Consider the following 144,179-nt stretch of genomic DNA (forward strand, 5'->3'; position numbering starts at 1 on the left):
AGGATTAATATTGGTTCTAGAATTCAAAATTTCGATAATATCCCTTATCGTACTAGCACTAAATCTTTACAAACTTTATACCTTAGTAAGCATAACAGTTATTTACAGATTATAATTTACCCGACAAATTATTTGGATTTATTTTTTTCATTTCGAACTTACAGGGATTTTCACACGGCCAAGCACACGCCCGTGTCCCTTACACGGCTTAGATACGCCCATGTCTTCGCTCGTGTCCAAAAACTTGAACATTTTGTTTATGACGTCATCATTCATTTTGAGACAGACGGCCAAGGCACACGCTCGTGTACTAGGCCGAGTCCACCACACGATTGAGACACACGGTCGTGTCTCTGCCCGTGTGTTTATTACCATACAAACAGACCTAAAAATTTAGGTGCTGGGGACACACAGCCAGGCAACACGCCCATGGGGGCTGACCGTGTGTCACACACGGCCTAGACGTATGCCCGTGTGTCTACCTGTATAGACCTTTTTAGGGCTACTTTTCAAGCCTTTGGTCACCCTCTATCATCCATACACACTTAGAGATTTCAATAGTATATAACATAGCCTAATTATACTCTTAAACAATCTTGACATACTCATTGCATGTTAACCTCATCTCTTCGGTTTAGTACATACTAAATTATCCTTTTCGTATTAGGGACTAACATAGCGCATTTTACACTTAGGCCATATTAGAGCTATATACCATTATGTGTTGTGTCCACTCTCAAATTATTAGGTTCTATTTCAAGTGTCCATTCATGATAAACCTCATCATCATATCTCATGAAACGTTTAAACATAAACATGCATCATTAGTAAGTTTACAACCAACATCAATATGAGCCATATCTCACGGCCATATACAAAAGAATAAGTATACCATTTAGGCCCTTACATTGGCTAGCCAAATGACACATATAACAAAATAACCAGAAACCCTATACATGCCATTAAACAAAATGAAAGTATCTATATACCAAAGTAGGACCAGTCGATAGTGTGTTGATTCTCCAACCGTCTTCCAATCTTCACGAGTCCACGAGCTCTGTAAGACAGGGAAAAGAGGAGGGGGTAAGCATTTATATGCTTAGTAAGTCCGAATAACTGGAAAACAAACTTACCGGTTAATTAGCATACAACCATATTAAGCAATAATTCCAACAAGCATGAAATAGTTTTTCTATCACATGCACTCAATCATCAAGTTAGTCTCATAACAATGCATCATGTCATTAGTCTTAGATGAGCTCATCAATTCAATATTCCCATTCTTTATTTCAGCATGTTAATCCCATTGAATTTCTCAGAAATCGCGATGGATAGCCATTTACCGTCAATTCATACAAGTGATCATCTCAAGTACACACTCCCGTGAACCATATATCTCACGGCGGGATTACCAGTCCAAGCTAAATTCCCCGTAGCAGTAACTCATAGAGCAAATGTCGAAATTACCAGCCCAGGCTAAATCCCTTTTGAGCAACAATTGCTTTCATAAGTTGAGATCTGAATTGCCAGTCCAGGCTAAATTCAGTCCTCAATCGGATTACCCGTCCGGGCTAAATCCTTAATGCACCCTATTCTTCTAGAGGCTCAATCACTCAAGGAACACCCGTCCGGGCTAGATCTTTTCCATTTTGAAATCATCGGATTACCCGTATGGGCTAAATCCTTTTCTGCAACACGTGCAGGATCTCATGTCATTTAAGCCATAATTTACCTATCGGATTTCCCTTTTCTATTTCAACCAGGACATTTATCATCTTTCCTTTACACAAGCACATTTCATGAATTATCATGCAATGAATATTTAAATTTTTATACATTCAAGAACATGCATGTTTAAGTAAATAAAGAGTTTACTTTGGGTTATACGAACTTACCTGGTAATTACTTCGGTTTCGTGTCTCAGTTATTCCGAAACCTTTCGTTTTCCTCGGTCGACCTCCGGAATTGGTTTCTCGGGGTCTATATCAATGAAATTAGATTATTAATACATCACACTATTCATTTTAGCCTAAAACTTACCCTGAGCAAAATGACCATTTTGCCTCTAACCTTTCACAATATTTACAATCTAGTCCTAAGACTCGTATAATGAAATGCATATAATTCCTTAGCTACCCAAGCCTAGCCGAATGTTATTCACTTATAGTAGCCCATGTTTTCCCTTCATTTTATATTTTCCTACCCATTTCCACAACTTTTACAATTTAGTCATTTAAGCCATTTCCATGAAAAACCACTTAGTAAAAGTTGTTTACCATCCTTTAAACTCTCATATCCTTCCATAAATCATCAGAACACAAACATCTCATGCATGGGTAAATTTTTGAACGTGAACCCTAGCTTGAAATATGGATAGAAATAGAGATAGCATGTTACGAGGATCTCAAAAATACGAAGAACTTTAAAAACGGGGCTAAAGATCACTTACTATTAAGATTGAAAATGTTGGAAACCCTAGCTATGGAGACCCTTCAATTTTTGGCAGCCATGGAGAAGAAATGGTTGAATTTTGCTCCCTTTTTATTAATTTTATTACAAAATGACAAAAATGCCCTTCCTTACTAAACTTTCAAACTTTTCCATGCATGCCTATTTTTGTCAAAAAATATAGAAATTGGACAAATTACTCTTTAAGGACCTCTAATTAATATCCCAAAGTAATTTCATACAAATTTCTTCTAGAACCCAAGTTTTGCAATTTATTCAATTTGGTCCTTAATTTCCAATTGGACACCTTACATATAGAATTTTTTCATGAAAATTTAACACATGCTCATTTTTATATGCTATACCTCATAATAATCTTGAAATAATTATTTTAACCTCAAATTTGTGGTCCCGAAACCACTATACTGACTAGGCCTAATTCGAGATGTTATAGACACATAGTCATGTGGCCAAGCCGTGTGACTTTCAAAATTGGTCCTTACCCGTGTAACTCACTAACTTGAGACACACAGCTGTGTCCTAGCCTATGTCTCTACTTGTGTAACTCTCTGACTTGGGCCACACGGCCGTGTGTCAGCCCATGTATGACACTACACTTATGCAATTATTCCATAAGCTCAAGGCACACGCCTATTTGTGTTACCCGTGTGTGACACATGGCCGTGTAATAGACTGTGTCCCAGGCCGTGTGCACCTAAATGTACCTTGAAACTTAAGTTTACCAATTGTGATTACTTGGGCATTAAGAAACCATTTCACCAACCATTTAACCTATTCAAACACAATTAAACATGCTCAAATCATACCAAAACAACCATCTTAAGTGCCTAACTAATGCACCCTCATTGGTTCCACATTTTTTATCTTCAAAATACATCAAAAAGGCATAATACAAATCAAGATTTCATGCATACTAAATTCACCCATATTAACCTAACATATAGCTACTTTAGATATCAAGCTTTAAGCTATATCAAAACCTTGTGTCAAACTAACATACCAAACATATGGCTTCAACCACAATATATACTTATATACAATGACCATCATTATAATTAAAACCTAAATTAACATCACATTAACAAACCAACTATCAACCAAAGACTTCCTAGGTACATGTCATTACAAAATGAAATATCATCACACTTGAGCTTGGGATTGAAGTTGGATGTTGAGTTGACTGTAAGCTAAAATGTACCTAACTTACGCACAGAAACACAAAATCGTACGCTAAGTATAACTCATTGGTATTTCTATAATCTGAACAATATAAACTTGATATAAGCAATGAAAATATATAAATGCAACAAATAAGCTAATTACATATTTTTCAATTCAATATTATAATTTTTTCTCATTCTTTATCCATACCTACTAAAATTTCCACATATTCAATCACATATCAATGGCGCATGATTCAATCATTTGATCAATACTTGATTTCATTTCTCAATTCATTTTTCATCCCATCATTTCATATTTCATTTTTCATCCTTTCCATATTCATATCAAACATATAAATTTAATTATTCAATTTTCCCTCTTAACACGACTCAGACAGAAACACGGATCCAACCAACACACCAGTTTGCCACCCAGTGCCTCATTGGATAAATTCGAAGTAATAATTGTGCCCAATGCTATATAAATTGACACCTAATGTCTCATCAGTTAATCCAAAGCAAATTGGCACTCAGTGCCTCATCGATTTGAGGTTGTAAAAATCTCTAAACTCTTCTTATCCTATAACATGCCATCTATATTTGACTTGGCTTGAAACAGATAATAGGGTTCCATTTCACTTACAAACACATCCAATGTCCAATTCTCATATTTGTACATTATCACATTTAAACATATATTCATTTCAATCTTCATATAATCAATACATTCATAATGTATACCAAATCAATCCATTTCAATCAACTATGAATTAAATTCAATCTCAAAGTACAAAAGTACTCACCTCAAGTACTTACCATATGCAACAACTCAAAATGCAATAATTAAAACTTAGTTCAGATTATAGAAACACAAACTGTGAATTTCGAGCTATTTGACGTCCATTTTATCCTTCTCACTTTTAGTTAAGGATTCCGGTACGACGTTAGTTACGGAATAAAATAATTACAATACATTAATAATATACCATTCAATTTCACATTAAATTTTTAACTTTTACACCATATTTGCTTAAATTTCAATTTAGTCCCTAAATCGAGACTAATTTTTAACTTCCACATTTAACTCTATATTTTTATACTAATTTCACTTTAAGCCAAATTTAGCTCCCTATTTTTAATTATACCCTTAAATTTTTTTTTTTACAATTTAGTTCCTATTGCTCAAAGTCAAGAATTAACTTCACTATTTAGTCCTTTTTCACTTCTAACTTAAAAATCTATCAAATTAACCCCTAGCATTTATACTATTCGACTAAAGTAACATCTAAAATCTTAAGCAGTACTCAAAATTAAAATATGGGTCGGGTAGCTCTAAGTATTGAGATTCCAAAAATATAAAAAATTATAAGAAAAAAGGATTAAATTGACTAACCAATTAAAATTTAAATGTTTAAAACCCTTGGTGCTGTTGCTCCCTTCTATTCTTTCTTTGTTTTTTTTTTTCTAATTTTGCATGCATTTTGTCTCATCTATTCTCACTCCTTTCTTTTAATTTGTTTTTATTTTATTCATTATTATAATATAACATATATATATACACATTTCATATTATTTATTTATTATAACACATATATATACAACATACATATTAATGCCGTCCATTATACATATTTATTTGTTTAATTACTACTTTAGTCCTTTAATTAATTTTAATTTATAATTCAACTTTTAATACCTATGCGATTTGATCCCTACACCTTAACAACTTCTGATTCACGCAAATTCACTTAACCAAAATCTAATTTACTACTAAACTAACCTTGTAAATATTAAATAAAATATTTACAGGTTCATTTTATAGAAACGGAGTCCCGAACTTCATTTTTTGACACCCCTGACTATTGGGCTGTTACACCCATTTCAGACCATTCTACCAAGATGCTTCTAATAACAGATACTCTCCCTCGCGGACTACCTCTTCCTTAAGTTTATTCTTGGCGAACTTCTACCTTTATTAGTCTCATGTGGACTATCCGGTGCCAAAAAGTCTTAACGAACATCTTCTTTCTTTGTAACTCCCTGGCAGACTTTACTGATCATTCAGTTTCAAGTGGACATTCCCTTCAACGTAGTCTTTTGGTAGGCTACCCACTTTTCTAGCGACCTCTTTGTCGATTTCTAGTTAGAATTTCAAATACGATAATCCATTTCGTAAATACTTAGGTAATGATGGTTCTACATCAACTCTAGCGGACTCTTAATGGAAAATACTTACTCACAATTACCCTGAAGGAAATACCCCTTCCTTTCACATATATCGCATTTAAAACGCTTCTACAAATTTCTCTTTTTTTTTTACATTTTGAAGGATCCTCTATTAGTATGCTTACTCGTATTCCTAGATGAACCATGGTCATCTTGTCAAACTACTCGCCACGAGAGTCATATAGTAACCTCCCTTTTTATTCCCTGTTAGGCTTCTATGTTCCCTATCTTGGCGATCTCTATCTTTACCATACTGAGTACTTGTTTGCCACTGGATCCTGGCATGACTAACCATGGATGTAACACCCCAAACCTGGCCCAGATGCTATGGCTAAATCTGGCGCGTCACATTGAAGTGTTTTAGTGAAAACCTTGTTTTCATTGAAAACCCTTCCTCAAGATATGAAACCTTAGTTAACTTATGAAAACTCTCTTTTCAATTGCTAAAGCTTTGTTTAAAACATTTGATTTAAGAAAACTTATCATTTAAAAATTTAGTTGCAAAATTGTAGAGTACCATACTGAGTACTTGTTTGCCACTGGATCCTGCCATGACTAACCATGGACTTTTAATTATGAAGAATCCATAAACCTCTTTCGAGGTGTTGATTCGTAGGACCTGTATACCATTTACACAGTGTCGCCCTGAAGGACCAGTCAATAACTGTTATCACAGTGTCACTATATAGAGTCGATAGACCGTCGTCACAATATCGCTCTAGCGAGCCAATAGATAACTATTCCTCGATGCCACCAAACTCCCTTGTATCCTATAAAACTCCGCCCATTCCTCTATTATGCCAATTTCTCCTATCTTTATCTAACCTGTCAAGGCAATTCCCTTCATACTCTATATTAAAAAAAATGTGTAATTCATGCATAACATTCTAAATACTATTACACTAAATAGTAAGCCACACTTTGACACAAGAATACACCATTCTATCATACAGAACATACTTGCAGACTTTCTTAAATTCATACAACCTTAAACACACATGTCATGCTCATCCACTAAGATCATGTAAGACCATAAATTTTAAGCAAAACTCAGAATAGATGTAGACACAGATCACACAAGCAACACTAATCCATCAATCATCCAAAAGTATCGTACAGAAACTCTCCTTAAATCCTTTGTTCTCTCCAGCTTAGCTTTCCAAATATCAAAGCCTTCATCATATCGACAGCTAAACACAACATACTAGTTAAACTGAAGGTATTCAAACCTTAAACCTTAAAGCATTTTTATTTGATTTTCAAATTACTCATTTGATTCTTTATTGTATTAATTATATGAATAAATTTACACTGTAGATCTTATATTAATCATATGAATAAATTATATTTATAGGCCATTTAACTATATTTAAGTTTCTTTTTAGTCACCTAATTATAAAATGTTACAAAATGATCATCTAATTAATTATGTTTAGATTTTTTGGTCTAGTTTCGTTAACTTCTATTAACTAAGTAACTGAGGTTGATGTAACAATTTTAAAATTAATATTGTGAAAATAGAACGTCAATAATGACAATGAATTGCAAAGAAAGATAGAAAAATAGAATACACAGAATTTTACATGAAAGCTCTTTTGGGAAAAAAAATTACAGGAAAAAGAGAAGAAAATTCATTATGTTGAATTTGAATAATACAAAAGGAGAGACGATTACGTCTATTTATAGGTTTAAAAACCTTATTCTAATCAAAGTCAAATAGAAGTAATACAGTAAGATTAAAATGTATTATTCTAATCAACATCATATAGAGGAAGTAAACCCCCGGTTGCGACCCCTGCACCTCCAACCATTGGCCTTCACCCTCGTAGATCTCCCTATATTGCCACTTGGTTTTGTTTTAATAAGAATTTGTGTCACACAATTTCTAATAAATATAATAACAAATTTAACCCTCAACATTTACACATTGTATCGATTTGATCATAATTCTAAAAAACTTAACCTTCAATATTACAAATGATCTCAATTTTGTTTTGATTCCTAATTAATTTGGCATTTTTCTTTCTTAAACAAAAAAAAAAGTTGGCAAAGTTGCTGTTTTCTGTAGGAGAAAATGATAGATGGCGGTGGAATATTGACTTGATCCATTTGATTGGGAGGTTAATCAATAGAATGACTTCTATCGATGTGTTGCAAAGTTTCTCCTTGAGTAAAGCGGAGTGCGATGGAGTGAGTTGGGTTGAAATTAGTTACAAGAGTTACACCATTACATCTTTTATTTCCATGTCAAATGAGGGTTGTTGGGCTAGAGTTGGATCGTGGAAACAGGCGTAGACCAATTTGGCTCCATTTAAAGTCAATATTTTTGTGTGGCAATTACGGTAGAAAGGATATCATTAAGTAGGGTGCCTTAAAAGTAATATGAGTATTATTGTATTAAGAGTTAGATTATGTTTTATTTTTTTTATTCTAAAATTAGTAAATTAGTTTGTATACGTTCGATCAAATAGAAAATTAGTTCTTTTTATTAAAAATCTCATTCATTTCTATCATTGAAAACTAACATGCATGACAGAATAACCATACAATTACATGTGACATGCCACGTATATCTCATTCTGATGCACACGAGCTAATTTTTAGTCGCAAAAATAGATGGAGTTTGCTCTTTAATTTTAGTAGAGAAAACAAAATTTAATCTAACTATTAGTGTAGACACCTTTATGGTACTTTTACCATTAGGGTGTATTAATTGGGGATAAGACGGGTTGTTCTTACCATAGTAACTGCATAATTTTTCTCTTTAGTTTTTTTCACGTGGTGCTATATATGAGGCAGCAGTGTTGCTTGTTTTGGCATGCAGGTTGCATGGGTTGTGCCTCCTAATCCTCTTATTCTTTTCAAGCATGGCAATGTGCCTTAGCACCCAATGATTCAACTGGGTATTGTTATATAGGGACGATATTCTCTACAATAAAAAAGAGTTTTGATAAATCCCAAGTTCTTGATTTGTGTAAGCAGAGGTTGGCTTGGTGGGTTAATAATCGTTAATGCAAAATGGAATGAGGCAAGTCGTTGAGCATGCCTGTGTTGTCTTTGTTGGTTCAATTTGGAGATATACAAAATAAAATGGTTGTTGAGTGTGGTGATAATAGTGATGTTGTTGAATGGTTGCGTGAAATCAAAGCTCCAGGCATCAGGTCAAATGAATGTAGTATTGTCCATGTTCCAACAAGTGTAGATACTACAGTAGATTGACTCGCAAAAGGATAAGCCATGAAAATTAATTCTGATTCCATATAGTATTTGTGTATATTTGGCTATATAATGTGTTTTCTGGTGGCTTTGGATGCTAGGCTGTTAGCTTTGGCTATTTCATCTGCTGGATGGTTTATTTTGCTCTAACCATGCTGTTGTCCTGTCCTGTGTTGAAGTAGGTTGAAGGCCGTTTTGATTTTCTCTTGTTGATTTGGACAACCTTTGTGGTCCTGTTACTTTTATTTTGCACATTTTCGTATATTTTCAACTTACTATTAAAAATATATTTTCATTCCAGCAATCGAATATTTAAGTTAGTATTTAAAATCTACTTGAATTACCACATAGGACTGCTGTTAGGAAGGTAACGGAGTTTACCATTAAAGTGATCAATTCGTAATAAAACTATAATGTAAATGATTAAAATATAATATTTTAAATATAAAAAATTAAAATATAATTTTTATAGTTTTCGCATTGGTTTATATAAATATATTTAAAGAAAAAAAAAACCTGAGCCTTAGACTTATATCTGTGGTGCCAGAATAATCTGAATATACGTACACCAAAGAAAAAAAATCTGAAGAAGTTGTGAAGACAAAATAAGGAAATAATACAAGTGGACGTGGCAACAAATGGTAAAGGGGTTGAGCCAATGAAATCGTGTTAATCCTGATAATGTTGTCAGCTTGTGGACATTCATATCCAGATATCAACCACATATGCATCTCCGCGTGTCAACACCACAAACACTATCTTCAGATTCTCTGTCCTATTATTATCTTCATTTACATAATGAAAGCACAGGCAAACCCACTGTTTTAGAGTTGCAGAAGAACTAAATTCCCCAGAATTTGCTTCAGTAATGGCTGCCTCAGTTATGGCTTCTTCAGTTACCCTCAAGCCTTCATTCAATGTTGAGAAATCTGGTGTAAGAGGGGTTCCTTCCCTTGCTAGGTCCCCTTCTTCTTTCAAGGTTGAAGCCAGTGGTGGCAAGAAGATCAAGACCGACAAGCCTTATGGTATTTATTGCAGCTTTTTTTTTTTTTTGATCTGAAGTTATGGAAATTAGATCTTGAGCATTGAACAACAAACCCAATGTGACAAATAGGATTTGTTTAGCAAGCGTGATGATGATCCTTAGCGTGTCATTTTTTACCTAGAAGTTTTACCATTAGTTAATTTTAGACGGAACCGATCACCCTATAAATAAATTAGCTTAGGATGTGTCTGACCGGAACTACATAGAGAATAATGTTATACTGGTAACCTACAGTTTATATTTTGGTGATTTAATTTTAAAAATTATAAAAGGATGGCTGAATTATTTAAAAATAACTGCTTACATCAATTAATTTTTTTTTATAATTCAATTTTTTCATTAAATATTTTTAAAAGTCATGAATTTATAAATTAAAATTTAAACCAACAATCTCATTTAGAAAGGTGTCAAACTTTAAAATATGAGCCTCTTTACAAAAGGAAACAATTAAGGATGGACGATATATATATTTGAAAATTATTTAAGTTTAATTTAAAAAATAATATAAAATTTTAACAACTTCAGTTAACCAACAACTCGAGTTTAAGTATTCTAGTACTTAAATTTGAATAAGTTATAAGCATAATCAAGTTTTTTTTAACAATTCCTAAATTATAATCACACTTCATCCAACATTTAAATTCATTTGAATCAACAACTTCCAAATTGATGCAACGCCAACTATTCCAACTAAAACTAATAACATGAGATTCAAGTTTATTGTTTTACTATATAAATAGAGTCAACCGACCCAAACTTATTTTGAATTGAACTTGAATTGAAATTACAGTCTGTAAAATTTAAGCTCAATCTTATTACGAAATGACTTAACTATAAATTTTTAATATTGGATCGTGAATGTTTTCATAGGAATCAATGGTGGTATGAACTTGAGGGATGGTCTTGATGCCTCTGGAAGGAAGGGTAAGGTTGGTATCTTTTACATTTCTTTGTTTTCCTTTCTAGCTTCATTGTGACAAAAAAACAGTTCAAAAAACATACGAATAAATTCAAAATTTATTGTTTTTCCTTATATTTTTGCACAATTTTTTTGATAATAATTTATATTGTGTATATCTAGATTGAAGTTGAGAATTTGTCCTTGAAATTTGATGTAGGGAAAGGGTGTTTACCAATATGTTGACAAATATGGTGCTAACGTCGATGGGTACAGGTAATGGTCTTTAGAGAATTTATTGGTTTACAAGTTAAGAGACTTAACGGTACATGAAAATTAATTTCGTTTTCTTTTATAAGCTATGGTTACCAGTTGAACTGCAGTCCTAATAGAATTTTTTTGTGATGATTGAAACACAGTCCTATCTACAACACCAACGACTGGTCTCCCAGTGGTGATGTTTATGTTGGCGGTGCGTGTATCTTAAAACAACTCAACTTTGGTTTATATATTAAAAACACTAAATTTGGTAAATATGTGATTTAATTTTAAACATGGTCGCATGCAGGTACTACCGGATTGGCAATCTGGGCGGTTACCCTAGCCGGAATTCTTGCCGGTGGTGCACTTCTTGTTTACAATACAAGTGCTTTGGCGCAGTAGATGTCTCTAAAGTGATCCTTGCACTTGGTTGCATTATAGGCTGTCCGATGTAATTGTTGTAATCAAAGAACCATCCAACAACTACTTTGCATATCTTTATCTAGAATATTTTGCCTTGGACTGAATTGAGACCTATGTATTATAACTTATTAATGTGCTTTGTTTTGTTCTTTAAAAAAACAAAAACAATATTGTCTGAAATTTCTTTGTGCACGTCAGGAATATGATATATAACCAACATGGAGAAGGTAACTATGTCTAGTGCATAATGACTAGTAGTGTAAAAGATAAATGGAAAGACATCAAATTCAAGTCTCACCTCCACAATTGGAGGGAAAAAAATCTTACACTGGGGTCGAGGTTGGGAGAATGGCATCACTGGATTCTCCTGCTCCCTCCACTGCTCTATCCACCGAGGAGAAGGAAAACTACTCCGTAGCACAATAAGGGTGAACGTCAATGTTGAGTTTTTGACAGCAACCAAGGATCAAAAAAAAAAATGGTATTGAAAGAAGAAAAACAGAAGCTAAAATGATTCAGATGAGAGGAAAAACTGAAAAATTTCTCATATCCATTTTTGTTCAAAATACTTTACTTAAAACAGCTCCCTTAATCTTGGGACAATACAAACATTGCTTGTGCTTTTGTATAAGCTGTAAAATCAGCTTAATGATAACCTAAGCACCTACTAAATCAGCTAAATAGGTGACTTTCCTTAAGAACAACAAGATTACATTCCAACTAACATAATTAACTTGTTACATACACAACTAAGTCATAAAACAAAAAATAAAAGGCTTCATGCTGCTGCATTGCAAGCCAACATTCAACACTTCTTCTTGGCTTTTATGCAGTAAACTCCAATACTATTCCTTAAACACTCAAACCTTGCATTAGCGAGTGGCTTGGTTAAACTGTTTGCAAGTTGAACCTCCGAACTGTGATGAATCAAATTGACTTCCCTTGATAATTCTGCCTCCCTTACAAAATGATACTTGATCTTGAAGTGTTTGGTCTTTCCATGAACCACAGGATTTTTTGCAGTAGCAACAGCTGACTGGTTGTCCACCTTAATCTCTGTTGCTTCCCCTTGATCATTATTCAATTCACTGAAAAGCTTTCTAAGCCAAATGGCTTGATTAACAGCAGTAACAGCTGCAATGTACTTTGCTTCTGTAGTGGATTGTACTACTATTTGTTGTTTCTTAAAACTCCAACAAAAAACTCTCGACCCTAATGTAAAAAGGTTACCTGATGTGCTCTTCATATCATTAATAGAACCTGCCCAATCATTGTCTGGATAACCAAGAAGCTTCAATTCTTCAACCTTCTCAAATTTCACCCTAAGGTTGAGAGTTCCTTTGACATATCTTAGAACTCTTTTAGCTGCTTTGAAGTGAGCAATATTGCTGTAGTGCATAAACCTGGATAGAAGGCTTACTGCGGCCATAAGATCAGGCCTTGTTGCTGTCAAATATAGCAGACAACCTACAAGACTTTTGTAACCCTTCTCATCCACACTTTCATGGTCACTCTTGCTAGAAAGCTTTTTACCTTGTACCACATGAGTACTAGCATGTTTGTAGTTTGTCATGCAAAACTTGCTTAAGATCTTCAAAGCAAATGACGTTGGTTTATAAAAAGGTCATGCTCATTCTGATTCACTTTCATGCAAAGAAAGTATGTCATCAAGCCTAGATCAGTCATCTCAAAAACATCTTGCATCTATTTTTTGAACTCTTCAATCAGTTCACTTCTGCTACCAATAACCAACAAATCATCCACATATAAGGATATAATCAACAAAGTCTCATTCTCAGCCCTTTTGACATAAAAAGTAAGTTCGCTGACATTTTTCTCAAATTCAAGTTTTGACATATATGTGTCAATTCTGTCATACCAAGTCCTTGGAGCCTGTTTTAGGCCATATAATGCCTTTTTAAACTTGTAAACCTTATGTTCTTCACCAAATACTTTAAGCACATATAGCTGCTCAACAAAGATTTCTTCCTTAGAAAACCATTCAAGAAGACAGATTTGATATCCAGCCAGTGTAATTTCTATTGCTTTTGAGCAGCTAAGGCAAATAGCAACCTTATGGTGTCCAACCTTGCAACTGGTGCAAAGGTCTCTGAGAAGTCAACACCATATTGTTGGTTGTATCTCTTCACAACCAGTCTAGCTTTGTGCTTATTCAGTGATCCATCTGTATTGTGCTTGGTCCTAAACACCCATTTTACACCTATGACTTTTCTTTTCACTAGCTTATCAACCAACTCCCATGTATCATTCTTGTTAATAATTTCCATTTCTGTCTGCATTGCTTCTTTCCTGCAATCCTCATTTTTACCTTCATTAAAGTTAGAAGGCTCAACAATGGCCATATCACATAGTTGGTAGATGTCTGTGATAGACCTTGTACCCCTGACAGGCACATCGTCAATTTCTTCATCAATGTGAGCTTCATTTTCAACTGGTTACAAATCATGATCTTGCTGGTATTGCTCAGAAAAGCTTGCATCTGTTCTATTCCATCTCCAATTAACCCCTTCATTGAACTTTTCATCTCTACTCATAACTATTTTCTTAGTTAAAGGATCGAAGACCCCGTATTTTTTCTTTGTGCTACTGTAATCAATGAAGACTCCAGGCATAAACCTCTTTTCCAACTTGGTTCTCTTTTTAACTGGCACAAGTGTGTAACATATGCAACCAAACACTTTCAAGTGTGGGACAGTAGGCTTGTGTCCAAACCAAGCTTCAAATGGTGTTTTGCCTTTGACTGCATTTGTTGACAGTCTATTGAGTAAATACACTGAGGCATTTACTGCCTCAGCATAAAAAATGTTAGGCATTTTGCCTTCAAACAACAAACACCTAGCCATATCAAGGACAACTTTGTTCTTTCTTTCAAAAACACCATTCTGCTGTGGTGTGTACATAGTGGTTAACTAATGCAGAATTCCAGCTTCATCACCGATTTTCTAAAACTTTTGTGACACATACTCAGTGCCATTGTCTGATCTTAAGGCCTTTAACTTGTGGCTTGCTTGCTTCTTAACTAAGGCCTTAAACTTGCAAAAGGCATCAACCACTTCTGACTTCTGCCTCAAAAAATTTACCCAACAGAATCTGGTACAATCATCAATGAACATCATAAAATACTTACTGTCATTCAGTGAAGAGGTCTTCATAAGTATACAAATATCAATATGGACTAGTTGAAGCCTCTTTTGAGCACTACATGCTTTGTTAACTAGAAAGGTAGTCTGGTCTTCTTGCCAAACTAAAAGGCCCCACAAACTTCATTTTTAAGCTCAATCTTAGACATGTCTTCAACTAGACTCATCTTATATAGGAAACCAAGTGACTTGTAGTTCACATGCCCTAACCTCTTATGCCATAAACATGATTCATCAGTCAGGGTAGTATAAGCCTTTACTTCTAAATGATTCACATCTAAACTAAAGGATCTATCATGTATAGCTATTGTCACTAGCTATTGATAAAAAAGGATCCTTAAGCACACAAGTTTTATCTTCAAAGATAATGGAGTAACCCTTTTCTAACAACTAACCAACAGTAAGTAAATTCTAGTCAATATCAGGTACAAAAAAGACTTCTGAAATTGTTTTGTTACCTGATTGAGTGCAAATCACAACTTTTCCCATGCCTTTGGCCTTGATAAACTCCTCACCATTCTCAGTTCTGACCTTGGACACAAAGCTGATATCTAGTTCCCTAAACATGCCTTTATTTCATGCCATGCGATGAGTGTAGCCACTATCAATTAGAAGTCTTTTCTAACTTTGTTTGAACTTGCAAAACAAGAAGCTATAAAAACATGCTCCTCCTAAGCTTGAACATCCTCAGCAACTTGAGCTTGGTTCTACTGATGTGGTTGTATTTTTGCCTTATTTTTACAGAATTTTTCCATGTGACCAAGTTGCTTGTAACTTCTACATTGAATGTCAGGCCTGTACCAGCAGTACTTTTCTAAATGAGTGGACTTCTTGCAGTGAATGCATGGTGGAAACTTCTTTTTGGCAGCATCCTTATTTGGCTTCTTTCTTTTTAGACCAAGGCTTCTTACCCTTGTAGCTTGAGCTAGAGTTTGAGCTTTCTTTGCTTCTAGCCTGAAAGACTCCTTTAGGGTACTCCTCCAACCTTTTGGCCTTCTTTTTCTTTTGTGCATAAAAAGCATTTATTAGCTTTGTTAGAGATATAGTTGATAGATCTCTAGAGTCCTCCAGAGAAGAAATTTTTTACTCATACTTCTCTGGAAGGGTTGTAATAACCTTTTCAACTTTCCTCTTGTCACTAAACTCATCTCCAAGGAGTCTAATATTATTGACAATGGCCATTATCCTATCATAGTATAACTTGATGGATTCAGACTCTTTCATTTTTAGATTCTCAAATTCCCTCCTTAAGTTGATCAACTGCTGCTGCCTGGTTCTTTCTAACCCCTGAAACTCTTCCTTGAGCTTGTCCCAAGCTTGCTTTAGAGAGTCACAGGCCATTATTCTTATGAAGATTACATCTGAGACTCTATTTTGTAAATAGGACATTGCCTTATACTTCTTGGCATAGTCCTCATTGTACTGCCTGATTTGAACTACTATAAGATTAGCTCTCAAAGGTGGTGGCTCTATATCAGCTTGAACCACACTCCAAAGGTCATGAGCCTACAGGTATGTCTTTATTTTCATAACCCAAATGTTGTAGTTTTCACCAGCAAAGGCAGGTGGTGGGGTGGTGAGAAGCTCATACTTTTATAGCAACAAAAAACAACAATAAAGCTTCTGTTTCTTTTCTTTTAAACAATCAGCACACAAAACACACAAATAAGCAACACATAGCAAAAAGCCCTCAAAGATGATAGGCTTTGATACCATTTGTTGAGTTTTTGATAGCAACCAAGGATCAAAACAAAAAAAATGGTGTTGGAAGAAGAAAAACAGAAGCTAAAATGATTCAGATGAGAGGAAAAACTAAAAATTTTCTCATATCCATTTTTGTTCAAAATGCATTACTTAAAACAGCTCCATTAATCTTGGAACAATACAAACATTGCTTGTGCCTTTGTATAAGCTATAAAATCAGCTTAATAATAACCTAAACACCTACTAAATCAGCTAAATAGGTGACTTTCCAAAAATTACATTCCAACTCGCACAATTAACTTATTACATACACAACTAAATCATAAAACAAAAAATAAAAAGCTTCATAAGCCAATTTTCAATAGTTAATGACCAAGATCCACCAAATTCTCATCATATTATTTCCTACAAAGATACCCCCATTGGAAGAGAATTTGGTGACTACCAACAATCCCTAATGAATGGCTTGGAAGACATGGATGAGGAAGATGATGATAACCTCTCTCAAGAACTTGACCAATTCATTGACGAGGAAGGGGTGACATCTCCTAGTCTTTCGAAGAATGAAAAACGTCGTATTTGAGCAAAATGGGAAAAACCCTAATCGTTAAAACTTTAGGTAAAATACTAGGATACCAATATTTATTGTTCAAACTTAATATGTTAGAGGGCATTCTAATTGATTGATCTAGGATATGGATTCTTTGTGGTAAAGTTTCTTTATTTGGACGATTAGAAAACTGTCATTAAGGGAGAGCCTTGATTCATTAATGGGTCTTTCCTTACCATGAGATGATGGCAACCGAATTTTCTAGCTTCCCAAGCATCTTTCAACTTAGATACGGTTTGAGTGATACTACCGAAACTTCCCATTAAGTACTATGATGTGGAGATTCTAGAAAAAATTAGTCTAAGTATAGACACTCTTTTTCGTATCAATAATGTTGCAAGTTCAGAAAGAAGGGGTAAATACGCAAGATTTTGCATTCAGGTTAATATTAAAGACCCACTGGAGAAGTGGCACATTGTAGATGAGCATAAGATGTGTAAGTTGATCAAGTCATTATATGGTTTAAAATAAGCGTCTAAACAGTGGCATGAGAAATTTGTCTCGGTTATCGTGTCATATGATTTTTTACATAATAGTGCGGATAAATGTATTTACACTAAATTCACTGATAGGTATGGTGTAATTATTTGTTTCTATGTAAATGATTTGTTAATTTTTGGGATGAACATGAAAGGTGTTCGTGAGACCAAAAAGTATCTAGCCTCAAATTTTAAGATGAAGGATCTCAACGAGGTAGATAGAATTTTAGGTATAAAGGTGAAAAAGTATAAAGGTAGATAGAATTCTATGTAGATGATTTGTTAATTTTTGGGACGAACATGAAAGGTATTCGTGAGACCAAAGAGTATCTAGCCTCAAATTTTAAGATGAAGGATCTCAACGAGGTAGATAGAATTCTAGGTCTAAAGGTGAAAAAGCATGAAAGGGAAATTGCACTAAGCCAATCTCACTACAGCGAGAAAGTATTGGAAAAATTCAAACACTTTAATATCAAGGATTTGAGCACTCCATACGATTTGAACTTCAAGTTAAGTGAGAATAATAGAAGGGCTATAGCGTAACTTGAGTACGTCAGCACAATTGGAAGTTTAATGTATGTAATGCATTGCACTAGACCCGATACTACATTTGCTGTGGGCAAATTGGTGAGATTTACAAATTGTCCTAGTACTGATCATTGGAAAGGAATTTGTAGAATTTTTTGCTATCTTCAGAAAACAAAAATTTTTGGACTATTCTATAGTGATTATCTTGCGGTATTAGAAGGTTACTCGGATTCAAGTTGGATTACAAGTCTAAGTGACAATAAGCCCACATCAGAATGGATTTTTACGATTAGAGGTAGAGTCATTAGTTGGGTCTTCAAGAAACAAACTTGCATCTCATATTCAACTATAGAGGCTAAATTTATAGCCTTGGCGGCTACTGGCAAGGAATCATAATGGCTAAGAGGTCTCTTGGTAGATATAAAGGTGTGGCCACAACGTAGGTTGGCCATTTTTGTATATTGTGATAGTGAATCCACCATGTCTCGAACATAAAATAAGGTGTACAATGGAAAGTTTAGACATATAATTTTGAGATATGAGTATGTGAGACAATTGATTAGGGACAGTGTGATAATTGTTACCTATGTTAAGTCAATTGACAATTTAATGGATCCATTGACAAAAGGTTTGTCCAGGGATTTGGTTAAGATTACCACCACTAAGATGAGATTAAAACCATTCTAATCGCTTCATTAATAATGGAAACCCTATATTATTCTAGCCAAAAGTTAGTTTTGAGGTTCAAAGGGTAATAACTAGTTATCGAATGACAATGTGCACTAATAATCAGGATTTAGTGTTTATGTTTTAGGAAGATGAGTTTTGTAAGGCCCCAAAAATAGGTCTAGTAGTTTCAGGTAAGTTTGCATATTGGATGGTTTGATTTGCAAAAATAGGTTTTATTTTATAAAAGAATAAAATGACAATTGGTTTGGTAAGTTATGTATTATGCTTTTAGCATGATTAAATTGTATGAAATAAATTGATATTTGGAGCATGAATTGTTGATTTATTGAACATTTGATAAAGGTGTTCTAATTGGTATATGAATATTGGGAAAATGATATTTGTTATGCTTAATTTTATTGATGTTAAAATCGCTTAGCAACATGTTTTTACTTGCATTTTAACATCCTAATTAAGTGATTAAACAAAAAATTTTATGCCTTATATGTATTATCGTATTGGCAACATTGCATGGTGGATCCATTGGGTTTAGTTGGTATGCCATAGGATTTGTGAGTACTCACTATTATTTGTAATATTGTGAGCATATGGCTCTTGGTGGACTAATTTGTTTGGAGTAGATAAGGGAGTGTAAGCTTGAGTATCCACTCATCGGGTTATTTGAGGCACTATAAGGGAGCATGTGGCTTCGGCCCACTCAATTCTGAAGACTATAGTTGATTTGTGGGAGTTCAGAGATCTGTTTATCCAATGTATGATCACACATTTAATTATTGTCATGCATGTATTATGTCAATATAATTGATTGATTGTGCCAATATAAATTTTACATGCCATGTTATCCAATGTTTATGTGTTAAAGATGATTTTACATGCCATGAAAAAATTTGATTTTACATGCCATGGAAAAATTTATTCTTAATTCTTGAAATAGCATGTGATGTTATGGTAAAATATTATCATGTTATGACTGAAAATTGAATGCTTAATTGCTTTGATTTATACATGACTAGGTGCAAATTACTTGATGTTTTTACTATCATTCACTGAGCTTTTTAAGCTCACACCCTCACATCTCGTGCAGAGAATTTCCGAACAATAATTTTTGGACTTTAATTTTGGTGATTTTATAATTTCTTTAATACATGATTTTATGTCTAAGTGATGTTTGATTTATGGTATATTGACGAGTTTTCGTACGATGGTTGATAACACGGTGTATGAAGCATGTATTTTATACTAACAATATTTAATTGAAGCTTAGCATGGAGTGTAGGGGTGAGTAAAACTCGATTCGACTCGAAAAAATAAAAATAAAAATAGAATTTCGAGTTAAACGAATCAAGTTATTTGAGTCAATTCGAATTTCGAGTTCGAATCTAGTTGAGTTTTTGAATTCGAATAACTCGAATAATTCGAATAAATCAAATATCAAACTATAATATTTTTCATTTTTACCCTAAACTCCCAAACCTTCTTATTTTCCCCTCAAAACTTTTACTCCTCACTTTCCCCCAAAAACTTTTACTCCCCTCCCATCCCAACCCCCATCTACCCAAAATCCATTTCCTCAAAATTTTACTCCCAAAACCCCTCAAAACTTTTTATTTTCCCTCAAAATTTTTACTCCCTCCCACTTTCCCCTTAAAACTTTAACTCCCTTCCCATCCCACCCCTATCTACCCAAAACCCATCCCTCCCTTCATTTTTTTTAATATTTTCCCTCCAAAATTTTACTTCTATTTACTTTCCCTCAAACTTTTACTCCCAAAAACTTCTTATTTTCCCCCTAAACTTTTACTTCTCACCATTTACTCCCAAATAAAAAATCAAAATTATCCCAAAAAATCCTTAAACATAAATAGTAATAATTTTATTTATATATACTATTTATATTATTAAATTAAATTCAAATTTTATATTGTAATGACCTGAATTTTTACAGTTATCAAAAAAATGCATTTCCGGGTCTCCGTTTCTAAAAAATAGATTTGTAAATATTTATTAAAAATATTTACGAAGTTAAGAGAGTGATTAATTAAAGTTTAATAAAGCAAATTAGCTTAAATAAAGGATAATTAGATAAAAGGATTAAATTAAATGAAGTGTGAAAGTTTAATTATAGGATAAAAAAATTGAAAGGACTAAATAAGTAAATAAGCTAAAGGAGTGCCAAGTGTATGGAAAAAATAAAATACATGTGTAATAAGTATTATACATACATTTGTAATACATGTATGTATTTACTTATTATTTAAGTGAATAATTAATGTATTTATTATTATTAAATTGATATTATATGATGAATAGATTAAATAAAGACAAGTGTATGGTAATGATTTGTTACAAATGTATTAATAAAAAAATACATACATTTGTAATATATGTATTTGATATTAAATGGATATTTATTATTTAGTGAAAGATATTTATTAAATAAATAATTATATTATAATATATTTATATGATAAATAAATATAAAATGAAAAGTGTATGGTGAGAATGAAATACAAATGTAATAATATATGTGTGCCCAAGTGTAAAATAAATATTTGATATTAAGTAGATATTTAATAAAGTCATTATTATTATTGTTATTATATCATATATATATATAAAGTAAAACAAAAGAAAAAGAGAGAAAGAAAAAGAAACAGAGAAGGAGACGAAAGAGGGGAAAGAAAGAAAGGAAAGAAAAATAAAAGGAAAATTGGGGTTTTTGAAGCTTTAAGCTTTACTAGGTAAGTCAATTTGATCCCTTTTCTTGTAATTTTGATGTTTATGGAATTCTAGAGAAGAGTACTACATGAATTATATCAAAAGTTAGGAAGTTAATGAATTTTTATGTGTTGATTAAGTTGAACAAAAAGATGAATTAAGGGTTAAATTGATAGAAATTCAAGTTAGAAATGAAATAAGGATTGAATTGTAAAGTGATTCATAAGTTTTATGCTTTAAGGACTAAATTGAAAGAATTTCAAAATTATGGTTTTATGATGAAAAATAGATAATTATGTCTAAGTTTGGTTAAAAATTGAGTAGAAATAAAGTATGAATTAAGATAGAAAAGTAAGTGAATTTAGTTAGGATTAAATTGAAATTAAAGTAGAAAATCAACATTTTGTATATGACTGTTTGGGACAGTAGCAGTAGTTTAAGTTTGAAAAATCACCAAAAATTTTATAAATTGAATTAGAGGATGAATAAAATATGGAATTAAATATTATTGAGCCTAATTTCTTATAGAAGAAACGGTGTAAGCAATTGAATTGCAAATTATGAGATATAATGAGTTTTGTTAGACAAGGTCAGAATAAATTCGAGTTCCCCTGTTCTGACTTTGGAAAATCACCAAAAATTGAATAAAAAATATTTAGAGGCTTAAAGTTATATGTTTAGAATACCTAATGAGTCTATTTTCAGGAGAAATCAATGGGAATATTATCCGAGTTCTGTACTGTGAGATAATTAATTTTTAGTGAAGAAGGGTCGAAACTGTCAGACAGCAAAATAGGGGTGAATTCAAAGAATAAACTGTATTTAATGGCTAAACGAAAAATTCTGAAAATTTTATGGTAAGAAGATTTGTGAGTCTAGTTTCAGTAGAAATTAGCGGATCTTAATTTAGAATTCTATAACTCAAAATATAAATTAGTAATGTATTAATGATTATGAATTGTATTAATTTCGTAGTCAATGTGGTACCGAAAATCTCAGCGAAGAAAGGACAAGACAAAGTCAACGGGAGTTAGCTCGAAAATTACGGTCTGTATTTTTATAATCCGAACTTAATACTTAAATTGTTGGATTTATTATTCAATATATATATGTAGTAGGTTTTTTGAGATGATTATATGAATTGGATTGAATATTGATTATATTGAATTGATTTATGAATATATGTGAATTGTTATTGAATTGAAATTGAAATTGAAATTGAAATGTAAATTGATTGGAAAAGTGAAACAAATAAAATACATGAGAAGTTAATATTGGAATGGCTTTGATTGGATGATATGGAATTGAACCAAATTGAATTGAATGTGATTATTTGAAATGTATATTGATTGAAAAGAAATTAGTGATTTTAAATTTGATTGGACAATAAATAAATAAATAAAAAATGAATTGAATAAAAATAAAATAAATTATGAATATGTGTAAATATGTGAATTGTGTATTGATTGAAAAGTGGTTGGAATTGAACCGAAGTATGATTATATGTGAATATGTAAAATATATATTGGTATTGAATTGTATACTGATTAGAAAGTGGAAAAGTGAATTTGAATTGAATTGAATTGAATGAAATGGAATTATGATTAATTGAAATGTGTATTGGTTGGATATTGAAATATGAGAAATTGTGATTGAATTGAAAGCAAATTTGAAATAGAAAAATGATTTGAATACCCTATTAACTAGTCGGACTGAGTCGGATATAGTTGGCATGCCATAGGATTTGGAAGTGTTCAGGCACTGAGTGTCATACTGGTGTGTTTGGTTGGAATCCGTATATCAGCCGAAGTCCAAGCCTTGTTAATAGGGGTAAATATGAATATTAAGTAAAATTGGAATAAGAATTAAATTTCCTATTAACTTGTCGGGCTAGTCGGATATAATTGGCATGCCATAGGATTGGAAAAGTACGGGATTTATCGACTTTACCGATCGGGCACTTTATGTGCCGTATTTTAGGCACTTATGTGCTAGTTACTGTTACCGCTACTGCTACTGTTACCGATTCGGCACTTTGTGTGTCGAATATTGTTACTGCTACTGTTACCGATTCGGCACTTTGTGTGTCAAATATTGTTACTGCTACTGTTATCGATTCGACACTGTGTGTCAAATATTGTTACTGTTACTGTTACTGTTCCGGATTTGTTCCGATGAGGTACTCTGTGTACCGTACTGCTACTGTTACTGTTACTGTTCCGGCTTCGACTGATGAGGCACTATGTGCCGTACTGGTGTGTTGGTTGGATCCGTGTATCCGTCTGAGTCTGAATCATGTTAATAGGGGTAACTAAAGGTATAAAATAATTGATTATTACTGAATAATTGACTGTTACCTGATAATTAACTGTTACTAGATATTAGACTGTTACTGAATAACTGAATATTACTGAATAATTGATCATTACTGAATAACTGATTGTCACTGAATGAATGACTGCACTGAATAACTTAATAGTTACTGAATATCTGATTTTACTGAATAATTGACTGTTACTGGATAACCGATCAATTGATCGATACTGAATAACTAGTTATTATTGAATAATTGATTGTTACCGAATAACTGACTGTTACTGAATAAATAATTATTCTGAGTGTTAATGAACATTACTGATTGATTAATTGCTATTGAAAAATAATAAATGATTTGAAATTTAAAGTAGACGAAAACATTGGTTGGAAAGTGAATGTTTGAATTCTCATTGAGTTTGAATAGTTCAATATATATAAATTAATATGTTTTGTAATTGTTTAAATGTTGAAATTATAGAAATACCAATGAGTGTATACTCAGCGTACGGTTTGTTTTCGTGCGCAGGTTAAGTTAAGGCTAGACCGTTGAATCAGTATCCTAGGCCGATCCCGAATTCAATGAGGTAAAGTATGTTGAGTATTGGTAATGGCATGTACCTAGGATGTTTTATGAGAGTCATTTAGGTTGTAGAAGTATTGATGAAATGAGTAAATTATGATTGGCAACGGTATATAATATGAATTTTGAAATTTACTAAAAATTCGTAGTGATTCTAAATTAGTCCCGAATTGAATTTACTGTTCATATTGGACCGCGAGGGCCCATTAAAGGGACGACATCTTAAAACTAGGATGAGTATGAATATTTATTTTAATTAATGACCAGAATTGGACTGTACTGACTAGTAATGTCTCGTAACCCTGTTTCGGTGACGGTATAGGGTTAGAAGACGTTACATATATTATTTATATTATTGAATTGTTTAGTCATATTGAATATTTATATTAAAATTGAATTATTAATGATGCTATAAAATATTCGTGTTAAAAATTTATATTGGTATCAATTTTACATTTTATCTTTAAAATAACTTTTTATTAAAAAATTACATTTTTACATTTAATATATTTTTAATTCCAAAATACATAGTGACAAGAATCTGAAGATAATTGCAATAACTAAACAAGCAAAGAAGCTAACCCGTATATAAAAGATTAATAAATAAATTATGAGGTGGTGAAAGTTGATAAAAATTTTAATTATAGTGGACAAATTTTATTACGGTGGGTGATAGTGGTTACAAGGACCCAAAACTATTTTTTAAAATTGAACTCAAACAAATATATTTGATTCGATTGATTCGATTCGATTCAAATTCCATCTCACTCGACTCGATTCGAGAAAACTTTAAATCAAATTAGGATGATAAAATATAATTCGTCAACTCGACTAACCCGAAATTTTTTTATTTCGACCGAACGCTCACCCCTAATGGAGTGGATTGCTTGCGACTAATGTAAATAGCTAATGTGAATTAATTGGTGTTTGCTAAGCGTGTAATTGGGTGTTAAATTTTGATTAATTGTTGCATATTTGTTGTAAATAAATTAAATTGGAGATGTGTGGATGTTTATGGTAATTAATTGTAACTATTTCAAGTTTAATGGGTAAGTAAAATATGTAAAATTGGGTAATTAAAAAAAATTTTGACAAAATAGGTGCAGTGGTTTGTACACGGGCGTGTGGGTTTTGGGGGGGTTTAATTTTTGGTTTTTGTAATCTAGTAATCTAATTTGCTTAATTTATAATTTAGTCCTAAAACTTGATTAGATTAATTGAAACCTTTAATGATAGGGAAACTAGGTAATATTTTAGGATTAGACTTGTAATTGTTAATATTTTCTAGAAACACTCTTAATTTATAAATTGGAAAATGTACTAAAAGTTTGTAATAGTTACGATTTAGTCCATAATAATAAAACTTGAATTAGACATAGTACATGAACCCGAATTAAGCTAAACTTTTTAGGGTTTGCATAATTTGAATAAAAGAAGGTTGGTAACTATTTAAAAATAAAATCGGAATAGTTTAACTTTAGGTGGTAAAATTACCAAAATACCCTTAGGTTTAAATACTTAGAAAAAGTTAAAAAATGGTTCACAAATTGCTTCTACATTAATAAATGATAGTTAATTAGTCATAAATGAGATGTTATAAGGTTGGGGTGTGCGTCGGGTGGTCATCAGTTGGAGAGTCTCTTCGGTGGCTAATGTAACGCTTCGAATTTGGGTCAGTCCATCCTGATCGGGTTTGGGGTGTCATAAGTTTTACTTTTAATGGATGGACGTTAATTGTCATGAAATCGACCTATATGGGCATGAAATGGTGCCACTTCAACTAGAGTTTCTTTATGGTTTTCTCTCATCCATGTTCATGAAACGAAATGGGCACATGGCTATAATGGTGCTAAAGCAAATAAACTTTTACTCTAATACTTTACGGTTATGTGTGAATTTTTTTTGGTATTGACTTTAGGAGTGATGGTTCAAGCAACTAGCTACCATTCATTTTGTTGATTCTTTAAAGAGTTTGCACTAAAGAAAGGTTCAATCTACGGACACCCGTCGTAATGCATAATCGTTGTTCACTTATTTTCTAAAATTAGCAATCTAGTGGGGGATTGTTGGAAATTGTAGATTTCAAATTCATAATTGCTCATAAGCACTTATTAGAAAGTGATGATTTATTTAAAGGATACATTTTATTTCATGGGACATATTTTTATAAGACGTATGTCCAATGAAAAAAAATGTAAAGGGTTGTGACTATTCAAAATAGTGTCCATTTAGTATATATAAATAGAGGGTCTATGGTGCTCACAAAGGTATTACAATCAATTCAATTTTAGAAATTAGAGTAAGATTTAGGGAATTCCTCAATTTTTCTAATCAAAGGAAATTCAAAAACTTCGTTGTATCTAGAAAGGACCTTTGCCTTAACCCTCTAGCAACTTTGTGTGGGGGCAAATAGTTTTCTTTGGAAAGCGTGACCTATGCCTCAAAGTCTACTATTTAATTCAATATTTCCTTTGGATCTACTTTCTCCACTCAAAACCTCCAACATATATGTTATTGAAGTATGTTTTTGTAACATCTCGGAATGGGGCCTAGTCGAAATAGTGATTTCGGGACCACAAATCTGACGTTAAAATAATTATTTCATGATCATTATGAGGTCTATGATATGAAAATAAGCATATGTTAAAGTTTTATGAAGAAATTCTATGTGTAAGGTGTCCAACTGGAAATTAAGGAACAAATTGAATAAATTTGAAAACTTGGGTTCTACAAAAAATTTGTATGAAATTGCTTTGGAATGTTAATTAGAGGTCCTTAAAGAGTAATTTGCCCAATTTCTAAGTTTTTGGACAAAAATGAGCATGCATGGAAAAATTTGAAGGTTTAGTAAGGAAGGGCATTTTGGTCATTTGGTAATAAAATTAACAAAAAGGGAAAAAGGAAGCAAAATTTAACCATTTCTTCTCCATGGCTGACAAAAATTAAAGGGTCTCCATAGCTAGGATTTTCAACATTTTTAAGATCAATAGTAAGTGCTCCCCAGCCCCATTTTTAACGTTCTTCTTGTTTTTGAGATCCTCGTAAATGCTCTCTCTATTTCTAACCCTATTTCAAGCTAGGGTTCATATTAAAAAATTTACCCATGCATGAGATAGTTGTGTTTTGATGATTTATGGAGGAATATAAGAGTTTAAAAGATAGTAAACAACTTTTACTAAGTAGTTTTTCATGGAAATGGCTTAAGGGACCATTTTGTAAAAAGTTGTGAAAATGGGTAGAAAAATGTGAAATGAAAGAAAATGTGGGCAGATATAGGCAATAAAAATATTCGGCTAGGCTTGGGTAACTTAGAAATTTCATGCATTTCATTATACGAGCCTCAGGACTAAATTGTAAAAGTGTGAAAGGTTAAGGGAAAATTGGTTATTTTGCTTGGGGTGAGTCTTAAGTCGAAAATGAACAATAGGAGGTATTAATAATTTATTTTTACTGATATAGACACTGAGGAACCAATTTCGAAGGTCAATCATAGAAAATGAAAGGTTTCGGAATAACCGAGACACGAATCTGAAATGACTACCAGGTAAGTTCATATAACCCGAAGAAAACTCTTAATATACTTAAATATACATGTTCTTGAATGTATGAAAATTTAGATATTCATTTCATGATAATCCATGAAATGTGCTAGTGTAAATAAAAGACAATAAATGTCCCGGTTGAAATAGAAGGAAATCCGATGGATAAATTATGGCTTACATAACATGAGATCCTACATGTGTTGCAGAAAAGGATTTAGCCCAGACAGGTAATCCGATGATCTCAAAATAGAAAGGATCTAGCCCAGATGGGTGTTCCTTAAGTGATCAAGCCTTCCAAAAAATATGGGTGCATTAAGGATTTAGCCGGACGGATAATCCGATTTAGGACTGAATTTAGCCTAGACTGGCAATTCAGATCCGATTTTATGAGAGCAATTTTTATTAAAAGGGATTTAGCCTGGATTGGTAATCCCGACATTGCTCTATGGGTTATTACTACGGGGGATTTATCCTTGACTGGTAATCCCGCCGTAAGTTGTACGGTTCGCAGGAGTGCATACTTGAGATGATCACTTGTGTGACTTGATAGTAATTTGGGCTATCCATCGAGATTTCTGATAAATTCAACGGGATTAACATGAGAAATTGAGATGGAAATATTGAGTTGATGAGCTCATCTAAAACTAGTGACATGATGTATTGTTATGAGACTAACTTGATGATCAAGTGCATGTGATAGAGAAACTATTTCATGCTTGTAGGAATTATTGCCTAAATATGGTTGTATACTAATTAATCGGTAAGTTTACTTTCCAGTTATCCGGACTTACTAAGCATATAAATGCTTACCCTCTTCTCTTTTCCCTGTCTTCTAGAGCTCGTGGACTCGTGAAGATGGGAAGACGGTTGGAGAATCAACACACTATCCACTTGTCCCGCTTTGGTATATAGATATTTTTATTTTGTTTAATGGCATGTATAGGGCCTTTGGTTATTTTGTTATATGTGTCATTTGGCTTGCCAATGTAAAGGCTTAAATGGTATACTTATTCTTTTGTATATGGCCATGAGATATGACTCATATTGATGTAGGTTGTTAACCTACTAATGATGCATGTTTATGTTTAAATGCTTCATGAGATATGATGATGAGGTTTATCATGGATGGATGATTGAAATAGGACCTAATAATTTGTGAGTGGACATAGCATATAATGATATATGGTTATAATATGGCCTAAGGATAAAATGTAAAATGTGCTATGTTAATCCCTAATTCGAAAAGGATAATCTAGCATGTACTAAACAGATGATATGAGGTCAACATGCAATGAGTTATGCTAAGGTTGTTTAAGAGTATAATTGGGTCATATTAAATGCCATTGAAGTCTTTAAGTATGTATGGGTGATAAAGGGTGACCAAAGGCTTGGAAAACAATCCTAATAAAGTCCACACGGGTAGACACACGGGCATATGTGTAGGCCATGTGTGACACACGGTCAAACCCACGAGTAGAAACTAAGCTAAGAGAGAAGCTCGAGTTTTGAGTAAGAGGTCTAGCGACAGAGCACTCTCCTTCCCCACAAAGAAATCGAGAAGTCATCAAGAACACTCCTCTTCATCAGTAGGATATTCCGGTAGAGCAAGAAGCTTCAAGCGGCATAACTCGAAGTCTTCTTCCCCTATGGTAACTAGTGTGGGAAGCGTAGATTATAAAAAGCCGAAGTGTAAAAGCTGCAACAAATTTCACTTTGGAGAGTGCCGAATCAAGAGTGATACGTGTTTCAGATGTGGGTCTCTTGACCATTTTCTCATAGACTGCCCGGAGCGAGCTAATAAAGAGGTTGAATTAGCTCCGCAGTCGAATGCTCCTATTTCTCGAGGTAGACCTCTGAGACATCCTGGAAGTGCAAGTGGCAGTCGAACTGTTGCTAAGGATGCTACTGCAAAATTAGAGGCTCGAGCCCTGGCAAGAACTTATGCAATACACGCTCGAAAGTAAGCCTCTGCTCCCAATATCATCACGGGTACATTTTCTATCTATAATACTCATGCCATTGCCTTAATTGTTCCAGGGTCAACCCATTCGTACATTTGCATGAAATTGGTGTCTAGCATGGATATGACTGTGGAGCCTACGGAATTTGTGATTAAGGTGTCAAACCCTCTAGGCAAGTCAGTCTTAGTTGATAAAGTTTGCAAGAATTGTCTTTTGACGATTCAATGTCATTGTTTTCCGGCTAACCTTATGTTATTGCCATTCGATGAGTTTGATGTAATACTGGGCATGGATTGGTTAGCTGTGCATGATGTGATTGTAAATTATGGTAGCAAGTATATTGAATTGAAATGCTCAGATGGTAAGATTCTCAGGATTGATTCAAGCGAGTTAGATACTTTGCCGGTTGTGATTACCTCAATGATGGCTGAAAGGTATATGAGAAAAGGATATGAAGGTTATCTTACTTTTGTGTTGAATACTAAAGAATCTGAGTTGAAGTTGGAATCGGTCCCGATAGTATGTGAGTATCCGAATGTGTTTCTGGAAGAGCTAGCTAGAGTACCTCTCGTTAGAGAAGTAGAATTTGGTATTGAGTTGGTGCCAGGGACAGCTCCTATCTCAATTGCTCCGTATAGGATGGCACTGACCGAACTGAAAGAGTTAAAAGCACAGTTGCAAGAATTGACGGATAAAGGTTTTGTAAGACCGAGCTTTTCACCTTGGGGTGCTCCAGTATTATTTGTAAAGAAGAAAGATGGTTTGATGAGGCTATGTATAGACTACCGACAACTTAACAAGGTAACCATCAAGAACAAATATCTGTTGCCTAGGATTGATGACTTTTTTGATCAATTGAGGGGAGCCACTATGTTTTCTAAGATAGATCTGAGATCCGGCTACTACCAGTTGCGAGTAAAAGAGTCAAATGTACCTAAGACTACTTTCAGAATGAGGTATGGCCATTATGAATTTCTTATGATGCTTTTTGGGTTGACAAATGCACCGGCTATATTTATGGACTTGATGAATGGGATATTCCGGCCATACTTAGACAAGTTTTTTGTTGTGTTTATTGATGACATCCTAATTTATTCCAAGGATGAGACTGAGTATGTAGAACATCTAAGAACGGTTTTACAGATCTTACGGGACAAACAGTTTTATGCTAAATTTAGTAAGAGTGAGTTTTGGCTCCGAGAGGTTGGATTCCTCGGTCACATTGTGTCAGGTGATGGCATCCGAATTGATCCAAATAAGATATCTGCTATTGTTGAGTGGAAACCACCGAAGGGCGTAACTAATGTTAAAAGCTTTTTGGGCTTAGCCGGTTACTATCGACACTTCTTAAAAGAGTTTTCGATAATTGCGACTCCTTTAACAAGATTGTTGCATAGTGTCAGCAGAGTTTTGAGAAATTGAAGAATTACTGACCGAAGCTCCAATTTTAGTGCAATCCAAACCTGGAAAAGAATTTGTGGTCTATAGTGACACGTCCTTAAATGGACTGGGTTGCATGCTTATGCAAGAGGGAAAAGTAATAGCATATGCTTCGAGGCAACTAAAGCCGCACGAGAAAAATTATCCAACACATGACTTGGAGCTAGCAGCTATTTTATTTGCCCTGAAGATTTAGAGACACCATTTGTATGGTGAAACTTGTCGTATATTCACAAATCACAAGAGTTTGAAGTATTTGCTAACTCAAAAGGAATTAAATCTGAGACAACGAATATGGTTATAAGTGATTAAAGATTATGAGTTGATAATTGATTACCACTTGCGAAGGGCGAACGTAGTCGCTGATGCCTTGAGTTGGAAGTCCTTGTTTCCATTGAGGGCTATGAACACGCATTTGTCGTTATCTGATGATGGTTCAATTTTGGCTGAGTTAAAAGCCAGACTGACATTGCTCCAAGAAGTTTTCGTAGCTCATATCAATGATAGTGACTTGCAGGCCAAGAGAGCACAATGTGAGACGGGCATTGAATCAGATTTCTGGGTTGACTCTAATGGTTGCTTGATGTTTCGAGATAGGGCCTGTGTACCCAAATATGATGAGCTTATTCAGAAAATTTTGCAAGAGGCACATGATAGTCGTCTGTCTATTCACCCGGGAAGTACTAAGATGTACAATGACTTAAAGACCATGTACTGGTGGAATGGCATGTAAAGGGATATCTCTGAATTTGTGTCAGAATGCTTGATATGTCAGCAAGTCAAGGCTGAACATCAAGTTCCTTTAGGTTTATTACAGCTCGTGATAGTCCCCGAATGGAAATGGGACAAGATTACTATAGATTTTGTAACAGGATTTCTGTTAACACCGAAGAAGAAAGATGCCATTTGGGTTATATTTGATAGACTAACGAAGTTGACTCATTTTATTCCTGTACAGACAGATTTCTCTCTTGACAGATTGGCCAACTTGTACATATCTGAGATTATGAGAGTACACGGGGTACCATTGTCGATCATTTCAGATAGGGATCCAAGATTCACTTCGAGATTTTGGAAGAAGTTGCAAGAAACCTTGGGTACAAAGTTGAGTTTTAGTACGGCATTCTACCCACAGGCTGATGGTCAGTCTGAGCGGACGATTCAGACTCTCGAGGACATGTTAAGGTGTTGTGTCCTTGAATATCAAGGCAGTTGGGAAAAATATTTATCATTGGTGGAATTCGCCAACAACAACAGTTTCCAGACGAGTTTAAAAATGGCATCTTATGAGGCATTGTATGGCCGAAAGTGTTGGATTCCACTGTATTGGGCAGAGCTCAAGGAAAGCCAAATTCACGGAGTTGATTTAGTCAGGGAAACTGAAGAAAAGGTTAAAGTGACACGCGACTGTTTGAAAGCGGCGTTAGATAGACAGAAGTCATATGCTGATTTGGAAAGAAAAGAGATAGAATTTCAAGTTGGAGATAAAGTGTTCTTAAAAGTGTCTCTATGGAAAAAGGTATTGAGATTTGGCTGGAAAGGCAAATTGAGTCCAGGATTTATCGGACCATATGAGATCACCGAAATAGTTAAACCACTAGCCTACCGTTTAGCGTTACCTTCTGAATTGGAAAAGATTCACGATATATTCCATGTGTCCATGTTACGTAGATATAGGTCAGAACCCTCTCATGTGATTTCACCGACAGAAATTGAAATCAGACCGGATATGACTAATGGTGAAAAACCGGTTAAGATTTTGTATCGGGAAGTCAGACAGTTGAGGAACAAAAATATAGCCTTGGTGAAGGTTTTATGGCATCAACACGGGGTGGAATAGGCTATATAGGAGGCCGAAGAAACCATGAGAAGTTAATATCCAAACCTATTTACTGGTAAGACTTTCTAGGACAAAAGTCCCTAAGGGGGGAGAAATGTAACATCCCGATATAGGGCCTAGTTGGAATAGTGATTTTGGGACCATAAATATGACTTTAAAATAATTATTTCATGATCATTATTAGGTCTAGGGTATGAAAATAAGCATGTGTTAAAGTTTCATAAGGAAATTCTATGTGTAAGGTGTCCAATTGGAAATTAAGGACCAAATTGAATAAATTGCAAAACTTGAGTTCTAGAAGCAATTTGTATGAAATTACTTTGGAATGTTAATTAGAGGTCCTTAAAGAGTAATTTTCCCAATTTCTAAGTTTTTGGACAAAAATGGGCATGCATGGAAAAAATTTGAAGGTTTAGTACGAGAGGGCATTTTGGTCATTTGGTAATAAAATTAACAAAAAGGGAAAAAAGAAGCAAATTTCAGCCATTTCTTCTCCATGGCTACCGAAAATTAAAGAGTCTCCATAGCTAGGGTTTTCAACATTTTCAAGCTCAATAGTAAGTGCACCCTAGCCCCATTTTTAACGTTCTTCTTATTTTTGAGATCTTCGTAACATGCTCTCTCTATTTCTACCTATATTTCAAGCTAGGGTTCATTTTTAAAAATTTACCCATACATGAGATAGTTGTGTTTTGATGATTTATGGAGGAATATGAGATTTTAAAGGATAGTAAACAACTTTTATTAAGTTGTTTTTCATGGAAATGGCTTAAGAGACCATTTTGTAAAAGTTGTGAAAATGGGTAGAAAAATGTGAAATAAAAGAAAATGTGGGTTGCTATAGGCAAGAAAAATATTCGGCTAGGCTTGGGTAACTTTGAAATTTCATGCATTTCATTATACGAGCCTTAGGACTAAATTGTAAATGTGTGAAAAATTAGGGGCAAATTGGTTATTTTTCCCGGGGGTGAGTCTTAAGCCGAAAATGAACAATGGGAGATATTAAAAATTTATTTTTACTAATATAGACCCCGAGAAACAAATTCTAGAGGTCGACCGTAGAAAACGAAAGGTTTCGGAATAACCGAGACACGAATCCGAAATGACTACCAGGTAAGTTCGTATAACCCAAAATAAACTCTTAATATACTTAAATATACATGTTCTTAAATGTTTGAAAATTTAGATATTCATTGCATGATAATCCATGAAATGTGCTAGTGTAAATGAAAGACGATAAATGTCCCAGTTGAAATAGAAAGGAAAATCCGATGGATAAATTATGGCTTAAATAACATGAAATCCTACATGTGTTACAGAAAGGGATTTATCCCGGGTGGGTAATTCAATAATCTCAAAATAGAAAGGATCTAGCCCAGACGGGTGTTCCTTAAATGATCGAGCCTCCCGAAAAATATGGGTGCATTAAGGATTTAGCCCGGACGGGTAATCTGATTTAGGACTGAATTTAGCCTGGATTGGCAATTCAGATCCGAGCTTATGAGAGCAATTGTCATTAAAAGGGATTTAGCTTGGATTGGTAATCCTGACATTGCTCTATGGGTTATTACTACGAGGGATTTAGCCTAGACTGGTAATCCCGCCTAAGTTGTACAGTTCACAATAGTGCGTACTTGAGATGATCACTTGTGTGACTCGACGGTAATTTGGGCTATCCATCGAGATTTTTGATAAATTCAATGGGATTAACATGAGAAATTGAGATGGAAATATTGAGTTGATGAACTCATCTAAGACTAGTGACATGATGTATTGTTATGAGACTAACTTGATGATCAAGTGCATGTGATAGGGAAACTATTTCATGCTTGTTAGAATTATTGCCTAAATATGATTGTATGTTAATTAACTGGCAAATTTACTTTCCAGTTATCCAGACTTACTAAGCATATAAATGCTTACCCCTTTCTCTTTTCCCTGTCTTCTAGAGCTCGTGGACTCGTGAAGATTAGAAGATGGTTGGAGAATCAACACACTATCAACTTGTCCCTCTTTGGTATATAGATACTTTTATTTTGTTTAATGGTATGTATAGGGCTTTGGTTATTTTGTTATATGTGTCATTTTGCTTGCCAATGTAAAGGCTTAAATGGTATACTTATTCTTTTGTATATGGTCATGAGAAAGGCTCATATTGATGTAGGTTGTTAACCTACTAATGATGCATGTTTATGTTTAAATGCTTCTTGAGATACAATGATGAGGTTTATCATGGATGGATGATTGAAATGGGATCTAATAAATTGGGAGTGGACATAGCATATAATGGTATATGGTTATAATATGGCCTAAGGGTAAAATGTAAAATGTGCTATGTTAATCCCTAATTCGAAAAGGATAACCTAGCATGTACTAAATCGATGATATGATGTCAACATACAATAAGTTATGCCAAGGTTGTTTAAGAGTATAATTAGATCATATTAAATACCATTGAAGTCTTTAAGTGTGTATGGGTGATAGAGGGTGACCAAATGCTTAGAAAATAGCCTTAATAAGGTCCACACAAGTAGACACACGGGCATGTATGTAGGTTGTGTATGACACACGGTTAGACTCATGGGCGTGTTGCCTGGCTGTGTGTCCCCTGCACCTAAAATTTTAAGTCAGTTTGCATGGTAGTAAACACACGAGCAGAGACACGGACGTGTGTCTCAACCGTGGCCGTGTGCCTCAAAATGAATGATAATGTCATAAATAGAATGTCCGGGTTTTTGGACACGGGCGTGTCTAGGCCGTGTGAGGGACACGGGCCAAGGACACAGACGTGTACTTAGCTGTGTGAAAGCCCCTGTAGGTTCGAAATGAAAAATAAATTCAAATAATTCAACACGGGTGAGGGACACGGGTGTGTCCCTAAGCACATGGGCGTGTGCTTTGCCTTTACACGGGCGTGTTAGGCATCACCCTAGAAATTTTACTAAAATTTTCTATAGTTCTCGGTTTAGTCCCGAATTGATTTCAATGTATATTTTGGACCTTGTAGGTCCATAAAAGGGACACTATGATGCTGTTTGATTGGTTTTAAATTAGAATGAAATTTTATAACCCGTATTTTTTGAAATGTCTGAGTATGTGTTCGGTAACGCCTCGTACTTTGTCCCGATCTCGGGTACGGGTAAAGGGTCTTACATTTAGTGGTATCGGAGCTACGGTTTAGCCGGTTCAGTCTAAAAGTCTACTGTTTAATTCAATATTGTCTTTGAATCTATCTTCTCCACTCAAAACCTCCAACATATATGTTATTGAAGTATGTTTTGGCATGTGCAACATGTTTTGAGAAATATGCTTTTTGGAAATATGTTTTTGTAAGTGGAATATGTTTCGTATAAATTAAGGCACAATCAATATAATCCCATCTTTCTGTATTTCAAAATTTGCTCCTAATACGCTATGTTCTAATGCCACATATGGGAGTTAAATGTCGGTCATGTCAACATGTATTCCATTTTGGAAACAGTTTCAACTGTACCACTAGTGTAACACCCCTATCCCGTATCCGTCGCCGGAATAGGTAAAGGGGCATTACCAGACTTGAAACTCACATCCGAACAGTAAAAATTTTAAATATTTTTTTTTATTTTTTATTTATAAAGAACGTTCCTTTAGGTAAATACTAAAGACAGTCAGGGATATAATTTAACTGCTATAAGTACACATTCAAAAGATGCCATTTTCGCATGGCTTATATACATTAACCAAAATATTCTTCGGCCACTGGTCTATTCTTTACATGCCATAAAATAATTCAAAACATAACAGTAACAAGCAGTGGATAGTGATAGTGTGACTAGTTGCTGACGGTCCCCGAGCCTGTAGCTTCCAAATGAGATCTATAAAACAGAGGAAACAAAGTAAACGGAATAAGCATTACAATGCTTAGTAAGTTTTAAGCAGTGTCAACAGCTGACAATCAAATTATAACAGTTGTTCGTATTTTTATTTCACTCTTCCTTCGGGCATACCATCCCTTTACCGAATATGCCCATCTCATCATATATAATAGACAGATAAATTCTCACTTGATAGTGATCTCTTATAAGCATAGGTACATTACATATTTTCACCTAACTTTCCACATTGACCAAACGCACAATAATCATAGAACAGTCTTATTGCTTTACTCACATATGCATCACATAACGACCTTGTGATTTAGTCCAAATCAAGCTTAAATATAATCTCAAAATACATACCTAACCAGCTTAACGCATTGAGCGTATTTATTACCAATTATTGCTGTGGAGTCGTATAATCGTATGCTTTACTCGAATCTTCAGCGAAACCTTTAGCTCGAATAGTCCCCACACGTAGTCATCGGGTCTTACCCGGAATATATTTCCAAGTTTCATGTTCATTTAATCACATGTTACAACATTCACATCGACTGTCATATTTGTAATTCATTTGCCTCATCAAATATCTAATAATACACACCTTTCACATTTGGTCATTCGGCCACAATATACACATCTCCTACATATTTCACACTAGCCATTCGGCTTTACCACATATACATATCTCATACACATTTCACATTAGCCATTCGGCTTTACCACATATACATATCTCATACATATTTCACATTAGCCATTCGGCTTTACCACATATACATATCTCATACATATTTCACATTAGCCATTCGGCTTTACCACATATATACATTTCTCATACATATTTCACATTAGCCATTCGGCTCTACCACATATACATATCTCATACATATTTCACATTAGCCATTCGGCTTTACCACATATACATATCTCATACATATTTCACATTAGCCATTCGGCTTTACCACATATATACATTTCTCATACATATTTCACATTAGCCATTCGGCTTTACCACATATACATATCTCATACATATTTCACATTAGCCATTCGGCTTTACCACATATACATATCTCATACATATTTCACATTAGCCATTCGGCTTTACCACATATATACATTTCTCATACATATTTCACATTAGCCATTCGGCTTTACCACATATATACATTTCTCATACATATTTCATATTAGCCATTCGGCTTTACCACATATACATATCTCATACATATTTCACATTAGCCATTCGGCTTTACCACATATACATATCTCATACATATTTCACATTAGCCATTCGGCTTTACCACATATATACATTTCTCATACATATTTCACATTAGCCATTCGGCTTTACCACATATACATATCTCATACATATTTCACATTAGCCATTCGGCTTTACCACATATATACATTTCTCATACATATTTCACATTAGCCATTCGGCTTTACCACAAATATACATTTCTCATACATATTTCATATTAGCCATTCGGCTTTACCACGTATACATATCTCATACATATTTCACATTAGCCATTCGGCTTTACCACATATACATATCTCATACATATTTCACATTAGCCATTCGGCTTTACCACATATATACATTTCTCATACATATTTCACATTAGCCATTCGGCTTTACCACATATACATATCTCATACATATTTCACATTAGCCATTCGGCTTTACCACATATATACATTTCTCATACATATTTCACATTAGCCATTCGGCTTTACCACATATACATATCTCATATATATTTCACAGTAGCCATTCGGCTTTGCCACATATACATATCTCATATATTTTTCACAGTAGCCATTCGGCTTTGCCACATATACATATCTCATACATATTTCACATATCTCATACATATTTCACATTAGCCATTCGGCTTTATCGCATATACATATCTCATATATATTTATCTTGTACATCAATTTCAGCAATAGCTTATAAGCAACTCAAATAGTTTCATCAATGTTTACAACAAATTCACATATTCACTACAAGCTGTTTTCCTGAGCAATAGTCACTAAATTATTTATAACTGGAGCTACAAAACTAAAAATCAATTGTCGTTAATTTTCCCTGAATATAGACTCATATATCTTCCATCCATAAAATTTGCAGAATTTTAGGTTTGGCCAATCAATACCAGATTTTTCTTAAAGTTTCCCCTGTTTCACTGTTTGACTAATCTGACCACTCTTCACTACGAATTAAATTTCTCATTGTACAGAATTCAAAATATGTTCTATTTGATTTCATTTGAAACTAGACTCATTAAGGAGTCTAAGAATATAATTTTTATCTTATAACCATTTTTGTACAAATTATAATGATTTTCTAAAAGCAGAACAGGGGATTTTGGAGTCATTCTGATGCTGTCTCACACAACTTTAAATATCTCTTTATAGGAAATTTCTTTGCTTACACGGTCTCTTTTATAAGAAACTAGATTGATTAAGCTTTGATTACATATTTTATTCAGCCTATAATTCCACACCAACAATTTATAGTGATTTTCTAAAATCACGTTACTGCTGCTGTCCTAAGCAAATTATTACAATTTGCTCTTAAATTTCCAAGTCCAAACACTTATGAACTTACCATTTGAGTTTAAGACATATCATGGCCACATCATATCTTATTAAATCAACTCATTATGTCCTATTATGATTGAATTTACTCAACGTTTAATCACTTAAAACTTACCTCGGAAGTGGTCGACGACTAGATATCCACGGCTATTCGTTTACTTTCTCTTTTCCCTTATCCGACTTTGATCCCCTAAGCTCTTGAGCTCTTCCAAACCTCCTCCAAGCCGAACATGAAGCAAGAGAACTCCCCTCTTCTTCCTTCCTCAAGTCACGGCAAAATGGGGGAGCAAGGATGAAATAACTTTGGTTTCTCCTCCCACTCCCCTCATTTTTTATTATTCTTCCCACAACATATTAACACAAAAGGTTTATAATATGTTTTACCTCATAGCATGGCCGGCCACTAGCTCAAATTTTGGGTAATTTGACATGCAAACCCTTCATTTTTATAACATGCATTAATAGGCCACTTTACATTTGCCTAGCACATTTCTAAACTTTCTCACATAAGTCCTATTTAATAAAATTCACTTACAATTAACAAAATTCAAATATGAAATTTTCACACATGCATATATACATATAATAAGCATCAAATATGACGGTTAATTATTTTTATGACTCGGTTTTGTGGTCCCGAAATCACTTCCCGACTAGGGTCACATTAGGGGTGTCACAACTAGTTTAAAATAGTGGTATAATTTGGACAGGTACCACTAGGGTAATTTTGTTTCCAACCTTTTTCATTGGAGTGAAGGTGACCATAGCTGGTAAAAGAAATTGTATTACATATAATTATATATATAGTTGGCTTATACATGTTTATGATATGAAATTCAATTTTTGATTTTTGATGAATTTCCTAAGATCTTCTCATACATGCCCTTAATCATTGATTTTAGCCTAAATACTTTTACACTTGTTTAATTCAATCAAATGGAATATCAATTATGTTTGTGCTCACTCTTTCTTTTACTATTTTATAGGTTTAAAAAATTTGGTTGTGAATGTGGGATACTTGAGGAGTAACATTTTTAGATTTAACACATTTTCTTAAAAAGTTATAGGTGGTGATACTTGATATCTTTTCAAGATCAATGGATATCACTACTCAAGTTTTAATTTTGATTTGAACTCTATTAATTTACTTTGTTTAAGTTGAAACTTATATTCAAATTCGTAAATCCTATTAATGTTTATAAATTTACGATTTTTATAGAAAAAAACGTGCTTAACTTATTTGATTTAGTTCCTTTTACTGGTTAACTTAACATATTCGCGAGATTCCATCTCACGAATATGAGATGTCTATTAGGCCTCGGTTCAAGGCTTAACAAATTATGTTCTCAGTCATCTCTTAATTAATTGCAATTAATTTTAGTGATACATTTTAGTTTTATTGAAATATTATTGAAATATTAAAAAATATAACTCAACATTGAATAACTTATATGAAATTTTGAGAAAGCAAAAAATATTTTAAAAGTGTAATGATTATTAGGCTCTCTAATTTTGTAAAAAAAAAATCATTTTAACTATCCATTTAAAGTTTTTTTTTTAAAATCCTTAAACTTGTAATTTTTTTATCAAATCATCTTAAAATAGATGGAAAAATTAAAGTTTTCTAAAAATTAAAGTTTTCTAACTTTGTTAACGTATCATTCATATGGCAATCTACAGCAAAATTAACAAACGTCAAGTTTTTCGTCTATTTTGGAGTGATTTGATAAAATTGCAAGTTTAAAGACTAAAAAGATAAAAAAAATTAAATGAATTGCTAAATTTTTTTTCCTGTACATTATGCCTATTTTAAAAGTATTGCTAATTAATTGCCCTTGTAATCACTAGCTTTTGTGAATAATCTTATTTAGTTGGACCTAGCAAATTCTGGACTCAGCTCTCCTGCTCGCCCAAATTAAGCCAATATATTTCTTAACAAAAAGCGAATGATAATAACACACCCTTTCTTCATGAAATAAATCATGTTATTTTTCTTGCTTTCATAATCTTAGGCAACCATTCTTCTATTCTGAAGGTTAACTAAGCTCATGCTTTTCTTTTTAAATTTATCAATTTCATGTTGGTTTCCCTGCTTCCAGAATTGTAGGCTACATTTGGGCTTCAAGTTGGTGCTTTCTTAATGAAAGCTTAACAAAGAAGCAGACATCCTAATGATGACCACAACTTAAACCGTGTAATTACAAAGAAATTGAAGTAATTTAGTGGTAAAAAGACTAATAATAAAAAATTTATATATATTTATATATTAAATTTAAATAAAATGATATTTTGTCATTTCAATTTTTATTTTATAACACCAGCATATGAAACAAATAAAAAAAGGTTTTACAATTTTGAAAACTTTGAATTTAAATAAAGAATTTGAGTCATTCAAATTTTCTTTTAAATTTAAAGTTCTCATTACTTTTACCAAAACAAATAAATTTATTTTTGAAATTCTGAAAAAGTTAGATGAAATTAAAATTTCACTTACTCGTCTACGGTAAAATATTTTGAAAATCTTTCTATTAAAAGTTAGATTGCATTTTGTTTACTCTACTGAATTTCTATACGTCAGATCAAAAAGAAAATCAATGTTTTTGTTAAAAATTTCATCTATTAGCTTGACATACATATGGCATGACATAGGCCACTATCTGATTATTCTGTTAGTTATGTCAATTTTTAACAATATAAATTGACAAAATTTTTAACGGAAAAGACCAATTTACTCTTTGATCTAACATATAGAGGCTAATTGTCTATTTTTTAATAAAAAGAAAAAATATAATTTAATTCTTTTTAACACATGTATCTCGATAAAATTTTTACCTTTCATCCAGCCACAACAATTTGAGCCAAAAAATTTGGAAACCCAATATAAGTAGAAGCATGTGCAAAGTGCTACTGCTATACACTTCAAACATACAGTAGTCATTTATCATATCATCTGAACCTTATCTTTCTTCTCAATTATTTATTTATTTATTTTTAGAATGGTGAATCATCAATTGTTTCTTTTGCTCACTCTAATTTTATCTATCCTAGTGTTTCAATCAGAGTCAAGGGTTAAAGCAAAGGCACCGTTTGGTTTCAGTCTTGAACTTATTCATCGTGATTCACCACTATCTCCCTTCTATAATGCTTCTCTAAACTCCTCAGAGATCTTAACAAAAAATGCCATTCATTCAATGGAACGATTCAAACACTTCCAGTCTTTGATCAACCAAAAGGTGGTCCAATCCATCGTGTTTCCAACTGAAAACTCTTATCTGACGAAACTCTCCTTTGGAACCCCACCTGTTGAATACTTCGCCATTGTAGATACTGGAAGTGACCTTACTTGGATACAATGTGTTCCATGTACTAAATGTTATAATTCTCAAGGCTCATCTCTTTTTGATCCTCAAGCATCTTCAACTTACAAAGCCTTTTCATGTGATTCACAGACTTGTCGAGCTTTTGGCGGAGAACAATGCTTGAAGACCAATGATTGTCAATACCATGTTACCTATGGAGATATGTCAAGCACCATAGGAATCTTGAGTTCCGATACTTTGAGCTTCGATTCCATAAATGGTCAGAAAACCACATTCTCCACGTCTATATTTGGTTGTGGACGTAATAATCAAGTTCAACTTGGAAACCTCGGGATTGCTGGAATTGTTGGTCTAGGAGGAGGGCCTTTTCATTAGTTTCTCAGATAGGTCCTCATATTGATCATAGATTCTCATATTGTTTTGTTCCACGTTTCGCAAAAGCTAGTGGTAAACTAATCTTCGGGCAAGAATCAATAATCTCTCACCCTAAAGCTGTTTCAACTCCTCTTGTGTCCAAATACCCTCAAACATTCTATTACCTTACTCTAAACGGTGTTAGCATTGGGGACAAGACTGCGCATCCATCCTCAAGCCAAGGGAATGTCTTGATTGATTCTGGAGTAACATTGACGCTCTTGGAACCAGATTTGTATAGCAGAGTAGAGGCTATGGTAAAAGAAGCCATTGGAAAAGAGCCGGTGCAAGACCCTTCGGGCACATTTAAATTGTGTTATGGGGCTGACACTAACATCAATGTTCCGGAAATGGTGTTCCATTTCAGTGGTGCTGACGTTCGGTTGCAACCTGTCAACACATTTATGGTTAATGGGGACTTGGTTTGTATGGTGATAGTCCCAAACAGTGTTAACCCCTTTTCTGTCTTTGGAAACTACGCACAAATAAATTTCCAGGTGGAGTATGATCTTCAAAAGAGGGTTGTCTCTTTTGCGCCAACAGATTGTACCCAGATATAGATTTGCTGCTTTATTAATTATATATATTAATAAAGGTGGTTGATCATACTGGTAATATGAAACTACTTCAAATAAAGATGATGTTATGGTCAGTTATTGCTGAAGTTAAAGATTTTCCATTGGACCAATTTCATAGGTTCAAAATTGGTTTGGTTTGAGCTGTTTTTATTATAAAAGTTGTTATTACGGATGTGATTGAAATATTTGGGGATGAATGACAATTATAATATGAGTTTTTATTATAAGATCAATGAGAATCAAAATAATTTAACCATTGAATTAAAATTAATCACTTTAAGTCATAAATATAAGGCGAAAAAAAAAAACCTCAAACATTTTGGGCTTTTAATTTTGTGCCTTTGAATTTTTTTTATTTGTGCCTTCAAAATAACAATTTTTCTACAAATCAACCCATTTTTAATAAAAAACGTCAGTTGAATGTTAGTCAAGCAATCAACATAGATATCTATGTGGCATGCCATGTTGAAGGATGACATGACAAAAAAAAAGTTAAATATAATAAATTAGAATAAAAATATAATCCAAAAAAATTCAAATAATTGTGACCCTAAAAAACCCAAAATTCAAAAATCCCAATTTGTGGAATCCCCAAATCTTGAAATCCCTAAAAACTTTAGTAATCTCCAATTTGAATCATGGATTGAGGAAATTTCCTAAATCCTTAATCCATTATTCCCAAATTGTCTTTGAATCCCAAATTCCTTATTCCCAAATTGTGAAATCCAATAATCTTTAGGAAATTGTTGTTTTTTTTTCCTTGTCACCTGAAATCATAGATTCAGGAAATTTTCTCAAATCTGAATCACATAGTTTGAATAGTCAGTCTAGAGATTGGGTATCGCATAGTTCCAAATATTGTTACTTCATCGCAGAAGGAATATGTGTACGATGGGGAAGCAGTAAAATGTCATTGCAATAAGTTAGCTCCAAGAAACACTTCATAGAGCGATTTAAATTCGGGGATGAGATTTTATGTTTGTTCAGATTTTTGGGTAAATGAAGAAGAATTTTATTTGCTACTAGTGCTCAATTTGGATGATTTCAAAAATTCCCCTAGGTTGAGGGTTTATGATTTAAAAAAATTTTTGTTGTCAATTTGAATGATTTGGGGTTTGTTTGTAGCATGGTGGTTGTGATTTCTTCAAGTGATATGATGGGCAAATGTGTGACTATGCAACTAAGTTATTGCGTCAATTGTGGGACAGTGAACAAAATCTTTAAAAGGATAATTTAGCACTTAGAAAGAAGGTTATGGATTTGGTTGCATTTGATGGCAGCCATAATAGTGGCAGTAGTGTTGTTGACATTGAGGTTGAAGGAAGTAGACCAGTTTGTGGCGTTGAAGGAGAATTAGCATTAAGGAACAAAATGTTGACCATGAAGCAAAAAATGAAAGTTATCAAGAATGAGAAGTCAATGTATAAGATATTATTTTCTTGCTCCATGTTATGTATTGTATGCATCATCATAAGTTTTTTTGTTGGCAATAGTTGTAAGATGCATACATATGTAGCTAGTAGTTGGAAATGTTGATTGAATGTAGAATGATCCAACATATGTTGTTTATATAATTTGGAACGTCGATATACATTATGCTTGGAACTAATGACCAATTTTGGTTGTTGTTTATGTAATTTAACATTATGCTTGGAATTAATGATCAATTTTGGTTGTTTATGTAATTTAATTTAGCTTAGTAAATAATGCAGTGAAAATAAACATAATAAGTTTGATCATTTAATCATATGATTTCCCCAATGCAATTGGGATAAATGTATTTTACAAAAGCTTTCCATAGGTAATGATTTAGCCTATACACCATTCATGCTATACCAACCAAAAACAAGTTGATGTAACATTTATAACATACTACTGTAAGTGAACTATACCTAGCTACATCAACCACAAAAAAAAAACCAACAACTTGGCTATTAATTCAAAAAAATAACATTCTACCTTAGTGTGTTCCAAAATCAGAAGGCTATAGGCTCAAAATGTGACAAAATGACATTCACTCAGAGCAATTATTTCTTCGATGATTTACTCATATTTCCTACAACTGATTCTTGTGTTCCCAGATGGTCGAGAGGAACTTTTCTCTTGGTATTTGGTGACTTTGGTATTCAAGAAATTTGTTCTACCAGACTATAAGTGTATCTTATATTAATATTCAAACAATATACAATGTTTGATCAATAGTAAAAGGAAGAAACCTCACATAAAATGTTTGATTCTCAGTATTCAAGTCTGTATACAACCCTATTACATGTATTTTGTCTTTCTTAGATTGCTTTCTCTTAGATTTATCTAAGGTGGTTGACCTTTTAATGGGAGATTTCCCATTTTGTTTGAGTGGTTATGCATCTTGCTGCAAAACATGGAACATAATAAAAGTGGTTAGACAAAATAAGTGTAAAATTTACTCAATATATATAAGTGAAAAACAACACTGTACCTGTTTAGCATGTTTGTTTCCTTTTGTGCAAAACCCTTGTTATGGCCATGTTGGCTACATTGAGTACATGTCATGAGTAGACCTTTCCTGCTCAAGTGGTCAGGCTTCAATTTCTTTGGTTCATCTTTGGCTATCCTTATATTCTTTTTGGGCCTCCCAGTTTTTTAATAGGAGGTAGCACTGGCTTAATACCAGTTTTTGCCCAATCATGTGGCCCATTTATGGGCTGCATTAGAAAAGAGTAAGCTTTCTTGTAGGTTTCAATGTGATGACATTCATGTTAAATTGTTATCTGGTTGAAGCCCTAGGTGATACATGGCAGCACATGCATGGGCACATAGAATCCCACTAATTTGCCAATTTCTACATCTACATATTCTTTGACTTAGGTCCACTGTATATTGATAACTTCATTTCCTCAACTCACATCCGTTTTCACCATTCCAATTGCCACTCTATATAGTCCTTCTTATTGGCATCAAGCTTAGCTTTCACCAATTGTCCATAATTTCACTTTCATCCATTATATAACTTCATTTTTTGTACTGTCCTAGTCATTATCTTGGTCTTAATATCCTCAAGCATTCTGATAATGATTTTGAACCTAGCTTCAATAATGTTTGAATTAAATGATTCACATAGATTGTTGTCAACTATATCTTATTTACAAGTAGTCTCCAAAAATGCCCTAGTCCACATCTTTAGAGACTTTCTCATCAAATTATCATAAGTATCTTTATCTTTCTTCTCCAGTGTTGTACATAGTTCCTCTCACTCCTTTTCAGTCATACATTTCACAATCTGCCAGAAATCAAACTAAGAAGATTTCCCTAAATTCCTCATTGACCAATTTGCAAACATGTGCCTCGCATAATTCATATGTTCTATCCTTGGCAGTATATCAAAAATTGCAATCTCATGGCCCTAATTGTGTCATAATAAACCAGATAGATTGTTAGAAAAAGATAGTTAATTATACTTAACAGAAAAAACAAAAAGATAAGACCAAACCCAAATTAGTATATTTACTAACCTTTTGTTGGTCACTGATAATTGTGTACCTATACCCATTTTCCAACTCAAAATTAGTTGATAGGAAACTAAGAAACTAGGCCTATGAATCAGTGCACTCCAACCACAACCCATGCAATAAGGAACATCTGGTTGTTTGCGTCCTTTCCAACGACTGTGAGAAATTCACTCTTAAATGGGCATTTTAGGAAGCAACCATCTGGCCCAATGAGTGGCCTACACCCTGCTTTCAAGCCTCTTATTAGTGCATCAAAGCACACATAAGACTTCTTAAAATGAGGAGGAGAGTCTACGATCACCTTTTGACAACCATTTTTATTATGCTTTCTGGCATCTTTGACCTTAACTCATGAGCATAGTCCCATAATTGACATAAGGGTGAGTACTCAAAATCCTATGGCATGCTAGCTATATCCAACGGTTTCAAGAGATTACAAGGCTAAAATATTCGCAAATACCATATTTAATTGTTGTTTTAATGTATGCAATCTCTGTTCATAATCATCAATTCATATCACAATTTTTTACACAATGCATGCTTATCAGATTCACACTTAATTGCGCTTTAAGTGCCACAATAATGCTCATTGAGCCATCACATATCCAACCACATATGTATGCATTGAAATTAGTACATCATATATCACATACACGTATTCTCACATATTACCTGTCATAAGAATATCACATTCCACAATTCAACACAAATGTACTTACTAAAATTCCACTCACTTTCGCTGCATATTTACATTATTAGCATATCATTATCACTGTCATTTGGCATGTATATTATGCCCACAACACAACACAATTTACAATAGCCATCACCTACATCTCATGTCACAAAATCTCATCATAGTACTCTATCCAAAATTATTCACACAATCACACATTTTGCCAAAATAAATCAAGGGGAATAGAAAGCTTACACTCGGAACTTAGGATATGGCTTTAGGCTATTCCTAAGCTCCCAATTAACACTATGAATCGTGTCTCCTAACAGCGATTCCAAACACTCACCATTCATGCTTTCGCCTAGTCATCGATAGCTTAAACTTGTTTTTCCATTCCTTTTGCCTTACTCATTGAAGGCTCCAACACTTTTGTATCTTCATGAAAGTTAACCACACAATGACCGTTATTAAAATTCAGCTATAAACAATCTTAAAACGATTAAAATGCAGGTCTAAGTTAGTTCCTTTTGGAACCAAAATCTTCTACATGGCAAACTTGAAACTCAATCATCTCAATCGCCACTTATCCTCATTGCCTAAAACTAATTACATTCATCTAATTATTCATTTATGATTGATTCTTAACGTTCAAACTACACAAAATTGCCCAAATTCATGGTTCCAAAATTTTGACGTAAAATAAACATTTTTCATGAAAACTTAGTAAAACCTAAAAATCTCTTAACAAAACTTTAAGGAAAGTTTAGAAACTTTCTAATCATGTCAAAACAAGTTGAAAAACACTTTGAAACATTTCTTTTATGTAAAATCCTAAATTTCGCCATTAATAATTTTCTGCTTTTATTCAAATATTTCAATTCAACAGATAAAAACGCAATTTAAAAGGCTAGGTATCATTAAAAAATAATAGGAAAATGAAACATTAACTTAGTTGATGAAGAATTGAGTGTTCAATAAAAGATCTAAAAAACCCAAAAGTTATGCGGATGAAAGAAATCAAAAGAATGAAGGTTATGAATCAAAATTGAATGAATGGGGTTTGGGAAGACAATCAATGACAAAACAAAAAGAATATGAAGAACTAACATAGGTTTTGTGAAGATAAAGGGAGAAAATAGGGTATTTTTAAAGCTTTGGAAAAATTACTTTAAAACTACTCCTAAATTGAACCATTTTACAAAACAGTCCTTATTTTTCAATTCAAGGTCTTTTCAGCATTATTTTCAAATTCTGGTTTAATTTTTTCAAAAGCTGTGATCGAAAATAATTTTGGGTTACCATAATTCAAAATTTTTGAACCCACTTCGAGCCAAAATTCTTAATTTACCCTCGAAACTTTTAGGCCTAATTTTAAGGTGTGATACAATATCTAACTCAATCATCAGGTCCGTGAGACGGATGCTATACTAACCCAAAAAATTCAACGAAATTTCAATTTCCAATTTAATTACATACTTAAACAACTAAAATTTTAAAATTCTAGTTGTTAATACAACTTGTACAAAACTGGTAATAAAATTCTTAAGACTCTAATTTCAGGATTTATTTACAATTTCTAGATTGAAGCTCATTAACATATGTAATCAACTTAGACCTTGAGGCGAGGCCTTCATGGGTGCCCTTCTATATACATGGGCAACTACTACACACCACTTAACTTTGGTTGAGTCTAGCTTGGTCCCTCTTGATTTGCCTGGGTCCTTATCCAACCTGCAATTAGGACGTTTATAAGTTCGAGAAAACTTAGTGAGATATGTACATATATGTGTATAAGATCCCATAAATTTTAAGAAATTGGGTTTTCTAGTTCAGAATTAAACTCTCTGGCTTTCATAATAGATTCCACAAACCTAGTTGGCAAGGCCCATGCCTTGGGCTTTCTGAGTCATTCATTGGCAGACTTAGGTTCCTGATATATTATAATCATGGTTTCTCCGTAAGGTGAGATACCCAAATAATTTTTGTAAATGTAGGTCATTACCCGAATACATTTTCTTTTCCTTGGGGAAATAATGCTTACAATGTGACCTCCATAATAGCCACCATTTTCGTTTGTTCTTTAAGATACTTCATCTTCCATACGGCTCCTACCATAGGTAGAGCAACAAGATATCCATCGTTTTCCCATGGTTCTGATGAACCTCCGTTATCCACTATTCTCCGTTAAACTTTGTTGACCATTCAACCTTGAGCAGTCATTTCCTCTAAGGAAGACTTTTATTAGGCTACCGAGCCTTATGGCTAACTCGTTATTGAATTACAATTTATGATTATATTCTAGTATGGCATCTTTCGTGTCATCTTAGACCATGTGGGATCCACAACTCCCTTGATAGATTAGTTTTGACGAACATTATGTAGACGTCCTTATCTAAAGAGTTTCTTCCTCCTTTTATCCTAACTAGGGTTGATACGTTCCCTAGGCCCCATTCATTATCACCTTTGGTGTATTCTATTATTTTGGTAATCTATGTTCCTTAGATACACCAAGCTAATTCATTCTTGTGACTTACCATGCTAGTCATATCGCGAATTCTACTTTCAACCTTGGTGTCCCTCTTAAACTGCGAACTTTCCAATTGTTCTTCCATGTTTAACATTCTGGCGGACTTTCTCGTGTTTATTATCCCGGTGGAATCTCGATGATGTCGTAGCTAAGCTATTCTTACACATATTTGTTCTATGTTTAATGTCCTGACAGACTCTCAAGGTTGCCATAGTCGAGCTATGGCCTTACACATTAGACCTCTTTTGAAGTGTTGCCCCGTAAGACCTTACTGCCGTCGTGATGTCACCTCACACAGCCTATTGACTATTGTCGTAATGTCACCCCATAGAGCATGTTGACTGCCACTGCAGTGTCGGCCCATAAAGCCTGCTTACTGTTGTCGTGGTGTCACCCCATAGAGCCTTCTGATCACCATTGCGGTGTTGCTCTATAGAACCTAATAACCATTGATATTGATCTATCTCATATCAACCTTGATGCTGGAACACCTAAATGTCCCCCTCTACAAGGCCTGGGGTTTTGAACATCATGGCTTGCACTTAGTAACACTGTATGGCGGTATCTAATAGGAATTTTATTTTTCCCTATTCTTCCATTTCGCCATTCCTAACCTTGATGCTCGAACATCACAGTGTCCCCTCTGCAATGCTCAAAGCTTCTCACATCACGGTTTACACTCAGCAACATCGTATGGTAGTATCTAACAGAAATTCCCATCCTCAAATCCTAACTTCATCTAGCCCGTTTATAATTTTCCTTCTATACCATGCATGCAATATTCAAGCATACCATACACTATATTGTTATGCATATGCCACACCAATTATCCAAACAACAACTATCTACTATTAAGCAATCAGCAAACAATTGGCAAGTTTACACAACAACATCTAGCATCCAGAAGGCAAGGTACAAAAGCTCACTTGAATTCCCTTATCTTTATCAACTTAACTTGTCCAAACGCCAGAGTTTTCTTTGTCCTAGTAACTAAGCATGATAACCATTTATTGGTTAAACTAAAGGTGTTCAGCCCTTTTAAAACCCAAAATCCAAAATTATTTAAGAGCTTTTCAGAGTTACTACTTTACCCTTTCTTTAATCCACAGGTATAGAGAGGTAAGGAAGCTTACCAGTTTCTTAATTTCTTTACAACCAAACTTCAATTCAGACAACTTTTGCGACATGTAGAGCTTCCTCCAACTAAATCCTCTTCTTCTTTAGAGTGACTGAAGAAGACGATACTTTAAAGTGAAAATTTGGTAAACAGAATTGAGAAAATTCTGTCTCCACACACTCCTATATATATACGCACAATTTTTATCGACCGTTTCTACCATTCATCCTTAATCATTTTGTCTCCCATTTTGGAACCAGTCGATTCCATCTTAACTGAACCAGAACTGAAATCCACTTAATCGTAATTCGACCATTAAAATTTTTGAATTTCTCGGTGGAGCCCAACAATTCACTAATCCTTTCAATTTAATCCTAACTCTTCCTAGATTTTGGGTTAATAAGATACTCGGGTGTTTCACATATGATAAAAAATCTATAAAAATCAAAGAAAAAATGGTTGGGGACTTAGTTGTAAAGATAATTGAAAGTTAAAACTAGGTTTCCAAGCTTTTCTTCAATGGCTTTCTAAGGTGGATGGTTGAGTTTGGAGAAGATGAAAACATCTCTCCACTCAATTTTACTTATATAGGTCGATTAAAACATAATTAAGCTTAATTAATATTAATCTTTAATTAACTTAAACTAATGACAATTAACATCACATCCCACTCCCATCCATTAAGACTTGGTTTATTTTCCATTTTAAACCTTTGGATAATTATTATCTAAGTCCTCAAGCCTTATTCTAGTTAAAAATCTATAACAATTAAACTTTTCTAATTTAGCCCATGAGCCTTAATTAGACACATTTTGCTAAATTACTCACTTAAGTTTTAGTTTAACGATCTACTAACTCCATAAATATCTCTATTTAATATTTCCGGACTCGGTTTATAGAAATGAGTTCTTAAAGCCACATTTTTCGACACCGATGGAAGTTGGATCGTTACATTACGTTAGTGCTTACCCTTTATTTTGCAATTTTAGGAAAATGGTTAAAAATTAAATTTGGTCCCTTTATTATGCTTAAATTTTTCATTTAAGTGCTACATTTTAATTTCTAGTGTAATTTGATCCCTATAGTTTTATAATGTTATTAATTAGTCCAAATAGTTAATATCATTGATTTTTTTTATTAAAACATTATTTGGTTGTATAATTTGAAAGCTTTGAGGGTCTTAGAGATGAATATATGACTTTATTTCTTTTAGGTTTGCTTTGCTTTTTATTTATTTATTTATTTATTTATAAAACAATGATCAAACTTTAGTTTTAGCCCTTGTGTTATGTTGAAACTTGGGATTTAATCTAGATACCTTATTTTTTTACATAATTTAATCCTTCTACTTTTATAATATTGTCTATTATTTTATTATGACAAGTTTGAATGAATTTTTTAAGAAAATATCGATATAAACATTTTCAATCTTATTTTTATTTTTACATGATTAGCAAGTGTTTTTTTTTATATTTCAAAATGTTACACCAATAAATTAAATAGAAGAATTTTAATAGTGGTAACAATTGAACCTATATTTTTAAACCTAAAAAATATAGGATCTAAATTTTTAAAAATAAAAGTAGGATTAGAATATATTTTAGCCTTCAAATTTGTACTCTACAATTTGGTACAAACAAATAACCAACTCAACGTGAAGCATAGGAATCATACTAGTACCTATATATAAAAGGAATATTAAACCTTCCCTATGCTGACATATAGAATATTCTCTTATTTTTTTCTTTTTGCATTTTATAGGGAAATGATACAATTTTAATTTTAGTCCTTTTGCTACACTCAAATTTTATATTATATAATAATGGTCAATTTTTAAGTTTGATCCTTGTGTTACCCTCAAGTTTAAGATTCAATTCTTATACTTCAATTTTTTGACATGATTTGGTACATTAATTTTTTATCACCCCTTACGGAAGGCGGGGGAGGGGGAGTTGTTTTCTAAATATCTTTTCTTGTCTTTTGTTAGAATGTATATATGGTAACAAGCTTAGTCGAAGAAGAGTGAGGGCTCTATTGGCTATAGCACCCGAGCGTTCTTCTTGTTGAGTGAGTGGTGGCTATAGCCCCTCGATCATTTCCTAAAGTGTAGGTCGTAGTGGCTATAGCCCCTCGAACGTTCTCTTGCAATTATTGGTTAATTATAATACTCTATACCATTATGGTTTGTACAATACTTTCTTTAATTGTTGTTACAACCCATGTTGTTCCTAGTGTTAAATCGATAAGCCTCCTCGAGGTAGGTATATAGGGGTAACATTCTTTTCTTAGTCGTCTGAGCTTCACGTATTACTTGAGGCTAGGCTTCTTCATGCCTTTGCTCACAAATCCTTTTCAATTGACTAAAAAAATGTGCTATTTCCCTTTTTAAACCAATCAATATGGGATTCCCTTAAGTAGAATCATATGATGCCACTTAAGGGGCTTTTTTGTCCTTAGCGAGTAATTCATTTGATAGATTCATTCGCACTGTTATATAGCTCCTTTAAGGTAAGGGAATTGGTAGTATACTGTTGCTAAGGTCATGGGTTTAATAGAGGAAACTCAATGGGTATAATTGTAAACCCCTTGGGGTGAGGGCCGCCTCTCGCTCTGCTTCACCACCCATAATGGTATAGGAAATTCAAATACTGTACAAACCATAATGCTATGAGTACTGTAATTAACTAATAACTATAGGAGAATGCTCGGGGGGCTATAGCCACCGCAACCTACACTTTAGGAAATAGTCGGGGGGCTATAGCCACCACTCACTCAACAAGAGGAAAGCTTGAGTGCTATAGCCAATAGCACCCTCACTCTTCTTCAACTAACCCTATTGCCATATATACATTCTAACAAAAGACAAGAAAATATATTTAAAAAACAAAATGTCATTGGTTAGCTCAAATACTTTATTTTGGTTAAAATGTTTATGTAACGTTTAAGATTTATTAATGCTATTAAAATTATTTGTTAAATTCAAATCCAACACAATGCTATTTTTATTATTATTATATTGTTGCTAAATGAGTACTTTTTTAATTTCAGAATATTACAATTGCAAATTTTACAGTAGAATCTAATAATGTTTAACAATTGAATATAAATTTTTAAATTTGAAAACTAAAAGGGCTAAATATTTAAAAGTAAAAGTCTCAATACTAAATTTTAAATATATAAAAAATATAAAAACTTAAAATATAATGTTCAAATATTTACTCTATAATTTAATAAAAATAGTAATAATTAACCAAAGGTGAGTGTATATCTTAAAGTTGTAAATTCATTCCATTTATTCTTGCTTTTTCTTTTACTAACAAATATCTCAACAAGTGGCAAAAAGAAAATGTCAGGGAAAACATAATAAATATCCCAAAACATTATTTTGCTATTACATAATAATGGTAATTTTGGATTTGACAATGAGCCTTCCTTTTGTTTTTATTTACCATTTTTTGTCCATCGACTGTTCTTAAAACAATTTTTTATTTTATTTTATTTTTAATTCATATGGCTCTCTCTGTTTCTCCTTCTTCTTTATCATTTACCCAAAATTTCCCACACTTCGTCACTTCCCATTCGCTTCCTCTCTCTCAGTGTCATCCAATTTCCTTCCAAACACCACCACCAAAAAGCATCCATTACCACCCACCAAGAGCTCTGAGGGAATGGCAAGAATACGAGGAAGCAGTGAAGAAGAAGGACTTAGCTACTGCTCTAAGTTTCCTTATATCCATTGAAAAAGACAATAGCGACGACTCTGTTGAGGAAAATGGTTCCTTATCCACCCAGTCAGCTCGGTCACGAATTGGCGATCTGGGTTTTTTTGGTGGGTCTGTGAGGGATTGGGAGGTCTTGGATACCTGCCTTAATGCTGATGACATGAGACTTGTTGGCATGGCTTATGAGTTCCTTAAGGCCAAAGGTTTTTTACCCAATTTCGGAAGATTCAGTAGCATCGGTAAATTATTTACTTTCTCTATTCATTCAAAATTATGATGATGATGATAACGATGTTGGAATTTTTAGAAATTTTTGAATGCTGATTTGATATTTTGATTTCTGAATTTTGCTGAATTATGAATGCTTGGTGCTAATTTTTTTTCCTTTTTAGTTCTTTTATGTATTTTTCATGCAGTTGATAACATAATTGCATGCTAGAATATTTGTGATAGGAAAAAAGAACATGATTTTATACTTTTCAGGATTTTAGTGTTAGTTTTGGCCCAAGATGAAAAGAGAAAATATTCGAATTAATTAAGGCTTGTTACTTAATTTGTAACTAAACGACCAAAAGATGCATTTTTTCAGAGAAGCAAAAAACATTTTGGAGAGTAGGTCAAAAGATGTTCATAAAATCAGAGGAAAGTGAGCTCGGTGATGAATATATGGCAATATAAGGACCATTAATTCAAAAATAGAAAAAGAAGGATATGTGCAAGAGTCACAAAAGGATTCAAGGGTTACCAGTTTTTTATAAAGAAAACTCAGATTCACAAAATACTATCCAAACTTGCACCTGAAAGTGCCCATTATATCTTGGTTCAAGTAATATACATGTAATCATAAAATAATTTGAAGTAGATTTTGACATCATTGCCTGAGAGTTGCTAAGATAATTTCTTCTAGATAAAGCACAATGTGGTGCAGTTAGTTTAGCCATTGGCATTAGCTTACTTTACCTGAAAAGTTTGGTGTCTCTTTGGGCTATAAGATTCACCAGCAACATAGAACCAATTTCTATCCTTTTTGTTGGAGATAGTTTGATGTCTCTTTGAGCTCTTGGTAGTTTTTATTTTCTCCTTTTGAGAATATGCATAATTTGGTGTTGCATCTTCTTCATATTGATGTATGGTATATTATTTATGAATGAATATTATGTCAAATAGATGTTTTTTATATAATTAAAAGTGAAAAGCAAGTTCGACTGTCTTGTATTTGTTGGCTTGGTTTTCAAGTCATTGTTTGGTTCCTTGTTTCTAAAGAGCAATGCTTTATACCAGGATTCTAATGCTGCTATGCTTTATGAATGTCATTAATTGGCACTGGTGATCTGTTAGATTAGTATTTCATGACTTTTTTGCTTATCTTACTGCGAGTCTGTTGTTCTTTTCAATTAGCAATTATTTTCATGCTTGACTATCAAAATGCAATCTTAATGATGTGGTTATTGTTATGTATGAGATGTTAATGTATATTTAATTTTGTCTTATGTTTCTTGGTTTGGAAATGATACATCAGTTCTCATTGCCCTGTACAATTATGCTTCAATGGAATGTCCTTACTGATGATATCTGAGCAATTTTATCCCAACTGCATTATCATATTGCTAGGGCTAATGATAGCCACATGAGGACATTTCCCTTCCAATACATTTATCTATAATACCTAAAATTTTATTCCCAAATAACTAAGATGGTCCACGAATAATTCCCTGCATTCTGCAGTTTTGGATGGCTCTAGGGATGTTACACCTTCTGTGTTGAAGTCTTCTACTGGCCTAGAAGGTATATTTATTTTAATTTCCTGAAGTGGTCTAATTTGTCATATATGATCTCAACTGAGGACTTTTTTTTTTTTTTTCTTATATCAGCTTCTAAATTTTCTCCAAAGAAGTGGGGTCTTTCTGGAAGCTCAAGTGTTGTATTGGCTGGTTTTCTTGGTGGGGTGTCCTATCTACTTCAACAAGGAATTGATATCAGGCCTCAACTTGCAATCTTACTAGGGCTAGCCTTCACAGACTCTCTCTTCCTTGGTGGTACCTGTTTAGCTCAAATCTCTAGTTATTGGCCTCCATATAGGCGTCGGGTTCTAGTTCATGAAGCAGGGCATCTGCTAGTAGGTATATGATCAATTGTTTGCTCTTAATGCCAAAGCAATTTCTGCATACAAAAGAAAACATTGAGTGCGAGCCTTACATATGAAACTTTTATGCCTATTCCATCACTACTGTCTGATTTCTCACATTTAGCACCTTCCATGATTTCATTTGATTATATTAGACTGTTCTTTGTTTGTTTTGGGTTGTTAGCAGCATAATTAATTATCTTTAGTTTATTCACAGCTTATCTTATGGGTTGCCCTGTTCGTGGAGTGATTTTAGACCCAATAGTTGCAATGCAAATGGGAATTCAAGGGCAGGTATTTAAGTTATCAGTTTTTTCTTTTTGTGAAACCTTTTCTTTTCAATGCTATTGGTGCTGCCTTCTTTGTGGTGATGTGATCAATTTCTCCAACTTTGAGACAGTTTATCAAGATGAATATTAAACTACGGGCTTTAATGAACTAATATTAATATTAGAGGTCAATTTTGATATCTGAACAAAAGATTTAGAGGCTTTATTTTCAAGTGTCAGATCAAGTGGAATATATCAAAGGAACAAGTCCAGAATTTTGTTGGCTGCTTTAAGTTTATATGTTATATCTTTTGCTGGGATTCTTGATCATGTTTGAATTTCTTAGTTCTTCAAATATCTCAAAAGTCTTCTCATTTTTACTTGTCTTTATGTTACCTTGAACCATGTATTAGTTATCACATTTGAAAAAATAAGAACAAAAATCCTATTGCTAGGGTGGTCTCTAGGATGCCAGACTTGTGACTGGTGAGTTGGACATGATCTTATCACCAGGTAAATTTTACATGAACATGATATTTTCTGTAACTAAGCCTTGGATTTTACCATCACCAGGCAATGGCTCCTGATAATGCACTGCTTTGTAATCCCTCAGCTTTCTTTAAGAAGAATTTTTACGGAACCTGACTAATTTGGATCAAAATATGTCAGTTGATCCTAAAATTCTGCACTTTTTTACAGGCTGGAACTCAGTTTTGGGATGAAAACATGAATAATGAAATGGCAGAAGGACAATTGAGTGGTTCCACATTTGATAGGTTGGTAGGACAAGTTGTTTCCATTTTTCATATACTAAACGATTGAACATGATTTTATTTGGTAATCTGATTTGTGAGCATGCCTTTCCTAAATTCAGTAGAAAATATTTCATGTTAAATTATCTGTTCAGAAAGCATTCCAAATGGGTTCTTTTTTTCTTCCAGCTTACGTGGTGAAACTTTAACTATGCTCTCTCATGATGATTCCTTGAAAAAAGCTTCTTGGTTTTTACTAGCTGTCCATTTTAATTCTTTGTTTCATCACCAGGCTGGTTCTGATTACCCCATGTTGATTCCGTTGCGAATGCCTGCTTATGGCAGGTTATAAAGTCATTATTGGAACAGCATCTATGCTATAATATATCTCTATTTTTTAATTATGATTAAGCGTTTAATGAAGGCCTAAGCCTGAAATATAATATGGGACATGATTTATTGTTCAGATACTGCATGGTACTTTTTGCTGGCACTGCAGCTGAAGCACTTGTTTATGGTGACGCTGAGGGTGGTGAGAATGATGAGAACTTGTTTAGAAGCATCTCTGTTCTTCTTCAACCCCCACTCTCGGTAGCGCAGGTACGATTTTGGCACTCTTAGTTTTCAAGTTTTTATGATATTTTGATTTGAATATTGACTGAGTATGGCATTACTTTCGAGAAGATGTCAAATCAAGCAAGGTGGTCAGTGCTACAGTCTTACAATCTGCTTAAGTGGCATAGACATGCTCATCGAGCAGCATTCAAAGCTATGGAAAACGGTGCTAGTCTTAGTGTCATAATTAGGAAAATTGAGGAAGCCATGTCTTCCAATAGATGAAGTATGGAAGTTCCATATCTTCTGGTTTTATGTTCACATTCTTATAGAGGTGATGATTTTGTAATCTGTTTTTTCTATTTTTTGTTGACCATCACTTAAAGGAATATCATAAATATATACTAGTTTACAAGAGTTTAGCTAGGGAAAGAAGTAGGAGTTTTTATCTAATACTATATTCACAACACTCCCTCTCAAGCTGGAATATTGATATTGATCATGTTCAGTTTGTCACAAATGTAATCAACTCAACTCAAAGCTTTTGTAAATTTATCTTCTAGTTGACCTTCAGTTTTAACTTAACTTATAGAGATAAAACTTTTTTTTTGAATCTTTTCACGAATGAAATGACAATCAACCTCAATATGCTTTGTTCATTTACGAAATATTGGATTGGAGGATATGTGAAGAGTTGTTTGATTGTCACAACATAACTCTGTTGGTAATGTAGTTGTTTCCAAACCAACTTCACTTAATAGTTGATAGACTCATACAATTTCACACACAGATTGTACCATCACTCTATATCCTGATTCTGCACTAGATCGAGAGTTTACATTTTGTTTCTTACTTTTTCATGAAATTAAGTTTCCTCCAACAAAAAGCAGTATCCTATAGTACACCTCTTGTCAACCTTTGATCCTTCCCAATCTACATATGAGAAACATTCAATACTAGTGTGTCTATGATTTTTATATAATAAAACCTCGTCCTGGAGTCCCGTTCAAATAACAAAGAATTTGTTCCAAAGCCGCCTAATGTTTTACTGTTGGAGAGGACATGAATTGATGTACAACACTAACCGAATATGCGATATTTGGGCGAGTTAGTTTCCCAACCAACCTCCGATACCTTTCATGATCTTCAAATAAGTCACTATTTTCTTCCATCAGCTGTAAATTGGAAACAATTGCCACGGTGCAACTGCAAGGCTTAGACCCTGACTTCCCAATTTCAGCAAGTAAATCAAATGTATATTTTCTTTAGGACAAAAAAGCACCTCTCTTACTCCTTGTAACTTCAACACGTAAAAAATACTTCGACTGTCCCAAATCTTTCGTTTGGAATAGGGCTTGAAGAAAAGGCATTAAAGCTAAGATACCTGTACAATCACTCTTAGTGATAACAATGTCATCCACATAAACCCACTAATAAAATAATACCTCCATAGAGTGTTTATAAAATATTGTGTGATCTCAAGTACTTTTCTTCAACCTGAATTCTTAGACCGCCTCACAAATCTCCCAAACCAAGCACAAGGACTTTAATTCAATACACAGATTTTCATATTAGACATACTTTCTTTTTACACTTCCCTGAGAAACAAACCTAGGTGGTTGCTCCATATATACTTTTCTTGAAGAGCACCATGTAGGAAAGCAATTTTAATATCAAGTTGATGCAAAGGCTACTCAAAAGTGGCTGCCATAGAGATGAACAACCAGACAAAATCTAACTTAGCTACTGGAGAGAAGGTATCTGAGTAGTCAACTCCATACGTTTGGGCATACCCTTTAGCAACCAGTTGAGATTTAACACCAAAAATTAAACAATGAAGTAACACCAAAAAACAACAATGAAATAACACCAAAAATAACCTAGAAAATGTAATCAACCAACCAAAATATCTATATATATATGTATATCAACCAATAACATATTTAATTTTATAACAAACTATAAATTATAAGCTAAAAAAATTGTTAACAATTAGGAAGATAACATAGAAAGCAAACAAAGAATCATCTTCCTCATCATTCTCATCATTCTCACAATCCATTCCTGATATAAAATAAGAATAAACAGTTAGATAATCAAATTGATGAAATGTTATAAAATTATAACAATAAAATAAGAATAATAATTATTTATTGAAAATCCTTTAGCTCTAAACCTAATGATTCTCTTTTATAACTTCCAATCTTTATCAACTCAATGAACAGTAATGCAACTGTATTCATAAGGTTTAAGTTTTAAAAAATTAATTAAATGTTGATGTGTCCATCTATGTAGCAATCCATGTGTATGCTACATCAGCAATGTTAAAAAATAACTTTTCCATCCATTTTGAGGGCGATTTGACAAAAAAAATTAAGAATTAGAAAAACAATAAATTAGAAGGAAGACTTAAATAAATTTTTTTTTTGTAAACTTGGATGGTCACTACTCCCATTGAACCTTTTTAGTTTAAATACCGGTAATATTTATATAAATAATAAAATCTTCATTGTCATCTTTTGATTTTTGTGAATGAAGAATACCTTTATTATTAACAAAAGAAATAAAATTAGCAAATAAATTGGGACTTACTTTATTTTACGAAAGAAACTACTTGGTTGGTTTCGCAACATCTATGAATGCCCCTTGTCCCAGTCATTTATGCCCACAACTTTTGCGATTTTCATTAACTATTTGTCCCAATAAAGCATCTATTTTCACTTGGAGTAACTGATTCTCAAGTTTTAATTTCCCATTCTCCTCCACAAGCTTTAGTGCCCCATCATTCAACTTCAAAATTTCTCTTAATCGGGCATTTTCATCTCTAAGCTTTTCATTTTGGAGGCAAAGATCTGGACTGGCCTGAATAATATTAATAAATCAACAATTTGATCATAATCTTGAATAATCATATGTGTAATGTAACTAAATAGGGGAGAAAAAAGTCATAGTCATTTTCACTACTAACTACCATCATTTAGTTATTGAATTTTAAGAAAAAAAAAAAACCCTAAAATCAATGTATAATAGGTTATGGCACTATTGTTTTATGGCAAGTGTTTTTTTTATTTATTATGTGGCATGTGAGCTTAGATTCAATATTTAACTTTTTTTGTAACGCTTCAAAAAGTCTAATATAATATCTGACACTGTTTTAAATTTGAATACAATAAAATTTCAACAAAATTTAGAAAATAAGTTAGAAAGAGAATTTTCCAACACTAATATTTGCACTTCGATGCCCATGTTTTCTAGTACGTTTTTGAGATGGAATATGGAAAATGAGAAGAAATATGTCATTGGATTAAAATCATTATGTTGGGATATTTTTATTATTTTATTATTTTTATATTGGATAATTAAATAGGTATGAAGAAAAATCTTCATACTTTTCTTCAACCAACGTCCATGAAGAAGAGAATGAAGGAAACTTTGATTTTCTTATAATTTAGTCCCTCTTTGTCCAATTTCATATTCTACATCCAAAACCTTTGATTTCTAAGTGAATTTTCAAGTGAAATCAAGTGTCTAGCAATATCAAAAGATTAGTTTCCAACATAGATTTTATAAGTTCATTGATGGAGGTGGGAGAAAGTTAAGAAAATGTAAGAAATCAAGGTGAAAAGGTAAGAAATCAAGAGTTCTTGTTATGGAAGGATTCAACGGCTATTATTTTTATATTTTGGTTAATTCTGTTAGTTCTTTTATGTTGGCTATATGGTGCATTTAGTATTAGTGAAACGAGTCGTTTTGGGTTGGACCACTGTTATCAAAACGATGTGTTTTATTTTACTCTTGCTGTTGTTGTGTTGCCATATATACTGGTAACCGTTACAAAACAAAGATGATTTTGGAATTCTAAAGTTTCAGTTTCTCCTTCTTTCTTTGCTGTTTTCTTCTTAGTTCTTCTCTTTTTCTTTGTTCCAAATTTTATCTTTAACAAAGGTATCAGAGCTACTCGATCCTCATGGCCGTGGAAGGAGTGTCGACCAGGATACAGAAAGAGCTTGGTATGATGCAAGAGGAACTTACTCAGCTGCAAGCTGAATTTTCTCAATTGGACGCTAGGATTGATGCGAGGTTGAAGGATTTTCAAGAGGGACTTAAATCAGAAGTCCGATCAGAGGTACAATCTGAACTTAGATCTGAGCTTCATTCTTGTTTGAGCAGTATTTTGGACAGGTTCCTCCTGTTCCAATTACTGGGTTGGCGTCGGGCAAAGGAAAGGGAATTTTGGGTTCTCCTCCTGGGTTCCTTGCAAAGGAACATCTTATAGTGTCTCCAATGCCAGATCTAGGACATTCGAGTATGTCTTCACGCGAAGGTACGGTGGAAAATGTAAATACTTCCTTTAGAGTGGACTGTTCGCATTTTGATGGTGCAAATTTTCAAGGCTGGTGGACTAAATTAGAGCAATATTTTGAGGCCAAAAATATTGGTGAGCATTTTAAAGTCAGGGTGGTTATGTTACATTTAGAGGGGAATGCGTTAGATTGGCATCACTTCTTTGTACATAGTCATGGGGGTTGCACCAGTTGACGTGAGAGATATATGCTAGAGGGATTAAGGAGCGTTTTAGTTCTAACTCTTTTCTCGATCCCATGACTGAGTTAGTAACTCTCAAGCAACAAAGATCCGTTGAGTAGTTTCATGATGAATTTTTGAGTTTGTTGAACCAACTAAGTTTACCTGAATCTTCTGCTTTAAGTATCTTCATCAGTAATTTGAAGGCCGAAATTAGACAGTATCTTAGGTTGTTTAAGCTTCAGTCGTTGATGGAAGGCTACAACCTAGCTAGACAGATTGAAAACATTGTTTGTGGACCATCAAAGAAAGGTTTCAATACTGGTAGTGGATATAGTTCACCGAGACCTTTACTTCCTGTTTCAAGAGTGCAACAAGGAGTGGGGAGTTCGCCTGTAAAAGGGGGGGTTAGTGCAAGGTAATGCGGTTCAACGAATTGCATCTAAGTCCTTGTCACAAGCAGAATTGGAAGATAGACGGAAGAAAGGCCTTTGTTTTTGGTGTGGTTTGAAGTACTCTCTAGGTCATAAATGTTCTAAATCTCAATTGTGTCAACTTGTTATTGAACCAACCTGGGACCAAGGATTTGATGTTAAGAGTCCATCATCTGAAGATTCTTAGGATTATCCTAAGCCGTTAGACTCAATAGAACCAACTCCAGAGAGTCTTGTATTGTCGTTGCATGCTTTACAAGGGTTGCAAGGACATAATACCATGCGATTTCCAGCCGTTATTGACCACACTAAAGTAGTTGTGCTGGTGGATTCTGGGAGTACACACAATTTTGTTGACTTCAAGGTGGCTAAAAGGTTGAATTTAACAATAGAGTAGAGTAGTACCTTTCGAGTAATGATAGCGAATGGGGTTCGACTATCTACCCAAGGATTGTGTAGAGCAGTTTCATGGGAGGCGCAGGGCTATCATTTCACCACTGACTTTCTAGTTCTGTCTGTGAAAAGGTTTGATTTGGTGCTTGACATTCAGTGGTTGTTATCTCTTGGTCCAATTGTGTGGAATTTCTCTAACTTGAAGCACAAGAAACAGGATTGTGTGTTGCAAGGTATTGTACCAGGCTCAATTCAGATTGTTTCTAGTAATCAACTCACTAAGTGCTTAAGCTTGGTTGGTAATGGGCCGTATCTGATGTTATTATCTTCCACTGATCAAACTATTCTCACAATGCAATCAGCTCAGTTACCACCAGATTTGCAAGATCTTCTTGTTGACTTTGAAGATATTTTCCAAGTTCCTACAGGGTTGCCACCACATTGACTGCAGGATCATCGAATTCCTTTGATGGATGAGTCCCAGGTTGTCAAAGTAAGGCCCTATCGATATCTAGCAGTTCAGAAAACGGAAATAGAAAAGTTGATCCAAGAAATGTTGGATGCGGGCATAATTCGGGATAGCAACAGTCCATTCGCGTCTCCTGTGGTGATGGTAAAAAAGAAGGACGGTAGTTGGCGGTTGTGCGTATATTACAGACAACTTAGCCAATTGACTATCAAAGACCGATTTTCTATTCCAATCATAGAGGAGCTCCTAGATGAGTTGGGGCAAGCAAATTTTTTCTCCAACCTGGATTTGCGTTCGGGCTACCACCAGATTCGAATGCATGAGCAAGATGTGTACAAAACAGCCTTTAAAACTCATGCTGGTCATTATGAATTCTTGGTCATGCCATTTGGCCTAACCAATGCTCCCTCGAGCTTCCAATCCTTGATGAATTCGATTTTTCGGTCCTTTTTGAGGAAGTCAATTCTTGTTTTTTTTTATGACATACTCGTGTATTCACGAGAGTGGGTTGATCATTTGATCCATTTACGAGAAGTGCTGCAAGTCTTGCGATCTCACCAACTTTATGCTAAGAAATCCAAGTGTGCTTTTGGAGCTACACAGGTTGAGTACCTTGGCCATGTGATTTCTCAAGGAGTGGTTAGCATGGATCGTACCAAAGTGGAGAGTGTGTTGGATTGGTCTCCACCGACATCAGTTAAGCAGTTACGAGGTTTTTTGGGACTCTCCGGGTATTACAGACGCTTTATTCAAGGTTATGGTCTATTGGCTAAGCCCCTTACTCTTTTGTTAAAAAAAGGCGTACCATGGCAATGAACAACGAGGGAACAAGCTGCTTTTGATCAGCTCAAAACGGCTATTTGTAGGCTCCGGTTCTTGCGTTACCAAATTTTCAAGAACCCTTTTGTGTGGAAACAGATGCTAGTGGTTAAGGGGTCGGGGCTGTTTTACAACAAAAGGGTCGGCCAGTGGCATACTTCAGTAAGGTATTGGGTGTGAAGTACCAAGCCTTGTCCATATATGACAAGGAAATGCTTGCGGTTTTCTTTATCAAAACAGATCACCAGAACTTAAATTTTCTTTCAGAACAGCAAGCAATTACGCCTTATCAACAAAAGTGGGTTGCAAAGATGTTGGGTTATGATTTTTCCATTTCTTATCGCAAGGGTACTCAGAATACTGTGGCAGATACATTGTCCAGACAACCTTATGCTCACACTTCTCAATTGTTCCAATGTGAGGGTAATGGGCATTTTCCTTGGTCAGAGGTCTAGGATCGCATTATGGCTTTATATGCTACAGATCAGAAACTTTCTCAGCTGTGCCATGTTGTACAAGAGTAGCCTCAATTACATCCAAGTACTCGTGGCATAGGACCTTTCTTCGCAAGAAGGGCAAAGTGGTGGTAGGAAATGATATACAACTTCGACAGTACATCTTTCGTCTCTTTCATGACAGTGCTTTGGATGGTCATTCGAGCATTCATACAATTCGACACTGAATATTTACATTGCTGTATTGGAAAGGGCTTTCAAAAGATGTTAAATAGTGGGTTCAGGAGTGTACCGTTTGTCAGCGTTGCAAAACTGAAACTACTGCTTCTCCTGGACTTTTGCAACCCTTACTTATACCTGATTGTGCTTGGGCTGTCATTAGCATGGATTTCATTGAAGGTCTTCCTCCATCCCAGGGTAAATCTACCATTCTTGTTGTGGTTGATTGCTTGACTAAGTACAGTCACTTTCTCGCTTTGGCGCACCCCTTTACATCTTTGACTGTTGCCACAGAATATCTTCAGCATATCTACAAGTTGCATGGACTACCAAATTCTATCGTTTCTGATCGGTATCGTCTTTTCTTAAGTCATTTTTTGGCAGGAACTGTTTCGCCATTTGGGAACCAAGCTGAAGATGTCTACGGCCTATCACCCTCAAACGGATGGCCAGACTAAAATTCTTAACAAGTGTTTGGAGAGTTATTTGCGCTGCATGACTAGGGAAAAACCATCAACTTGGGTTACTTGGCTTCCTTTGGCAGAGTGGTGGTATAATACTACTCACCATTCTGCTATTCAGACCACGTCTTATGCAGCTCTTTATGGGCAAGAACCACTGTTGCACTTACCTTATTTGGCTGGTGCTTCTCCTGTTGCTACTGTTGATCGAACATTACAACATAGAGAAGTTATGCGCAAGGTCTTAAAGTTTCACCTCTCTCGTGCTCAGGATCGCATGAAGCAAATGGTGGACAAACATTGCTCGGAACGAAAGTTTCAGGTGGGTGACTTAGTGTATTTGAAGCTCCAACCATATCGCCAACATTTTCTCCGCAAGTTCAAGAATCAGATGTTGTCCCCTCGATATTTTGGTCCGTTTTCGGTGGAAGCTCGTGTTGGACAGGTCGCTTACAAATTAGCGTTACCACCTGCTGCAAAAATTCATCCTACTTTTCATGTTTCCTAATTGAATAAGCATATTGGGTCAGCAGTGAGTGCTCCTACATTACCACCAGTTGGCTCGGATGGATCTCTTCTCAAGACACCGGTTCGAATTTTGGATAGACGCCTCGTCAAGCAAGGAAACTATGCTGCTGTGGAGGTTCTCGTCGAGTGGGCAAACACTTTTCCTGAGGACTCTACGTGGGAGAATTTGCAGGTTCTTCAATGCTGTTTTCCTACATTTGATCCTTAAGGACAATGATCCTTTTTCGCGGACGGGGTATTTGTTATGGAAGGATTCAACAGCTATTATTTTTTATATTTTGGTTAATTCTGTTAGTTCTTTTATGTTGGTTATATGGTGCGTTTAGTATTAGTGAAACGTTTTGGGTTGGACCATTGTTATCAAAATAATGTGTTTTATTTTACTCTTGCTGTTGTTGTGTTGCCATATATACTGGTAACCATTCCAAAACAAAGATGATTTTGGAATTCTAAAGTTTCAGTTTCTCCTTCTTTCTCTGCTGTTTTCTTCTTAGTTCTTTTCTTTTTCTTTGCTCCAAATTTTATCTTTAACAGTTCTCCTGTGAATTTTGTGATTTCTTGAAGTAGAGAGAAGAGATAGTGACTTTTTTATTTAAAATTTGATTATATTCATATTGTGTTCATGAAGAGAAAAAAAGAAGTAATGAAAGTGTTGTAGACAAAGGAATGGAAGTGACAAGAGTGTGGAAGGGAGAGAAGAGAAGCAAAGAAAGTGAAATCTAGCTAAAGAAAGGTAAGAACTGCTATGAATTCTACTTGTTTTCTTAAGGACTGGATTGAAATATGTGATAAAATAAGTGTGGCGTATTTGAATTTAATTAAAAATAATATTAGCGTAAAGGATTTCCCTGAGAGTTGATATCTAGAAATTATAATAATTAAAGTGAGCAAGCGGTATTCTAATTGACATGAAAGTTGGAAGTATGAACAAGTTTATGTGCACATGATATGCAAGTTGTTTTGGGAAAAAACAGTAGCAGTGGTCTAACTTTAAAATTTATATAGAGTGAATTAGAAAGAAAATTTTATATGTCTAGAAATCTCAAATTTTAAATTTTGTACTAAGAGAAAATCAGAAGTTAGTGAAGAAGACTCAATCTATTATCCCTGAGTCGACTTAAAAAACAATTTGGTATTAACTTATTTTGATTTAAATTCTAAAATTTTTATGATAAAAGGCTATTGAGTCTACTTTTACATAGAAAAAATGATGTAAGAAATTCAGTTTTGGTGAGATAGGGTCAAGATGATTTCAGGCTATTGTATTCCAACTACGAAAAATTATTCAAAATTGTATAAAAATAATTAAAATATAAACTTTAAATGTATAAAAAGGTTATGGGTATATTTTGAAGGGAAACAAATGAAAACATTATATGAACTTTGTATTTAAAAATAAATAATTTTTAGTGGAAGAAGGTCAAAACTGCTTACCAGCAGAACAAGGGCGAACAAAATAACTGTATTAATTGACTTGCTTAAAAAAATTGATCACAGTTTTTGTATTAGTTACAGGATGTTTAATTTCAAGAATTTCATATGAAACTTGATTATGAATTCCGATGAATGAGTTATGATTAAAACTATGACTATTACTTAGGGGAGTAGCTTGTTTTGAAAGTTAAAAATTAAATTTTCTGGAATAATTGTAAATCAAATGATTTGAAAACTGAATTAATTATATTAATTATGAATGAAAATGTGATGTATATTTTGTAAGTGGATTAAGTGTAAAATCATAAGAATTATTCGCATAATAGTGCATGATGTATTTGTGTCGTGTGTTAAAAGATACTTGGAAAGTGAAGTGTAATCTTATCATGAAAAGAATTTAAAAAAAGAAAAGTGCATAAGTGAACAGAATCTTGTAATGACCCTAGTAAACAAGGTAGAATTAGTGAGATATAATTAGCACGCCATAGGAATAATTGAGTGCTCCCATGTTATTTGCACTTCGGTGCCTGTGATATTCACTTTTCGATATACCCATATTTTCCAGCACTCTTGTGGTCCGTGTACGTCATGTTTATTTCATGTATCTTTTTCGATTCTTCTTCATTTACTAAGGGCTTTGTGACATAAATGAAGTTAAGTGAAGTAAATGTGCTTCGTGGAGTAATTAAGCTACGTCAAGCTAATACTGTGCATGAAAAGAACAAGGTACATGAAATGAACAAAGTGAAAATATTTTGTAAGTGAAAAATAAGTGGTATGTAAAAGACTATATCTTTGAAGCATGTTACAGGAATTAAATACTTGATATATCTATAGTGAAAAGATATAGACAAGAAATGAAATAAACTAGCATGTATAAATGAATAAGAGAATTTAAATGAAATAAATGATAAATACTTGTTAAAATATAAAATTCATGTGAGTACTTACTAAGTTTCTATGAAGCTTAACGCGTTGTGTTTAAACTCGTAATTTTGTCGAAAGTGTTTGAGAACAAAGACTTTGAGTTAAGCTTGATGAATACATCTCATCATCAAGGTAAGAATCACGAAGTGTAAGTTTTCAGTTATGGATTTAGTGTGGCATATACGTAAAAGTTGAATAAGTATACAAGTGGTAAGTAGCTAGTGCGATCGTATAAAATTGTGTGATGACCAAGTGGTAATGTTTTAAACTTTGTGGTATATTGATTAGTGTTTGGACATGGATGAGTGACATGATGACTTGTGTGATGTTTTTAGGTATTTTAAGGACTAAAAATACTTGAGAATGTCTAGGATGACATGTTTGATTCTTGACTGAAGTGTTTGGATTGAAATTTAACATTCCTCACTCGGGTTTAGGTTCGAGCTCGAGTAGGGGTGTTACATTATTTTTGGAGTTTGTTACTTTCAAGTCTCCCAATGAGTGGCAAGTGTTAAGTTTCAAGCACAATTATTAACATTTTTAGGAGTCTTTCTTCTTACAAATTGAGATTCTTAAAGGATTTACAAGATTCTCTAAGATTACAAAATCAAATCTTCTGAGATTACTTTTCATGTTTACTATGGTAATCCTAATTTTACTTGAGTGGTTTATTGGCCCATCAAGGCTTCAAGCAGATGCACTTCTCCTCATTTCCACAAATCGAGTCAGGTCAAGTGGATCAAATGAGCCACATTTAATCAATCGACCTCCATGGACATTTTGTGTGCATTTGTCACGGGCTTTGATCCGCGGCCCATGACACTAAGATCATCATGACTTAGTCTAATTATTGGCATTTTTAATCAAAAGTTTGATTATTGACCAAGAAGATCTTTGTTGATTCATTCCATATTGAAAACTTTATAGAGCTGAATTCAAGGAGTTAGATGTTCACATTGATTGTACTTTTTGCAAGCCATTATATGATTATTTTAGTGCAAAAATTGTTGTAAGCAAGTTGTTCTTGTAGTTTATTATGAAACTAAGCTATCAAGGGGGAAAGTTTTAGTGAGAGAGTGATTTAGATTATTATTTTTATACTTTAGTAAGTTTAGTTGCAACTAAACTTGCATAGCTTCCCTCCTAATTTAAGAGTTTTTCTTTGTGTATGTGTGTGGGGATGAGAGAGAGAGAGAGAGAGAGACTCACAAGACGATCGGAAAATATTTGGACAAGTGTATTTTGCGTCTCATTCTTAAGTCTCAAGTCGTCAAGTTGATATTTGATCTCGTTTAACTCGTTGGTTTGAGATAACAAGCTTTGATCTAGAAAAGCATTCCTCTCCTTCAAACATTGGTTCTCTGTCTTTAAATCTTCATTTTCTTTACCAAGAGTCTCCAATTCTTGCATCATTTGCTCGTTTTTCTTCTGCACAATATATATTAAGGTTAGTTGAAGAGAAAAGTAGAATTAATTTACAAGCATCCATTCGTAGTATATTCATTAAGAAAGAATAGAATGACATAAAATTTATAATTTCATGGCAGATATTCAAAACAAGAGAAAGGATTTCAGCTATTCATTAATGATTCTCACAATTAGTTGATTTTTACTAAACTAATTACATAACATTATCTTAATAGAAGTGCGATATACTGAGATGTCACGCCTATTTTATATCATTCTTTGGTAAAAGTATCATGTAGGCTCCTGTACTATGAGTTAGATTGCATTTTATTCTCTTTAACTAGAAAATGTACAAGTTAGTCCTTGTACATTAGCTCAAAGAGCAAACTGACCATCCTATTAAAAATTTCATCCATTTCTATTATTAAAAGTTTATCCATGTAAATCAAGTATGAGGTACACGTGGCATGTCACATGTTACTGTATGGTTATTCCATCAATCACATTAACTTTTAACAGTATAAATGAGTAAACTTTTAACAAAAAAAATCAATTTGTTCTTTAATCTAATCTACACGAATTAGTTTGCCTATCTTTTAGGTAGAGAAAACAAAATACAATCCAATTCCTAGTATAAGGGTTTCTATGATAGCTTTACTTTCTTTCTCTTCAAGTAATATCTTCTATTGTTTTATAACTCTGGATTAAAATTTTTGTCCTTTATATCGGCCGATCTTACACAAGAGACAGCGACAGTGAATTACCTTGCATCTTTCTCTGTAAGCTTTATCTGTTTTTCTCTTCTTTTCAGCTTTTTGTTGATCTGCATTACCCACAATTGAAGCTGATGGCAATGACCATTCCTCGTGTACACTACTTGCTGCTGATTGGAAATAATGTTGTCCACTCAAATACGGAGCATCAATCTTATACATTTGTTGTACAATTTCCATAGTTCCCTCTTCTGTGGACATAACATTAGTTCCCTCATCTGTGGACATAACATCCAAATGAAAATTAATTAAGCAATTCAATTATATTTCCTATTAAATGTTGGAAAACTTGATGGAACACTAAAAGAAAACTTATCAATAAATCAAAATTTTGAATTTAATAACAATTTAATAAGTAATCAAACATAAATTTACGTTTGTAGTTTTTATATTATCATATACACAGAGGTGAAGACAACGGCTTGACTTCCAAAAACGGTAATTTACAATAGAAGTCCTTTAAAAGTTGTCAAATTATAAGTTAGTATAATGAAAAATTATATTGAACTCCCAAAAATTTATTATTCGTTTCTGTCTCTAAAGTAATTTTCTGATTTTGCCCTGCATATATATACATTGTCAGGACATTTTGATTATAAACTTGAGCAGCAAAAATATTCCAATTCTTTAAAGTCTAAATGATATTATAAAATTCAATTAACTATTTATAGTTACTCTAATTATTATTGTGAGCTGAGAATTTTCTAAAAACAATTAAGCTTTCTACAAGTTAAATTTACAAAGATTTATTACTTAGTTTGTAAGCTGACGATAAAAATGAAAAAGAAAAAAATAAAAATAAAAAAAATTAGGAAATTTATTTGGGAAAATGAAAATCATCAAAATTCTGAAAATTAAGTTTAGGAAGTCATTGGAGCATGGATTATTACTTAATTACTTAGCCTGAGAAGTAGAAAACATACAACAAAAACTTGAATAAAGCATAAGATCATCACAAGACATTTGCAGAAAAAAATAGCTCATCAAAATAGGCTCGTATTTAACACTTACATGAGTTAAAGCTGTGCTTGTGAGGGCGTTGAAGGATGTCTTCTCCAGTATTCTTACCGGCACAAGTGCTATAAAAATTTGGTTTCCCGAAGTTATCCATGGATTAACCACTCACTTTCTTCTCTTTTCTTTTCTTAACTAAATAGTTCACCCTTTTTTTTCTTTTTCTGGAAATATATCTGTTGAAATCTACCAGAGATTTATGAAGCAACTCAAAGAGTCAAAAGGGAAGTGCAGGATGTTGATCGATCGTACGATAACTTGGCGTTTTCTCTATCGTGATCGCCCAATACTCAATGATAACACATGAACCCCTTCAAATGGGACCACTTAATTTATTTATTTTGGATAAAAAGATAATAGTGGAATAAGTATTCCAAGCAAACCGGTCTTAAATCTCGTTAAGGCAAGACCCAAAATAAAAGGGATAATGCACCATTGGCCCTTCTACTTCGGGCTTGTTCTAATGTGACCCCTAAACTTTTAAACTATTCAATTAAGCCCTTGTAATCTATTTCTGCTTATTAAAGTGGGCCCTTGATCTTAAGGGTGTCAATTTTTTGCTAACATGACGCTTTGTCCAATAAGAGCTCACCATGTGTATAGATGACGTTTGATTGTTTGACTGAGACCCTTATGAATAATTATGTCTCTGTTTATTTTGAAAAATTAGACATCTTTCTAGTAATATAATTTGCATTATTTGTTTGAATTATTATGAAACTAAAATGAAAGTGAAGCAGGGATTAAATGAAAATGTTAACAAAACACCAAAAGAAATTAAAGCATATGTAATATTATGATAGGCCATTGAACTTGAAGATGCAAAAAAAAAAAAAAATTAAAGATACATTATTCAAGAATTGAGATACCCAAAAATGAATCACTACACTGTGGAGAATTGAAAGTGTAATATTACATTCTAACAAAAAAAAACCACTATTGATTTAAGATTTGAAAGTTTTGATTCAATAAACTTAGAAATTGAAAAAGGAAACAAATCCATAATTTCAAATTTTCATCATCATCTTTTCCATGTGAACTACAATTTCACCATCTTCTAACCAATGCCATCATCCAAGTAACCCACAAAGGATTCTTCATTCTTTAAAAGTTAAAACTTTGGGAAAAGACAAAGAACACTAAACAAATTTGCTTTACTTTTTTCATAATAGCCATAAACTCTCATCTTCAACAAGAAAAAAAAAAGGAAGTTTAAAAGCCTAACTTTAAAGGCCAAGCATGGTTAGTATTTCTTAGTCCCTAAACATAATCATCATTCTTCTCATTTTGTTTACAAGTTCTCTACCAGCTTTCATTATGGTATAGATGTTATAGAAAAGAGAGGAATAGGAGAACGGGAGAGATAAACAAAATTTGAGAAGGAGAAAAGAGAGAAAGGGAAATGTGAATAAACAACCACAAATTCATCTGCATTTCTTACACTATTACTGCATGCATCTAAGTAGAAACCCTAGCAGACCTAGCTTTTACAATAGCATCATAACATCTCATAGTACGTAAAATAAAACCAAGGCAAAACGTCCTATATTACTAAAGCTAAAACTCATCATTTTGGTTTATGCAAGAACAAGTAAAACGTACTAAAAATTTTATTCCATATCAGTTACTTCTTCACTCTTAATGATCCTTGTCCTTAAGGATTAAAGTTTGGAAACTGTTGGTAAAACTCGGGCCATGATTCCCATGTCGAGCCCTGTAGAAAGGTGTTTGTCCATTCAACCAAAAATTGTGTGCATGCATGATTTCCCTTTTTTATGATCTTCCGATCCATAATTCAAACAAGTACTCTAGGTAAAGCACCATCAGTGCTTACCAAGGGTAGATGTTGCTGTGAATGAGCCTTACCTATATGTTTCTTCAACTGTGACACATGGAAAGTGGGGTGGATTCTTGACCCTTCTGGTAGCTTCAATCGGTAAGCGCCTTGGCCAATATTTGCATTTACAACAAATGGACCAAAGTATTTGGGTCCCAACTTTTGGTTCAGCACATGTCGAACGATAGTTTCTTTGTATGGTTGGAGTTTTAAGTACATAATGTCCCCCACTTAGAAGGACCTTTCACTTTGTTTTCTATCAGCACATTGTTTCATGCGGTCTTATGGTCTTTTAAGATGAAAAAGGAGGAGCCTTTTTATCGCTTCCCTCTATTGCAAACTTCTATCCACTTTATCCACCGAAGATGAGCCAGCTAAATAAGGCATATGGTAGGGGTGTTTGGCCATAGAAGGCCTCGAAAGGTGTCGTTTGAATAGCTGAGTGAAGGGTTATGTTATACCACCAGTCATCTAACAGTAACCACGATGCCCAGTCCCCTAGTCATTCCCCACACATACAACGGAGATACCCTTCTAAGCATCGATTGAGTACTTTGATTTGACCATTAAATTCGAGGTGATAGGCCATCAAGAAATGAAGCTTAGTTCCCAGTTGTTTAAATAGTTCATACCAAAAGTGACTAATAAAGATTTTGTCTTGGTTTGAAACAATACTTTTTGGTGTTCCATGCAACTTGTAGATGCCATTTAGATATTCCTAAGCTACTATCATGGTAGTGAAAGGATGAGATAGGACATAGAAGTGGCAATATTTAGTTAATCTATCCAACGCAACTAAAATTGTATATTTCCCCTTCGAATTCGGTAATCATTCGATAAAGTCCATGCTTATTACTGACCACGTTCTTTGAAGGATAAGATGTAACACCTTAAACTCGACCTAGATGTCTAGACCAAGTCTAGAGAGTTACATCAATGTTACTAAAAAATCACATTTATAACACAGTCAGAGTGAACCATTTAACGCATATTATCCTACACAGTAATTAACTGAGTATATAATCTCTTCCAACATCATTATATCTTAGAATATCGTAATTCCAAATAATAGTACTTAGATGAAAAATAAAAGTAAAAGCTTGACTGAGCTCCCGTGGCACCAACTCGTTCAAGTCTGAGAATCACCTAAAATCTAATCAATAACAAAGTGAGTTGTGAACTTAGTGCGTAAGAGAATTTTCTTCAAGTAAAACACATTTATCAAATAGCTTCCAAATTTAAGGATTCGGTTTAGTAACAGGAGCATTTCAGTTCAGATTCCAAATAGATTAGTTACATATGCATAAACAAGTTCAGTTTCATATACAGAACAGATCAAATTTAGATGCAGATATTCCTAACCCCTATCTGCTACACATTATCTTCGGCTATCCATAGCTTAGCTGCTAAATCGTAATGTGGCGAAGCGTTAGAGTTAGATTTATATACATTGGCTTAGCCACTAATTAAGAGCAAATACTTCCCTCTTCACAATATTCCACCCCATGTAAATGCAGAGTATAAATATCCACAATATGTATTCAGTCGTTCTAAATTGTTTCACAAGTGGATAACACAGTTCAATATCAAAATAAGTACTATAGTACACATATAATTATAGTAGTCATAGGTTAGTCACAAAGTATCAGAGAGTTCTCGTACAATCAAATTCAGATAATTCATACACTGGGGAAGACAATATTAGCCTTAGGTAACACTCACAGCCTTAAAAACATGTTTTAGGCTTTATTTATATGCCACACAACCTAGACACATGCCCATGCCCTTGCCTGTGTGGTTCATATGGCCTGGGTACACGCCCATGTCTTCTACCCGTGTGGTTTTAAAACATAAACAAAGAGTTACACACCTGTGTCCTTGCCTGTGTCACTCTGGCTTGGGCACATGCCCATGTGGTCCTAAGTCACAAACAATGAGTTACATAGCCTAGATACACGCCCGTATCCTTTGTCCGTGTAGACCCTACACTAACATGACCACATACGGCCTGGACACATGCCCATGTGCCTTGTCCGCGTGGTTCCAAATTGATGAACAGTTAGTTACACAGCCACCCACATGACCTGGCACATGGGTGTGGCATCAACAGTCACCATTTGCAGCGATCAAAACTCACAAAATTAAGGCTTTCTGCACACACCTGATGTAACTTTCGAAGTAGCAACAACGTAGGGATTCTCTAATGCCTAAAACGGATAGTTAACAGTTAATTAATGATTGATCATCATTGATACTATGTTTTAACGTGACATCGACACACTTTGACAAAATCTCAATTCTATTTAACCATTACCTTCGCGTATAAATAAAATTCACGAATTACGAACGTTAGAGAGACCGTCGTTCTCGAAACTTCCTAGTAATACCAACAATTAACTTACAAATAGAAAAATCCCGTCACTAATTGTGAAACTAATTTCATGGAAAAAGAATGACAATCGATTCACAGAGTTTTCCAAAACAACTTACTGACAACAGTAATAGGCAAAACATAAGTCTAAGTAGATGCTACGAAGTAAAAAAGAATAGGATCGATAATACGACAGGTGGAACGAAGCAGAAGAAGAAAAAAGAAAAAGAGTGAGGAAAGGAAGAAGGAATGTAAATTTTAATTAGTTTAACTTCTAACAAAAAATATGACAGTTAGCAAATTTTTCTTAACGCATACGCTGGGATTTGAACTTGGGACCATATAGATTACTGACAGATGCTTAACCAGTGAACCAACAGGCTCATTCTTGACATAGGTTCACACAAAATTACACTTAATTATGTAATGCATGAATAGAGGTTATTCTAAAATGATAGAACTCTTAACGACGCGACTCAAACTCCAGACTTTAATCACAAAAGCATAACATAAAACCACGAATATAGAAATTAATTTACTGCAGATTCTCACAATTAACTTCTCAAAAATTTGGGTCGTTACAATTCTATTCCTCTAAAAGAAATTTTAGCCTCGAAATTTACCTAACTCAAACAAATACGGATACTGCCATCAGATCGATTCTTCAGGTTCCCACGTGGCCTCCTCAGTACCATGGTTCTGCCACAGAACTTTTACTAGAGGAACATTTTTCTTCTTTAGTACCTTAAATCTGAACAGGTTTTTCCTTGAATGTTAAATCTGATCGCAACTCGATCTCATCAACAGGAACAATGTGCAATGGATCAGATCAGTACTGCCTCAACATTCAGACATGAAACACATCATGAATCTGTTTTAGCTCCGGTAGTAACTGTAACTGATACGCAACTGGTCTGAGACGTTTCAAGATGTGGTAAGGCCCAAAAAATCGGGTTCAGCTTGTGCTTACGTCCAAATCAGCTTGCCCTCAGAAATACCTGATCATCTATAGAAAACTCGATGTCTTTTCTTCTTAAATTAGCATAAGACTTCTGCCAATCGGTTGCGGCTTTCAGAAGATCTCGAATCACTTTCATAGTGTTCTCAGTTTTAGAAACTAGTTTGGGGCCTAGAACCTGACGTTCATTTAATTCTGTCCAACATAATGGAGTATGACACCTGCGACCATACAAGGCATTGTAGGGAGCTATCTAAATACTAAACTAGAAGCTATTATTTTATGCAAACTCAACCAACGGTAAATACTCCTTTCAACTACCTTGGAAGTCTATTATAAAACCTTGAAGCATATCCTCTAGAATATGAATAACTCACTCAGACTATCCATCGGTCTGAGGGTGATATGTGGTACTGAAATTTAGCCAAGTGCCTAAAGCCTCATGGAGTTTCTTCTAGAACTGAGATGTAGATCGCGGATCTTTATCGAAGATAATTGAGACTAAAATCTCGTGTAGTCTCACAATTTTAGCAATATACAGTTTAGCTTACTTCTGTAGGGAGTATGTTCGGATAAGTATGAAGTGAGCAGAATTGGTTAACCTGTCAACGATAACCCAAACTGAATCTTTCTTAGTGGGGGTTAAAGGCAATCCGCTAACAAAATCCATCGTTACCCGCTCCCACTTCCACTGAGGAATCTTGACTAGCTGAAGTAGACCAAAAGGCAACTGATGTTTAGCCTTAACCTTCTGATACGTTATACAGTAGGATACAAAAGCACTGTTTCAGCCCGGGCCACCAATAGAGCTCTCGGAGTTCCTGATACATTTTGTTCCCACTAGGGTGCATAGCATAGGGGCTACTATGCACCTCTGTAGGATCGATTACCTCAACTCTTTATCGTTAGGTACGTAAATCTGACGTTTGAAACACAAAAACTTGTCACTATTCAGGTTGAAATCAAAAGTTTCGTTCGAACCAACCTGTTGCAATCGCCAAACTAAGGACTTATCACTTAACTGTTTAGTTTGAATATACTCTACCAAAGTCGGTTTAGCCTGTAATTTGGCTAACGACCTACCATTCTTAACCAAACTCAGACAAGCTAACATGGCTCTCAGATTAGTCATCGCTTTACGGCTATGGGCATCAGCTACCACATTAGCATTACCCGAATGGTACTTTATCGTGCAGTCATAATCTTTAAGTAACTTGACCCATCTATGCTGCCCAAGATTTAAATCCTTTTACGTTAACAAATATTTTAGATTCTTGCGATCGGTGTAAATGATATACTTTTCACTATACAGATAGTGTCTCCAAATCTTCAGAGTAAACACGACCACAGCCAGCTCAAGATCATGTGTAGAGTAGTTAGCCTCGAGTGTCTTAAGCTGCCACAATACGTAATCAACCATATTACCATCTTGTATCAGAACACATCCTAACCCAACGTGTGATGTATCACTATATATTATAAACTCCCGACCCGATTCTGGTTGAACCAAAACAGGAGCTTGTGTAAGAACAGACTTGAGCTTATTGAAACTAGACTGCTGTGCCTCAGACCACACAAATAGAGCATTCTTGCGTAGCAACTTCGTTAGAGGTGACACAATTAGAGAAAATCTCTTAACGAAACCTTTGGTAGTAACCGGCTAAACACAGGAAACTACGAAGCTCAGATACATTTTTCGGTTGCTTCCACCCAACTATAACTTATATTTTCTTGGGATAAACTCGGATCCCTTCCACTAGGGGTAAGTATTCGATCGAATTGAGTCAAATCGAGTAAAAAAGATTTTGAGCTAGTGAGTTGACAAATCCTATTTTAGCAATCGAACTCAATTTAAATTTTTTTCAAATCGGATTGAATCGAATCGAGTTAAAAAATTTCAAGTCAAATCGAGTCAAGTTAACGAATCTTATTATTTATACTTAATGTTGCATTTAGATGGATCGATTATTTAACTAGTAGATGAAGTATAAGGTTATTTAACTATATGAACAATATAATGATTTTGCGTTTTAACTTAATGGGTAAACATTTATCAAAACGACGTAGTTTTGTCTTTTCTTATTTGGATTTTTGAATAATTCGAATTGTGTAATTCATATTCGAGTTAAACCAAAAAAATTAATTTTTTATTCAGTTGATCCGAATAACTTGATTAACTCAAAGAGCTCAAACTATTTAATTCAAAATTTGAAATTTTTTATCAAGTTTTTCAAATCGAATCAAATTTTGCTCACCCCTACCTTCCACAATTACCATATGACCAAGAAAAGTAACTTCTTGTAACCAAAACTCGCACTTATTGAACTTAGCATACAACTATCTTTCTCGGAGTATCTGAATTACAATGCGAAGATGATTATTGTGCTCAGTTTCAGTTTTAAAGTAAATCAGGATGTCATTGATAAAAACCACTACAAATTGGTCCAAGTACTGTTGAAACACCCAATTCATTAAATCCATAAACACTGCCGAGGCATTCATCAAGCCAAAAGGCATCACCAGAAACTTGTAGTGTTCGTAACGAGTCTTGAAGGTAGTTTTGTACACATCAGTCTCTTTGACATTGAGCTGATTGTAACCGGAGCGTAGATCAATTTTGGAGAAAATAGATGCCCATCGAAACAGGTCAAACAAGTCGTCAATCCTCGGTAATGGGTACTCATTCTTTATTGTCAACTTGTTTAATTGTCGATAAACTATACACATCATAATCGACCCGTCTTTCTTCTTAACAAATAACATTGGTACCCCCATAGAGACACACTCGATCGAATGAACCCCTAATTAAGAAGTTCTTGAAGTTGCGCTTTCAGCTTGATCAGCTCCTTGGGTGCCATACGGCATACTGCAATGGACACCGGAGTAGTACCTGGTAACAGATCAATACCAAATTCCACGTCTCTATCCTGAGGTACTCTAGGCAATTCATCGGGAAAAACGTTTAGGATTTCCCTCACGGTGCGAATATCTCCCATAGAAAGCTTTATGAAAATAAAATCAGATACATAGGCAAGGTATGCCTCGCACCCATTTCGGACTAACTTGTCTGCTACAAGAGCAGAGATTACACTAGAGAGGTAATCCCAATACTCACCAACCATGACCACCTTATTATTCTGATCCGTTCTTAGAGTAACTCTCTTAGTTGCACAATTTAAAGTGACCCGGTATCCTACGAGCCAATCTATTTCTAGAATCAAATCAAACTCATTAAAGGGTAACTCTATCAGATCAGCTGAGAATACCATACCCTAGAGATCTAGGGGTACCCGCATGTATACTCTATCAACTTGAACTAACTGACCCAAAGGACTAATCACAGAAAATTCTCTAATAGTATTTTTTGTAGTTAAACCCAGATTTGCAGAGAGAACACTAGCTATATACGAGTGAGTAGAGCCAATATCAATAAGAGCATAGTACAGAATAAAATGAATAAAGAAGGTACCCGCAATGACATCAGCATCATCGCTTTTCTCGCGGTGTCTCACCGAATAAACCAGTGCCGATTGACGAGCCTCAGTCTAACTTGCACCTTTACCCAGTGCTTTCTGTCCTCTCCCCGAACCATTACCCCCTCTACTAAAACCATGACCTTTAGGTGGTTGCTGAACCACTCTCAAAGGCTGAACAGAACCTAGAGTCGAAGTTTGTGCCATAGTTGGCACCTGATCTGGTCGACTGGGGCAACCCCTAACTCGATGCTCCATTGACCCTCAATGGAGGCACGCTCCTAACTTCCTCCAACACTCGCCCGAGTGATGTTCCCCACAATCATTACACAGCTGAATCTCGGCCACTACAGCTGGTGCCTCGGCCTTCGGGGGCCCGTCAAACCTTTCCCGTTTCTTTGGGCACTAACTAGAACTAGAGAGACCTGAACCCCTCTTAATCTTACTCTGATCTCTCTCGCGGTCACGCCGCTTACGCTCATTGCGCTTTACCTCTTCCACTATTTTCGCTTTATCAACCAGAACCATAAAAATTTGTTCTCGCTGAGGAGCTATCAAAACTTGCAGATCATACCTCAATCCTTCCTCAAGCCTCACGCACTTGTCGTAGTCAGACGCTACCAAGGCCCGTGCATAGCTATTCAATTGTAGAAATTTGATTTCATATTCTGCCATAAATCAGTTGCCTTGAATTAAGCTCATAAGCCCGCGTTAGCGAGCCTCAACATAACTCGCCCCCATGTACTTAATCTGGAAGGCATTCTTGAAATACTCCCAGTTAACCTGCTTGGGCCGAGCACCTTGCTCAACTATTAGCCACTACTGATAGGCTTCGCCCTAGAGTAGGGGCACAACCCCCCTCAATTTCTGAGTAGGGGTACAATCCAGATCAGTCATAATACGCTCGATAGCTTTAAACCAATACTCAACAACAGTAGGAGCGACTCTTATGATGCCTCTAAATAGTTTAGCCCCATTCGATAGAATTCATTCAGGAACTGACCCTTGGCCTCTCGATCCAGAATAGGTCCCTCCGACCCACTCTAGTGCTCGAATCATTACCTGAGACTATGTGTTGTCCCCAACCATCAGAGTCTGGGACTCTGTCCCAGCAGTAGGAGTACCAACTGCATTGCTGATCTCCAAGTTGGGCATACTACCCATAGAGGATGACTTTATTCAAGCTCCTCCTTGGTGTCCTCAATGCCCCCGAAAACCACGCCCACAACTACTGTGTGAACTCATTATGATTATCTAGCTACAATGTCAGAGTGCACATATCAGTTCAGACATCCAACATAATGGTTTCACTAATTCACATCAAGACCTTTAACAAGACAATAAGTTAGGTAATACAATCATTATAATAGAACATAATACAATCATTATAATATAACATAATACTTACAGGATTAGCGTCGAAGGCTCGGTCATTTGCTAAAGTTTTAGTTTTGAGATTAATTCAGATACTAAGTTACCACCTAACTACTTTTATCACACATTATTAGCCCAAACACAGACTGAGTGTTGACAAACCTGACTCTGATACTAGTAAATATAATACCTTAAACCCGGCCTAGACTTCTAGACCAAGTTTAGAGAGTTACATCAACGTTACTAAAAACACCACATTTATAACTGATCGTGAGGTTTCGTGATAGGTTTTAAATATTTATAATTACTCGTTCTTGAACTAACTATTATTGCGATGTAGGCAAGTGTACCTATCGAACAGTAGTATAGTCTTAGCAAGACCGGATTGTTGAACCCAAAGGAACCAAAAGTACTAGTAATGACTGTCTTTTTATTATCTAGCCTAAGAATAAAAGGAGTTCTTGTTTTAATTAACTAATTATCTAAACTAAGCACTGAGAAAAGAATTGGGGAATTGCTTTTGGGAAAATCCTTGACTTGAGATAATACCTAAGGAAAAATCCACCAAGACTTTACTCGTTATTCTGGCTCCAAATTGAACGATTTATTCATTCAACTTGTTCCGTAGAGATCCCTAAGTTATGTTATTATCCCTACTCAAGACTAATAACATCTAATCCCTAGATTGAATAACTGATACTTTTCTCTAATTAACATTCTAGGGTTGCATTAACTCGATCTAGGGATCCCCTTATTAGGTTTCACCCTAATCCGGCAAAATCTTGTCACCCTGTTTCTAGGCGCGTAATCAACTCCACTTAATTATGATAAAAGTACTCTTAGACAGAGTCTATTCCTCCTCTGAATAAGAGCATGTCTTGAATTAGTATCCTGGGATATCAAAACAAGAATTAAGAATACATAATTAAGAACAAGTTAAATATTTATCATACGATTCAGAAAATAATAACAAGATTCATCTTAGGTTTCATTCCCCTTAGGTATTTAGGGGTTTTAGTTCATAACTAAATAAGAAAACATCTCAGAAGAATAAATAATACAAAAAATAAAGAAAACGCAAAACTCCTGAAGGGAAATTGAGGAGAGATCTTCAGTCTTGATGATGAATCCGGCTTCTAAGATGGATCAATCGGCTTCCTTGGAGTAATTCCTTACTCCCCCTTTTCCGTCTCCCTTTTTCTCCTCTTCTAGGGTGTATTTATAGGGTTTGAAATGCCTAAAAGCCCTCAAAACTGGCCTTTTCCGAATTGGACTTAACTTGGGCTCGACAGGGACACGCCCATGTGTGATTACTTTAGGCCGTGTTCTATGCCCGTGTGAGTCGTTCTTCAATTCTACCAGATTGACACGGTCATGTGGTCTGCCCGTGTGAGGAGGTCCAGGCCGTGTTGATTTTGTACTTTGGCCCATTTTCTCCGTTTTTGGCCCGTTTCTCGTTCCTTTCGCTCTCCTGTGATCTCCTTAGTGTAAAACATGAAATTAAAGCATTAGGAGCATCAGATTCACCAGTTCTAATGGAAAATCATCCATAAAATGCGTTAAACATGGGGGAAAAATATGTATAAATTACGGTTTATCAAATACCCCCACACCTAAGCATTTGCTTGTCCTCAAGCAAAATCCTCAACTCATAATCAAAATAAATTCTTCTCAACTTATAATTTCTATCAATAGTATCTCAAATTAATCCATAGGTAATCATACATTGAGAATTTAACTAAAAGAACATAAAAGTTTCAATCATTCTAAGTTGAGCATTTTATTCCGAAAACATAGGTATCTCTCCGCATCTAAGTAATTACCTTTGATTCAGAATATCATAGAGTTTCACATCCTCACTAAAGATTCACTCGAATCACTCGAGGTGTTTTTCAGGACAATAAAGAAAGCACTCAATAGTTAATAATGGAAAGTCATTACCATAGGCTTGTATGAAAATCAAATCTCCACCACTATAATTTAAGATGATACATCAATCAAAAGGTCTTTAGAGGTTGTAATGAGGCCTAGTTAGGGGGTGTGATCACAAGCTGAAAGAAAGGGTTAAAATCGAGATTGAATTGAAAAATTGCCTAACTAGAAAAAAAGTTAATTTTCACTTGCGTATAACAGAGCTTTTTCTCAGAATATGGAATTACTAATAAATATACATAGTTTTTTTTAAGAACAAGTCAAATAACATAGACTAACTATTAAGAACAAAACATAGCTAAGCAATCCATTCAACTCAAATCTCGACAAAAATAGGTATTAATTTAGGGGATTTCAACAATAATGGGTTAAGGGTTAATATTGATGTTAATACAAGGAATGGCTTGTTAGGCTCAATGGGGTTTACTAGGGGTTAATCATAGAGGTAGGCTTTTCATGGCATGAGTGGGTTAATCCTAAGTTCTTAATCATTTTGACATATCAAATCAAATGGTGTGGTCTTGACATGCATAGTCAAGCAAGTTCTAGAATAACAGTTTAATACTGACGCACTCAAAGCAATAATAAAAGTGAGCATGAAAGGATGAATAGATGCTCAAAAGGCTCAAAAATCTCTAAAAAAATATGGCTTGTTGATATTTAGACTCGTGAATTCCAATTCAAAGTAATACCTAAACTTGGGGAAACAACCTATAATTTTAAATTCTTAAAAATCAACTTATCATGCTTGATTCTCTAATGTCTTAAAGTTTAAATAGTCAATGCATAAATCCCTATGTTTTAATTCAAGATATATCAATCAAAATCATAAACCAATCAAAATTTATCCTAAATATGATATGAGAGCTTTTCAAGAGAACAAGGTAATTAATTAGGGATTTTTCTGATAATGAAATGAATGCCTCTCCCCACACTTAAGATGTACATTACCCTCAATGTACAAAGATAGGTATTATAAAATAAAAATAAGATAGGGAGAGAAGTGAAACTTCTTGTATGATGAATTCCTCGGACTAGAGTTTTGGAGAGTAATCGGTTCAAGAGTGGAGGAGGATACTTCTGCGGTCGTAGAGGTTCATTAGGCCATAAGTCCTGTGCCAAAAGAATATTATATCTAGTGGTAGCTATGGTCGTGGTCAAGCAGGACATGGCAGTTGTGGAGAACCTTTCCCGGTGGAGTTTTTGTTCCTCTGTGATGATGAGCTTAAGAGCTCTATATAACTGTGATAAAATCAGGAACTTTTTTAGGGGATGTTAGGAAAAATAATTACTCAAAAAGAAAAACTAAAATTTTAAAATAAAATTTCTAAAATCTAATAAAAATAAATAGTAGTTTCAAGAAAAATTGAAAACATAAAATAATAAATAAATATTTCTAAACATATTCATCGTTGGATGGTTCGCGAGGTGGGACTGGCGATGAGATGTGGAGGTCCTGACAAATCTGCTGTCGGGTAGCATCAATGTTGTCAAATCATTGAAAACACTGATGCTCGAATCGGATGAGAGGCTCAGAGATGTCAGCATATGAAGCTGCCGCATGAATTGGATGAGAGGGTGGTGGTGGCTGAGTTTGTGGGTCCTTGTTCTGTGGGGGGACATTATCAAGAATGTCCTCGTAGGTCTTCTTCTTAGTAAATTGGGGGAGACGATACTAGGGAGGGTAGGTTCCTCGGTGCCTCTCGATCATCCTCATGCTAAGCATGCTCGAGATGCCTTGTGGAGACATCTGGCCAATAAGGGTGAGGGATGATTCTTGGGCCACGGTGTTGAGGAGCCCGAAGTGTCGTGCCAGCTTAATCACGTAGGGGCCAATAGAAATGACCTCCTTCGATGCCGCTCTGTCTGGTGCTGAATCGCAAGGGCGATGAAATAGGCAAGCTCGATGACGTGCCCTTACGACATGCATCATAAGAAGTAGACGTCGTGGGTGTTGACGACGCCAGTGCTCTCTCGCCTCCCTGTAATCGTGTGGGCTAAAATAGCGTGTAAGTACCTCAGAGATGGTGGGAGAACTGATGCCTTGGAACGGCTAGGTTTGTACGAGGCCGTCTGTGGGCCAAAGTGTGCCAGCACTTCAAGGGAGAGAAATGTATGTGGCGACTAAGAGCATGTAGTTCATTCTCCTCTCAAAACTCCTCCGTATATAAGCCTAGAGCAGCACCAAACTCTAGGACGCTTGGCTGGTAGATTAATCCACCTAGGCGAAACTGGACTGTGCCGGGATCATCATACCTTGTCATTATGGTCTGGAGATGGAACGTTAAGCATAGTTCCATTATGAGCTCGAGGTATGTTGGCTCAATAATCCCAAAGAACATCTCCCAAGGGTTGGTGGTTAAGAGAGCCCGAATCGCGTCAGCCATCTGGACTTGTTCTACGGTAGCCCAGTCGATGCAGGCCCGCAATTAAGGGTCGGGCCCGAAGTATTTGAAACAGTTCTTCTTGGGGCCCTTAGGGAAACTGTAGGAGAGGGTGATGGATTTTCGCGGTTGGGCCTGCGGAAGAGGACGCTCCCTTCCTCTTCTTCGAAGCAGGTACGACAGTTTTCTTTCCTCTTGACGATGACATAGTACCTGGGACTAGAGTCATCAAGTCATCTTGATGAGTGGTCGAAGTAAAAGGAATACAATTTCCAACTAAAAAGTAGACTTTCAGCCACAACAAACATAACTAATATAATAATTTCGTGACTTTGTCATTGTATGTAGTAATGACATGTGTAAAAGAATGAAGCTTTCCTAACAACATGAAATGTATAAGAAATAATTGAACAATGCAAATTACATAAGAGATATTGGCATGGGAATATCATGAGAATAAGCATGGTAAAATCATGGGTATGAAGTTTCCTAATCACTTGATTTAACATGCAATGTTTAATAACTAACTAAAAATGCAAATTAAAAGATAAAGTAATGAACAGAAATGGAAGATAGTTCAAAAGAAATGGAAATTATTGTAATAATAAGCATTAGTAATAAGTAAAATAGAAGTGAAAAGAGTAAACAAATGCTAAGGGAGAGAGATTGAGTGTCAAAAATGGGGTGAGAAGCGGTGCACGGGCATGGCAAAGAGGCCGTGTGGAATTGCAACGGCTAGGGTTAGGGTTTTTGAGTGGGGAAGAAAATGAATAGTGCAGCCTGTTTATAGATTTTGGGACACACGGTCATTGGACAAGCCCGTGTGCCCCAATTTCAGCCCGTGTGTTTCGCGTTTTTCCTATTTTGGCGTGTCTAAAATTCTACACACGCCCGTGTGCCTCGGGCGTGTTGGTTCACACGGCCGTGTCGCACGACCGTGTCTAGCTTCGTTCGCTTCTCCCATGCCCGTATGCTAAAGCCCCACGCCCATGTGTTAAAGCCTCACGCCCGTGTTAATTAAACAGGTTCGACCACGGGTGTTAGACACAGGCATGTCGCACGACCATGCTATTTTATCATGTTCGTCCATGGTTCCTCCACACGGGCGTGTCACACGCCCGTGTTGTTTTGGTAGGCTCAACCATGGCCATGTCGCACGGCCGTGGCGTTTTATCGTAGCCTGTGTTGGGGAAATCTTTTGCCCTGTTTTCACACGGCCTTAAGCACGCCTGTGTGATTGGTCGTGTCTATGTGGAAACACCTGTATTCAAGATTTCTATTAGTAGGTTAAGAGTTAAATACCCAAAATTTAAAGAAATGAATAATGTTAGTGCTCGGGTTGCCTCCCAAAAAGCGCTTATTTATAGTCTAAGCTCGACTTACCTCTCCATTGTATGGTCATTGTGGTTCAAGGATTTTATACTCCACATTCTTGCTATCAATCTCATCAAAATAAAGTTTTAATCGGGTGTTGTTTACCTTAAAAGTGCCGAACTTGGGATGACTCACCTCCACCGTACTGAATGGAAAAATATTGAGTATCGTAAGAGGGGTTTCCTCATTTGGTGTGGTAGGGACAATGTGAGGATCTGCGGCATCTATTAAGACTTTATCGCCAACCTTAAGTTGATTTGGAGAGGTATCGGCCTTGTTTTGACGTAGTTTTGATTTATCATGTGTTCTCGGTTTGTGTGCTCGCAATTTGTCTAGCTCCTCTATTCGTAGCCTTCATTCTTCATGAATGTGTCCTCTTTCATTTTTGGAACATGGCTCGTGAACTTCTTTGAAGCTCAACTTTTGCAAAGTCATATTGTCAGTTTTAGTAGATTGGTGTGGACTATTAACTTCAATGTTCGATGTGATGCCAGAATTACGAGCTTGAAGGGTGATCGTGTCGTCTCCTACACGAAGCGTGAGCTCACCTGTACCAACATCAATAATTGTTTTAACAGTTGCTAAAAAGGGCCTCCCTAAAATCAAAAGGGTGTTATTATCCTCCTCTATGTCTAGAACAACGAAATCAACGGGAAATATGAACTTATCTACTTTTACTAGTACATCTTCAATAATACCCCTAGGAAATCTTATAGTTTTATTTGCCAATTGAATGGTCATCCTAGTTTGTTTAGGTTTCCCAAGACTTAGTTACTTAAACATTTTGTAAGGCATGACGTTAATACTAGCCCCTAAATCAGCTAATGCATGATTTATATCTAAACTACCAATTAAGCAAGGAATTGTAAAACTCCCTGGATCTTTCAATTTGTGGGGTAGCTTATTTTGTAGAATATCTGAGCAGACTGCGTTTAGCTCCACATGCGACGCTTCGTCTAACTTCCGTTTATTTACTAAAAGCTCTTTTAAAAATTTCATTGCATTTGGCATCTGCGACAAAGCTTCAATAAATGGTAAGTTAATATGTAATTTTTTCAAAAGTTTGAGGAATTTACTGAATTGTTCGTCTGAGCGGTCTTTCATTTTTGTGTTAGGGTATGGGACATGAGGTCTATATTCTTCATTCACCGTTTTGTTATGACTTACCTCACTTTTACCTTTGCTCACCACAGTTTCTTGCATCAATTCTAGCTCAGGTGCAATGAATCCTTCCTTATCTTGAGTACTAATTACGTTGAGGTGTTCCCTTGGGTTAGGTTCAGTATTACTTGGTAAGCTACCTTGTGGTCGTTCGGAGATTAGTTTGGATAGCTGGCCTATCTGAGTTTCGAGTCCTTGGACTGATGCTTGTTGATTTTTAAGTGCTGTCTCGGTATTTTGGAAACGGGTTTCTGAAATTGGTATGAATTTTGAGAGCATCTCCTCAAGGTTCGGTTTCTTCTCTTATTGATAAGGTGGCTATTGAAAACCTTGAGGATTTTGTGGCTTTTGATTCCCTTGACCACCCTAGGAGAAATTTGGGCGGTTCCTCCAACCTGCATTATAAGTATTATTGTATGGGTTATTTTGAAATCTAAAGTTATTGTTACCCATATAGTTGACTTGTTCCTCTTCGGTTGTAGGATTGAAGGATTGATATTCTATATGCACACCTCCTCCACTTGAGTCACACCTCATTACTGGATGTACCTGCGTAAAACCAAGTAAACCTTCAATCTTTTAATTGAGAAGTTCTACCTGATTTGATAGCATAGTAACTGAGTCAACGTTATAAACGCCGGCTGTTTTTGTTGGCTTAGTCCTCATGACTTTCCACTGATAGTTATTCAGTGACATTTCTTCAATGAATTCATAACCCTCTTCAGGTGTTTTGTTATTGATGGTTCCACCAGCAGCTGCGTCAACCATTTGCCGAGTCGAGGGATTCAGACCATTGTGGAATGTTTGTATTTGAAGCCAAAGCGGTAACCCATGGTGAGGGCACCTTCTTAGTAAGTCTTTGTATCTCTCCCATGCATCGTAAAGTGTCTCTAAGACCATCTACATAAAAGAAGAAATATCATTACGTAACTTAGCCATTTTTTCCGGCGGAAAATATTTTAGTAAAAAATTTTCGGTCATTTGTTTCCAAGTACTGATAGACCCTCGTGGTAACGAGTTCAACCACTGTTTAGCTTTGTTTCTCAGTGAAAAAGGAAATAACCGAAGACGAATGACATCATTAGTAATGCCATTGATTTTAAATGTATCGCAAAATTCCAGAAAGTTTGCTAAGTGGGCGTTGGGATCTTCATCCTGCAAACCATCAAATTGAACAAACCGTTGTATCATTTAAATTGTGTTAGGTTTCAGTTCAAAAGTATTTGCAGCTACAGCCGGTCTAACTATGCTAGATTCAGTTCCTGTTAGAGAAGGTTTAGCATAATCATACATAGTACGTGGAGCAGGATTTTGATTAGCCACAATTGCAGGAGGTAGCTGATTGCCTTGGTTTTTAGCCATGTCATCGGTTGGAAGTTGAGTATTGTCTTCTTGCTCGTTCTCTGTGTATCTTAAGATGCGCCTTATTTCTCTTTGGTTTCTACGAGCTGTGCGATCGATTTCTTCGTCAAAAAGTAGTGGTCTTGATGGGTTTCTTCTAGTCATAAACTATAAAAACCTGCCAAGAGAAAGAAAAAGTAAATTAATTAGTAATAATAAACATAATTAAATTAAATTAAATTGCAAGAAAAATAAATAGCTAAAGTAATAAAAATTTAGCGTTCCTAATATTTTAGTTCCCCGGCAACGATGCCAAAAACTTGATCGCAAGGTTCATGATAGGTTTTAAATATTTATAATTACTCGTTCTTGAACTAACTATTATCGCGATGTAGGCAAGTGTACCTATGAGCAGTAGTATAGTTTGAGCAAGACCGGATTGTCGAACCCAAAGGAACCAAAAGTACTAGTAATGACTGTCTTTTTATTATCTAGCCTAAGAATAAAAGGATTTCTTGTTTTAATTACCTAATTATCTAAACTAAGCACAGAGAAAAGAATTGAGGAATTGCTTTTGGGAAAATTCATTAACTTGAGACAATACCTAAGGAAAAATCCACCTAGACTTTACTTGTTATTCTGGCTCCGAATCGGACGATTTATTCATTCAACTTGTTCCGTAGAGATCCCTAAGTTATGTTATTATCCCTATTCAAGAATAATAATGTCTAATCCCTAGATTGAATAACCGAGACTTTTCCCTAATTAACATTCTAGGTTGCATTAACTCGATCTATGGATCCCTTTATTAGGTTTCACCCTAATCCGGCAAAATCTTGTCACCCTATTTTTAGGTATGCAATCAACTCCGCTTAATTATGACAAAAGTACTCTTAGACAGGGTTTATTCCTCCTCTGAATAAGAGCATGTCTTGAATCAGTATCATGGGATATCAAAACAAGAATTAAGAACACATAATTAAGAACAAGTTAAATATTTATCATACGGTTCAGAAAATAATAACAAGATTCATCTTAGGTTTCATTCCCCTTAGGTATTTAGGGGTTTTAGTTCATAACTAAATAAGAAAACATCTCCAAAGAATTAAGAATACAAAACATAAAGAAAACCCAAAACTCCTGAAGGGAAATTGAGGAGAGATCTTCAGTCTTGATGTTGAATCCGGCTTCTGAGATGGATCAATCAGCTTCCTTGGAGTAATTCCTTACTCCCCCTTCTTCGTCTCCTTTTTTATCCTCTTCTAGGGTGTATTTATAGGGTTTGGAATGCCTAGAAGCCTTCAAAGTGGTCTTTTTCGAATTGGACTTAACTTGGGCTCGGTAGGGACACGCCCGTGTGCAATTGCTTTAGGCTGTGTTCGAGCCTGTTAGAATGGCACGGCCGTGTGCTATGCCTGTGTGAGTCGTGCTCCAATTCTGCCATATTGACACGGCCAAGTGGTCTGTCCGTGTGAGGAGGTCCAGACCGTGTTAATTTCGTACTTTGGCCCATTTTCTCCTTTTTTAGCCCGTTTCTCATTCCTTTCTCTCTCCTATGCTCTCCTAAGTGTAAAACATGAAATTAAAGCATTAGAAGCATCGAATTCACCAATTCTAATGGAAAATCATCCATAAAATCCGTTAAACATGAGAGAAAAATATGTATAAATTACAGTTTATCAATAACACAGTCAAAGTGAACCATTTAATGCATAGTATCCAACACAACAATTAACTGAGTATATAATCTCTTCCAACATTATAATATCTTAGTATATCGTAATTCCTAATAATAGTATGTAGATGAAAGATAAAAGTAAAAGCTTGACTGAGCTCCCATGACATTGACCCGTTCAAGTCTAAGAGTCACCGGAAATCCAATCAATAATAAAGTGAGTTGTGAACTCAGTGCATAAGAGAAGTTTATTCAAGTAAAACACGTTTATCAAATAGTTTTCAAATTCAAGGATTTAGTTTCGTAACAGAGCATTTCAGTACAGATTCCAAACAGATTGGTTACAGATGCAAAAAAAAATTCAGTTTCATATACAGAATAGATCAGATTTAGATGCAGATATTCCTAACCCTAATTCGCTACATACCATATTCGGAAATCCCAGCACACCGTTAAGGGCGTACAATGCCTAGCCAACCCTACACACTATAAAGTGTCTATATGACATGTTTATAGAAATGCATCTTAGCTGCTAAATCGTAATGCGGCAAAGTGCTAAAATCAGAATTATACGCACGGTGGCTTAGCCATTAATACAGAGCAGATACTTCCTTCTTCACAATATCCCACCCCATGCAAATGCAGAGTACAAATATCCACAATATGTATTCAGTCATTCTAAATTGTTTCACAAGTGTATAACATAGTTCAATATTAGAATAAGTATCACAGTATACATACAGTTATGGTAGTCATAGGTTAGTCATAGAGTATCAGAGAGTACACGTACAATCAAATTTAGATCATTCATACACTAGGGAAAACAATATCAGTCTTAGGCAACACTCATGGCCTTAAAAATAGGTTTTGGGGTCTTATTTATATGCCACACGGCCTGGATACATGCCCTTGTCCTTGCTTGTGTCGCTCAGACGGCCTGGGTACACGCCCATGTCATCTTCCTGTGTGGTTTTAAAACATAATCAGAGAGTTACACGACTTGGACACATGCTCGTGTCCTTGCCCATGTGGTTCATAAGGCTTGCGCACACGCCCGTGTGCTTGCCCGTGAGGTCTTAAGTCACAAATAGTGTGTTACACGGCCTAGACACACGCTCGTGTCCTTTGCTCGTGTGAGCCCTACGCTAATATGACCATATACAGCTTGGACGCACACCGATATGCCTTGCTCGTGTGGCTCCAAATCAATGAACAGTGAGTTACATGACCAGCCACACGGCCTGACACATGGACATGTGTGTAACGACCCATATTTCACAAGCACTGAAAAAGTGAATTTAGGGACTTCGTCTTAGGAAAACGAGTCTATAAATATTTATTAAAAATATTTATGAAGTTAGTTATGGGTTGAAGTAGATTTTGATTAGGTGAATTCAATTTAATTAGAAGTAATTAGATGAAAGGATTAAATTGAATAGAGCATAAAAGCTAAATAATAGAATAAAGAAATGATAAAGGATTAAATTAGTAATTAAACTAAATTAGTGACATGTGTAAGATAGAGAATAAATAAATGTGTATTTAAATTATTAGTACAAATGTATGTTATATATATATTTACTTATAAATTAAGTAAAAGATATTTACTTATAATTTATAATTATTATTATTATTATTATTATTATAATTTACAAATGGTGACAATTGTATAGTGATAAATTAACACATGTGTACATGTGTGTATAAATACACATGTATTATTTTTTATTTTTTATTATAAAGATATTTATTATTAAATATTAATTAAGAAGATAATGCAATAAAATAAAGGATAAAAGAAAAAAGAATAGAAAAGGATACAGGGAAGTCACGAAATTGGGGAAAGGAAAGAAAGGAAAGAAAAGAAAAAGAGAGAATTACGGTTTTAATGCTTGAAGTTTTAATTGGTAAGTTTAATTAAGCCATTTTCTTGTGATTTTGATGTTTTTGAAGTCCTAGAGTTGAATACTTTTGAGTTTATGTGGAAATATTGAAAATTAATAGATTTCTGAAAAGGGTTTATGTTGAGCAAATGATGAAATTATGGATTAAATTGATAGAATCATTGATTAGAATTAATTAGAGGACTAAATTGTAAACTAGGCTATAAGTTTTGAGTTTATGGGCTAAATTGAAAAAAGTTTGAAATTATGGTAAAATGATGAAAATTTGATGGTTATATTGAAGTTTTGATGGAAATTGAATAAGAAAATGATGTGAATTGTAAAAAGGAAGAAGATGAAAATGGTTAGGACAAATTTGGGATTTAGGTAAAAGTTGCATGAAAAGTTATTATTTTATATAAAATATGTGTGTTATTAATTAATTGTACTTATGCTAATTTTCTTAGCAAACAAGGAAACCGAGACGTCGAATACGAAGGGAAAGGAAAAAGTGACTGAGGAATAGCTCGAGAAAAATATCGATTTGTATTATCATAATTCAAGTTATTTCTTATTAAATGTTTAATTTTAATATATGTGTATGGAATTTGAATGTGAGATAAATATTGATATTTAAGTTGAATGTGAATTAGATTTATTTGATGAATAAATATATGTATGTGAAATTGAATTGTATGATTGAATTGAGTAATAATGGTATGCATATGAATTTGAATTGAGAAATATGTGAGAAAATGTGGTCAAAGTGCAATTGATGTGAATTGACTGAAATAGAGGAAGTAATCTGATACCCTGTTAACTAGTTGGGCATAGTGGATATATTTGGCATGCCATAGGATTGGAAAGGTTCAGGGATACTTCGACTTTGAGTCGATGAGACACTTGGTGTGTCATTATTGCTTCGGATAGATTTGACAGTATGCTTCGGCTTAGCTGATGAGACGTTGGTCGTCACTTATTTGCTTCAAACTATCCGATGAGGCGTTGGTCGCCATTCTAGTGTGTTTGGTTGGATCCGTGTATCCGCCAAAGTCCAAGTCATGTTAATAGGGGAAATTAAGTTGAACAATAAAATCAAATGAATTTGACTAATTGAGTTATTGAATGAAATGAGAAAGTGATATTGTAAGATGGAATGTGAGATGAAATTTGTAAAGAGATTGAAGCTATGAACCAAAGGTTCATGAAGTGTTCATATTTGAAATGTGAATTGAATAATTCTATGTGGTTGAGTGATGTATTAAAGGTTCATGAGTTATTTGAAATCTCATTGATGATTTATTAGATCTATCATTGGAAATGATATAATGGAAATATCATAGTTTGGTATGAATTTATATATTTGACTTGTATGTATGATTTGCTAATTATCTATGTATGTTATGATATTTTATTATTGTTATAATTTGAATTATGATAATACCACTGAGTATTTCCAATACTCAGCGTACGGTTGTTTCCCGTGCGCAGGTTAGGTAGAGTTGAAGTTCAATCAAGCATCCGAGTCAATCCTGGGCTCAGCTTAATTTTGGTGATGCATCTATCTTTTAGAATTGTGACATGTACTAGGTTTGGTGTTTGTCACTTGTAAATGTTTTATATTTTTAATGTAAATGTGGTGCATAATCCTTAAGAGGTAATGAAATGAATGAATGAAAATTTGCTAAGTTTGAAAGGTTTGATGAATGTTATTTGATCAAGATTTATAAGTAAATGTTTTGGGCATGAATTAGGTGTGTATAGTATGTGAAAATAGCTTAAAAATGGTGAAAAATTAGGTTTTCACACGGCTTAGTCACATGGACGTGTGCCCAGGCCGTGTGGCAAAGTCAGACTTGCCCACAGGTTAGTCCCACAACCGTGTGAGTAAGTCAGATCTGCCCACGGGCTGGCCCCACGACCATGGGAGCCCCACGGGCATGCCACACAGGCACGTTCTAGGCCACACGGGCGTGTTCCCCTATTTTCAAGGAAAAGTTTCCAAAGTTCCTGATTTAATCCTAAAACACTTCCTAAGTATATTTTGGGCCTCATAGGTCTATATTAGGGACTTTTAGGTGGAATTTGAGAAATTTTAAATTTAAATATAGATTTATGACTCGGTGTTGTTTGTTATTATCGTCTAATTCTGGTAATGCCTCGTAACCCTATTCCGGTGACAGATTAGGGTTAAGGGGTGTTACATTTTATTGGTATCAGAGCTATCAGGTTTAGCTGATTCTCAGACTAAATCGAGCTCGTATGTGAGTCTAGAAGTACATGCCACAGTCAAGTCAAAACTGAGTCGGGATTTTTGGATGCTGACCTATCTAATTGTTTTTGTTTTATAGATTAAAGATGCCTGATGATAACCTTGATGATATAAATGAAGAAATGTTCACTGGGGATGAAGAGTCGTATGATATAGACGAAACAGAGTCAGCTACTCACAGTGTAAATCCAGTTAGAAACCAACCCCCTAATGTAGGAAGAGATGAAAAAGGTAGAAATGAATCTGAATTAGTAAAAATATTAGCTGATGCTCTTCAGCGAGCAGTGGAGTCTATACCTGCTACGACGACTGTATCTGTTGCTAGACGGGCCCCAATTAAGGAACTAAGAAAATACGGTGCCACAGAATTCTCGGGTCTGAAAGGAGTTGATCCATCCATAGCTGAAAATTGGATGGAGTCGACTAAGAGAGTATTGCAACAACTAGAATGCACCCCTCGAGAAAGTCTGTTATGCGTTGTATCATTACTGTAAAGGGAGACTTATGTATGGTGGGAATTAGTGGTTCGAAATTTACCGAGAATCAGATAACCTGAGATCTATTTCAAAAAGAGTTTCAAAAGAAATATATCGGAGAAATGTATATTGAAGAAAAGAAGCAAGAGTTTTTGACGTTGCAACAAGGTGACATGTCAGTAATAGATTATGAGAAGGAATTCTCGAGACTCAGCAGATATGCCTCAGAGTTTATTCCAACTGAAGCTGACAGTTGTAAGAGATTTTTACGGGGTTTGCAAGATGAGATCAAATTACAGTTGGTATCTCAACGTATTACTGAATTTGTTGATTTGATTGAGCGGGCCAAGATGGTAGAGCAAGTCTTAGGATTTTCCAAAAAGCCCGAAACTTCTAAATTGGGTGGGAAACATATGAGAACTGCAAGTTTGAATCCTTTACCTAAAAGATCCAGGGATTCCAGAAGTGCATGGAGACCCAGTTTTAGATCAGATAAAAGAGAAAAGAGTTAGGGGAAACAAACTACAGTATCCATCGATAGTGTAAGAGGTCCGTCTTGAGATGTTAATATTCCAGATTGTGGACCATATAGGAAAAAGCACAGAGGTGAATGCTCGAGATTGACCAGAGGGTGTTTTAAATGTGGATCTATAGACCATTATATTAAAGATTACCCGAAGAATGATAGTGCTACACATGTGACATCACAGAGATCAGTCTCTACTCCTAGAGGTAGAGGATCGGGCAGAGGTGGATCAGTATCTAGAGGAGGAGATACTAGGAGAGGGAATGACATAATGACACAGTAGTCTGATGCTAGGGTGTCGGCTAAAGCATATGTGGTTAGAACCCGCGAAGAAGGTGATGCTCATGATGTGGTAACAGGTATATTTCTATTATATTCTAAGCCTGTTCATGCTTTAATTGATCCTGGATCTTCGCATTCCTATTGTAACACCCCTAACCCGTATTCGTCTCTGGACTAGAGTCACGAGGCATTACTGAACAAAAACATATTTCCGGACATTCACATATTCATATATATATAAAGCACATGGTTAATTAAGTATCAAACATACATTATTAATCATATTGCATTTGCGAATCATACCTTAAAATTTAATCAAATTTATACCATTAAAATATTCACATTTTTATTAGCAAATAGATACATATACATATACATATACTTTCATTAAAAACCAAACCATTATGACGAGCATCATTCGAATAAACAACATGTACATATATATATATATACACATAATTAACATTTTGCTAAAGTTCATATAATTCCCAAAGTGTATTATTACACAAATCATTATTCATTTGGTACATTATCTTTATATCACTTAAAATCTATATCAAACAAAACAATCTCAATAGATAATCTTTATTTAACTTTATTAACCATATCTATATAATTAAATAAATAATCACTTTAAGTATACATACACTTTCCATGCAAACCGAACCAATTTCTATTCATTAATACAAAACATACCATATAACATGCATATCAAAATATACTTTAAACTAACTTAACATTTAACATATGAACTCATGATATTCTTAACTGTACATGTACCATAATCGAATTATCTAACACTATTTATACATACAATGACCGATCTATCAATCACAACCAAGTCCAATAATCATATTTAAGCTATTTCCAACACGTATATCACCAATCACATAAACCTACCATTCATTTCACATAACTTTAAAATCAAAACAAAATAAACCATTGCTAAACATAACCACATCCAAACTTTTAAGATAAGCCATATTCGCATGGCTAAGTTTATACATATTCAAAGTTGAACAAAATATTTCTTAGCCTATACATGCCATAAGTTTGAAACTAGACTCTTAAAAAATACCGAAAGTTGACAATAGTGTGGATGACTTCAATAACGATCCCCGATCACGTAACTTACACCCAAAATCTATAAAATAGAGTAACAAAACCACACACAGAGTAAGCTAACTTAGCTTAGTAAGCCTTAAGCAAAATAAACAACTTACTAAATAATCAAAACATTCAACTAACCAAATTATACCAATAATGTTATAATTCATTGGCTGAATGTTCAAAATCAATTATATAACATCACATAAGTATTTCCTATATAGCCTATTATACAAGATCAATTATTTCATCACATAGACACTTACATGTAGGGCCGAATACACGAGATTCATTATATCTTCACATATGGCCGAATATATAGAAGTTAAATAAAATATCAAGATAACTTTACATATAACCGAGTATACAAGTTCAATATAAGCTCACATGTAATCGAATACTAAAATTCAATATAACCTCACATGCAGCCGAATATACAAGTTCAATATAAGCTTACATGTACTTACCTATATGACTGAACATAAACAAGGTAATTTATCTCAATTTCACTTGTTCAATATCCACAATAATTTGAACTCTTATAATCACAGACTTGTAAACAAATCACCTGTATAAAACCTGCTAGACATAAGCCTGAATCACACACCGGCACAAGGCCAGCTAGACCCAAGGTCTAATATTTATTCACCGGCATTAAGCCTGCTAGACACAAAGCCCGATAAAAGTCACCAGCACAAGGCTTGCTAGGCTCAAAGCCCGAATATCAAAAATATAGAATCATTCCACAACATTTCATATATCGAATCATATAATATTCCATGTAACACATACACATTTTTAGAGGTTTTAAATCAATCGAATGAAACTCAACCACAACAATTCAATGATACATCACATTCGACTATTATACTAATAGATTATAAAATTCGAATCATCATAATAAAACATTCTATGTTCAAAATAAACCATGTTTAATTGCTTAAAGACTTACCTCGGATATCGACGGACGTTACAAATCGGCTATTCGACTATTTTTGTTTTCCCCCGATCCAAGTTTGATTTCCTTTGTTCTTGATCTGTATAATTTCAAATTAAACTCATTTAAACACAATTTCATTCAATTTAATCCAACAACACATAAATGGGAAAATTACCATTTTACCCCTTATATTTCATACTTTTTACAAATTAGTCCTAATTGTATAAAACACAAAATACACAAAATCGCACAACAATATAGTTGGGCCGAATTTTCCATACAAACATACTAGTCCATATATTTTATCTATTTCACATTTTAATCCCTCAATTTATTATTTTTGCAATTTAGTCCTAATAACTCAAAATCATCAAAAACTCCAATACAAAACGTGTTAATCTAAAATATATTTTTGATATTTCATCATCAAACATCACAAAAAACAAATATTCATCAATGGCATAACCCAAAATATTCACCAAAATAAAAAATTCGAGCATGGGTCGGGTAGTATTCGAAGCAACGATCACAAAAACGTAAAAATTATCAAAAATCGAAACAAAACATACCTTAAAATTGAACCAACAATGGCCGAATATACCAAGCTTTAGTTCTTTTTCTTTCTTTTTAGTTTTGGTCACAATATGAGCTAAAATGCATGGCTTTCTTTTTTTTTTTATGTAATAATATATCATATATGTCTTTTATTATTTTACAATTTTAACCTTAAAATTTTAATTATAAAACCATATGTGACAGCCCAAAATTGACCCTAGTCGGGAAGTGGTTTCGGGACCACAAAACCGAGTCATAAAAATAATTGATTTCCATATTCTATGCTTATTATGTGTGTACATGAGTATGTGGAAGTTTCATTCTCCAATTTTGCCAATTGCATGAGAAATTATTAAATAGGGATTGATATAAGACATGGTGAAAATATGATAGGCTAATTTAAAATGGTCTATTAATGCATGTTGTGAAAATGATGGGTTTGCATGTCAAATTACCCAAAATTTGAGCTAGTGGTTGGCCATGCTATGGGTGGAAACATGTTGGGAACATGTTGGCCTAGTGAGGTATGTAGGAAAAAAAAAATAAGGGGCATGGGCATAAAATAATGAAAAGGAGTATGATGAATACAAAAAAAATGTGTGTAGTTGTTTTCCCCCCCATTGCCGTGAGCTAAAGAAAAGAAAGGAGAAAATTTTTGTTCATCCTTTCTCATCTTCATTTAGCCGAAACTAGAAAGAAAAAAAACAAAGAAAAAAAATGCTCATCCTTTGGTTCATCCTTGGCCAAAAATTTTAAGGAGGAAGGAAGAAGAAAGGTTGAAGAGGTTCGGCCATGCATGTAGCTAGGCTAAGGTATGTTTGATGATGTTCCATGAGATGCATGCATGTTTTAGTTGTTAGCTTGAGTTCTACCTAGCCCATGGTCTAAATCTTGCTATGTGATGGAAATGACACTCAGCTATGGATGCATCATTCTTGGTTGATGTTTGATGTTGTGGTGATGAGGCATGAGGATGAGTTAAGATTCGGCCTAGGTGGAGTTTGTGTTAATGCCATTGCATGCTAAATATGAAGCTTGTTAATGATGCATGTGATGGTGGCTTGATGATTCTTGAACCTCCTTTTTAGCATTTTTGAGTGAGCACATATGTGCATTGGTTGCTAAATGGAGAAGAATCGGCTAGCAAGTTGTGTGCTAAGGCCGAATATAACTTTTGCATGTTAATGAGCAATGCATGTGTTAAATTGATGGAAAGGGAGAGGATGCTTTACTAGTGTGTATATGTGTGTATTAGCCAAGTTTTGAACTTGAAACAAAAGGGTGTTTAGTCAATACAAGTGACCATACTTGTAGAATGTATTAAGTGTTGAAATCGGCCCCAAAATAGACATGCATATTCGGCCAAGGGGGAAAAATTAGCTAAAATGTTGAGTTTGATTCATGATTCCGTACATATGTGACTTTAATGTCTAATGTATAAATATGGGCTAAGTGCCTTGTGTTCCTCTTTTCGATGCTCAAATGATTAAATCAATTTATTTGTTTAATTAAGCTCAAGAGTAAAGGGGAACTAAATCCGATAAAGGGAAGGAAAAAGTGGTCGAATAGCTATCGGAATCGTTCGACAACACCCGAGGTAAGTTCTTGAGTAAGAGAGCTTAAATTATGATGTGATTAGATCATGTTTTAAGCAAATTAAAATCATGCTCTTTGTGTGGCTATTGAGCCGAATTTGCAAGAATGATAAATGTCTTGTGTTTGAGTTTTGCTAACGAAAATGAAATACGAATGGGCCATGATTTATTGTTAAATGTGCATGGTTATTTGAATGCTGTCCGGGCTAAGTCCCGAAGGCTTTGTGCTAAGTGACAATATCCGGACTAAGATCCGAAGGCATTTGTGCGAGATACAAATTCCGGGTTAAGCCCGAAGGAATTTGTGCGAGATACTAATTCCGGGCTAAGCCCGAAGGCATTTGTGCGAGTTATTAAATCCGGGTTAAGTCCCGAAGGCATTTGTGCGACTTACTATAACCGGGCTATGTCCCGAAGGCATTTGAACGAGGAGCTATATCCGGTTAAATTCCGAAGGTACGTGATTTGGGAATGAATGATCTTGCTGCAAAAATTTCAGCTAATACTCTAGAAACATCCCAACATTGAGGTATGTTTCGTATGTGCTTGAATTTAGTTGAGCCCTTACAAATAAGTATTCGCTCAGTTGATAAACAAGCTACCGGCCTTTGGCTTAGTTGATCTTTTGTGTATGTACATAAGGGTTGATAATGTGAAGCAAGTACGATATCGTAAATTTGTGCATATGAAATTATCCGTTTAGCTATATGAATGCTATACTTTTGTTGTGCTGGAATTCCTTGCTCAAAACTTACTAAGCATAAATTGCTTACTCCGTTTCATTGCTCCTCTGTTTTATAGATTTGGTTCTCCAGCTATCGGACTCGGGATCTTGAAGTCAAAGTCGCCCACACTATCAAAGCCCCCTTTTGGTACAATTTCGGTTGAACTTCGAAATGGCATTTATAGGACTACCCGTTTGTTGTGGGTCGTGGACCCTTTGGACTTGTATAAATTTTGGATAGCCATGCGAAAATGGCTTATATGTGTTTGAGTATAATGTTATAATCATTTGGTGTGGATATGCTTGACAAGGATTGGCCACGGGGATGGTTAATCACTTTCATAAATTGTGCTATTTATGCAAAAAGGGCTAGTTGAATCATGGAAACCATGAAATAGGTAAAGTCTACCTTAAAGGCAGATGCTGACAGCTGCAGTGATGTAGATTTGGAAAATCACTAAAAATAGTAGGAATGGAATTAAATAGTGAATAAATTATGTAAACAAACCTTGATGAATATACTTTCATAGGAAAGTAACGAAACAATCATACGGACAGTATGTTAAGAGATATTCAGGTTCTCGTGAGACAGGGCCAGAACGGTTTCTGGATTCCCTGTTCCGACTTTGGAAATTCATTATAAATTAACCAGAGATAATTAGGAGTCATACCATATATGTATAGATTCTTCTATGAGTCTAGTTTCTATAGAAACAAACGGAATCAGTATTGGAGCCCTGTACAAGGAGATATCCAAGTCGTAATGCGCAAAGGTCAGGGTAGTCGATCCCTGTAACATGGGAGACTTTGACTAATAAACTGTACTAATTGGCCCGACCAAAAATTCTAGGAAAAAATATGTAGATGGGCATATGAGTCTAGTTTCAGGGAAAAATCACGAAACTTATTTTCGAGTTGTGAAACTCAAGATATGATTTTTAAAGCGACTAGTATGCAGATTGGCAGTGTCTGGGAAATATTTTTTATAAGGGGTTTAAAGTCTGTTAACACCTCGTGTTCGACTCTGGTGTCGGTCTCGGGTTCGGGGTGTTACACCATATAAATCATGCCTACAACCGTCCACTCATATAGCCAATGACATAATTACAACATAAGTACATCCATTTAAAAAGACAATAACAATTCAGCCCTTATACATTAAACGATCAAGTTTTTATTTTATTCGATTAAACCCTTTTTATTTAATTAAGCTCACAAACAATCAAATTTTTATACGAAACTTTCACACATGCAAATTCACATATAATAAATACAAAAACTAATATTTAAATATTTTTTTGACTTGGATTCGTGGTCCCGAAACCACCATTCCGATTAGGGTCTAAATCAGACTGTTACAACTCCCCCCTTAGCGATTTTTGTCCTCGAAAATCTTACCGGTGAATAAGTTCGGATAACATTCTCTTATTACATCTTCTGACTCCCACGTTGCTTCCTCAACTCCGTGTTTTTGCCACAGTAATTTAACCAACAGAATTTTCTTATTTCGTAATTCTTTAATCTCGCGAGTCAGAATACAAATCGGTTCTTCCTCGTACGACATATCTGCCTGAATCTCAATCTCCGATAGACTGATCACATGCGAGGGGTTGGATCTATATCGTCAAAGCATTGAAACATAAAATACATTATGGATCTTTTCTAACTCAGGTGACAACAACAGTTTATACGCAACTAGTCCAATCCTCTCTATAATCTCGTACGGTCCAATAAATCTCGAACTCAATTTGCCTTTACGACCGAATTTGAGTATTTTCTTCCACGGTGAGACTTTCAAAAATACTTTATCCCCGATCTGAAACTCTATGCCTTTACGTTTCAAGTCTGCATACGATTTCTGACGATCTGATGCTGCTTTCAAACTTTCACGGATCACTTTTACTTTCTGTTCGGTTTCTTTGATCAAATCAACCTCGTGTATCTTATTTTCACTAAGCTCAGTCCAGTACAAAGGTGTACGACATTTACGATCGTATAAAGCTTCATAAGGTGCCATTTTGATATTGGATTGAAAGCTATTATTGTACGCAAATTTAATCAGAGGTAGATATCGTTCCTACATACCTTCGAACTCGAGAATGCAACATCTCAACATATCCTCAAGTATCTAAATAGTTCACTCGGACTGACCGTCTGTCTGGGGATGAAAAGCAGTGCTAAAATGCAGTTTAGTACCTAAAGCATCTTGTAGTTTTTTCTAAAACCGCAATGTAAACCTTGGATCTCTATCTGAAACAATAGATATAGGCACACCATATAACCTCATGATTTGTGAAACATACAATTCAGCCAGTTTACTAAGCAAGTAATCTATACGAACCGGAACAAAGTGAGCAGATTTAGTCAATCTATCAACAATGATCTAGATTGCATCTTTCTTGCTAAATGTCAACGGTAAACCGGATACAAAATCCATCGTGACTCTATCCCACTTCCACTCAGGTATCATGATAGGTTGAAGTAGTCCAGATGGTACCTGATGTTCGGCTTTTACTTGCTGACAAACTAAACATTTCGATACAAATTCAGAAATGTCTCGTTTCATTCCTTGCCACCAATAGTGCTGTTTCAGATCATTATACATCTTTGTACTACCCGGGTGAATAGATAGCCGACTGTTGTGAGTTTCGTTCAAAATCATTTGAATCAACTCTGTATTTCTCGAAACACATACGGTTTCTGAATCTCAAACATTCATCAACATCGAATCGAAACTCTGATTCAGCATTTGAATCACATTAAACCCATTTCACTATCAAATCATTATCGATTTTCTGGGCTTCACAAATCTGCTGAATAAATAACGGTCTTGCTTTTAACTCAACTATTATCGCACCATCATCTGATATAGCTTTATGTGCATTCATTGCACTCAAAACAAACAGTGATTTATGGCGAAAAGCATCAGTAACAACATTAGCCTTTCCTGGGTGATAGTCAATTACAAGTTCATAGTCTTTCAACAATTCCAACCATCGACGTTGTCTCAAATTCGAATCTTTCTGAGTCATCAAATACTTCAGACTTTTGTGATCGAATAAACATGACATTTTTCACCGAACAAATAGTGACGCCATATTTTCAACACAAATACAATAGCTGCCAATTTTAGGTCATGTGTCGGATAGTTCTTTTCATGTGGCTTTAACTATCTTGAGGCATAGGTTATAACTCTGCCTTCCTGCATCAAAACATAGCCCAAATCATTTAAAGATGCATCACCAAAGATAACAAATTCTTTACCCGATTCTGGCTGAACTAACACCGGAGCTTCGATCAAAAGGGCTTTCAACTGATCAAAACTTTTCTGGCACTTTTCTGACCACTCGAATTTAACATCTTTCTGCAACAGCTTTGTAATCGGAGTTGCAATCATAGAGAAACCTTTCACAAACCGTCTATAGTAACCAGCAAGTCCCAGAAAACTTCTAACTTCAGAAACGTTTCTCGGAGGTTTCCAATCAAGTGTTGTTGAAATTTTACTTGGATTAACCCAAATACCTGATACTGAAACAACATGTCCCAGAAAACTAACTTCGTGTAACCAGAACTCACATTTGCTAAACTTTGCATACAACTATTTTTCTCGCAAGGTTTGTAACACAAGTCTCAAATGCTCAGCATGTTCGGTTTCGTTACGGGAGCAGATCAGTATATCATCAATGAACACAACTACAAATCGATCTAAATACTGCCTGAAGATCAGATTCATCAAATCCATAAAAATAACAGGTGCATTAGTAAGTCCGAACGACATAACTAGAAACTCATAATGTCCGTACCTCATTCAAAAAGTAGTTTTTGGCACATCGAAGTCTCTGACTCGCAATTGATAATAACCCGATCTTAAGTCTATTTTCTAAAACACTGAAGCCCCTTTTAACTGATTGAACAAGTCGTTAATCCATGGCAACTAGTATTTATTGTTTATAGTCACTTTATTTAGCTGGCGATAATCAATACAGATTCTCATAGTTCCATCTTTCTTTTTCACAAATAGAACTGGTGCACCCCAGGGAGAGAAACTTGATCGTGCAAAACCTCTATCTGTTAACTCTTGCAACTGTGCTTTCAACTCTTTTAATTTTGTACGTGCCATTTGATACAGAGCTATCAAAATTAGAGTCGTCCCCCGTACTAACTCAATACCAAATTCTACCTCTCAAATAGGTGGCCAACCCGACAATTCTTCAGAAAACATATCCGAATACTCACATACAACTGGTACAGATTCAATCTTCTTTTCAGTTACTTTACTATCCAGCACATAAGCAAGGTAAGTTTTACAACCTTTTCTCACATACTTCCGAGCTAACATCGAAGATATTACTGCTGGTAAACCATTTAGATTATTAGATTCAATCCAAATAATCTCGTTATTCTGACATCTCAAATTAATGGTCTTTCTTTTGCAATTAACAACAACATCATGTAAAGTCAGCCAATCCATACCCAAATTATATCGAACTCGTCGAAAGGTAACAACATCAAATCGGCTGGAAAGAATGAATCTCGAATCATCAACGGGCAATTCTTACACACTTGTTAACCAGAACACACCAACCCAGAGGGTTTGATACTCGAATTACAAACTCAGTAGACTCAACAGGAAAAGTCTTACTGGATACTAATGTTTCACACGCATATGAATAAGTCGAACCAGGATCAATCAATGCAATAACACTAGTATCATAAAGAGTGAAAGTACTGGTAATAACATTTGGGGAAAAAGCCTCCTCGTGAGCTCGTATAGCATATGCTCTGGCGGGTGCACGAGCCTCAAATCAAACCGCTGTATCTTTTATCTCTCTCTGACTAGCACTCACATTACCCAAATTTCGGGGTGGTCTGCCTCGTGCTGACATGTTACTCAGTCTCGCGTTCTAAACAATGTTTTGCTTAGCTAACATCGGATAGTCTCGGATAAAATGATCCATTGATCCATATTTAAAACATGATCGATCTTGCAAACTACAACTTCTAGAATGCCATTTACCACAATGCTTACACTCGAGTCTATTCTGTCAATCATTTCCAACGCTAGCAATTGAAGTAGCTCGTGAACTCACAGGAGGTCTGTCTCGATCTCGTCTAGAAAAGTCTGAAGTAGCTTTAAATTGACTAGAACCATCTCTGAACTTCTTTGATGCTGACTGAAAATTCTTACTCGATGATCTTTTATGAGAATCTCTGGCTTCAAAATCAGTTTTTCTTTTCTCTTTCCCGAGCTCTTTGGCTTTGCAAGCTCGCTCAACAAGTACCACGAACTCTTTAATTTCAAGTATACCAACCAGCAATTTAATATCTTCATTTAAACTGTCTTCGAATCTTTTACACATGATAGCTTCGATTGAAACACATTCATGAGCATATCGACTAAGTCTCACAAATTTCTGCACATATTCAGTTACGGTCATACGACCCTGTTTCAATTCTAGAAATTCTTTGCGTTTCTGGTCGATAAATCTCTGGCTGATGTATTTCTTACGAAACTCAGCTTGAAAGAATTCCCAAGTCACTATCTCTTTCGGGACCACCGATACTAGTGTATTCCACCAGTGATATACAGTGTCTTGTAATAAAGATATGGCACACTTTAAACATTCATCTGGGGTACATGATAACTTGCCAAATACACGGATAGTATTATCGAGCCATAACTCGGCCCGCTCAGCATCATCATCATTAGCCTTAAACTCTTCGGCCCCGTGTTTTTAGATTTTATCTATAGGAGGTCTATTAAATCTCATCGGATCAATCATCGGAGATACTACAGGTATCGGAGATGGATTATTTAGGGGTGGAGGTTGTTGCACAGCCGAATTAGTCCGGATATACTGATTAAACCTTTCGTTCATCATTTGATAGAAGGCTTGCTTAGCCTTTCCCTCATGGCTACTCGAGATAGGTCGAGATTCAACTGGCGCTGTCCCGTGCGTGGGAGTAGGCGCTACGCTCTCGACATCATCGACTACGGCTCTGTCAGGTTCCATTTACTATATGAAAGCACATTTTAAAATGTCAGAAGTCATCACATTATCGCATTGTAAAATATGACATGTATAGCTAAACTTACACACGCTACGTTAGTCCTAGATCCGACTAAACCGTAGCTATGATACCAATAAAATGTAACACCCCTAACCCGTATTGGTCCCCAGACTAGAGTCACGAGGCATTACTAAACAAAAACATAATTCCAAACATTCATGTATTCATATATATATAAAGCACATGGTTAATTAAGTATCAAACATACATTATTAATCTTATTACATTTGCGAATCATAGCTCAAAATTTAATCGAATTTATACCATTAAAATATTTACATTTTTATTAGCAAATAGATACATATACATATACTTTCATTATAAACCAAACCATTATGACGAGCATCATTCGAATAAACAACATGTACATATATATATACACATAATTAACATTTTGCTAAAGTTCATATATCCCAAAGTATTATTACACAAATCACTATTCATTTGGAACATTATCTTTATATCACTTATAATCTATATCAAACAAAAAAATCTCAATAGATAATCCTTATTTAACTTTATTAACCATATCTATATAATGAAACAAATAATCACTTTAAGTATACACACACTTTCCATGCAAACCGAACCAATTTCTATTCATTAATACAAAACATACCATATAACATGCATATCAAAATATACTTTAAACTAACTTAACATTTAACATATGAACTCATGATATAATTAACTGTACATGTACCATAATCGAATTATCTAACACTATTTATACAAACAATGACCGATCTATTAATCACAACCAAGTCCAATAATCATATTTAAGCTATTTCTAACACATATATCACCAATCACATAAATTTACCATTCATTTCACATAAGTTTAAAATCAAAACAAAATAAACCATTGCTAAACATAACCACATCCAAACTTTTAAGATAAGCCATATTCGCATGGCTAAGTTTATACATATCCAAAGTTGAACAAAATATTTCTTAGCCTATACATGCCATAAGTTTGAAACTAGACTCTTAAAAAATACCGAAAGTTGACAATAGTGTGGATGACTTCGATAACGATCCCGGAGCTCGTAACTTACACCCAAAATCTATAAAATAGAGTAACAAAACCACACACAGAGTAAGCTAACTTAGCTTAGTAAGCCTTAAGCAAAATAAACAACTTACTAAATAATCAAAACATTCAACTAACCAAATTATACCAATAATGTTATAATTCATTGGCTGAATGTTCAAAATCAATTATATAACATCACATAAGTATTTCCTATATAGCCTATTATACAAGATCAATTATTTCATCACATAGACACTTACATGTAGGGCCGAATACACGAGATTCATTATATCTTCACATATGGCCGAATATATAGAAGTTAAATAAAATATCAAGATAACTTTACATATAACCGAGTATACAAGTTCAATATAAGCTCACATGTAATCGAATACTAAAATTCAATATAACCTCACATGCAGCCGAATATACAAGTTCAATATAAGCTTACATGTACTTACCTATGTGGCTGAACATAAACAAGTTAATTTATCTCAATTTCACTTTCTCAATATCCACAATAATTTAAACTCTTATAATCATAGACTTGTAAACAAATCACTGGTATAAAACCTGCTAGACATAAGCCTGAATCACACACCGGTATAAGGCCTACTAGACCCAAGGTCTGATATTTATTCACCAGCATTAAGCCTGCTAGGCACAAAGCCCGATCAAAGTAACCAGTACAAGGCTTGCTAGGGTCAAAGCCCAAATATCACAAATATAGAATCATTCCACAACATTTCATATATCGAATTATATAATATTCCATGTAACACATACACACTTTCAGAGGTTTTAAATCAGTCGAATGAAACTCAACCACAATAATTCAATGATACATCACATTCAACTATTATACTAATAGATTATTAAATTCGAATCATCACAGTAAAACATTCTATGTTCAAAATAAGCTATGTTTAATTGCTTAAAGACTTACCTCGGATATCGACGGACGTTATAAATAGGCTATTCGACTATTTTTGTTTTTCCCCGATCCAAGTTCGATTTCCTTTGTTCTTGATCTATATAATTTCAAATTAAACTCATTTAAACACAATTTCATTCAATTTAATCCAAAAACACATAAATGGGCAAATTACCATTTTACCCCTGATATTTCATACTTTTTACAAATTATTCCTAATTGTATAAAACACAAAATACACAAAATCTCACAACAATATAATTGGGCCGAATTTTCCATACAAACATACTAGTCCATATATTTCATCTATTTCACATTTTAATCCCTCAATTTATTATTTTTTCAATTTAGTCCTAATAACTCAAAATCATCAAAAACTCCAATACAAAACATGTTAATCTAAAACATATTTTTGATATTTCATCATCAAACATTACAAAACACAAATATTCATCAATGGCATAACACAAAATATCCATCGAAATAAAAAATTTGAGCATGGTTCGGGTAGTATTTGAAGCAACGATCACAAAAACGTAAAAATTATAAAAAATCGAAACAAAACATACCTTAAAATTGAACCAACAATGGCCGAATATACCAAGCTTTAGTTCTTTTTCTTTCTTTTTAGTTTCGGTCACAATATGAGCTAAAATGCATGGCTTTTTTTATGTAATAATATATCATATATGTCTTTTATTACTTTACAATTTTAACCTTAAAATTTTAATTATAAAACCATATAAATCATGCCTACAATTGTCCACTCATATATCCAATGACATAATTACAACATAAGTACTTCTATTTAAAAAGACAATAACAATTTAGCCCTTATACATTAAACTATCAAGTTTTCATTTTATGCGATTAAACCCTTTTTATTTAATTAAGCACACAAACAATCAAATTTTTATAAGAAACTTTCACACATGCAAATTCACATATTATAAACATGAAAAATAATATTTAAATATTTTTTGACTTGGATTTGTGGTCCCGAAACCACCATTCTGATTAGGGTCTAAATCGGACTGTTACACCTATATTAACTCAAAATTAGTTGAGTCGGATAAATTAAAATCTGAAATATCTAGAGTGTCTATTGAGGTGTCGAGTCTTTTGGGACAAACAGTGTTAGTGAACCAGGTCTGTCCAAGATGCTCATTGATTATACAGAATAAAACTTTTCCGGTTGACTTATTAATTATGTCATTTGGGGATTTTGATATAATATTGGGAATGGACTGGTTATTTGAACATGGAGTGATTTTCAACTGCTGTAAAAGGAGATTCAGCATTCAGACAGCGAGTGAAGGTTGGGTTGAAGTAAATGGTGTTCGTATTAGTGGGCTAGCACGAATTATTTCAGTAATAAAGGCTAGTAAATTACTTCAGCAAGGTTGTTTAGCATATTTGGCATATGTTATTAATTCATATTCAGTTGGAAGCCAGTGCGGTAAAATTCAGACAATTTGTGAGTTTCCTGGTGTATTTTCTAAATAATTATCCGGTTTACCGCTAGATAAGGAGTTCGAGTTCTCTATTGAGGTTTATCCAGGCACAGCTCCAATCTCTATACCTCCGTATCGGATGTCACCTATAGAGTTAAAAGAGCTGAAGATACAGTTGCAAGACTTATTAGACCGTGGTTTTATTCGACCGAGCATATCACCGTGGGGAGCTCTGGTATTATTTGTTAAGAAGAAAGATGACTCAATGCGACTCTACATTGACTATAGACAGTTGAATAAGGTGACAATCAAGAACAAATATCCACTTCCTCGCATTAATGATTTGTTTGATCAGTTGAAAGAAGCTTCTGTATTTTCGAAGATTGACTTAAGGTCTGGCTACTACCAGATGAAAGTAAAGGAAGAGACGTTCCAAAGACAGCTTTCCGTACAAGGTATGGTCACTATGAGTTCTTAATAATGCCATTCGGGTTGACAAATGCTCCAGCTGCTTTTATGGATCTCATGTATCGTATCTTTCAACCATATTTAGACCAGTTTGTAGTAGTTTTTATTGATGATATCCTAGTTTATTCGAAGTCAGATTCAGAGTATGATCAGTATCTCAAGATTGTACTACAGATACTATAGGAAAAACAATTGTATGGAAAGGTCAGAAAATGTGAATTTTGGTTGTCAGAGGTTGTATTCATGGGTCATGTAGTATCTGCAGATAGAATCTGAGTTGATCCAAAGAAGATTGAAGTGATTGTACAGTGGAAACCACCAAGAAACGTATCAGAGGTACGTAGCTTTCTTGGCTTAGCTGGGTATTATAGAAGATTTGTAAATGGATTTTCGAAGATAGCTTTGCCAATGACCAAACTTCTACAAAAGAATGTACCATTTGTATGGGATGATCAATGTCAAGAAAGTTTCAAAAAATTGAAGCAAATGTTGACAGACGCACTAATTTTGACGTTACTAGAATCGGGAAAGGATTTTATTATATATAATGATGCTTCATTAGGTGGTTTGGGCTGTGTACTGATGTAAGAGGGGAAAATAATAGCTTATGCATCTCATCAGTTGAAACCACATGAGTGTAACTATCCAACTCATGATTTGGAGCTAGAAGCAGTGATGTTTTCCTTGAAATTTTGGAAACACTACTTATACGGTGAGAAATGCTATATTTATACGGATCATAAAAGTTTGAAATATCTCCTCTCCCAAAAAGAATTGAATTTGTGATAGAGATGGTGGATCAAACTTTTAAAAGATTATGATTGTGTCATAGATTATCATCCAGGAAAAGCTAATGTAGTGGTTAACGCTTTGAGTAGAAAAGCCGCAATTGATTTGAGAGTAATGTTTGCATGGCTCAGTATCTGTGATGATGGGAGTTTGGTAGCTGAAATGAAATTTAAACCAGTGATGTTCAACCAGATTAAGTCAGCTCAATTGAAAGATGACAAATTGTTGAAGAAAAGAGAGATGATACAGATTGGTACGGTAGAAAATTTCAGCATTGATGCACATGGATGTTTAAGGTACCGAGATCAAGTTTGTGTTCCTGCTAAATCTGAATTGAAAGAGTTAATACTCCAAGAGGCACACGATGGTTCATTTGCTTTACACCCGGGAGGCACAAAGATGTATCGTGATGTACGAGATTTGTATTAGTGGCCCGGAATGAAAAAGGATATAGTTGAATATGTTGGTAATTGTCTTACATGTCAGCGAGTAAAGGCAGAACATCAGGTTCCTACTGGATTCCTTCAGCCGATAAGTATTCCTAAGTGGAAATGGGATCGTATTACAATGGATTTTGTTACAGGATTTTCACTGTCAGCGAGCAAAAAGAATGCCATTTAGGTAATTGTTGATCGGCTTACAAAATCAGCTCACTTTATTGCAGTTAGAACAGATTGGTCATTGCAGAAGCTTGCAGAAGTGTATATTCAAGAAATTGTTAGATTGCATGGTATTCCAATATCTATAATTTCAGATCGAGATCCTTGATTTACATCAAGTTTTTAGAGACAGTTACATGAATCATTAGGCACACGGCTTAATTTCAGCACAGCATTTCATCCACAGACTGATGGACAATCCGAACGGGTAATTCAAATATTAGAAGATATGCTTCGGGCTTGCATCATTGATTTTGAATCAGGTTGGGAATATTATTTACCTTTAGCTGAATTTGTGTATAATAATAGTTTTCAATCAAGTATTTAGATGGCTCCGTATGAAGCATTGTATGGACGAAGATGTAGATCACCATTGTGTTGGACTAAATTGAATGAAAGAAAAGTGATTGGACCAAAATTGATTCAAGAAACAGAAGAGACAGTCAAGAAAGTACAGGAGAGATTAAAAGCTGCATTTGATAGACAAAAGTCCTACATTGATTTGAAACGACGGGACATTGAGTATTCAGTTGGGGATAAAGTATTTCTTAAAGTTTCTCCATGGAAGAAAGTGTTAAGATTTGGTTGGAAAGGTAAATTGAGCCCTCGTTACATTGGGTTGTATGAAATTGTAGAGAGAATCGGACCAGTTTCTTATCGATTAGCTTTACCTTCGAAATTACAGAAGATACACGATGTTTTCCATGTTTCAATGCTATGCAGATATAGATCAGATCCTTCTCATGACATTTCTATCGAAGATATTGAGATTCAACCGGATTTGTCTTATGAGGAAGAACCAGTTGAGATTCTAGCACATGAGATAAAATAATTAAAAAATAAAAGGGTTGTTTTAGTGAAAGTGCTATGGAAAAGTCATAAGGTGGAAGAAGCGACTTGGGAACCGGAACAAACTATGAGAGCTCAGTACCCCCATCTATTCTTAGGTAAATTTCAAGGACGAAATTTATTACGGGGGGAGAAATGTAACGACCCATATTTCACGGGCACTGGAAAAGTGAATTTAGGGCCTCCATCTTAGGAAAACGAATCCGAAAATATTTATTAAAAATATTTACAAAGTTAGTTATGGGTTGAATTAGATTTTGATTAGGTGAATTTAGTTTAATTAGAAGTAATTAGATGAAAGGATTAAATTGAATAGAGCATAAAAGCTAAATAATAGAATAGAGAAAGGATAAAAGATTAAATTAGTAATTAAACTAAATTAGTGACATGTGTAAGATAGAGAATAAATACATGTTTATTAAATTATTAGTACAAATGTATGTTCTATATATATTTACTTATAAATTAAGTAAAAGATATTTACTTATTATTTATAATAATAATAATAATAGTAATAATAATAATAATTATTATTATTATTATTATTATTATTTACAAATGGTGACAATTGTATGGTGATAAATTAACACATGTGTACATGTGTGTATAAATACACATGTATTATTTTTTATTTGTTATTATATAGATATTTTATAATTAAATATTAATTAAGTAAATAATGTAATAAAATAAAGGATAAAAGAAAAAGAATAGAAAAGGATACAGGGAAATCATGAAATTGGGGAAACGAAAGAAAGGAAAGAAAAGAAAAAGAGAGAATTAGGGTTTTAATTTTAATTGGTAAGTTTAATTAAGCCATTTTCTTGTGTTTTTGATGTTTTTGAAGTTCTAGAGTTGAATACGTTTGAGTTTATATGGAAATATTGAAAATTAATAGATTTTTGAAAAGGGTTTATGTTGAGCAAATGATGAAATTATGGATTAAATTGATAGAATCATTGATTAGAATTGATTAGAGGACTAAATTGTAAACTAGGCTATAAGTTTTGAGTTTATGGGCTAAATTGAAAGAAGTTTGAAATTTAGGTAAAATGATGAAAATTTGATGGTTATATTAAAGTTTTGATGGAAATTGAATAAGAAAATGATGTGAATTGTAAAAAGGAAGAAAATGAAAATGGTTAGGACAAATTTGGGATTTAGGTAAAAGTTGCATGAAAAGTTATTTTTTTATATAAACTATGTGTGTCATTAATTAATTGTACTTATACTAATTTTCGTAGGAAACAAGGAAACCGAGACGTCGAATACGAAGGGAAAGGAAAAAGTGATTGAGGAATAGCTCGAGAAAAATATCGGTTTGTATTATCATAATTCAAGTTATTTCTTATTAAATGTTTAATTTTAATATATGTGTATGGAATTTGAATGTGAGGCAAATATTGATATTTAAGTTGAATGTGAATTAGATTTATTTGATGAATAAATATATGAATGTGAAATTGAATTGCATGATTGAATTGAGTAATGTTGGTATGCATATGAATTTGAATTGAGAAATGTGTGAGAAAATGTGGTCAAAGTGCAATTGATGTGAATTGACTAAAATAGAGGAAGTAATCTGATACCTTATTAACTAGTCGGGGTTAGTGGATATAGTTGGCATGCCATAGGATTGGAAAGGTTTAGGGATACTTCGACTTCTAATTGATGAGACACTTGGTGTGTCGTTATTGCTTCGGATAGATTCGATGAGGCGTTGGTCGCCACTTTGCTTCGGCTTAGCCGATGAGACGTTGGTCGTCACTTTTTTGCTTTGAACTATCTGATGAGGAATTGGTTGCCATTCTGGTTTGTTTGGTTGGATCCGTTTATCCGCCAAAGTCCGAGTCATGTTATCAGGGGAAAATAAGTGAAATAATAAAATCAAATGAATTTGATTAATTGAGCTATTGAATGAAATGAGAAAGTGATATTGTAAGATGGAATGTGAGATGAAATTTGTAAAGAGATTGAAGGTATGAACCAAAGGTTCATGAAGTGTTCATATTTGAAATGTGAATTGAATAATTATATGTGGTTGAGAGATGAATCAAAGGTTCATGAGTTATTTGAAATCTCATTGATGATTTATTGGATCTATCATTGGAAATGATATAATGGAAATATCATAGTTTGGTATGAATTTATATATATGATTTATATGTATGATTTTCTAATTTCTACGTATTTTATGATATTTTATTGTTCTTATAATTTGAATTATGATAATACCACTGAGTATTTCCAATACTCAGCGTACGGTTGTTTCACATGCGCAGGTTAGTAGGTTAGGTAAAGTTGAAGTTCAGTCAAACATCCAAGTCAATCCCGACCTCAGCTCAATTTTGGTGATGCATCTATCTTTTAGAATTGTGGCATGTACTAGGTTTGGTGTTTGTCACTTGTAAATTTTTTATATTTTGAATGTAAATGTGGTGCATAATCCTTAGGAGGTAATGAAATGAATGAATGAAAATTTGCTAAGTTTGAAAGGTTTGATGAATGTTATTTGATAAATATTTATAAGTAAATGTTTTGGGCATGAATTAGGTGTGTATAGTATGTGAAAATAGCTTAAAATGGTGAAAAAATAGGTTTTCACACGGCCTAGTCACATGGGCGTGTGCCCAGGCCATATGGCAAAGTCAGACTTGCCCACAGGTTAGTCTCACGGGCGTGTGAGTAAGTCAAATCTGCCCAAGGGCTGGCCCTACGGCCAGGCCACACGGGCATGTTTCAAGCCACACGGGCGTGTGCCCCTATTCTCAAGAAAAGTTTCCAAAGTTCCCGGTTTAATCCTAAAACACTTCCTAAGTATATTTTGGGCCTCATAGGTCCATATTAGGGACTTTTAGGTGGAATTTAAGAAATTTTAAATTAAAATATAGATTTATGACTCAGTGTTGTTCATTATTAGCGTCTAATTTTGGTAATGCCTCGTAAACCTGTTCCGGCGACGGGTTGGGGTTAAGGGGTGTTATAGTGTGGCTTAGACGGCCTGGACACACGCCTATGTGCCTGGCCGTGTGGCATCGACAACCACTATTTTTGGTGACTGAAACTCACAAAATCATGGTTTTTGGTATGCACCTGAAGTAACTTTTGAAGGAGCAACAATGTAGGGATTCTCTTACGCCTAAAATGGACATTTAACAATCAATTAACGATACATCATCATCGATACTAAGTTTTAACGTAAAATTGACACACTTCGACAAAATCCCAATTTTATTTAACCATTACCTTTGCACACAAATGAAATTCAAGAATTATGAACGTTAGAGGGACCGTCGTTCTCGAGACTTCCTCCTAATGCCAATAATTAACATGCAAACAGAAAAATCTCGTCACTATTCGTGAAACCAATTTCTTGGAAAAATAACAACAATCAATTCACAGAGTTTTCTTAAACAAATTACCGAAAATAGTAATAGGAAAAACATGAGTCTAAGAAGACGTTACGAAGGAAAAAGGAATAGGATTGATAATACGACGAGTAGAACGAAACAAAAGAAGAAAAAAAAAGGAAGAAAAAAGAAAAAGAGTGAGGAAAGGAAGAAGGAACGTAAATTTTAATTGGTTTAACTTTCAACTAAAAATCTGACAGTTAGAAAAAATTTCTTAATGCATACGTTGGGATTCGAACTCGAAACCAGACAAAATACAGAAAGATGTTTAACCAGTGAACCAGCAGGCTCATTCTTAACATAGGTTCACACAGAATTACACTTAACTATGTAATGCATGAATAAGGGTTATTTTAAAAGGATACGCGACTTGAACTCCAGATCTTAATCACAAAAGCATAGCATAGAACCATGAATACATAATTAATTTATTGTAGATTCTTACAATTAACTTCTCAAAAATTTAGGGCGTTATATGGTCTATGGTTGTAACAATCTCGGAGATGATCATACTTGCACCGTTGGCAGACCTTGCATTCCTTAACCCATTTACAAACATCTTTTTGTGTTGTGTGAACCCCTAAAAGGCCCTTTATAGCTCCAGTGTAAAAATAATGGAACAAATCCTTTGTAACACCCCTAAACCAGCCTAGTCACCAAACCCAAGTAAAAAGATGCTACAACAAAAGCTCAACAATTAATAAATACTTTACTAAACAATAACTCACGGGTTTATAACTTAAATCACATATAACCAAAAAAATCTAAATTTTAACTCCATAAGGGTCTAATTGTGAAATCTAAACATATAATATGATTGAATTACAAAATTTTTAAGTTTTAAAGTCAATATTGAAAGTCTGGTTGAACTAACAGAGGTTTCTTGATTAACAAAGTTTTTACCTTATTAAAACTTTGCAGACATTTCTTAGACCATTCGAATTTAACATCTTTTTGAAGCAGTCTCATCAATATCATACATTTCTCAGAGATTTCCAGTCTACCATAGCTTAGATCTTACTTAGATCAACTCTAATATTGTTTGTCGATATCACATGTCCCAAAAATCCAACTTCTCGGAGCTAGAACTCACATTTGCTGGACTTAGCGAACTATTGTTTTTCACGTAAAGTTTGCAAAACAATTCTCAAATGTTGTGCATGCTCTATCTTGTCTCGGGAATAGATCAAAATGTCGTCAATGAATACAACCACAAATATGTATAAGTACAGTCTAAAAATTCTATTCATCAGGTCCATAAATACGGCAGGTGCATTAGTCAAATTGAATGACATCACAAGAAACTCATAATGTCCGTACCTGGTTCTAAATGCAATTTTTGTCACATCAGAGACTTTAACCCATAGTTGATAATAACCAGAACGAAGATCAATCTTTAAGAATACTGTCTCACCTTTCAACTGATCAAACAAATCATTGATACGTGGTAAAGGTGTAACAGTTTGATTTTGACCCTCGTCAGAATAGTGGTTTCAGGACCACATATCCGAGTCAAGAAAATATTTTAATATTACTTTCTATGCTTTTTATAGGTGAACTGACATGTGTGAAAGTCTTGTGTGAAAATTTAACTGTTTGTGTGCTTAATTTGCAAAAAGGATCAAATCGCGTAAAATGTAAAAGCTGTGTGCTAGATGTTAAAAGTGCCTATTTGATTTGGCTTTATATTGAGAGGTCCTTATGTGGTTATTTAACCATTGGAAGTTTGAATGGACATTAATAACCATCTATTATGTGATTTTATAATAGTTTAACGAAGGTTATAATAGTAAAATGTTTATTATGTTAATATTAATAAAACAAGCATGAAATTTGCTCATTATTTCTTCATCTTTGCCGAAAATTAAGAAAGAAAATCTAGGGTTCTTATACTTTGATATTCAACTACTTCCAAGCTTGATCAAAGGTTCGTTTTTGTTCAGTTTTCGATAATTTCTACATTTTTGTAATCGTTGCTTCGTATACTATCGAACCCATGCTTCAATTTATGATTTTGGTGATGATTTTGAAATGTGCCATTGATGAAACTATGAGCTTTGTGATGTTAGTTGATAAATTATGGAAGCTTGATGTTGGGTTTAAATGTTTTGTCTTTGAATTTTTGATGAAATTGAGTAATTTGGGTTAAATTGTTAAAATTCTATTTTGGGGGACTAAAATAAGTCCATAAATGAAACTTATGGACTTGTATGAGAGTCATGAAAATTCGGCTAAGCTTGTGTACAAGCAAATTTTGTATATTTTGTAATTTTGTGAATTAGGGACTAAAGTGTCGAAATGTGAAAATGTGAGGGCTATTTTGCAAAATACCCTAATTGTGTGTATATGGATTGTTTTGAATGATGTGGTGAATAAAAAGGTTAATTTTGAATATATATAGATCAAGAAAATAGGAATTCAGACTTAGACCGAGGGAAATCGAAGATTGTAGAATAAACAGCCTGAGTTGACAAATTCCGAGTACGAGGTAAGTTCATACTTAAAATATGATGTTAAGTAGATTTTGATGCCTTTATTATACATGGATTGTATATAAAATAATTGGATGAATATGATGATGAATTGAAAGTATTTGGCACTAAATGTGCGATTTAAACTAGCTTTAGCTATTGGAGGCACTAAGTGTGCGATACCAAATTAGTCTCGGTTAATTGAGATAGCACTAAGTGTGCAGAAATTGTTTTAGCTTCGGCTAACCTTTAAGTAGTAAGTGTGCGGATGTTTATAAAATTGACAATCTTTAGGAAGTGTTAAAGTATTCGAACAAGAGGTGAGATTGAAAATGAATGAATACGAAAATGATCAGGTAAGTATAATACCTATGTAGTAGATGATATCATGTTTAAAAAGCTCATTGAATTGGTAAAGATTTATGGATTGTATTGGTATAGATTTGATAGATGAATTAAGAAATTGTAATACTTAAGTGTTGATGATTTATGTCTTATATATTGTTGATGATTTTAGTACGAGCTTACTAAGCTTTTTAAACCTTACTTTGTGTGTTTGTATTGTTTTATAGATATCGAAGCTACTACAAGATCGGGGATTGTCAAGGATTGTCACCACATTATCGAATCTCATTTTGGTACTTTTAAATATGCATATCTTTTTGAAGTATGGCATGTATAGGCTAGTAGTTGGATAAGTATGTTTTGTGTTGGATATGCTTAGCCATGTGATTTGGCTAATTTGTGCTTGAACTCATAGTTGTAAATGACTTATAGTATGTGATGATAAGTTACAAATATGGTATGTTTTAGTTGGTAAGTCTTGGTAAGTTTAACTTGAGATTGAATGAGGAATGGAAGGAAATGTTTTGGTATGAACTTACCTTATGTTTAGCATGAATTGGTAAGGTTTATAAGTAGGAAAATGGTTGATATTATTAAGGATGGAATGATGTGTATTTTGGCATAAAAATTGGTTGAATTAATTAAGCATATATGCTTGTTTCTTTGCTTGTAAGTTGACCCAAATTGGGGTGGCAAATTGGCTATTCAAATGGCCTATTTTTGTCCACACGGGTAGAGACACGGGTGTGTGTCTCAGTCGTGTGCGACGCACGGTCACATTATACGGCCGTGTGTCCCCTAAGGTACCCTTCAATTGTAAGTCAGACTCAAACACGGTCAAGACACACGTGCGTGTGGTCTAGCCGTGTGACCCTAATTGGTATTCTGACGTCACAAATAGAATACCTCATATTTTTGGCACGACCTAGCACACGACCTGGACACGGGTGTGTACATAGCACACGAGCTGGACATACGAGTGTGTGTTATGACCGTGTGGGCAAGTCAGTAGATATGCCCTGTTTTGCCACGGCTTCGACACACGGGCGTGTCTAGACCATGTGAGCCACACGGCCTGCTCACACGGGCGTGTGACTTTTTAAAAGTTGAAAATTTTTATAAGTTCTGAAACTTTTATATGTTATCAATTTGGTCCCGAATGCATGTTTAAGCATTGTATACTAAATTTTATGTGATTATTGAATGTGAATCAATGACTTACATTATTAATGAGATGATAATTGTTGTATGGTGGTTCTGATTTGAGTTATAAGTCCGGTAATGCCTCTTAACTTATTCTGGCGATGGTTACGGGTTAGGGGTGTTACATTTTATTGGTATCAGAGCTATGGTTTAGTTGGTTCTAGGACTACCATAGTGTACGAGAGTCTAGATATACATGCCATATTTATGAATTGGGATAGTGTGATGAATCCTGATGTTGAAATGTGTTTTTATATAGTAATGGATCTCGATAGAGGTGTAGCAGATGATGTTGAAAGTAATGCGCCTACTCCCGCACAAGGGACGGTGCAAACTGATTCTCAATGGGCTACGAGTAGCCGTGATGGTTAGGCTAAACAATCCTTCTATCAGATGATGAATATTGGTTCACCCAATACATTAGAACCAATCTGGCTGTACAACAACCTCCACCCCCGGTTAATTCTCGTCAAACTCCTGTTATGCCACCAGTGAATTCGGTACAGTTGAGTAGACCACCAGTTGTTAAGATTAGAAAATATAGGGCTGAAGAGTTTCGAGTTACAACAGTTGATGATGCTGAAAAAGCTGAGTTCTGGTTAGAGAACACAATAAGAGTGTTTGATGAGTTGTCTTTGAGTCCAGAAGAATGTATAAAATGTGTCGTTTCACTTCTGAGAGCCACAGTATATCATTGGTGGAAAACTTTGACATCTGTGGTTCCTAGTGAACGGGTTACGTGGGATTTCTTTCAAGCTAAATTCTGAAAGAAATATATCAGTCAGAGATTCGTTGATCAGAAACACAAAGAGTTTCTCGAGCTTAAATAAAGTCGTATGTTTGTCACAGAGTACGAGCGGGAATTTGTAAGGCTGAGTCAATATGCTCGTGAATGTGTATCTACAGAAGCGATAATGTGCTAGATATTTGAAGACGGTTTGAACAAAGATATTCTTTTGCTAGTTAGAATCCTAAAAATAAAAGAATTTGTGGTACTTGTTGAATGAGCATGTAAAGCTGAAGATCTTGGGAAAGAGAAAAGAAAGGCTGAGTTTGAAGCTAGAGAGGTATGAAAGAGATCATCGGGCAAATCATTTTAATCTGGATCTAAGAAGTTTAGATATGATAGAAGTCATTCAAAGATTAGTATGGGACATTCGAACAAAGATCGTGCTAGATCGCAATCGAATTTCAAATCTTCAACTACATCTGTTGCCAATGTTGATAATGGAAAGAATGAAAAGCCTGTGTGTGATCCGTGTGGAAGATGACACTTCGGTGAATGCTGGGGAAAAAGTAATAATCGAGCTTGTTATAGTCATGGTTCAAGAAATCATTTTATAAAAGATTTCCCTGATTTAGTTGACAAAGATAATGTTCAGAATCCGGGGCAGAGTGGTAATGTTTCTTGTGGTAGACCTCCCAAAAATTTAAGAAATGTAAGCAGTAGTCAAAGAGGAACGAAAGACACAACCATTAGATCTGAAGCTCGTGCACCTGCTAGAGCTTATGCTATCCGAGCTCGCAAGGAAGCTTCATCACCAGATGTGATTACGGATAGATTTACTCTTTATGATACTTCTGTGATTGCTTTGATAGATCCTGGATCGACACATTCGTATATATGCATGAACTTAGTGAACAGTAAGACTTTGCCTGTAGAGTCTACTGAATTTTTAATTAAAGTTTTGAACCCCCTAGGCAGATGTGTTATGGTTGATAAAGCATGCAAGAATTATCCGTTAATGTTTCAAGACACTTGTTTTCAGCTAATCTGATGCTATTACCTTTTGATGAATTTGATATAATTCTGGGTATGGATTGGTTAACTTTGCATGATGCTGTGGTGAATTACAAACGGAAAACTATTGATTTGAGATGCAAGAATGATGAAATAGTCAGAATTGAATCTAGTGATTTGAATGGATTGTCGGCTGTAATATCTTTAATGAAAGCTTTGAGTATTGTGAGAAAGGGTTGTGAAGCATATTTTGCATATGTGATTGATTCGAGGGTGTCAGAAAAGAAAGTTGAATCTGTGCCTGTTGTCTGTGAGTTCCCTGATGTGTTTCCTAAAGAACTTTCGAGATTACCTCCAGTTAGAGAGGTAGAGTTTAGCAATGAATTGGTACCTGGTACTACTCCAATTTTGATAGCTCTGTACAGAATAGCTCTAACCAAGTTAAAAGAATTAAAATCTCAGTTGCAAGAGTTGACTAATCGAGGGTTTGCAAGACCAAGTTTCTCACCTTGGGGTGCTCCGGTTCTATTTGTGAAAAAGAAAGACAGTACGATGAGAATGTGTATAGATTATCGTCAGTTGAACAAAGTGACTATCAAGAATAAGTATCCTCTGCCCAAAATTGATGATTTGTTTGATCAGTTGAGAGGAGCTGCTGTGTTTTCAAAAATAGATTTAAGATCAGGCTATTATCAGTTGCGAGTTAAAGACTTAGATATTCCGAAGACTGCTTTCAGAACAAGGTACGACCACTATGAATTCTTAGTTATGCCTTTCGGATTGACTAACGCACCTGCTATCTTCATGGATTTGATGAATAGAATTTTCAGACCATATTTAGATCAATTTGTTGTAGTATTCATTGATGACATATTGATTTATTCATGTGAGTGAATCCAAACATGCTAAGCATTTGAGAATAGTGCTACAGACTCTGCGAGACAAATAGTTGTATGCAAAGTTTAGTAAATGTGAATTCTGGTTGTAGGAAGTTAGTTTTTTGGGTCATATTGTATCAGCCTCTGGTATTCGAGTTGATTCGAGTAAAATTTCAGCTATTTTGGATTGGAAACCTCTGAGGAATGTTTCTGAAGTCCGCAGTTATCTGGAACTGGCTTGTTATTATAGAAGATTCGTGAAAGGTTTTTCGATGATTGCTACTCCATTGACAAAACTGTTATAGAAAGATGTGAAGTTTGAATGGCCTAAAGAATGTCAGAACAGCTTTAATCAGTTGAAAGCTTTGTTGACTAAAGCTCTAGTATTGGTACAACCTGAATCGGGTAAAGAATTCGTAATTTATAGTGATGCTTCATTGATTGGTCTAGGATGTGTTCTAATGTAAGATGGAAAAGTTATTGCTTATGCTTCGAGACAGTTGAAGCCGGATGAAAAGAATTATCCAACGCATGATCTTGAGTTAGCTGCGATTGTGTTTGCTCTAAAGATTTGGCGCCATTACTTGTTCGGTGAGAAGTGTCACGTATACTCTGATCGTAAGAGTTTGAAGTATTTGATGACTCAAAAAGTCCTAAATCTGCGTCAGAGAATATGGTTAGAATTGTTAAAAGATTATGAACTTGTAATTGACTATCACCTGGGAAAAGCAAATGTTGTTGCAGATACTTTGAGTCGAAAATCATTGTTTGATTTGTGTGTGATGAATGCTCATTTGGTTCTATCAGATGATGGTTCAGTTTTAGCTAAATTAAAAGCAAGACCTTTGTTCTTACAGCAGATTATCGAAGCTCAGAAGATTGATAATTAGATTCTAGCTAAACGAGCTAAGTGTGACGTAGAGACTGATTCAGAACTCAAGATTGATAATTATGATTGTTTAAGGTTTCGAGATGAAATTGGTGTTCCAAGAAATCAAGAATTAATTCAAATGATTCTGAGTGAAGCCCACAGTAGTCTGTTATCTGTGCATCCAGGTAGTACAAAAATGTATAATGATTTGAATCAACATTATTGGTGGCCCGGAATGAAAAGAGTGATAAACCGTAAATTATACATATTTTTTACCCCAAGTTTAATGCATTTTATGGATGATTCCTCATTAGAATTGGTGAATTCGATGCTCTTAAAGCTTTAATTTCATGTTTTATACTTAGGAGAGCATAGGAGAGTGAAAGGAACGAGAAACGGGCCAAAAACAGAGAAAATGGGCCAAAGTACAAACTCAACACGGCCTGGACTTCCTCACACGGGTAGCCCACAAGGTCGTGTCAATTTGGCAGGCTCGAACACGGCCTGAAGTAATCAAACACGGGCGTGTCCCTGTCAAGCCCAAGTTGAGTCCAATTCGAAAAAGCTAATTTTAAGGATCTCTAGGAATTCCAAAGCCTATAAATACACCCTAGAGGAGGAAGAAAAAGGAGACGAAGAAGAGGAGGTAAGGAATTACTCCAAGGAAGTTGATTGATCCATCTCATAAGTCAGATTCATCATCAAGACTGAAGATCTCTCCTCAATTTCCCTTCAGGAATTTTGGGTTTTCTTTATGTTTTGTATTCTTTACTCTTCTGAGATGTTTTCTTATTTAGTTATGAACTAAAACCCCTAAATACCTAAGGATACTGATTCAAGACAAGCTCTTATTCAAAGGAGGAATAGACCCTGTCTAAGAGTACATTTGTCATAATTAAGCGGAGTTGATTGCGCGCCTAGAAATAGGGTGACAAGATTTTGCCGGATTAGGGTGAAACCTAATAAGGGGATCCATAGATCGAGTTAGTGCAACCCTAGAGTGTTAATTAGAGAAAAGTCTCGGTTATTCAATCTAGGGATTAGACGTTATTAGTCTTGAATAGGGATAATAACATAACTTAGGGATCTCTACAAAACAAGTTGAATGAATAAATCGTTCGATTCGGAGCCAGAATAACAAGTAAAGTCTAGGTGGATTTTTCCTTAGGTATTGTCTTAAGTCAATCGATTTTCCCCAAAAGCAATTCCCCAATTCTTTTCTCTATGCGTTCTTAGTTTAGATAATTAGTTAATTAAAACAAAACCTCTTTATTCTTAGGCTAGATAATAAAAAGACAGTCATTACTAGTACTTTTAGTTCCTTTAGGTTCGACAATCCGGTCTTGCTAAAACTATACCACTGTTTAATAGGTACACTTGCCTACATTGCGATAATAGTTAGTTCAAGAATGAATAATTATAAATATTTAAAACCTATCACGAAACCTCGCGATCAAGTTTTTGGCGCCATTACCGGGGAACTAAGATATTAGGAACGCTCAATTTTTATTACTTTAGCCATATATTTTTCTTGCAATTTAATTTAATTATTATTTATTAACCCATTCTTTCTTTCTCTTGGCAGTTTTTTATAGTTTATGACTAGAAGAAGCCCATCGGGACCAATACTTTTTGACGAAGAAATCGATCGCACAGTTCGTAGAAACCAAAGAGAAATAAGGCGAAGCTTAAAATACACGGAAAACGAGCAAGAAGACGATACTCAACCCCCAACCGAAGAGATGGCTGAAAACCAAGGCAATCAGCTACCTCCTACAATTGTGGCTAATCAAAATCCTGCTCCACGTACTATGTATGACTATGCTAAACCTTCTTTAATAGGAACTGAGTCAAGTATAGTTAGACCTGCTATTGCTGCAAATAATTTCGAACTGAAACCTAACACAATTCAGATGATACAACAGTTTGTTCAGTTTGATGGTTTACAGGATGAGGATCCCAACACTAACTTGGCAAATTTTCTGGAATTTTACGACACTTTCAAAATTAATGGTGTTTCTGGTGATGCCATTCGCATTCGGTTATTCCCTTTTTCACTGAGAAAAAAGCTAAACAGTGGTTGAACTCGTTACCACGAGGGTCTATCACTACTTGGGAACAAATGACCGAAAAATTTTTACTAAAATATTTTTCGCCGGCTAAAACGGCTAAGTTACGTAATGGTATCTCTTCTTTTATGCAGATGGACTTAGAAACAATTTATGATGCATCGGAGAGATACAAGGATCTATTGCGAAGGTGCCCTCACCATGGGTTACCTCTATGGCTGCAAGTTCAAACGTTCTACAATGATGTGAATCCCTCGACAAGATAGATGATTGATGCAGCTGCTGAAGGAACCATCAACAACAAAACACCTGAGGAGGCTTATGAATTCATTGAAGAAATGTCACTGAATAACTATCATTGGCAAGTCATGAAGACGAAGCCAACAAAAATAGCAGGAGTTTATAATGTCGACTCAGTTACAATGCTGTCAAATCAGGTAGAACTTCTCAATAAAAGATTGATGGTTTACTTGGTTCTACACAGGTACATCCAGTAATGAAGTGTGACTCAAGTGGAGGAGGTGTGCATACAGAATATCAATCCTTCAATCCTACAACCGAAGAGGAACAAGTCAACTATATGGGTAACAATAACTTTAGATCTCAAAATAACCCATACAGTAATACTTATAATACAGGTTGGAGGAACCACCCAAATTTCTTCTGGGGTGGTCAAGGGAATCAAAAGCCGCAAAATCCTCAGGGTTTTCAATAGCCACTTTATCAACAAGAGAAAAAACTAAACCTTGAGGAGATGCTCTCTAAATTTATCTCGGTGTCAGAAACCCGTTTCTAAAATACCGAGACAGTACTTAAAAATCAACAAGCATCGATCCAAGGACTCGAAACTTAGATAGGCAAGCTATCCAAACTACTCTCTGAATGACCACAAGGTAGCTTACCAAGTAATACTGAATCTAACCCAAGGGAACACCTCAACGCAATTAGTACTCAAGATAAGGAAGGATTCATTGCACCTGAGCCAGATTTGATGGAAGAAACTGTGGTGAGCAAAGGTAAAAGTGAGGTAAGTCATAACAAAACGGTGAATGAAGAATATAAACCTCGTGTCCCATACCCTAACGTGACAAGGAAAGACCGCTCAGACGAACAATTAGGTAAATTCCTTAAACTTTTGAAAAAATTATATATTAACTTACCGTTTATTGAAGCTCTGTCGCAGATGTCGAATGCAATGAAATTTTTAAAAGAGATTTTAGTAAATAAACGGAAGATAGACGAAGCGTCGCATGTAGAGCTGAACGCAGTCTGCTCAGCTATTCTATAGAATAAGCTACCCCACAAATTGAAAGATCTACGGAGTTTTACAATTCCTTGCTTAATTGGTAGTTTAGATATAAATCAAGCATTAACTGATTTAGGGGCTAGTATTAATGTCATGCTTTACAAAATGTTTAAGCAACTAGGTCTTGGGAAACCTAAACAAACTAGGATGAGCATTCAATTGGTAGATAAAACTATAAGATTTCCTAGGGGTATTATTGAATATGTACTAGTGAAAGTATATAAGTTCATATTTCTTGTTGATTTCGTTGTTCTAGACATAGAGGAGGATAATAACACCCCTTTGATTTTAGGGAGGCCCTTTTTAGCAACTGTTAAAACAATTATTGATGTTGGCATAGGTAAGCTTACACTTCGTGTGGGAGACGGAATGATCACCTTTCAAGCTCGTAATTCTGGCATCACATCGAACATTGAAGGTAATGGTCCACACCAGTCTACTAAAATTGAGAATATGACACAACCTACTTTGTAGAAGTTGAGTTTCAAAGAAGTTCATGAGCCATGTTCCAGCAATGATAGAGGACATATTCATGAAGAACGAAGGCTACGAATAGAGGAGCCAGACGAATGGCAAGCACATAAACCAAAAACACATGATAAACCAAAATTACGCCAGAAGAAGCCCGATACCTCTCCAAATCAACTTAGGGTTGGTGATAAGGTCTTCTTAGATGCCGCAGGTCCCCACATTGTCACTACCACACCGAATGAGGAAATCCCTTTTACGGTACTCAGTATTTTTCCATTCGGTACGGTAGAGGTGAGTCATCCCAAGTTCGGCACTTTTAAGGTAAACAACACCCGATTAAAACCTTATTTTGATGAGATTGGTAGTAGGAATGAGGAGTATAAACTCCTCAAACCACCATGACCATTCATTAAAGAGGTAAGTCGAGCTTAGGCTATAAATAAGGGCTTCTCGGGAGGCAACCCGAGAAATTATTAATTTCTTTAAATTTTGGTATTTAACTCCTAACTTACTAATAGAAACTTTGAATACAGGTGTTTCCATAGAGACACGGCCAAGCACACAAGCGTGCTCAAGGCCGTGTGACAAAAATGGATGGAAACACGATCGTGCAATATGGTCGTGCAGAAACAGGGTAGAAGATTTCCCCAAACACGAGCTGAGATAAAACGCCACGGCTGTGCGACATGGCCGTGGTCGAATCTGCCAAATAAACACGGGTGTGAGATACGCCCGTGTCTAGCACCCGTGGACAACACTGTCAGAATGACACGAGTGTGCGAAAACCTACACGACCATGGGAGAAGTGAACCACGCCAGACACGACCGTGCGACACGATCATGTAGCAACACAACCTATACACATGGGCGTGCGAGATGACTGTGTGGCGACATCTTAATTTGCAACAAACATGGCCGAGCTACAGCACACATAGGCGTGTGCCCCGGCCGTGCCATTTGAAAAATTAAAATAATTATCTTATTTTATTTTTCTTTTATTAAGTTTTTAAGATTCATTTGTTTTCCTTTTCAAAAAAATGGCTTACCTTCAGAGTTAAGCTTGCCATCCAGAGTTTTCTCCAATACTCGATCTCGCCAATCCAAGGATATCATCCGTTCTTAATTCAGGAAGTTTCACTCCTCCCCCTATCTTATTTTTATACTCTAATATCCATCTTTGTACATTGAGGGCAACGTACATCTTAAATGTGGGGGTATTTATGAATGATTGCCTTGTTCTCTTAAAAAGCTCTCATATCATATTTAGGATAAATTTTAATTGATTTATGATTTTGATTGATATATCTTGAATTAAAACATAGGTATTTATGCATTGATTGTTTAAACTTTAAGACATTAGAGAATCAAGCATGATAAGTTGATTTTTAAGAATTTAAAATTATAGGTTGTTTCCTCAAGCCTAGGTATTACTTTGAATTGGAATTCACGAGTCTAAACATAAAAAAGTCATAATTTTTGTGAGATTTTTGAGCCTTTTGAGCATCTATTAATTCTTTAATGCTCACTTTTATTATTGCTTTGAGTGCGTCAATTGAACTGTTATTCTAGAACTTGCTTGATTATGCATGTCGAGACCACACCATTTGATTTGATATGTCAAAATGATTAAGGCACTTAGGATTAACCCACTCATGCCATGAAAAGCCTACCTCCACGATTAACCCCTAGTAAACCCCCTTGAGCCTAACAAGATCATTTCTTGTATTACCCTTAATGTTAACCCTTAACCCATTATTGTTGAAATCCTCTATATTGACCCCTATTTTTGTCGAGATTTGAGTTGCATGAATTACTTAGCTATGTCTTGTTCTTAATAATTAGTTTATGTTTTTTATTTAACTTGTTCTTAAGAAAAAAAAACAACTATGTATACATATCTGTAATTTCATATTCTGAGAAGAAGCTCTGTTGTACGCAAGTGAAGATTAACTCTTTTTCTAGTTAGGTAATTTTTCAATTCAATCTCGATTCTAACCATTTCTTTCAACTTGTGACCACACCCCCTAACCAAGCCTCGTTACAACCCTCTAAAGACTTTTTGATTGATGTATCATCTTAAATTATAGTGGTGGAGATTTGATTTTCATGCAAGCCTATGGTAATAACTTTTTAGTATTGACTATTGAGTGCTTCATTTATTGTCTTTAAACACCTCGAGTGATTTGAGTGAATCTTTAGTGAGGATGTGAAACTCTGTGATATTCTGAATCAAAGGTAATTACTTAGATGCGGAGAGACACCTATGTTTGCATGCTTAATACTCAACTTCGAATGTTTGAGACTTTAATGTTCTTTTAGTTGAATCCTCAATGTATGATTACCTGTGGATTATTTTGAGATATTATCGATAGGAATTGTAAGTTGAGAAGAATTTATTTTGATTATGAGTTGAGGATTTTGCTTGAAGACAAGCAAATGCTTAAGTGTAGGGGTATTTGATAAACCGTAAATTATACATATTTTTACCCCATGTTTAATGCATTTTATGGATGATTCCTCATTAGAATTGGTGAATTCGATGCTCCTAATGTTATAATTTCATGTTTTATACTTATGAGCATAGGAGAGCAAAATGAGCGAGAAATGGGCCAAAAACAAAGAAAATGAGCCAAAGTACAAACTCAACACGGCCTGGACTTCCTCACACGGGCAGCCCACACGGCCGTGCCAACATGGAAGAATCGAAGTACGATTCACACGGGTAGACCATGCGGCCGTGTCAATTTGGTAGGCTTGAACACGGCCTGAAGTAATCGAACACGGGCATGTGCCACGGGCGTGTCCCTGCCGAGCCCAAGTTGAGTCCAATTCGGAAAAGGCTAATTTTGAGGGCCTCTAGGCATTCCAAAGCCTATAAATACACCCTAGAGGAGGAAGAAAAAGGAGACGGAGAAGAGGGGGTAAGAAATTACTCCAAGGAAGCCAATTGATCCATCTCAGAAGCCGGATTCATCATCAAGACTCAAGATCTCTCCTCAATTTCCCTTTAGGAGTTTTGGGTTTTCTTTATGTTTTGTATTCTTTACTCTTCTGAGATGTTTTCTTATTTAGTTATGAACTAAAACCCCTAAATACCTAAGGGGAATGAAACCTGAGACGAATCTTGTTATTATTTTCTGAATCGTATGATAAATATTTAACTTGTTCTTAATTATGTGTTCTTAATTCTTGTTTTAATATCTCAAGATACTGATTCAAGACAATATCTTATTTAGAGGAGGAATAGACCCTGTTTAAGAGTACATTTGTCATAATTAAGTGGAGTTGATTGTGTGCCTAGAAATAGGGTGACAAGATTTTGCCGGATTAGGGTGAAACCTAATAAGGGGATCCATAGATCAAGTTAATGCAACCCTAGAGTGTTAGTTAGAGAAAAGTCTCGGTTATTCAATCTAGGGATTAGACGTTATTAGTCTTGAATAGAGATAATAACATAACTTAGGGATCTCTACGAAACAAGTTGAATGAATAAATCGTTCGATTCGAAGCCAGAATAACAAGTAAAGTCTAGGTGGATTTTTCCTTAGGTATTGTCTTAAGTCAATCAATTTTCCCCAAAAGTAATTCCCCAATTCTTTTTTCTGTGCATTTTTCATTTAGATAATTAGTTAATTAAAACAAAACCTCTTTATTCTTAGGCTAGATAATAAAAAGACAGTCATTACTAGTACTTTTGTTCCTTTGGGTTCGACAATCCGGTCTTGCAAAAACTATACTACTGTTCGATAGGTACATTTGCCTACATCGCGATAATAGTTAGTTCAAGAACGAGTAATTATAAATATTTAAAACCTATCACGAAACCTTGCGATCAAAGAGATATCTCTGATTTTGTTTCTAAATGTTTGATCTATCAGCAAGTTAAAGCTGAACATCAGGTGCCATCTGGATTGTTACAATCAATTATGGTTCCGGTGTGGAACTGGGATCGAGTGACCATGGATTTTGTTTCGGGCTTTCCCCTGTCTCTGAGGAGAAAAGATGCAATCTGGGTTGTAGTTGATCGTTTGACGACATTAGTTCATTTTATTCTAATTCGATCTGATTACTCACTCGATAAATTAGCTGAGTTATTCATTTCTGATATTGTGAGATTGCATGGTGTGCTATTGTCGATAATGTTAGACAGAGATCCGAGATTTACATCGCGATTCTGGAAGAAATTGCAATATGCTCTGGGTACTAAATTGCACTTTAATACTGCTTTTCATCCGCAAACAGATGGTCAATCTGTGTGGATTATTCAGATACTCGATGATATATTGAGATGTTGCATTATTGAGTTTGAAGGTACGTGGGAACAATATCTACCTTTGATTGAATTCACTTATAATAACAGTTTTCAGTCGAGCATTAAAATGGCACCATATGAAGCTTTATATGGTCACAAATGCCGTACACCATTTTATTGGACAAAGCTCAGCGAAAATAAGATTCGTGGGGTTGATTTGATAAAAGAAACAGAACAGAAAGTGAAAGTGATTCGAGATAGTTTGAAAGCAGCTTCCGATCGTTAAAAATCATATGCAGATTTGAAAAGAAAAGACATTGAGTTTGAGATCGACGACAAAGTGTTTTTGAAAGTGTCTCCATGGAAGAAAGTGCTTCTGTTTATTAGAAAAGGAAAATTGAGTCCGAGGTTCATCGGGCCGTATGAAATTATCGAGCGTATTGGACCAATTGCATATAGATTGTTGTTGCCACCAGAGCTAGAAAAGATTCATAATGTGTTTCACGTATTGATGCTTCAACGATACAGATCTGATCCTTCGCATGTAATTTCTCTGTCTGAGAATGAAATTCAGTCTGATATGACTTGTGAAGAAAAGCCGATCTGTATCTTAGCTCGTGAAGTTAAAGAATTGCGAAATATGAAAATTACATTAGTAAAAGTAATGTGGCATCAACATGGAAATGAAGAGGCTATGTGGAAGCCTGAGGATGCTATGAGGCAGCAATATTCGACTATGTTTAACGGTAAGATTTTTGGGGACAAAAATCCCTAAAGGGGGAGAATTGTAACAGTCCGGTTTTGAACCTTGTCAAAATATGGTTTCAGGACCACATATCCGAGTCAAAAAATATTTTAATATTATTTTCTCTGGCTTTTATAGGTGAATTGACATGTGTGAAAGTCTTGTGTGAAAATTTAACTATTTGTGTGCTTAATTTGGAAAAAGGATCAAATCGCGTAAAATGTAAAAGTTGTGTGCTAGATGTTAAAAGTGCCTATTTGATTTGGCTTTATAATTGAGAGGTCCTTATGTGGTTATTTAACCATTGGAAGTTTGAATGGACATTAATAACCATCCATTATGTGATTTTATAATAGTTTAACAAAGGTTATAATAGTAAAGTGCTTATTATGTTAATATTAATAAAACAAGCATGAAATTTGCTCATTATTTCTTCATCTTTTCCGAAAATTAAGAAAGAAAAGCTAGGGTTCTTACACTTTGATAGTATGCTACTTCCAAGCTTGATTAAAGGTTCGTTTTTGTTCGGTTTTCGATGATTTCTACTTTTTTGTAATCGTTGCTTCGTATACTATCAAACCCATGCTTCAATTTATGATTTTGGTGATGATTTTGAAATGTTCCATTGATGAAACTATGAGCTTTGTGATGTTAGTTGATAAATTATGGAAGTTTGATGTTGGGTTTAAATGTTTTGTCTTTGAATTTTTGATGAAATTGAGCAATTTAGGTTAAATTGTAAAAATGCTATTTTAGGGGACTAAAATATGAAATAAATGAAATGCATGGACTTAGATGAGAGTCATGAAAATTCGGCTAAGCTTGTGTACAAGAAAATTTTGTGTATTTAGTAATTTTGTGAATTAGGGACTAAAGTGCCGAAATGTGAAAATGTGAGGGCTATTTTACAAAATACCCTAATTGTGTGTATATGGATTGTTTTGAATGATTTGGTGAACAAAAGGGTTAATTTTGAATACATATAGATCAATAAAAGAGGAATTCAGACTTAGATTGAAGGAAATTGAAGATTGTAGAATAAACAGTCCGAGTTGACAAATTCCGAGTACGAGGTAAGTTCATACTTAAAATATGATGTTAAGTAGATTTTGATGCCTTTATTATAAATGGATTGTATATAAATGAATTGGATGAATATGATGATGAATTGAAAGTACTTGGCACTAAGTGTGCGATTTAAACTAGCTTCGGCTATTGGAGGCACTAAATGTGCAACACTGACTTAGTTTTGGTTAATTGAGATAGCACTAAGTGCGCAGAAATTGTTTTAGCTTCGACTAACCTTTAAGCACTAAGTGTGTGGATGTTTATAGCATTGGAAATCTTTGGGAAGTGTTAAAGTATTCGAACAAGAGGTGAGACTGAAAATGAATGAATATAAAAATGATCGGCTAAGTATAATACCTATGTGGTAGATGATATTATGTTTAAAAAGCTCATTGAATTGGTAAAGATTTATGGATTGTGTTGGTATAGATTTGATAGATGAATTAAGAAATTGTAATACTTAAGTGTTGACGATTTATGTTTTATATATTGTTGATGATTTTAGTATGAGTTTACTAAGCTTTTTAAAGCTTACTTTGTGTGTTTGTATTGTTTTATAGATATCGAAGCTACTACAAGCTCAGGGATCGTCAAGGATTGTCACCACATTATCGAATCTCATTTTGGTACTTTTAAATATTCATATCTTTTTGAAGTATAGCATGAATAGGCTAGTAGTTGGATAAGTATGTTTTGTGTTGGATATGCTTAGCCATGTGATTTGGCTAATTTGTGCTTGAACTCATAGTTGTAAATGACTTATAGTATGCGATGATAAGTTACAAATGTGGTATGTTTTAGTTGGTAAGTCTTGGTAAGTTTAACTTGAGATTGAATGAGGAATGGAAGGAAATGTTTTGGTATGAACTTACCTTATGTTTAGCATGAATTGGTAAGGTTTATAAGTAGGAAAATAGTTGATATTATTAAAGATGGAATGATGTGTACTTTGGCATAAAAATTGGTTGAATTAATTAAGCATATATGCTTGTTTCTTTGCTTGTAGGTTAGGTTGACCCAAATTGGGGTGGCAAATTGGCTATTCAAATTGCCTATTTTTGTCCACACAGGTAAAGACACGGGCGTGTGTCTCAGCCGTGTTCGATGCACGGTCACGTTACACAGTCATGTGTCCCCTGGGGTACCCTTCAATTGTAAGTCAGACTCGAACATGATCAAGACACACGGGTGTGTGGTCTAGCCATGTGACCCTAATTGGTATGCTGATGTCACAAACAAAATACCCCCTATTTTTGGCACGGCCTGGACACGGGCGTGTGCATAGCAAACGGGCTGGACATACGGGCGTATGGTATGACCGTGTGGGCAAGTCAGTAGCTATGCCCTGTTTTGCCACGGCTTTGACACACGGGTGTGTCTAGACCGTGTACGGCACACGGCCTGCTCACACGGTCGTGTGACCTTTAAAAGTTGAAAATTTTATAAGTTCTGAAACTTTTTTATGTTATCAATTTGGTCCCAAATGCATGTTTGAGCATTGTATACTAAATTTTATGTGATTATTGAATGTGAATCAATGACTTACATTATTAATGAGATGATAATTGTTGCATGTTGGTTCTGATTTGAGTTATAAGTTCGATAATGCCTCTTAACCTATTCCGACGACGGTTACGGGTTAGGGGTGTTACAAAAGGATACTTGTTCTTGATCACGACTTTGTTAAGTTGTCGATAATTGATACATAGTTGCATTGATCCATTCTTTTTCTTAACAAAAAACACATGTGCACCTCAAGGAGAAAAGCTAGGCTGAGCAAAGCCCCTATCTGTCAACTCTTGCAACTATGCTTTCAACTTTTTCAATTTTGTAGGTGTCATTCTATATCAAGCTATCTATATCGGAGATGTTCCCGGCATTAATTCTATAGCAAATCAACATTTCTGGTCGGCGGTAACCCTAGTAATTCTTCTAGAAACACATCTGGGAATTCACACACAATCAGAACTGACTCTAATTTCAATTTTGAAACCCTGGAATCAACTATATAAGCGTGATATGCTTCATAGCCCTTTTTAACATATTTCTGTGACATTATAGTTGGGATTGTATTAGATGTACCCTCCAATTTATCTTACTCAATTCAGATCCGTTTACCATTCTGACATTTTAACACAATATGCTTTCTTCTACAATTCACAATAGCATCATACAGAGTCAACCAGTCTATACCCAGAATCACATCAAACTTATCAAAGGGTAATAACATCAAACTAGTGGGAAAATCATAACCCCTAAATTTCAGTGGACATGATCTACATAATTGATTAACTAGTACACATTGACCTAGGGGATTTGTAACTTTGACAATATATTCAATGAACTCAACAGGTAATTTTCTTTTATCTACTAATGTAGTGTATATATATGAATGAGTTGATCCAGGATCAATCAATGCATATACATATATCAAAGAGAGAAAAAGTACCAGCAATAACATCTAGAGCAATAGCTTCCTCTCGAGCTCGGATTGCATATGCCCTAGCTGGTGTTCTTATTTTAGACCGTTCATTCATCTTACTATTCTTTCCTCAAACAGGAGTAGCAATTCCAGCGTTTCCAGACTGTCTACCTCTCTAAGATGTTGCTTCAAGCTTGTTTGATTAGTTACCAAAATCATTTTGCTTCTTTGGATAATTACAAAGAAAATGGTCAGTAGACCCATAACAGAACCAAGCTCTTAACTTTGACCGACACTCACCAAAATGCCTTTTATTGCATTCATCACAAACAGGAACGGTTCTCTAAATATTTTTTACACTTTCAATACTTTCCGCTGGAGAATTAACTGATTGAAAATTGCTTTAGCTCAGTTTCTATCTACCAGTGAACTCTGAAGGGGCAGCCGATAGACTAGTGTCATTTCTAAATTTCTTCGATGGAGACATTTGAGAATTGTACAAATCTTTCTAGTTTGTAATTCGATCCGATCCATTAGTTCATAGAGTTATTTACTCGACTGTAGACATTTCTGGAACACCTCTAATAGAAGGACAAATAGTCAATTTTGAAAGAACCTATTGTCAACCTCTTTCAGATATGAATCCATCTGATTCAGAAGAGAAGAACTTGTATCATTATCTCAATTTCAATTCAAACATGGGTTTGATTCACATTCCATGTTCTAAGAAATATTTACCATCCGAAAAGAGAAAAAAACGGTCTTTTTCTAAAGAAATACGTTGAGAAAGGGTGGATGTATAGAACCTTTCAACGATATAGTGCTTTTTCAACTCTCTCAAAATAGAATCTTTTCCAAAAATATATACCAAGCTTGAATGACCCCTTTTTCTTATAGTCTTGAAATATCAAATATGACTGTTGTTTGCTTTTACAAATTTCTTCAAATTTCTGAGCCCACTCTGAAAGTTCTATAAATTTTCGTAACTTTAATGTTGCTACAAACATACGTATATATCATTCAACACATCTTCAAATCTAATACACATTTCATCCTCGTTTGATATAATATTATGAGCATACTTGCTTAATTGCACAAATTCACGTTCATACTCAGCTACAGTCTGATTTCCTTATTTTAACTCGAGAATTTGTTTCTTTTTCTTATCCACAAATAGTCGACTAACATACTTATTCTTGAATTCAATCTGAAAGAAGTTCCAATTAATGGGATCATTCGATGTCACCGTACTCAACGTATCCCACCATAAATACACTTTATCTTTTAATAACGATACTGAATACCTCAAACAATCTTTGGGAGTGCACTTCATTTCTGTAAAAACTCTCTTTGTATTCATTAGCCAATACTCAACTTTTGAATGATCATCATCTACCTTACCTCTAAATTCTTTCACTCCACATTTTTGAGTTTTATCTGTTGATACTCAGGTAACTGTCATAGGTGTCGGAAGAGGCACAACAGGGGTTGAAGGTGGCGAAGTTGTAAGATTTGCTTGCTTGAACTCATTAAACCATTAGTTCATCATTCCGAGGAATACATTTTTCATATCATCACCAATGGTTTGTGAAATAGATGCACTATTACTTGCTTCAGGATTTGAAGCTTGAACATTACTTTCAGCTCCATTAGTTATAGCTCGATTAGGACCGGCTGACATCTTGAATCTATAAGAAAATATAATATTAGGATGGATCAAAAGTATCACACTATCACAAGTTATATGTGGCATGTCTACACTAATCTTTACCCTGCTACGTAGTCTTAGAATTATCTAAACCGTAGCTCTGATATCACTAAATGTAACACCCCTAACCGTAGCTCTGATATCATTTAATCTAACAATGAATTGAATATGATTCATATATTATTCGATTTAGAATTACCAAACTCTAAACATGGTACAAAAGTGCATTCAGGGGTACTGAAGTACAAACAAGGGGACGTATGTGTAATTCAGGGGTACCGAAGTACTAACAGGGGAACGTATGTGCAATTCAGGGGAACTAAAGTACAAACATGAGTAAGTATGTGTAATTCAGGGGAACCGAAGTACAAATAGGGGCACATATGTGCAATTTAGGGTTACCGAAATATAAACAAGGGCACGTATGTGTAATTTAGAGATATTCTTCTAAATACATTTTATTTAAAGCATCATAATATAAGCATATAAATAGAAATTTGTTTACATATTAAAAACACTACGAACTTACCTCGATTACTAGGGCGTAAAACGAAGTCAAACTAATCCGAGCTTTCACTTTTCCCCTATCTAAATCCGTATGCGATCTATCTTGATCTAAATAAACAAATTCAATCCATTTAATATCTCTATTGCTCAATTCAGTCCACATTTTATTTTTTAAAAATTACAATTTTACCCCTAACATTTTAACTTTTTACAATTTAGTCCTTAAGATCATAAATTGAAATTTAAACATTTTAATCTTCTTCTTATGCTAGAAAAATTCTCTAGGGACCTAAATCAATCCACACAAACCATCATTTCATAAATTTAACATGAATTTTTACTACTTTTATAAATAAGTCCTTAAATGACATTTTCATCAAAAATCACTTTACAAAACTTGTTTATTTAGAAACAAGAACTCATAATCTTTCATTAAAAATCAAGAATCAAGAAATAACATTCATGGAACAATCCTAAATATTTAAAATTTTTACAAATTAATCCCCCAGCTAGCTAGATTAAGCTACAACGATCCCGAAAACATAAACATAATTAAAAATGGGATTGAAATACATACCATGCAATCAAAATAGGTTGGTCGAATACCCTAACAAGCTTCCATGGTTTTTCCTCTTTTAATTTTCCGTGGCAGAAGATGAATGAAAATGAATGGCATTTTTGTTTTACTAAATTTTAACCTTATTTACTCATTTACCTTTTTAACCTTTAAAAACATTCAGAAGTTCACATAAACCTTGCCATGAATATCCACTAACCAATCAAATGGTCTAATTACCATCTAAATTCTCTCACTTTAAAATTTCATAGCTATTTGACACTTTTAACTAGTAGAACTCTACTTTTTTAATTTTTACGATTTAGTCTTCTTCAATTAATTAAGCATGCAAACCTCAAAATTTGTTAACGAAATTTTTATACGACCTTACTAACATTCCATAGACATTAAAATAATAAAATAATAATTTACTCGTCGAATTTGTGGTCCTAAAACCACTGTTCAGATTTCATTAAAAACAGGCTGTTACAATAGCAAATTGACTTTGATACTCAGGTTTTTTTTCCAAAAGACACTAGAGAGCATCGAAATGCTAATAGAGGCACCGTAGTACAAATACAAAGGCACTAAAGTGCAAACTAAGGCACTGAAGTATAAAGAGAGGAACCAAAGTGCAAATATAAAGGAACCTAAGTGCAATCCCATACAATCACATGTGCTAGCCCTATTGGCATGCCAATCATATCCTAACCATTTACTATGTTCAATCGGGTATTATGTGACAACCCATTTTTAGTGAAATCAGAGCAATGGTTTCAGGACCAAAAATTTGATTAGTAAATTATTATTTTATTACTATTTTAATGTCAATGATATATTAGTAATGTCGCATAAAAAATTTGCTAAGAAATTTTGACGTTTGCATGCCTAATTAAGCAAAAAGGACTAAATTGTAAAAGGTGCAAAAGTATATTTCTATAAGCTAAAGGTATCAAATAGCTATTAAACTTTAATGGAAGAGGACTTATATGGTAAATAGACCATTTATATAGTTAGTGGATATTCATGGATTGGTTTTATTGAAATTTTGAATGTTTTTAAAGGTTATTTTGGTAATTAAGTAAATAAAGGTTAAAAATTAAAGAAAACAAATATTTCTTCATTCATTCATCTTCTCCAATGATTTTCTAAGGCAATAACACCATTTTTAGGGCTTTTACATTCGGCTAATACAAGTGCTAGCATGTAAGTGTTATTTTGTCTCGTTTTTAATTATTTTTATATTTTCAGGATCGTTTAGCTTAATCTAGCTAACCCGGGAACTAATTTGAAAAATTGTTAAAGGTTTAGGATGTTTTCATGAATGTTCTTTCATGATTCTTGAAGTTTAATGAAATATTATGAGACCTTAATGTTAAATAAATAAGTTTTGTAAAGGGATTTTTGATGAAATTGTCAATTAGGGACTTATTTGTAAAAGTAGTAAAATACCATGGTAAATTTGTGAAATTCTAATTTGTAGGGACTACTAGAAGTCCTTAGTGAATTCAGCTAGCATGAAATGTGGATAAAATTGCTTAAATCTTATTTTATAAGCTTAAGGATTAAATTGTGAAAAGTTAAAATGTTAAGGGCAAAATGATTGAATTTGAATGATTTTTGTTGGTATTAAATAATGAACATAAAATATATGATTGTTTAAGTAATAAGTCCAATAATACTCCGTAACCCTATTCCAGCAATAGATATAGGTTAAGGGTGTTACAGTCCAGATCAAGATGCACGACATGACAATTAGGATACCGTTAGGTGTCAGGCATGTGTCTGACTTAAAGAAAAATCTCATCTTTAGGTGTCAGACATGTGTCTAACTTAAAGAAAAATCTCATCTCCTTGAGAATTTTGGACTCAAAGGGTTGTAGAATTAATATCGAGTCAAACAACATTAATGTATCTCATGGGGATCTTGTTTTGATGAAAGGTAAAAAGATTGGCAGTCTTTATGTTTTGGAAGGACCAACGATGACCGGTGAAACAAGACATCCCTCGTCTAGTAAGGAGTTGAAGTCAACTCGTTTGAAGCGGAGACAACTTGATCATAGGAGGGAAAAAGTTATGACCATTATGTATAAGAGAGGTTCTCTTTTAGAAGCAGGTTTTGAAAAGATAAGCCATTGCGTTGGTGGAAATCGAACCCAAGTCAATTTTGATTTGTCAGTGCATAAGTCGAAGACTAGAAGACTTCCAGCTTTTAAGCAGAACTTTGACTTAGTTAATATCCTGCATAGTTCGAGATAAGCCTGTAGTAGGCTTTGGCAAATAAGACATTGTGAAAATACGAGTAAAGGTGGAGATTTGTGGAGTTATGCCTCGTATTTTTTGGCTTTCTTCTCCCAATTAAACTCTGTTTTTAATTTACCACTTAAACTCTAAATAGTGTAGCTTATTTTAATATTAGATTCTCACTAAACTTTGATTAGTATAGGTTATTTTAATATTATTTGACCTATAATTTTAGCCTATAAATAGGTCATTTTTCACCCTAGAAAAATAA

The 144,179-nt window shown here is 34.6% G+C and overlaps 3 protein-coding genes and 2 non-coding genes across 5 annotated transcripts; 3 read left to right on the forward strand and 2 right to left on the reverse strand.

Annotated features, from left to right (window-relative positions):
* The first annotated feature begins 9,637 nt into the window (after window positions 1–9,637).
* LOC107948490 (photosystem II 10 kDa polypeptide, chloroplastic) lies at window positions 9,638–11,805 on the forward strand. Its single transcript, XM_016883051.2, has 5 exons — window positions 9,638–10,099; window positions 10,990–11,048; window positions 11,238–11,293; window positions 11,437–11,489; window positions 11,586–11,805. The coding sequence occupies exons 1-5, from the start codon at window positions 9,943–9,945 to the stop codon at window positions 11,678–11,680; spliced, it is 420 nt and encodes a 139-aa protein (XP_016738540.1). The 5' UTR covers window positions 9,638–9,942; the 3' UTR covers window positions 11,681–11,805.
* A 43,485-nt stretch (window positions 11,806–55,290) lies between these two features.
* Window positions 55,291–59,856, forward strand: LOC121227982 (uncharacterized). The gene is made up of 7 exons (XM_041110992.1): window positions 55,291–55,821; window positions 57,308–57,367; window positions 57,454–57,702; window positions 57,925–58,001; window positions 58,676–58,752; window positions 59,196–59,328; window positions 59,413–59,856. The coding sequence occupies exons 1-7, from the start codon at window positions 55,371–55,373 to the stop codon at window positions 59,566–59,568; spliced, it is 1,203 nt and encodes a 400-aa protein (XP_040966926.1). The 5' UTR covers window positions 55,291–55,370; the 3' UTR covers window positions 59,569–59,856.
* Window positions 59,857–61,173: 1,317 nt separating this feature from the next.
* Window positions 61,174–73,506, reverse strand: LOC107948492 (uncharacterized). The gene is made up of 5 exons (XM_016883054.2): window positions 73,138–73,506; window positions 72,118–72,344; window positions 71,156–71,374; window positions 61,876–62,145; window positions 61,174–61,347 (listed from the first exon to the last, which is right to left on the reverse strand). The coding sequence occupies exons 1-4, from the start codon at window positions 73,235–73,237 to the stop codon at window positions 61,939–61,941; spliced, it is 753 nt and encodes a 250-aa protein (XP_016738543.1). The 5' UTR covers window positions 73,238–73,506; the 3' UTR covers window positions 61,174–61,347; window positions 61,876–61,938.
* Window positions 73,507–90,830: 17,324 nt separating this feature from the next.
* On the forward strand, window positions 90,831–90,937 carry LOC121228754 (small nucleolar RNA R71). Its single transcript, XR_005926329.1, has one exon. It is a non-coding gene; the product is annotated as a small nucleolar RNA R71 (small nucleolar RNA).
* A 37,793-nt stretch (window positions 90,938–128,730) lies between these two features.
* Window positions 128,731–128,837, reverse strand: LOC121228702 (small nucleolar RNA R71). Its single transcript, XR_005926277.1, has one exon. It is a non-coding gene; the product is annotated as a small nucleolar RNA R71 (small nucleolar RNA).
* Between the last annotated feature and the right edge of the window lie 15,342 nt (window positions 128,838–144,179).

Source organism: Gossypium hirsutum, chromosome A04, assembly GCF_007990345.1.
Source record: "Gossypium hirsutum isolate 1008001.06 chromosome A04, Gossypium_hirsutum_v2.1, whole genome shotgun sequence".
NCBI lineage: Eukaryota > Viridiplantae > Streptophyta > Magnoliopsida > Malvales > Malvaceae > Gossypium > Gossypium hirsutum.

Bases quoted from the DNA above. Each gene is read 5' to 3' on its own strand.
- LOC121227982 (XM_041110992.1), top strand. From the start codon at position 55,371: ATGGCTCTCTCTGTTTCTCCTTCTTCTTTATCATTTACCCAAAATTTC. The intron at 58,002-58,675 runs GTATTTAAGTTA...ACTTTTTTACAG, and splicing joins AAATGGGAATTCAAGGGCAG to GCTGGAACTCAGTTTTGGGA. The intron at 58,753-59,195 runs GTTGGTAGGACA...TTTATTGTTCAG, and splicing joins AGTGGTTCCACATTTGATAG to ATACTGCATGGTACTTTTTG.
- LOC107948490 (XM_016883051.2), top strand. From the start codon at position 9,943: ATGGCTGCCTCAGTTATGGCTTCTTCAGTTACCCTCAAGCCTTCATTC. The intron at 11,049-11,237 runs GTTGGTATCTTT...AATTTGATGTAG, and splicing joins CCTCTGGAAGGAAGGGTAAG to GGAAAGGGTGTTTACCAATA. The intron at 11,294-11,436 runs GTAATGGTCTTT...ATTGAAACACAG, and splicing joins GCTAACGTCGATGGGTACAG to TCCTATCTACAACACCAACG.
- LOC107948492 (XM_016883054.2), bottom strand. From the start codon at position 73,237: ATGGATAACTTCGGGAAACCAAATTTTTATAGCACTTGTGCCGGTAAG. The intron at 71,375-72,117 runs GTAATTCACTGT...TATATTGTGCAG, and splicing joins CTTACAGAGAAAGATGCAAG to AAGAAAAACGAGCAAATGAT. The intron at 62,146-71,155 runs GTGAGTCTCTCT...AATATTATTCAG, and splicing joins AAATATTTTCCGATCGTCTT to GCCAGTCCAGATCTTTGCCT.